Below are 127,915 nucleotides of genomic sequence, written 5' to 3' on the forward strand. Positions count from 1 at the left end.
TTTATGCTGGCCCTTTCTGCACAGCATCATGTCTTCAGGATCCTTTCATACTGTAGTATGGATAAGTGCATAATTGCTTTTCATAGATACCTGCTGCTACTCCACTCATTGGTGGTGTACATTCACCCAACAACTGTTGCACATTTGCATTGTCTTCATCTTTGGGACTATTATGAATTATAATGCTGCTATAAATGTATATGCACAGGTTTTTTTCTGAATGTATGTCTTCATAACTTCATGTGCATGCGTGTGTGTATACGCACGCACATATTGAAATAGAATTTATGGGTAATAGAATCCATTTTTGCTTAATCTTTTTTGAGGAACTGCCATAGTGTTTTCCAAAGTAACTGCCTTTTATATTCATACCCTCTGAGTATGCCATTTGATTTCTCTACATCCCTGACAAGTCCTCATTATTTCCTGACTTTTTGATTATAGTTACTCTGACATATTTTCATTAATTTAATTTTATTTAAAAATGTATAATTTTATGTTATTTATTGTCTGTATGTATGTGGATCTATCGTGAAGTGGAAGTCAGAGGACGACTTCATAGAGTTAGTTCTCTCTTCCGTTTCACTGCATTCAAACTCAGGACTCTCCCTACCTTCCATGGCTAGCACCTTCACCCACTGAGACACTGTGTTGGCACCTTCATTTTAATTACAATTTACTGTGCTGGTACTCAGATCCAGGGGGTAGCATTTGCTAGGCAGGCATTCTACTACTGGGCTATATTCCTGGCCTTATAGGGAGTTTGATTTACATTTTCCTGAACAACATGAGAGGTCTTAAGCAAAGCAAGTAAAAACATTTGAGTTGTTTTACTTTACAGAGGAGGTAGTGTAATTAGTTCAAGTTTGAAGATGAGCAAAGTGAACTATAAAGAGTCAGCGAAAGTCTTACCCAGTAAGCTACAAAGTTAGAGTGGAACGTATTCTTTGAGTTGATGTTGAGTGTTAGAAGCATCTTTCTCATGGATGATGAGTCAGGGAACCAGGAAGAGAAGGTTCATGGGGAGCAAGAGAAAAAATCTGGAATCAACCAAATGAAGTAAAAAATGAAGGGACATACTCCTGATACGGTTTGGAGAGAAGTATTCAACATGTAAGGTTTGGGAGGAGGTACATTGTGAATGTAAACAAGCTGGGTATCATGTTTTAAGGGGCAGGTAGTAGGTTTGTTAGTATATAAAAAAAGAGCATTATAAATAAAGATAGGGAAAGTTTTTACTATCCCAATATCTAGAACCAGCAATATTTCACACATCTTTTTTAGATCTTAGAATATACCCATGTATATAATAAAATATCATGGGCATAGGACCCAAATGTAAACACAAAATTTATTTATGTTTTACAAGCATCCTATGCACAAATTTAATGCAACCTCATGCAATAGTTTCACTGTAACTGCATTTGGTCTGCGTTCGGTCTTTCACACACAAATGTGGAATTTTCCACTTGTAGAATCATGAGACATGGTTCAGATTCTGAACTTTCATATTGGGAATGCTTAAGCTATGACAAATTATTTATCCTAAAATAGTCATGCCCTCTTCTAAAGGCAGATTTTTGGGCCAGAGAGATGGATTAGAAGTAATGAGTACTTGATTGCTGAGCCTGTTTAATCCATGGCACTCACTTGGTAGAAGAGAGTCTGCTTCCACGAATGTGTGGGACCTCTACATGTGTGGCATGGAATGTGTGTACATATACACCTCTCCTCCACTCCTATCCCTAGTAAATAAATGCTTCTAAAAATGAAGTGCAAGTTCCTTGGTTATATTGAAAATTGCAGTACTTGGGAGAGGAACATTTTTTTTTTCCTATAAAACATGAGGATTTTCTGATGCTAAGCTCTCCCACTCATCAATATGTGGAATTGTCACAGATGAGGAGAGTCCTGAAGTATGGTTAATGTTCCTCTGGCAAAATTGCTAACAGCAAAGAGGACTTATCAGTTTCACCTTTTCTAAGGTTTTTATTTGGTTGGGTTTGTCTGTCTGTCTGTCTGTCTGTTTGTTTTTGAGGCAAGGTTTCTTAGTGTAGTCCTGGATGTTCCTGGAACCCACTCTAAAAATCAAGCTAGCTTAAAACTCAGAAATCCTCCTGCCCCTGCCTCACTAGTGCTGGGATTAAAGTTGTGCACCACTACGCATGGCTACCTAGAAACTTCACTGTGGTTTCCCATAGTCATTAGAGGAAAAGGCGACTGGTTGATTAATTAGTTAAATATCAATTAAACATGAAAGTAAGACAAACTTTGGGTTAGCAAGATGGCTTAGCTTGTAAAGGCACTTGGTGTGCTAAGCCTGACGAAGTGAGTTTTAGCCCTGGACTCAGGACTTGGAAGAAGAAAACTTCTGCAAGTTGCTTTGTGACACACACACATGCACCTTTGAATACACAAACACACACACACATACATACATACACACACACACAAACACACACAGAGTTAAAACATGTTTAATTAAAACAGTTATATTCTTTTGTTAGTTAGCATTAGTTGCTGTGTAAATTTAAAACAGCTAAAAGTTTACTGTGTAAATGTCATACTTCTAGACTTAGATCATGGTGAGGGAGACAAGAAAGGGAAGCATGCTATGCCTTCATTTAAAATGTCGATATACTTGTTCATATGGATTTTAAAATTTATTTTTTAAATGGATGTAGCACATGCTTGTAATTTCAGCATTTGGGAAATGGGGGTAGGAAGATCATGAGTTCAAGGACATCCTCAACTATAGACCAAATCTGAGGCTCATTTAGAACATATAAGACTGTCATCAAAAATTAATTTTGATCTAACATGCATCATATTGTCAAGCTGTATCATATTATATACATGGTATATTATATATATTGTACCATTATAATATATATAATAATTCAATAATTTTATAACCAACATAAATAATGTTTAATATAATACCTTTTACTCAATAACTTATCCATTTTAATATATATATGGTATATCATTTAGGATGACAACCTACATACTGTAGAAAAGAAGATAGCCCCCAACTCTGACTACTAACATTAGTCATTCCCACCAGTATCCACGAGCCCTGCCCTCATCCCTATTAATCAGCTTCTAATGTTTGGAGTCACACACACCCTGTATTCTTTATTGTTTGCTCTTCCTTCTTAATGGTTCCCTGTGTGGATTCTTTTGTCTCCCCAAGGCTAAGCCCAGAGAGGCAATTAAAGGGTATGTGTACAGAGATGGACCTGTTGACATGGAGGTCCCCAGGCTTTCAGACACCCCTTACCAAACCAATTGGAGCTAAGCATGCTAACACTAATTGCCAGAGAATAAGGCCAGTTTGTAAAATGAGAACCAAGACCTTAATCCCATGGTTCTGCTCTCCTTCCACATTGATCCAATTCCCTTGCTTGTGGATGAAATTTCAAGCTCCTAGTCATGGATATTTTTTTTTCTTTCATCTTCCCGTAAACTCTCCAGGTTGTGTCTACCCAGTGGTCAGAAGGAACTTCCTAAAGGGAAACGAGGAAAACACTGCTCTGTTGAGCCCTTTTCTTCATCTTCTCTTCCTCCTCTTCTTCATCTCCCCCTCCTCCTTTTCTCTACCCCTCCTCATCTCCTTCTTCTAGATATATTGTGAGAACTCTGAGGTACACCCAGAGCCACCTTACACACCATCAATCCCTGGTTCTTTCAGCTTTCTAGCCACAGCATCCTTTTGTGGAAAAACCAAGTGAATTCACACTCAGGATGCTTACATTTGCTCCAGCATCTATCCGGGATTCCATTTCTTCTATTTCTATATGCATTAAGGCCTGACCTGAATGCCACCTCCTTGGGAATGTCTTCACTGACTTCCTCCCAATGACTCACCCCCTCTATTAAAATCAATCTTTGTACCTCATTTATTTACCTCAATATCTTGTTAAAATGTATTATACATATTAATGAGTACAATCTCCTGTGGCTATCCATGAGAAATGGCTCTAGGATACCCCTGCCTTATACCAAATTCTTAAGATATTCAAATTCTTAACATAAAATGCTGTGATATGCAATAGAAATCCAAAATAATCCAAGTACTTTATATCACCTATAGATTATCTGAAAAAGGTAGAATAATGTAAACACTCTAGAAATAGTCATTATCCTATATTGTTTAGGCAATAACCAGAAAACAGTATAAATGCCATTTTTAAATATGTTCTGGGCCAGTGAGATGATTTGGTGGGTAAAAGTGATTGTCACCAAACCTGGTGGTCTGAGTTAGTTCCCTAAGTCCAACATGATGGAAGGAGAAAACTGATTCCTACAAATTGTTCCTCTACATATTCACAGATATACAACACATACACATATCATACACCTATAAATAAGTACATGTAGTTGTTTAATATTTTCAATCTGGATTTTGTTAAATCTGAGGATACAGAGCCTAAGTATAGGTCTGAATACATAGTTGTTATAGATATATCTTATACTAACATTTGTATGGCACATATAACACATATATAACCTATACTTGATATCTTTCTATATATGTCATATATAGGTAATATATGTATGTAACACACACACACATACACACACACACACACACTCTCCCTGTCAAGTGTAACGACTGAGATTGCTGTTCTTATCTAATTGGGTCACAGTTTTACTTATTTTTAAGAGGTCACATTTATTTTTGAGTGTGTGTGTGTGTGTGTGTGTGTGTGTGTATGTGTGTGTGTGTGTGTGTAATGCAGGTTTGTGTATGTAAGTTAGGGCCTACAATAGCCAGAACAGGGTGGGTTACTGGGAGCTGGAGTTAGAGGTAGTTGTTAGCTTCCTGATGTGGGTGCTGGAAATTGAACTTGGGTTCTCTACAATAACAGCATGCACTTTTAACCACTGACCCCTCTCTTCACCCCTGTTTTAATGTTTTAAACTTAGCAGTGGGAAATGGTCTAATACACAGCAAGAGCTCAATATATTTTGTTGAGTACATATAGCCAGGCTTGCCAGCTACTTTATTTTCCCTGTGCATGTACAGGGCCAGTAGAGTGACAGGGCTGTTCTGTGTGTTGTAAGACACCAAACAACATTCCTGTCCAGGTCCAGATGGGTTCAGTGAAGAATTCTATCGGACTTTCAGAGAAGACCTCATACCAATACTCTCCAAACTATTCCACAAAATTGAAACAGACAAAGCGCTACTGAATTCCTTCTATGAAACCACAATTACTCCTATACCAAAAGCACACAAAGACCCAAAAAAGAAAGAGAACTTCATACCACTTTCCCTTATGAATACTGACGCAAAACTACTCAATAAAATTCTTGCAAACCAAATCGAAGGACACATGAAAATAATCATCCATCATGATCAAGTAGGCGTCATCCACGGTATACAGGAATAGACAAGTGGAATAGAATTGAAGACCCAGAAATGAACCCACACACCTATGGTCACTTGATTTTTGACAAAGGAACCAAAACCATCCAATGGAAAAAAGATAGCATTTTCAGCAAATGGTGCTGGTTCAACTGGAGGTCAGCATGTAGCAGAATGCAGATCGATCCATTCTTATCACACTGTACAAAGCTTAAGTGCAAGTGGATCAAGGACCTCCTCATCAAACCAGATACACTCAAACTAATAGAAGAAAAAGTGGGGAAGCATCTTGAACACATGGGCACTGGAGAAAATTTCCTGAACAGAACACCAATGGTTTATGCTCTAAGATCAAGAATCGACAAATGGGATCTCATAAAACTACAAAACTTCTGTAAGGCAAAGGACACTGTTGTTAGGACAAAATGGCAACAAACAGATTGGGAAAAGATCTTTACCAATCCTACAACAGATAGAGGGATTATATCCAAAATATACAAAGAACTCAAGAAGTTAGACTGCAGGGAGACAAATATCCCTGATTAAAAATGAGGTTCAGAGTTAAACAAAGAATTCACAGCTGAGGAATGCCGAATGGCTGAGAAACACCTAAAGAAATGTTCAACATCTTTAGTCATAAGGGAAATGCAAATCAAAACAACCCTGAGATTTTACCTCACACCAGTTAGAATGGCTAAGATAAAAACTCAGGTGACAGCAAATGCTGGCGAGGATGTGGAGAAAGAGGAACACTCCTCCATTGTCGGTGGGATTGCAGACTGGTAAAACCATTCTGGAAATCAGTCTGGAGGTTCCCCAGAAAATTGGACATTGAACTACCTGAGGACCTAGCTATACCTCTCTTGGGCATATACCCAAAAGATGCTCCAACATATAACAAAGACACATTCTCCAGTATGTTCATAGCAGCCTTATTTATAATAGCCAGAAGCTGGAAAGAACCCAAATGCCATTCAACAGAGGAATGGATACAGAAAATTTGGCACATTTACACAATGGAATATTACTCAGCTATCAAAAACAATGACTTTATGAAATTCATAGGCAAATGGATGGAACCGGAAAATATCATCCTGAGTAAAGTAACCCAATCACAAAAAGACACACATGGAATGCACTCATTGATAAGTGGATATTAGCCCAAATGCTCAAATTACCCTAGATGCACAGAACACATGAAACTCAAGGATGACCAAAATGCAGATGCTTCACTCCTTCTTTAAAAGGGGAACAAGAATACCCTTAGGAGGGAATAGGGAGGCAAAGTTTAGAACAGACACAGAAGGAACGTCCATTCAGAGCCTGTCCCACATGTGGCCCATACATATACAGCCACCAAACTAGATAAGATGGATGAAGCAAAGAAGTGCAGGCTGACAGGAACCGGATGTATATCTCTCCTGAGAGACACAGCCAGAATATGGCAAATACATAGGTGAATGCCAGCAGCAAACCACTGAACTGAATACGGGACCCCTGTTGAAGGAATTAGAGAAAGGACTGAAAGAGCTGAAGGGGCTTGAGACCCCATATGAACAACAATGCCAACCAACCAGAGCTTCCAGGGACTAAGCCACTACCCAAAGACTATACCTGGACTGACCCTGGGCTCCAACCTCATAGGTAGCAATGAATAGCCTAGTAAGATCACCAGAGGAAGGGGAAGCCCTTGGTCCTGCCAAGACTGAACCCCCAGTGAATGTGATTGTTGGAAGGAGGGCAGTAATGGGGAGAGGATGGGGAGGGGAACACCCATAGAAAAGGGGAAGGGGGGTTAGGGGGATATTGGCCCAGAAACCGGGAAGAGGAGTAACAATTGAAATGTAAATAAGAAATACTCAAGTTAATAAAGACTAAAAAAAAAAGAGAGAGAGAAAATAGTTTGAAGCTGCTCCATTCATCTTTCATCAATATTTTAATTTATATTTTCTTTTTTTTTTAGGTTTTTTTTTATTTCATTTATTTTATTTTTTTATTATTAACTTGAGTATTTCTTATATACATTTCGAGTGTTATTCCCTTTCCCGGTTTCCGGGCAAACATCCCCCTCCCCCCTCCCCTTCCTTATGGGTGTTCCCCTCCCAACCCTCCCCCCCATTGCCGCCCTCCCCCCATAGTCTAGTTCACTGGGGGTTCAGTCTTAGCAGGACCCAGGGCTTCCCCTTCCACTGGTGCTTTTACTAGGATATTCATTGCTACCTATGGGGTCAGAGTCCAGGGTCAGTCCATGTATAGTCTTTAGGTAGTGGCTTAGTCCCTGGAAGCTCTGGTTGCTTGACATTGTTGTACTTTTGGGGTCTCGAGCCCCTTCAAGCTCTTCCAGTTCTTTCTCTGATTCCTTCAACGGGGGACCTATTCTCAGTTCAGTGGTTTGCTGCTGGCATTCGCCTCTGTATTTGCTGTATTCTGGCTGTGTCTCTCAGGAGCGATCTACATCCGGCTCCTGTCGGTCTGCACTTCTTTGCTTCATCCATCTTGTCTAATTGGGTGGCTGTATATGTATGGGCCACATGTGGGGCAGGCTCTGAATGGGTGTTCCTTCAGTCTCTGTTTTAATCTTTGCCTCTCCCTTCCCTGCCAAGGGTATTCTTTTTCCTCATTTAAAGAAGGAGTGAAGCATTCACATTTTGATCATCCGTCTTGAGTTTCCTTTGTTCTAGGGATCTAGGGTAATTCAAGCATTTGGGCTAATAGCCACTTATCAATGAGTGCATACCACGTATGTCTTTCTGTGATTGGGTTAGCTCACTCAGGATGATATTTTCCAGTTCCAACCATTTGCCTACGAATTTCATAAACTCGTTGTTTTTGATAGCTGAGTAATATTCCATTGTGTAGATGTACCACATTTTCTGTATCCATTCCTCTGTTGAAGGGCATCTGGGTTCTTTCCATTTTCTGGCTATTATAAATAAGGCTGCGATGAACATAGTGGAGCACGTGTCTCTTTTATATGTTGAGGCATCTTTTGGGTATATGCCCAAGAGAGGTATAGCTGGATCCTCAGGCAGTTCAATGTCCAATTTTCTGAGGAACCTCCAGACTGATTTCCAGAATGGTTTTACCAGTCTGCAATCCCACCAACAATGGAGGAGTGTTCCTCTTTCTCCACATCCTCGCCAGCATCTGCTGTCACCTGAGTTTTTGATCTTAGCGAATCACACTGGTGTGAGGTGAAATCTCAGGGTTATTTTGATTTGCATTTCCCTTATGACTAAAGATGTTGAACATTTCTTTAGGTGTTTCTCAGCCATTCGGCATTCCTCAGCTGTGAATTCCTTGTTTAGCTCTGAACCCCATTTTTTAATAGGGTTATTTGTTTCCCTGCGGTCTAACTTCTTGAGTTCTTTGTATATTTTGGATATAAGGCCTCTATCTGTTGTAGGATTGGTAAAGATCTTTTCCCAGTCTGTTGGTTGCCATTTTGTCCTAACCACAGTGTCCTTTGCCTTACAGAAGCTTTGCAGTTTTATGAGATCCCATTTGTCGATTCTTGATCTTAGAGCATAAGCCATTGGTGTTTTGTTCAGGAAATTTTTTCCAGTGCCCATGTGTTCCAGATGCTTCCCTAGTTTTTCTTCTATTAGTTTGAGTGTGTCTGGTTTGATGTGGAGGTCCTTGATCCACTTGGACTTAAGCTTTGTAGAGGGTGATAAGCATGGATCGATCTGCATTCTTCTACATGTTGCCCTCCAGTTGAACCAGCACCATTTGCTGAAAATGCTATCTTTTTTCCATTGGATGGTTTTGGCTCCTTTGTCAAAAATCAAGTGACCATAGGTGTGTGGGTTCATTTCTGGGTCTTCAATTCTATTCCATTGGTCTATCTGTCTGTCTCTGTACCAATACCATGCAGTTTTTATCACTATTGCTCTGTAATACTGCTTGAGTTCAGGGATAGTGATTCCCCCTGAAGTCCTTTTATTGTTGAGGATAGCTTTAGCTATCCTGGGTTTTTTGTTATTCCAGATGAATTTGCAAATTGTTCTGTCTAACTCTTTGAAGAATTGGATTGGTATTTTGATGGGGATTGCATTGAATCTGTAGATTGCTTTTGGTAAAATGGCCATTTTTACTATATTAATCCTGCCAATCCATGAGCATGGGACATCTTTCCATCTTCTGAGGTCTTCTTCAATTTCTTCCCTCAGTGTCTTGAAGTTCTTATTGTACAGATCTTTTACTTGCTTGGTTAAAGTCACACCGAGGTACTTTATATTATTTGGGTCTATTATGAAGGGTGTCGTTTCCCTAATTTCTTTCTCGGCTTGTTTCTCTTTTGTATAGAGGAAGGCAACTGATTTATTTGAGTTAATTTTATACCCAGCCACTTTGCTGAAGTTGTTTATCAGCTTTAGTAGTTCTCTGGTGGAACTTTTGGGATCACTTAAATATACTATCATGTCATCTGCAAATAGTGATATTTTGACCTCTTCTTTTCCGATCTGTATCCCTTTGATCTCCTTTTGTTGTCTGATTGCTCTGGCTAGAACTTCAAGAACTATATTGAATAAGTAGGGAGAGAGTGGGCAGCCTTGTCTAGTACCTGATCTTAGTGGGATTGCTTCAAGTTTCTCTCCATTTAGTTTAATGTTAGCAACTGGATTGCTGTATATGGCTTTTACTATGTTTAGGTATGGGCCTTGAATTCCTATTCTTTCCAGGACTTTTATCATGAAGGGGTGTTGAATTTTGTCAAATGCTTTCTCAGCATCTAATGAAATGATCATGTGGTTCTGTTCTTTCAGTTTGTTTATATGATGGATCACGTTGATGGTTTTCCATATATTAAACCATCCCTGCATGCCTGGGATGAAGCCTACTTGATCATGGTGGATGATTGTTTTGATGTGCTCTTGAATTCGATTTGCCAGAATTTTATTGAGTATTTTTGCGTCGATATTCATAAGGGAAATTGGTCTGAAGTTCTCTTTCTTTTTTGTGTCTTTGTGTGGTTTAGGTATAAGAGTAATTGTGGCTTCGTAGAAGGAATTCAGTATGGCTCCATCTGTTTCAATTTTGTGGAATATTTTGGATAATATTGGTATGAGGTCTTCTATGAAGGTTTGATAGAATTCTGCACTAAACCCGTCTGGACCTGGGCTCTTTTTGGTTGGGAGACCTTTAATGACTGCTTCTATTTCCTTAGGAGTTATGGGGTTGTTTAACTGGTTTATCTGTTCCTGATTTAACCTCGATACCTGGTATCTGTCTAGGAAATTGTCCATTTCCTGAAGATTTTCAAATTTTGTTGAATATAGGTTTTTATAGTAAGATCTGATGATTTTTTGAATTTCCTCCGAATCTGTAGTTATGTCTCCCTTTTCATTTCTGATTTTGTTAATTTGGACACACTCTCTGTGTCCTCTCGTTAGTCTGGCTAAGGGTTTATCTATCTTGTTGATTTTCTCAAAGAACCAACTTTTGGTTCTGTTGATTCTTTCTATGGTCCTTTTTGTTTCTACCTGGTTGATTTCAGCTCTGAGTTTGATTATTTCCTGCCTTCTCCTCCTCCTGGGTATATTTGCTTCTTTTTGTTCTAGAGCTTTTAGGTGTGCTGTCAAGCTGCTGACATATGCTCTTTCCTGTTTCTTTCTGCAGGCACTCAGCGCTATGAGTTTTCCTCTTAGCACAGCTTTCATTGTGTCCCATAAGTTTGAGTATGTTGTATCTTCATTTTCATTAAATTCTAAAAAGTTTTTAATTTCTTTCTTTATTTCTTCCTTGACCAGGTTATCATTGAGTAGAGCATTGTTCAATTTCCACGTATATGTGGGCATTCTTCCCTTATTGTTATTGAAGACCAGTTTTAGGCCGTGGTGGTCCGATAGCACGCATGGGATTATTTTATCTTTCTGTACCTGTTGAGGCCCGTTTTTTGACCAATTATATGGTCAATTTTGGAGAAAGTACCATGAGGAGCTGAGAAGAAGGTATATCCTTTTGCTTTAGGATAGAATGTTCTATAAATATCCGTTAAGTCCATTTGGCTCATGACTTCTCTTAGTCTGTCTACATCACTGTTTAATTTCTGTTTCCATGATCTGTCCATTGATGAGAGTGGGGTGTTGAAATCTCCCACTATTATTGTGTGAGGTGCAATGTGTGTTTTGAGCTTTAGTAAGGTTTCTTTTACGTATGTAGGTGCCCTTGTATTTGGGGCATAGATATTTAGGATTGAGAGTTCATCTTCGTGGATTTTTCCTTTGATGAATATGAAGTGTCCTTCCTTATCTTTTTTGATGACTTTTAGTTGGAAATTGATTTTATTTGATATTAGAATGGCTACTCCAGCTTGCTTCTTCTAACCATTTGCTTGGAAAGTTGTTTTCCAGCCTTTCACTCTGAGGTAGTGTCTGTCTTTGTCTCTGAGGTGTGTTTCCTGTAGGCAGCAGAATGCAGGGTCCTCGTTGCGTATCCAGTTTGTTAATCTATGTCTTTTTATTGGGGAGTTGAGGCCATTGATATTGAGAGATATTAAGGAATAGTGATTATTGCTTCCCGTTATATTCATATTTGGATGTGAGTTTATGTTTGTGTGCTTTCATTCTCTTTGTTTTGTTGCCAAGACGATTAGTTTCTTGCTTCTTCTAGGGTATAGCTTGCCTCCTTATGTTGGGCTTTACCATTTATTATCCTTTGTAGTGCTGGATTTGTAGAAAGATATTGTGTAAATTTGGTTTTGTCATGGAATATCTTGGTTTCTCCATCAATGTTAATTGAGAGTTTTGCTGGATACAGTAACCTGGGCTGGCATTTGTGTTCTCTTAGGGTCTGTATAACATCAGTCCAGGATCTTCTGGCCTTCATAGTTTCTGGCGAGAAGTCTGGTGTGATTCTGATAGGTCTCCCTTTATATGTTACTTGACCTTTTTCCCTTACTGCTTTTAATATTCTTTCTTTATTTTGTGCATTTGGTGTTTTGACAATTATGTGACGGGAGGTGTTTCTTTTCTGGTCCAATCTGTTTGGAGTTCTGTAGGCTTCTTGTATGTCTATGGGTATCTCTTTTTTTAGGTTAGGGAAGTTTTCTTCTATGATTTTGTTGAAGATATTTACTGGTCCTTTGAGCTGGGAGTCTTCACTCTCTTCTATACCTATTATCCTTAGGTTTGATCTTCTCATTGAGTCCTGGATTTCCTGTATGTTTTGGACCAGTAGCTTTTTCTGCTTTACATTATCTTTGACAGTTGAGTCAATGATTTCTATGGAATCTTCTGCTCCTGAGATTCTCTCTTCCATCTCTTGTATTCTGTTGGTGAAGCTTGTATCTACAGCTCCTTGTCTCTTCTTTTGGTTTTCTATATCCAGGGTTGTTTCCATGTGTTCTTTCTTGATTGCTTCTATTTCCATTTTTAATTCCTTCAACTGTTTGATTGTGTTTTCCTGGAATTCTTTCAGGGATTTTTGCGATTCCTCTCTGTAGGCTTTTACTTGTTTATTAATGTTTTCCTGTGCTTCCCTAAGTGTGTTCATGTCTTTCTTGAAGTCCTCCAGCATCATGATCAAATATGATTTTGAAACTAGATCTTGCTTTTCTGGTGTGTTTGGATATTCCATGTTTGTTTTGGTGGGAGAATTGGGCTCCGATGATGGCATGTAGTCTTGGTTTCTGTTGCTTGGGTTCCTGCGCTTGCCTCTCGCCATCAGATTATCTCTAGTGTTACTTTGTTCTGCTGTTTCTGACAGTGGCTAGACTGTCCTATAAGCCTGTGTGTCAGGAGTGCTGTAGACCTGTTTTCCTCTCTTTCAGTCAGTTATGGGGACAGAGTGTTCTGCTTTCGGGCGTGTAGTTTTTCCTCTCTACAGGTCTTCAGCTGTTCCTGTGGGCCTGTGTCTTGAGTTCACCAGGCAGCTTTCTTGCAGCAGAAAATTTGGTCTTACCTGTGGTCCCGAGGCTCAGGTTCGCTCGTGGGGTGCTGCCCAGGGGCTCTCTGCAGCGGCAGCAACCAGGAAGACCTGTGCCGCCCCTTCCGGGAGCTTCAGTGCACCAGGGTTCCAGATGGTCTTTGGCTTTTTCCTCTGGCGTCCGAGATGTGTGTGTAGGGAGCAGTCTCTTCTGGTTTCCCAGGCTTGTCTGCCTCTCTGAAGGTTTAGCTCTCCCTCCCACGGGATTTGGGTGCAGAGAACTGTTTATCCGGTCTGTTTCCTTCAGGGTCCGGTGGTGTCTCTGGCAGGTGTCCTGCTGCTCCTGGGCCCTCCCCCACGGGAGCCCAGAGGCCTTATACAGTTTCCTCTTGGGCCAGGGATGTGGGCAGGGGTGAGCAGTGTTGGTGGTCTCTTCCGCTCTGCAGCCTCAGGAGTGCCCACCTGACCAGGTGGTTGGGTCTCTCTCTCACCGGGTCTGGGAGCAGAGAGCTGCTGCGGGCCGGGATCCTCGGGTGTGGGACTTCCGGTAAACACAGAACATGCCTGGTCCTAGAGAAATTCTGCTTCCGTGTGTCCCAAGCTCACCAGGCAGCTTTTTTGCAGCAGAGAATTTGGTCTTACCTGTGGTCCCGAGGCTCAGGTTCGCTCGTGGGGTGCTGCCCAGGGGCTCTCTGCAGCGGCAGCAACCAGGAAGACCTGTGCCGCCCCTTCCGGGAGCTTCAGTGCACCAGGGTTCCAGATGGTCTTTGGCTTTTTCCTCTGGCGTCCGAGATGTGTGTGTAGGGAGCAGTCTCTTCTGGTTTCCCAGGCTTGTCTGCCTCTCTGAAGGTTTAGCTCTCCCTCCCACGGGATTTGGGTGCAGAGAACTGTTTATCCGGTCTGTTTCCTTCAGGGTCCGGTGGTGTCTCTGGCAGGTGTCCTGCTGCTCCTGGGCCCTCCCCCACGGGAGCCCAGAGGCCTTATACAGTTTCCTCTTGGGCCAGGGATGTGGGCAGGGGTGAGCGGTGTTGGTGGTCTCTTCCGCTCTGCAGCCTCAGGAGTGCCCACCTGACCAGGTGGTTGGGTCTCTCTCTCACCGGGTCTGGGAGCAGAGAGCTGCTGCGGGCCGGGATCCTCGGGTGTGGGACTTCCGGTAAACACAGAACATGCCTGGTCCTAGAGAAATTCTGCTTCCGTGTGTCCCAAGCTCACCAGGCAGCTTTTTTGCAGCAGAGAATTTGGTCTTACCTGTGGTCCCGAGGCTCAGGTTCGCTCGTGGGGTGCTGCCCAGGGGCTCTCTGCAGCGGCAGCAACCAGGAAGACCTGTGCCGCCCCTTCCGGGAGCTTCAGTGCACCAGGGTTCCAGATGGTCTTTGGCTTTTTCCTCTGGCATCCGAGATGTGTGTGCAGGGAGCAGTCTCTTCTGGTTTCCCAGGCTTGTCTGCCTCTCTGAAAGTTTAGCTCTCCCTCCCACCGGATTTGGGTGCAGAGAACTGTTTATCCGGTCTGTTTCCTTCAGGGTCCGGCAGTGTCTCTGGCAGGTGTCCTGCTGCTCCTGGGCCCTCCCCCACGGGAGCCCAGAGGCCTTATACTGTTTCCTCTTGGGCCAGGGATGTGGGCAGGGGTGAGCGGTGTTGGTGGTCTCTTCCGCTCTGCAGCCTCAGGAGTGCCCACCTGACCAGGCGGTTGGGTCTCTCTCTCACCGGGTCTCTAATTTATATTTTCAAATTTTAACAAACTATTATAAGAATAAAGCAGAGATTATATCATACTGTTTAATCATTTTTTAACAACGGCTATTTATGTTTTCATAGTCTTGCTTTTTTTCTTTTTCTTTAAGAACAATTCTGTTATATCTGAAAAGATCAACTTATTCTCTATTTGACTAAAATCAATTTTAATGCTTCTGTTTTTCACAAAAAAAATAAAAAAGAAAAAACGAAATACCCAAGTTAATAAAGATGAAAAAAAAAAGATCTTTACCAATCCTACAACTGATAGAGGGCTTATATCTAAAATATACAAAGAACTCACAAAGTTAGACTGCAGGGAGACAAATAACCCTATTAAAAATAGGGTTCAGGGGCCTGGGGATTTAGCTCAGTGGTAGAGCGCTTACCTAGGAAGTGCAAGGCCCTGGGTTCGGTCCCCAGCTCAGAAAAAAAGAACCAAAAATAAAATAGGGTTCAGGAGAAAGGGGGAAGAGACAGGAGGGAGAGGGTGAGAAGCCATGGCATGTGATGTTAAGATTCTGCTCCGTGTATTTACAGGTTGTTATTAATGTTCTTAAGGGATGGATGGTACTGGGCATTGTATGACTAGGTGGGCAATTATATTTTACCAATTGGGTCAAAGGTTATTGTGTCATGTGTCCTTTTATCTGATGGTTTGAGTGTAGGAAAGTGTGCAGGAGACAATGGGCCGCCACAGATTCCTCTCAGACATCTTGGGGCACTGAGGTGCCAGACCTAGAGCAGGTAAAAGACAACCTTACTTTTTTATTTTTTTATATTTTTACAACAACAGATGGCGAAATAATGTGATGGGCAAGAATCCACTAGTAATCCTAAGAGTTGATAGTTTTTATTTTCTAAGTAAGAGGAGGCCAGCATCATGTGATGTTTTGATGTGATCATGTGATATCCCAAGCGTGGGGAATTTAACAAAGAAACAGGGAAATAGCCTGGGCTGGCAGGCTGTAGGTCCCAGGCTGTGTGATAAGTAATGGCAGCTCAGAGAGGTAGAGATTAGAAGCTGCTTTTTAAAGAATGTTGTTTAGAAAGTGTTTCAGGATACTCATATTCTTTTTAAAGTGGGCTCCAGGGGAATTTTGGGTTGAAATCCTAGTTAGACAAGCTACTTCTAAATTACAGGTATTATTAAAAGGTGATTAAGTTTGTTTTTAGAAAGAAGAGAGTAAAGAGATTTTCTGAATCAGGTGAGGATTTTCATCCATAGTTCAGAACTTAGATAGGGAAAAATTAGTCATGACTTCCAAGTAGAGAGTTGTGATAAATGTCTGTAACACCAGGCAGAGTGAATGCAGACATATACTGTAGAAGTTATTAAGGTGAAAGAAAAATCTGTGGCTCCGGGTAGAGAGCTTAGCAGATGCATATATTTTGGGTTAAAGTCCTGAGTTTTAAGTTGTTTATTGGTATTAGAATTGACAGAAGGTGTTTAAGTTTGTTTTAAGGAGAGTACAGAGATTATCCGAATCATGTGGGGATTTTCATCCATGGTTCAGAACTTAGGGAAAAATTAGTCACTGGCTCCAAATAGAGTATTGTGATATTTATAAGTTATTAAGGTTAAGTAAAAATCTGTGGCTCCAGCTAGAGAGTTTGACAGGTTGAGATATTTTGGGCTAAAGTCCTGGTTTGATATGTTGCCTATTGATATTGGAATTGATAGAAGGTATTTGGTTTCTTTTATGAATTAGCCCGCTAAAGGCCATATGGATCGTTGATGCTGGCTAGCGAGGGTTTGTGGTTATTTTTTCTATCTACCACAACAAGAAGCTCAGATTCTCTTAACATGGGCTCCACAGGAATTTTGGGTTAATTTCCTGATATCACAGAGTACAAAAGCCTATCATGCTCATTGTTTAGCTTACTTCCTTTTTTAAAATTTGTTTAGTCTTTATGATGAGTGTGACTTTGAGTTTTATGGTTATATTATTACTCTGGGAGAGAGTGCAAGATACAAGCTTCTCTGGTTACAGACTAAGGAACACAGTATTTTGGGAGAAAGATTTTGTCTTTGTGTTTTTAAAAAGTGTGTTTAGGCTCCGGAAACCTCACAGAGTCATACTGATCAGATTTGATAGACGTAGACTGCCTGAAAAACTTAATGCAGGAGAATCAAACAAAAAGAGATCTCGATTCTAAACTTTAGTCTTGAGAGTTGTATTTTACAGATTGTGCCTACTTGGATTCCTTGTTTCAAAGACTTTCAGCTGGGTCCAGTCAGAACACATGGGCTACAGCATTTGCTTCATTCTTCCTACCCCCTACCCCCAAGGATATCTCAATGCCCATGTACAGCTTGAAGAAATTATAGAGGAGTCATCGCCCCAATTCCCTGGACTTTGGGGGGCTTGAAGTGGTTATTCTAAAGTTGTTTTTATGAGGAATTTAGAATTGGTTGTAATTTAACAGGGAAGATTTAGCTAGATTGAGTTGTACAGTCATAATCTCATTTGGTAACCAAGCTAAAATTGTATCTTTGCTTTGATATACAATTTATTTGTTAGAAGAGTTTAAAAGTACAAGGTTTAGAACAGTCCTTCTCATGATGTCATTATAAACTTCTGAGTTGATTACACCTGTGAGTTAAGGGCCAAATGGCAAACATATTGCTGACTTTGTGAGACCACTTTCAAGATATTAAGATATAAAGACAACAGTACAGATTGTCTTATATAGGTAGTTGGTTTTCAAAAACGTCAGAAATCCACAAAATTTGAGATTTAAAGTTATTTATCTTTTGTTGAGACATATCTCTCCTAACAGTTACCCTTTGGTGGATTTAATGAAGAATGTGAACATCTCTACCTCCAGGTGAGGCAATACTTTGTGGCTAGGCAGCCACTGGACAAAACTGCCTGTTTCATCTGCAGACTAATATTGTCCAGAAAAGGACAAATTATGCAGAATAGTTGACTGATAAGCTCTGTCAAGACAGGGTGATCAGCCCTTCAAAAATCTGCATTTCAACAGTCTGTCAGTTGATTTTGAGCCAGAAGGCTGAGGACTTGTGCTCACATGTTGCTAACAGGGGACTGTGCTAGTGGAGATTTACCTCTACAACCTCTCAGTTTTGGAAGTCATGATAGGCTTCTTATGTTTATAGATAATTGGTCTTTCTCAGATTTCTGATGGGGTTGAAGACTGATTATAGTCTCATACTCTATCAGGCTGTTTAACTCTGAAAATACATATTTTATTGGATAGTTATCAGATAATATACAAGCTAGCCAAGATATAATATAGATTTTAAGCCTTTCTTAAGCTGGAATGGATAGCTAAATGTTTTTGTTTAACTGATATAGTGATGGACTGGGTGTTAAGTATATCATAGTTTATAAATTGTAGAATGTTAATAATTGTACTCAATTTATATATAAGTGAAAAGACTTTTTAACTGGATAAAAAGGGGGCAATGTTGTGGTTTGCCCTGGAGTTCTCTGTATTTTGATGCTAATTCCACTGCTCCAAGGATAGCTGCCTAGTTACATACTCAGAAATCAGGTGACTTCACCAGAACCTTCTCCCCATTGAATTTATAAATCACAGGTGAGGGGCAGGTACAAGATAGAAGGAGGCCTGTAGGAGGAGAAGGAAGGATGAGCAGGAGAGAAGTTTGAAGGAAGAGGAGACTGGAAGGGAAGGAGGAGACAGGAGGAAGAAAGAGGGAAGCCATGGCAGGACAATGGAGGCTGATGTTAAGATTCTGCTCTGTGCTGCCCCACATGTGGCCTATACATATACAGCCACCCAATTAGACAAGATGGATGAAGCAAAGAAGTGCAGGCCGACAGGAGCCGGATGTAGATCTCTCCTAGAGACACAGCCAGAACACAGCAAATACAGAGGCGAATGCCAGCAGCAAACCACTGAACTGAGAATAGGACCCCCGTTGAAGGAATCGGAGAAAGAACTGGAAGAGCTCGAAGGGGCTAGAGACCCCTTATGAACAACAATGCCAAGCAACCAGAGCTTCCAGGGACTAAGCCACTACCTAAAGACTATACATGGACTGACCCTGGACTCTGACCTCATAGGCAGCAATGAATATCCTTGTAAGATCACCAGTGGAAGACTGAACCCCAGTGAACGTGATTGTTGGGGGGAGGACGGCAATGGGGGGAGGGTGGGGAGGGGAACACCCATAAAGAAGGGGAGGGGGAGGGATTAGGGGGATGTTTGCCTGGAAACCGGGAAAGAGAATAACATTTGAAATGTAAATAAGAAATACTCAAGTTAATAAAAAAAATTAAAAAAAAAAGCAAAATAAAGATTCTTTTCCGTGTACTTACAGGTTATTATTAATGTTCTTAAGGGATGGATGGTACCAGGCTTTGTATGTTTAAGTGAGCAATTATATATTATCAATTGGGTCAAAAAATTGGGTTCAGAGCTAAACAAAAATTCACAGCTGAGGAATATCAAATGGCTGAGAAGCACCTAAAGAAATGTTTAACATCTTTAGTCATAAGGGAAATGCAAATCAAAACAACCCTGATATTCTACCTCACACCAGTCAGAATGGCTAAGATCAAAAACTCCGGCATCAGCAGATGCTGGCAAGGATGTGGAGAAAGAGGGCCACTCCTCCATTGTTGGTGGGATTGAAGACTGGTACAACCTTTCTGGAAATCAGTCTGGAGGTTCCCCAGAAAATTGGACATTGAACTACCTGAGGACCTAGCTATACCTCTCTTGGGCATATACCCAAAAGATGCTCCAACATATAACAAAGACACATTCTCCAGTATGTTCATAGCAGCCTTATTTATAATAGCCAGAAGCTGGAAAGAACCCAAATGCCATTCAACAGAGGAATGGATACAGAAAATTTGGCACATTTACACAATGGAATATTACTCAGCTATCAAAAACAATGACTTTATGAAATTCATAGGCAAATGGATGGAACCGGAAAATATCATCCTGAGTAAAGTAACCCAATCACAAAAAGACACACATGGTATGCACTCATTGATAAGTGGATATTAGCCCAAATGCTCAAATTACCCTAGATGCACAGAACACATGAAACTCAAGGATGACCAAAATGCAGATGCTTCACTCCTTCTTTAAAAGGGGAACAAGAATACCCTTAGGAGGGAATAGGGAGGCAAAGTTTAGAACAGACACAGAAGGAACGTCCATTCAGAGCCTGTCCCACATGTGGCCCATACATATACAGCCACCAAACTAGATAAGATGGATGAAGCAAAGAAGTGCAGGCTGACAGGAACCGGATGTATATCTCTCCTGAGAGACACAGCCAGAATATGGCAAATACATAGGTGAATGCCAGCAGCAAACCACTGAACTGAATACGGGACCCCTGTTGAAGGAATTAGAGAAAGGACTGAAAGAGCTGAAGGGGCTTGAGACCTCACATGAACAACAATGCCAACCAACCAGAGCTTCCAGGGACTAAGCCACTACCCAAAGACTATACCTGGACTGACCCTGGGCTCCAACCTCATAGGTAGCAATGAATAGCCTAGTAAGGGCACTAGTGGAACAGGAAGCTCTTGGTCCTGCCATGGCTGGACCCCCAGTAAATGGAATTCTTGGGGGGATGGCGATAATGCAGGGAGGGTGGGGAGGGGAACACCAATATAGAATGGGAGGGGGAGGGGTTAGGGGATATTGGCCTGGAAACTGGGTTAGGGAATAACATTTGAAATGTAAATAAGAAATACCCAATTTAATAAAGAGGGCGAAAAAAGAATTGTTTCTAGTTATATCTAAGATGGTATTTCTGGAAGATGGCATTTAATTGCATTGTGGTTTCAACATAAAATGCTTTCCCATAGGCATATGTATTTGAACACTTGGTCAACATCTAATTGTGCTATTTGGTAAAAAATGTAGTGTTTTTAGTAGGTGGAGCCTTGTGGGAGGAAGAGGGTCACTTCAGGGTGGACCTTGAGGTTTCTAGCCTAGCTCCACTTCATATTTACTCCTTGCTTCCTAATTGTCAAACAATAGCCAGACTCCTGTCACTATGCCTTCCCGCCATAGCTTCTTCACCAAGGTACAATGTATCCCTTTGAAATCTAAGCCTTCCTTCTTCAAATTGTTTTTTTTGTCAGTTATTTTGTTACAAAGATGATAAAAGAAACCATTAGAAATTAAAGTTAATACAAATTATAAAATAGATGACCCTCTCTAGTGTGGTTTAAGTACAGTCTACTATGTTGAGAGGGGCTGACAAGAATTTAAAATAGTGGTTATATACATTCTCCGTCTGCCTAACCACATGAGGTAGAACATAGTTCTTCTACACTTAGCACTAATACATCCAGTTTTTGTCAATACTATTAGACCTCTGTTTCTTGAACATTTAAGTTATAACAATGATTACTTGGGATTCAGTTTGCATATGATGTTTTATGGTATTTTATAGCTTCCATGACATGACTCCATGAACCAATAGCAAATAGTAAAATCTGTTCACCTATGCATCTACGAACCACCTACTTATCATCTGGTTATATCTTCTCGATCCTGGTCCTTATCTGGAGCCTTAGTACTTCTCTGTGTTTCTACTAAACTTCAGGAGAATATCTGAAATTCAATTGCCTCTCTCTTGTACTGCTTAATATGAAGTTTTACAAATGATTTTTAAAGCTTTTGTTTTACTTCTTAGCTTTTTATTTAAAAAAGTAATTTCTATTTACTGGTTTTTTTATATGTATCCAAATGCACATGTGCCATGGAACACATATGGAAGTCATGGCAACTTTTGGGCATGTGGACCCCAGAGATCAAACTCAAGTCATCAGTCCTTGTGACAAGTGTCTTACCCACTGAGTCATCTTATTGGCCCCTTCATGAGTGCTTTCTGTATGTCAGAAACTATCAACTGTGTCTTATATCAGACATGCTACTGCTTAATTCTAGGAACTATCATGAAAGTTATAAACACTATTATTATTATACCCATTTCAGTGCTAGGAGACCAAGCCTAATAAAGGACAATTTACCCAAGGAAATTTTTATCATTTAACCAGTACATAGCCATCTCTATAGGTCATCACTCCTCTTTGCAAACAAGGCACCACATTTGTCACTTTCCATGAAATGCTGCCATATGACAGGTCATAGGAATGATCCTTGGAAGCTAGGCACCGTAGACAGTAGGAAGTTCCTGGCAAAAAGAATTCTGGGGGAAGACACGTTGACTCTCAATTGGAGTTATTAATACGTATTCCTATGTCTCTTCCCAGGCTTTTGTTTAGGGCCCTGTAGAATCTCCCACACTAAATGACAAGACATATGAATTAAAGTTTCTTTTCTTTAATTGGACAATACCTTGTCTCGCATTGGTCTAATGCAAATTTAAGTAAAACTTGCAGTATGACAGAATCATAAGTGTGATTTTTGAGTGTGTGTGTGCTAGGCACTGTGCAATGGCATTCACAGACATTGCCTCCCTGTGTTCTTGCAACTGTTTTTAGAAGGTAGGTACTTCTTACAGGGCAGGCTCATGCACAGGATGAGAAAACTCATTTCTATAATTTGCTACATGGTTATAATAATCCTGAAGAATGTTTTTAATTGAATGAACCAAAAAAAAGTGCTCCTCATGGTCAGAGTTACTTTCTTAGTGTTCCAAATCAATTTATTCAACAAATATTTGGGAGCCTATCATATGCTACCATAAAGCAATGGACCAAATAAACAAGTCCCTGAACTCCTCAGGCAAGAAAAATGCAATATCTAACAAACATAGAGAAGCCACATGATAATATGAACATAGAGGAAAGTAAACACCAAGAGAAAGAGTACATAACAGGAACTGCTGCTGAGTAGTGTGGCTATAAAAGGGCTCTCATATACACTTAGAAAGCTGTAAATAGTGAAGCCTGGTGGACATACTTTGAAATGAAATTCAATCTGGATTTACAGATAGGTGGCATGTAAGATAAAGGAAAGGAGTCAGAATGTTCAAAAAACAGAGCTGGATTTGTTTTCTCAGATGCAATGAGGGGTCAGGACAATAATAAGAGTATTCAAGAGTCTAAGGAGACAGCTTAGCAGTTAAAACATTAGCAATGACCTCCAGAAACTCACATAAATTTGGATTAAGCTGGTAGCCTAAGTTAACTCTAGCACTAGAAGATTAAGACACAGAATCCCCAGAACAGGATGACAAGTGGGACTAGCCCTATCAGGGAGCAGTGTGTCTAAAAGAGCACCTCCTCCTCAGTAAACAAGTTGGAAGAGTGATTGAGAATGTTTCCCAATATCGATTTGGCATATACAGATGTATACACAAGCACACACACACACACACACACACACACACACACACACACACATGCATAATCTCATGAGGGAGAGAAAACTGTGGTCAGGATGTAAAAGAGAGAGAGGGGGGAGGGAGGGAGGGAGGGAGCGAGGGAGGGAGGGAGGAAGAGAGAGAGAGAGAAGGAGGAGAAGGAGGAGGAGGAGGAAAAGGAGGAGGAGGAGGAGGAGGAGGAGGAGGAGGAGGAGGAGGAGGAGGAGGAGAGACCAAGAAGAAAAGCATTTAAAACTTTAAAAGGCAATTTATATAAGATATATGCCAGTGTTCAATAATTAACAAGTTCAACATCTTTATAAACTAGAAAACTGTATAATAAAACTAGTCACACAAAGCTAAATGCAAAACTGTGCAGGTGCACAAGCATGCCTCATAATTAAAAAGGCTTTAACAAACAAAAACAAAATATCTCCTAGCAATGGAGGGTATGGAGCCTCAACCATCCATTCCCTATAACCAAGCAGGATGTCCAGTAGAATTAGGGCATAAAATCTTTGACCTACGATTTGTGCTAAATTTGACCTAAAAGATGTCCTAGGATAAAGGCAGCAAAGAAATTGTGGGGGTAGCCAACCAATGACTGGTCCAACTTGAGATTCATGCCATGAGAGGCAGTCCACTGCCACTGCCTGGAGGGTCAGGTACAAGAGACTGGATAGCCCAGAGACCTAGGATAGAACCAAACAGGATTGACAACAGAAGGAGGAGGAGAAGGAAGCAGGAAGGGGAGTACAAGAAGAACAATAAGAACAAGAGCAAGAAGAAGGAGGAAGAGGAAGACGAAGAAGAGCAAGAACAAGAACAACAAGAGAAAGAGCAATGAGATCAGCAAGAAGGTCAAGAAGAAAACAAGAACAAGAGCAGCAACAAGAAGAAAAAGAAGAATGAGAAGACGACAAGGAATGAAATGGTACCTAAAGTTATTCTGATAGACTTGGGCACCTAGCCCAACTATCATTTCACCCAGCAACTGATGGAAAAGGATGCAGAGAACCACAGCTGAATATTAGGTTGAGTTTAGAGAATCCTATGGAAGAGGAGGAGGAAGAAGTGTAAGAGCCAGAGAGATGGAGGAAACAACAGAATCAACTAACCAGGGCACACAGGAACTCAAGAGACTGAACTGCCAACCAGAGAGCCTACTCCTAGGCCCTCTTCACCTTTGTTACAGTTGCGTAGCTTGGTCCTCTTGTGGGACTCCTAACAGAGGGAACAGGAGTGTCTCTGACTCTGTTGCCTGACTTTGGACCCTTTCCATCTACTGGGCTACCTGGTCTAGCTTCAGTGGGAAATGAGGTTCCTAGACTTACTACAACTTGATATGCCATGTTTGATTGATATTCATGGAAGACTTGACCATTTCTGAAAAGATATGGAGGAGTGGACACCTGGAGAAGGAGATGGAAGAGGGATTTGGAGAAGATGAGAGAGGGGAAATTGTAGTCAGGTGTAAAAGAAAGAAAGGAAGAAAGGAAGAAGAAAGAAAGGAAGGAAGGAAGGAAGGAGGGAGGGAGGGAGGGAAGGAAGAAAGAAAGAGGGAGGGAGGAAGGAAGAGAGGAAGAGAGGGAGGGAGAGAGTAAAGGAGGAGACCAAGAAGAAAAGCACTTAAAACTTTAAAAGGCAATTTATGTAAGATATAATGTCAACATTCAATGATTATTAACAAGCGCAACATCTTTATAAACTAGAGAAATGTATAATAAAAGTAGTCACACAAAGTTAAATGGTAAAAACAAAACAAATCAAAATTTTTAAAAGAAATGGACTATGTGGTAAAAAGTTGAAAAGGGTAAGAATCCCTATGTAGATGATGTGAGGCTGAATCTGATATAGTTTATATAAGACTATATCTGATGAAACAACCAAGGAAGGAGGAATTTCAATGCAGTAAAAGATGAAATTGTTTTCATGGTTACATTTGCTCTACTGTATAAACTTAACTTGCTGAAGTTGTTTATCAGCTTTAGTAGTTCTCTGGTGGAACTTTTGGGATCACTTAAATATACTATCATAACATCTGCAAATAGTGATACTTTGACTTCTTCTTGTCTGATCTGTATCGCCTTGATCTCCTTTTGTTGTCTGATTGCTCTGGCTTGAACTTCAACAACTATATTGAATAAGTAGGGAGAGAGTGGGCAGCCTTGTCTAGTCCCTGATTTTAGTGGGATTGCTTCAAGTTTCTCTCCATTTAGTTTAATGTTAGCAACTGGTTTGCTGTATATGGCTTTTACTATGTTTAGGTATGGGCCTTGAATTCCTATTCTTTCCAGGACTTTTATCATGAAGGGGTGTTGAATTTTGTCAAATGCTTTCTCAGCATCTAATGAAATGATCATGTGGTTTTTGAACCGCATTTTTTAATAGGGTTGTCTCCCTGCGATCTAACTTCTTGAGTTCTTTGTATATTTTGGATATAATGCCTCTATCTGTTGTAGGATTGGAAAAGATATTTTCCCAATCTGTTGGTTGCTGTTTTGTCCTAACCACAGTGTCCTTTGCCTTACAGAAGCTTTGCAGTTTTATGAGATCCCATTTGTCGATTCTTGATCTTAGAGCATAAGCCATTGGTGTTTTGTTCAGGAAATTTTTTCCAGTGCCCATGTGTTCGAGATGCTGCCCTACCTAGTTTTTCTTCTACTAGTTTGAGTGTATCTGGTTTGATGTGGACGTCCTTGATCCACTTGGACTTAAGCTTTGTACAGGGTGATAAGCATGGATCGATCTGTATTCTTCTACATGTTGACCTCCAGTTGAACCAGCACCATTTGCTGAAAATGCTATCTTTTTTCCATTTGATGGTTTTGGCTCCTTTGTCAAAAATCAAGTGCCCATAGGTGTGTCAGTTCATTTCTGGGTCTTCAATTCTGTTCCACTGGTCTATCTGTCTGTCTCTGTACCAATACCATGCAGTTTTTTTTATCACTATTGCTCTATAATACTGCTTGAGTTCAGGGATAGTGATTCCCCCTGAAGTCCTTTTATTGTTGAGGATAGTTTTAGCTATCCTGGGTTTTTTGTTATTCCAGATGAATTTATAATTGTTCTGTCTAACTCTTTGAAGAATTGGATTGGTATTTTGATGGGGATTGCATTGAATCTGTAGATCGCTTTTGGTAAAATGGCCATTTTTACTATATTAATCTTGCCAATCCATGAGCATGGGAGATCTTTCCATCTTCTGAGGTCTTCTTCAATTTCTTTCCTCAGTGTCTTGTAGTTCTTATTGTACAGATCTTTTACTTGCTTGGTTAAAGTCACACCGAGGTACTTTATATTATTTGGGTCTATTATGAAGGGTGTCGTTTCCCTAATTTCTTTCTCAGCTTGTTTCTCTTTTGTGTAGGGGAAGGCTACTGATTTATTTGAGTTAATTTTATACCCAGCCACTTCGCTGAAGTTGTTTATCAGCTTTAGTAGTTCTCTGGTGGAACTTTTGGGATCACTTAAATATACTATCATATCATCTGCAAATAGTGATATTTTGACTTCTTCTTTTCCAATCTGTATCCCCTTGACCTCCTTTTGTTGTCTTATTGCTCTGGCTAGAACTTCAACAACTATATTGAATAAGTAGGGAGAGAGTGGGCAGCCTTGTCTAGTCCCTGATTTTAGTGGGATTGCTTCAAGTTTCTCTCCATTTAGTTTAATGTTAGCAACTGGTTTGCTGTATATGGCTTTTACTATGTTTAGGTATGGGCCTTGAATTCCTATTCTTTCCAGGACTTTTATCATGAAGGGGTGTTGAATTTTGTCAAATGCTTTCTCAGCATCTAATGAAATGATCACGTGATTTTGTTCTTTCAGTTTGTTTATATAATGGATCACGTTGATGGTTTTCTGTATATTAAACAATCCCTGCATGCCTGGGATGAAGCCTACTTGATCATGGTGGATGATTGTTTTGATGTGCTCTTGGATTCGGTTTGCCAGAATTTTATTGAGTATTTTTGCGTCGATATTCATAAGGGAAATTGGTCTGAAGTTCTCTTTCTTTTTTGTGTCTTTGTGTGGTTTAGGTATAAGCGTAATTGTGGATTCATAGAAGGAATTCGGTAGGGCTCCATCTGTTTCAATTTTGTGGAATAGTTTGGATAGTATTGGTGTGAGGTCTTCTATGAAGGTCTGATAGAATTCTGCACTAAACCAGTCTGGACCTGGGCTCTTTTTGGTTGGGAGACATTTAATGACTGCTTCTATTTCGTGAGGAGTTATGGAGTTATTTAACTGGTTTATCTGTTCCTGATTTAATTTCGGTAGCTGGTATCTGTCTAGGAAATTGTCCATTTCCTGCAGATTTTCAAGTTTTGTTGAATATAGGCTTTTATAGTAAGATCTGATGATTCTTTGAATTTCCTCTGAATCTGTAGTAATGTCTTCCTTTTCATTTCTGATTTTGTTAATTTGGACACACTCTCTGAGTCCCCTCATTAGTCTGGCTAAGGGTTTATCTATCTTGTTGATTTTCTCAAAGAACCAACTTTTGGTTCTGTTGATTCTTTCTATGGTCTTTTTTGTTTCTACTTGGTTGATTTCATCTCTGAGTTTGATTATTTCCTGCCTTCTACTCCTCCTTGGTGTATTTGCTTCTTTTTGTTCTAGAGCTTTTAGGTGTGCTGTCAAGCTGCTGACATATGCTCTTTCCTGTTTCTTTCTGCAGGCACTCAGCGCTATGAGTTTTCCTCTTAGCACAGCTTTCATTGTGTCCCATAAGTTTGGGTATGTTGTACCTTCATTTTCATTAAATTCTAAAAATTCCTTCTTTATTTCTTCCTTGACCAGGTTAACATTGAATAGAGCATTGTTCAATTTCTAAATTGAGGTCCTGTACGTGCATATTGCAAGCATTTTGCCCACTAAGTCATTTTCCCAGCACTTGCTTATTGTTCAGTCTAACTTCTCGTATACATCTTGGCAATTCTAAAACATAGGGTATTTTGCCTTCTGTTATAACCAAAGGGTACTCTTTGGTGAACTTATAGGGGTTTTGTTTGTTAGATTTTGTTTTTGAGACAGGGTTTTTCTGTCTATTCCGAGTTCTCCTGGAACTTGCTTTGTAAGCCAGGCTGACCTTGAACTCATAAATTCACCTACCTCTGCCTCCTGAGTCCTGGGAATAAAAGCATGCATGACCACTGCCTGGATCACCTTTAAATGCCAAGGACCAGCCTCAGCATGGAGAGGGGTTTTGAGGAAAGGATATCTGGGAGCAGCAAAACAAACAACTCAAAATCAAATCATGGGTCCACACTGGCAGCCTATGCTCTGCTCAAGACAGCTTTCTAGCCTGCTTTCTCTCTGATCTGCCTTCTCTGGATATATATAGTGTTTGAGGCAGTTCTGTAAGCAGTTCTCCCTTGCTATTTTAAATTTAAAAAATTAGATAACTCATCTCTTGCAGATCATAAGCCCTGTCTTTTATTTTACAAATCAATCTAGTTATTCACTTCTGGTTTCCTTTTGGTTTTCCTATGAATTAGCATCTGATGACTCTAGCCCCTTAATTCTTAGGAAACAGCAAGCACACATTTTCTTTTTTTTTTTTTTTTTTTTTTTGTTTTTTTTGTTTTTTTTTATTAACTTGAGTATTTCTTATATACATTTCGAGTGTTATTCCCTTTCCCGGTTTCCGGGCAAACATCCCCCTCCCCCCTCCCCTTCCTTATGGGTGTTCCCCTCCCAACCCTCCCACCATTGCCGCCCTCCCCCCATAGACTAGTTCACTGGGGGTTCAGTCTTAGCAGGACCCAGGGCTTCCCCTTCCACTGGTGCTCTTACTAGGATATTCATTGCTACCTATGGGGTCAGAGTCCAGGGTCAGTCCATATATAGTCTTTAGGTAGTGGCTTAGTCCCTGGAAGCTCTGGTTGCTTGGCATTGTTGTACTTTTGGGGTCTCGAGCCCCTTCAAGCTCTTCCAGTTCTTTCTCTGATTCCTTCAATAGGGGACCTATTCTCAGTTCAGTGGTTTGCTGCTGGCATTCGCCTCTATATTTGCTGTATTCTGGCTGTGTCTCTCAGGAGCGATCTACATCCGGCTCCTGTCGGTCTGCACTTCTTTGCTTCATCCATCTTGTCTAATTGGGTGGCTGTATATGTATGGGCCACATGTGGGGCAGGCTCTGAATGGGTGTTCCTTCAGTCTCTGTTTTAATCTTTGCCTCTCCCTTCCCTGCCAAGGGTATTCTTTTTCCTCATTTAAAGAAGGAGTGAAGCATTCACATTTTGATCATCCGTCTTGAGTTTCGTTTGTTCTAGGGATCTAGGGTAATTCAAGCATTTGGGCTAATAGCCACTTATCAATGAGTGCATACCATGTATGTCTTTCTGTGATTGGGTTAGCTCACTCAGGATGATATTTTCCAGTTCCAACCATTTGCCTACGAATTTCATAAACTCTTTGTTTTTGATAGCTGAGTAATATTCCATTGTGTAGATGTACCACATTTTCTGTATCCATTCCTCTGTTGAAGGGCATCTGGGTTCTTTCCAGCTTCTGGCTATTATAAATAAGGCTGCGATGAACATAGTGGAGCACGTGTCTCTTTTATATGTTGAGGCATCTTTTGGGTATATGCCCAAGAGAGGTATTGCTGGATCCTCAGGCAGTTCAATGTCCAATTTTCTGAGGAACCTCCAGACTGATTTCCAGAATGGTTTTACCAGTCTGCAATCCCACCAACAATGGAGGAGTGTTCCTCTTTCTCCACATCCTCGCCAGCATCTGCTGTCACCTGAGTTTTTGATCTTAGCCAGTCGCACTGGTGTGAGGTGAAATCTCAGGGTTGTTTTGATTTGCATTTCCCTTATGACTAAAGATGTTGAACATTTCTTTAGGTGTTTCTCAGCCATTCGGCATTCCTCAGCTGTGAATTCTTTGTTTAGCTCTGAACCCCATTTTTTAATAGGGTTATTTGTTTCCCTGCGGTCTAACTTCTTGAGTTCTTTGTATATTTTGGAAATAAGGCCTCTATCTGTTGTAGGATTGGTAAAGATCTTTTCCCAATCTGTTGGTTGCCGTTTTGTCCTAACCACAGTGTCCTTTGCCTTACAGAAGCTTTGCAGTTTTATGAGATCCCATTTGTCGATTCTTGATCTTAGAGCATAAGCCATTGGTGTTTTGTTCAGGAAATTTTTTCCAGTGCCCATGTGTTCCAGATGCTTCCCTAGTTTTTCTTCTATTAGTTTGAGTGTGTCTGGTTTGATGTGGAGGTCCTTGATCCACTTGGACTTAAGCTTTGTACAGGGTGATAAGGATGGATCGATCTGCATTCTTCTACATGTTGCCCTCCAGTTGAACCAGCACCATTTGCTGAAAATACTATCTTTTTTCCATTGGATGGTTTTGGCTCCTTTGTCAAAAATCAAGTGACCATAGGTGTGTGGGTTCATTTCTGGGTCTTCAATTCTATTCCATTGGTCTATCTGTCTGTCTCTGTACCAATACCATGCAGTTTTTATCACTATTGCTCTGTAATACTGCTTGAGTTCAGGGATAGTGATTCCCCCTGAAGTCCTTTTATTGTTGAGGATAGCTTTAGCTATCCTAGGTTTTTTGTTATTCCAGATGAATTTGCAAATTGTTCTGTCTAACTCTTTGAAGAATTGGATTGGTATTTTGATGGGGATTGCATTGAATCTGTAGATTGCTTTTGGTAAAATGGCCATTTTTACCATATTAATCCTGCCAATCCATGAGCATGGGAGATCTTTCCATCTTCTGAGGTCTTCTTCAATTTCTTTCCTCAGTGTCTTGAAGTTCTTATTGTACAGATCTTTTACTTGCTTGGTTAAAGTCACACCGAGGTACTTTATATTATTTGGGTCTATTATGAAGGGTGTCGTTTCCCTAATTTCTTTCTCGGCTTGTTTCTCTTTTGTATAGAGGAAGGCAACTGATTTATTTGAGTTAATTTTATACCCAGCCACTTTGCTGAAGTTGTTTATCAGCTTTAGTAGTTCTCTGGTGGAACTTTTGGGATCACTTAAATATACTATCATATCATCTGCAAATAGTGATATTTTGACCTCTTCTTTTCCGATCTGTATCCCTTTGATCTCCTTTTGTTGTCTGATTGCTCTGGCTAGAACTTCAAGAACTATATTGAATAAGTAGGGAGAGAGTGGGCAGCCTTGTCTAGTCCCTGATTTTAGTGGGATTGCTTCAAGTTTCTCTCCATTTAGTTTAATGTTAGCAACTGGTTTGCTGTATATGGCTTTTACTATGTTTAGGTATGGGCCTTGAATTCCTATTCTTTCCAGGACTTTTATCATGAAGGGGTGTTGAATTTTGTCAAATGCTTTCTCAGCATCTAATGAAATGATCATGTGGTTCTGTTCTTTCAGTTTGTTTATATAATGGATCACGTTGATGGTTTTCCGTATATTAAACCATCCCTGCATGCCTGGGATGAAGCCTACTTGATCATGGTGGATGATTGTTTTGATGTGCTCTTGAATTCGGTTTGCCAGAATTTTATTGAGTATTTTTGCGTCGATATTCATAAGGGAAATTGGTCTGAAGTTCTCTTTCTTTGTTGGGTCTTTGTGTGGTTTAGGTATAAGAGTAATTGTGGCTTCATAGAAGGAATTCGGTAGGGCTCCATCTGTTTCAATTTTGTGGAATAGTTTGGATAATATTGGTATGAGGTCTTCTATGAAGGTTTGATAGAATTCTGCACTAAACCCGTCTGGACCTGGGCTCTTTTTGGTTGGGAGACCTTTAATGACTGCTTCTATTTCCTTAGGAGTTATGGGGTTGTTTAACTGGTTTATCTGTTCCTGATTTAACTTCGATACCTGGTATCTGTCTAGGAAATTGTCCATTTCCTGAAGATTTTCAAATTTTGTTGAATATAGGTTTTTATAGTAAGATCTGATGATTTTTTGAATTTCCTCCGAATCTGTAGTTATGTCTCCCTTTTCATTTCTGATTTTGTTAATTTGGACACACTCTCTGTGTCCTCTCGTTAGTCTGGCTAAGGGTTTATCTATCTTGTTGATTTTCTCAAAGAACCAACTTTTGGTTCTGTTGATTCTTTCTATGGTCCTTTTTGTTTCTACTTGGTTGATTTCAGCTCTGAGTTTGATTATTTCCTGCCTTCTACTCCTCCTGGGTGTATTTGCTTCTTTTTGTTCTAGAGCTTTTAGGTGTGCTGTCAAGCTGCTGACATATGCTCTTTCCTGTTTCTTTCTGCAGGCACTCAGCGCTATGAGTTTTCCTCTTAGCACAGCTTTCATTGTGTCCCATAAGTTTGAGTATGTTGTATCTTCATTTTCATTAAATTCTAAAAAGTTTTTAATTTCTTTCTTTATTTCTTCCTTGACCAGGTTATCATTGAGTAGAGCATTGTTCAATTTCCACGTATATGTGGGCATTCTTCCCTTATTGTTATTGAAGACCAGTTTTAGGCCGTGGTGGTCCGATAGCACGCATGGGATTATTTCTATCTTTCTGTACCTGTTGAGGCCCGTTTTTTGACCAATTATATGGTCAATTTTGGAGAAAGTACCATGAGGAGCTGAGAAGAAGGTATATCCTTTTGCTTTAGGATAGAATGTTCTATAAATATCCGTTAAGTCCATTTGGCTCATGACTTCTCTTAGTCTGTCTACATCACTGTTTAATTTCTGTTTCCTTGATCTGTCCATTGATGAGAGTGGGGTGTTGAAATCTCCCACTATTATTGTGTGAGGTGCAATGTGTGTTTTGAGCTTTAGTAAGGTTTCTTTTACATATGTAGGTGCCCTTGTATTTGGGGCATAGATATTTAGGATTGAGAGTTCATCTTGGTTGATTTTTCCTTTGATGAATATGAAGTGTCCTTCCTTATCTTTTTTGATGACTTTTAGTTGGAAATTGATTTTATTTGATATTAGAATGGCTACTCCAGCTTGCTTCTTCTGACCATTTGCTTGGAAAGTTGTTTTCCAGCCTTTCACTCTGAGGTAGTGTCTGTCTTTGTCTCTGAGGTGTGTTTCCTGTAGGCAGCAGAATGCAGGGTCCTCGTTGCGTATCCAGTTTGTTAATCTATGTCTTTTTATTGGGGAGTTGAGGCCATTGATATTGAGAGATATTAAGGAATAGTGATTATTGCTTCCCGTTATATTCATATTTGATGTGAGGTTATGTTTGTGTGCTTTCATTCTCTTTGTTTTGTTGCCAAGACGATTAGTTTCTTGCTTCTTCTAGGGTATAGCTTGCCTCCTTATGTTGGGCTTTACCATTTATTATCCTTTGTAGTGCTGGATTTGTAGAAAGATATTGTGTAAATTTGGTTTTGTCATGGAATATCTTGGTTTCTCCATCAATGTTAATTGAGAGTTTTGCTGGATACAGTAATCTGGGCTGGCATTTGTGTTCTCTTAGGGTCTGTATAACATCAGTCCAGGATCTTCTGGCCTTCATAGTTTCTGGCGAGAAGTCTGGTGTGATTCTGATAGGTCTCCCTTTATATGTTACTTGACCTTTTTCCCTTACTGCTTTTAATATTCTTTCTTTATTTTGTGCGTTTGGTGTTTTGACAATTATGTGACGGGAGGTGTTTCTTTTCTGGTCCAATCTATTTGGAGTTCTGTAGGCTTCCTGTATGTCTATGGGTATCTCTTTTTTTAGGTTAGGGAAGTTTTCTTCTATGATTTTGTTGAAGATATTTACTGGTCCTTTGAGCTGGGAGTCTTCACTCTCTTCTATACCTATTATCCTTAGGTTTGATCTTCTCATTGAGTCCTGGATTTCCTGTATGTTTTGGACCAGTAGCTTTTTCCGCTTTACATTATCTTTGACAGTTGAGTCAATGATTTCTATGGAATCTTCTGCTCCTGAGATTCTCTCTTCCATCTCTTGTATTCTGTTGGTGAAGCTTGTATCTACAGCTCCTTGTCTCTTCTTTTGGTTTTCTATATCCAGGGTTGTTTCCATGTGTTCTTTCTTGATTGCTTCTATTTCCATTTTTAATTCCTTCAACTGTTTGATTGTGTTTTCCTGGAATTCTTTCAGGGATTTTTGCGATTCCTCTCTGTAGGCTTTTACTTGTTTATTAATGTTTTCCTGTGCTTCCCTAAGTGTGTTCAGGTCTTTCCTGAAGTCCTCCAGCATCATGATCAAATATGATTTTGAAACTAGATCTTGCTTTTCTGGTGTGTTTGGATATTCCATGTTTGTTTTGGTGGGAGAATTGGGCTCCGATGATGGCATGTAGTCTTGGTTTCTGTTGCTTGGGTTCCTGCGCTTGCCTCTCGCCATCAGATTATCTCTAGTGTTACTTTGTTCTGCTATTTCTGACAGTGGCTAGACTGTCCCATAAGCCTGTGTGTCAGGAGTGCTGTAGACCTGTTTTCCTCTCTTTCAGTCAGTTATGGGGACAGAGTGTTCTGCTTTCGGGCGTGTAGTTTTTCCTCTCTACAGGTCTTCAGCTGTTCCTGTGGGCCTGTGTCTTGAGTTCACCAGGCAGCTTTCTTGCAGCAGAAAATTTGGCCTTACCTGTGGTCCCGAGGCTCAGGTTTGCTCGTGGGGTGCTGTCCAGGGGCTCTCTGCAGCGGCAGCAACCAGGAAGACCTGTGCCGCCCCTTCCGGGAGCTTCAGTGCACCAGGGTTCCAGATGGTCTTTGGCTTTTTCCTCTGGCGTCCGAGATGTGTGTGTAGAGAGCAGTCTCTTCTGGTTTCCCAGGCTTGTCTGCCTCTCTGAAGGTTCAGCTCTCCCTCCCACGGGATTTGGGTGCAGAGAACTGTTTATCCGGTCTGTTTCCTTCTGGTTCTGGTGGTGTCTTAGGCACAGGGGTCCTGCCGCTCCTGGGCCCTCCCCCACGGGAGGCCAGAGGCCTTATACAGTTTCCTCTTGGGCCAGGGATGTGGGCAGGGGTGAGCAGTGTTGGTGGTCTCTTCCGCTCTGCAGCCTCAGGAGTGCCCACCTGACCAGGCGGTTGGGTCTCTCTCTCACCGGGTCTGGGAGCAGAGAGCTGCTGGGGGCCGGGATCCGCGGGTGTGGGACTTCCGGTAAACACAGAACGTGCCCGGTTCTAGAGAAATTCTGCTTCCGTGTGTCCCAAGCTCACCAGGCAGCTTTCTTGCAGCAGAAAATTTGGTCTTACCTGTGGTCTCGAGGCTCAAGTTCGCTCATGGGGTGCTGCCCAGGGGCTCTCTGCAGCGGCAGCAACCAGGAAGACCTGTGCCGCCCCTTCCGGGAGCTTCAGTGCACCAGGGTTCCAGATGGTCTTTGGCTTTTTCCTCTGGCGTCCGAGATGTGTGTGCAGGGAGCAGTCTCTTCTGGTTTCCCAGGCCTGTCTGCCTCTCTGAAGGTTTAGCTCTCCCTCCCACGGGATTTGGGTACAGAGAACTGTTTATCCGGTCTGTTTCCTTCAGGGTCCGGCGGTGTCTGTACACATTTTCTTTTAACATTGCAAAAAGAATTGAGAGTGCTACCTGCCTCTGTAAAGCACAGATGCTAAGCTAGCTGGGTGGATACTGTCCAGAAATTACCATTTCTACCACATCTCAGCCTAAACTTTAGCTCTATCCTAGGCTCATCCTAAACTCAGAGAATTGTCTGCCTTTGTAAGCATAAGCAAAAAACTTAGGTGGGTGCCATTTCCTGTAATCACCACCCCCTAAATCTCTTTATTGTCTTCCTTAATATCTTTCTGACAAGTTGGCTCATAGTGTAGATGCCTCTGCACCTTTAGATTCATGAAACCTCTCATACAATTTAGATTTCATCCTTATCTTTTGCATAGTTGAGAAACGCATATTTTCGAACTTACAGTTTTAGAGTTCTTTTTCACAGCCTCAAGGGCTGTCTTGAAGGTCCCAGCAGTTACCATTTTGCAAAAACATCAGCAACATTTTCACCTCCTTGACTCATGTTGTCTGATCATCATCGAATCATTAACATTAACAGAGAGGACATTCCCTAAAGGATGAATGTAAACTATGAACTTTATTATACAAAGAAGCCTTATGCCCATGGCAGCCATCAACACTCATAGAGGCCCATGTCCCTGGCCCTGACCCAAGGGCAGGAACCATATTATTCTTTCCCCACCAAAGCCATGCTGGACCCGACATTTAGTAAACTTAGACATTATGACTACCTAGTACCAACAAACAAAAATATATCATGAAATCTTCCATTTCTTGTTGGACTGTGGGTATTTGTTGTTGTGGATAGTAGATGCCTGGAGTTTTTGAGGCAGGGGCAAAAAGTGTTCTCACAATAAATACCTAAACCACCATTATGGTTCATTCAATATTGAGAAGATTGAGTCCCACTTAAGAAATATTTAACACAAGTTGAGTACTTCATAACATTTCCTGTAGCATACTGGAATGGTCAAATATCATTCTTGGCATGGTCTTACTTTTATTTCCACAAATAAATCCCAGATATTAATGCTTTCATGTATACTGGCATATGATTACAAAAGTTTTGTCAACATGAAAGTATCATAAATAAGCAGATAGTGAAGCAATGTCTAATATAGTCAAATTCAATAAACCAATTTAGTTATTCTTAAGAATTTTCTTGTAAGTCATTACATTTTCTCTGGATAGAGTTTGCTTAAGAAGGCCTTCTTCATGGCATTCTTTAGCTCCTTGTTCCTGAGGCTGAAGATGATAGGACTAAGGAAAGGGGTGAGGACTGTATAGGTGATACCCATCAGAGTATCTCCTTCCAGAGACTTGGGACCCTTAGGCTTGAGGTAGATGACAGAGGCAAAGCCGTAATGTACAACCACTACTGTGAGGTGGGATGCACATGTGGAGAAAGCCTTGTGCCGACCCTCAGCTGATGGTATCTTCAAGATGGTAGCCACAATGAAGGCATAGGAGAGGAGGATGAGGAGAAAGCATCCCAGGAGGGCTGTGATGCACACCATCCCCACACCCTTTGCCACTGCCAGTACATTCTTTCCACATGCCAACTTCAGTAGAGGTGGGACATGACAAGCAAAATGGTGGATCTCACTGGGTCCACAGAATGTGAGGTTGAAAATGGCTGTTGTCACCACTGTCCCCATGAATGATCCACCAACCCAGGACCAGGCAACCAGGCAGGCACAGCCACGGGGGCTCATGAGCACATTGTATCTCAGTGGGTGACAGATAGCCACATAGCGGTCTTAGCCCATGACGGTGAGTAGAAAGGAGTGGGTGAAGCCAAACATGAAGGAGAAGAACATCTGGCTGGCACAGGCCAGAAGGGCGATGGAGTGAAGCGCAGAGAGCAGGTCGGCCAACATGCGTGGGATGATGGCAAAGGTGTAGAAAATCTCAGAGATGGAGAGGGCGTACAGGAAGCGGTACATGGGTGTGTGGAGACTGTGTTCACTCCAGATGGTGGCCATGATGAGCAGGTTGCCTAGCAGTGTGAAGAGGTACATGAGCAGGAACAGCAGGAAGAACATCAGCTGAAGATGAGGGAAGGTAGAGAAGCCAATGAGGATGAACTCTGACACAAAGGTGTAGTTTCTCCCCAACGTGACAGCCATACCTGAAAGGGATGAAGGAATATCACTAACTAAGATCATGGTGTGCTAGTACTTGAGAATGTGCGTGTGTGTGTGTGCGTGTGTGTGTGTGTGTGTGTGTGTGTGTGTGTGTGTGTGTGTGGTGTATCTACAAGTGTTGTAGGTGAGTTCTGTTTCCTATTGCTCATGCAGGGTAACCAGAAGAGGGACAGAGTATCCTCTATTAACATCATTGAGTCAGAACCTTGTTCTGAACCTGGAGCCCAAGCTTTATTGACTGGACCGGGAGCCAGGATGCTATAAGATTCCCTTGTGTCTGTTCTTGTGCTATAGCTACAGGGGTACACAGGATCCCTAACATGTTATGTAGGTCTGGGTTCTAAACACTGGTTTCTGTGTTCACAAAATAAGTGTTCTTAACTACTAAGCTGCCTCTCCAGACCCATGGCTTCATTTTTTTACAGCTATACAATACTTTCACATTTGAACACAGTTCTCCAGTTAGTGGACATTATAGGATTATTTTTTGTTCTGTCTTGCTTCTGTGAATAGTTTATCAAGGTACATAATTCATCAAAATCTAAAGCAATAAAAGGTTGCCAGGGTCTGGGGCAAAAGTCATGGCTGAAAATGGGTACAGAATTTATTTCAGAGATATAGAAAGTGTCTGTCACTAGGCATAGAGTTCTATGACATCATAATTATGCTTACTACCATTGAATTTTACACTGTGCTTATAATTCTGATGGCTTGTTTTAAAATGAATAATTAATATTATTGTGTACTTCAAAATTTTTATGCAAAGAGGACAGTTTCCTGTTCACATTTTCATACACACTTGGTTTTGGGTGTCTTTCCACCATTTCCCTGCCCCAGATCACTACTGAACCCTTCCAACTCAAGTATCCCCACTTTTACTTCCACATCAGCCCTTCATGTTCTTTTATCTTCTCTGCCCATTTCCCTTAACGCCTCCTTTCCCCTTCTCATGAGCTCCTTTCTAGTTGTCTTGAACCCATCAACACTTACACCCATTTAAAAATACATTTTCATAACTTTTTCCTGAAGCTTTCATAACTTTATCTTTTTTTAATGACTGAATCAAATTCCATTGTCTACATGTTTATATTCATATTATCCATTGGTCTGTTGATAAGCATTTGAGCTAATTCCATTTCGTTGCTATAGGCAATACAGTAGCAATAATCAGAATTATTAATATTTTTGGTTGTATAATCATAATTGCATAATCTATGGGACATCTGATGTGCACATATTCATGCATGTGTATGTGTATAATACAATATGATCAAATTAGCCTATGGCCATACTTTTACCTCTATAATTTATTATTTATGTGAGTATATATTTGTGTGGTGTTGTAGGAGGGTACTTTCTTTGGGGTACGCATGTGTGCATAAGTGTGTATCAGTGTATGTGTCCATGCACATGAGTGGAACCCAAAGAAATATATCAGTTGTCTTTCTCTATTATGTACTGTTCTGAAATAGGGTTTCACTGAACCTGAAGGATTTTAGTAGAATTTAGCAATGCAAGCTACCTTCCTGTCTCTACTCCCACCCCCAGAAATGAGTCATACCTGTGTACAGACTGGCTTTTTAGATTGCCACTGAGGATTCAAACTCAACTCCACCACTCAGCCAACTCTTCAACTCTTTAATTTGTTTTAATGAGAGAGCCAACCGCTGGCGCTATTGATGATGCTCTGCCATCTTGCAGACAGGAACCTAGCATAACTGTCCCCTGAGAGGCTTCATCCAGCAGCAGATGGAGGCAGATGCAAAGATCCACAGACAAAAATCAGGCAGAGCTTGGGGAGTCTTGTGAAGAGTGGAGGACAGAATTGAGCAAGCCAGAGGGGGCAAGGAAACCAAAAGAAGACCTACAGAGTCAACTAACCTGGGCCCATGGGGGTTCACAGAGCCTGGGTCACCAACCAGGAAGCATGCAGGGCCTGGCCTAAACCCCCTACACAGTTGAAACAAATGTGCATCTTAGTCTTCATGTGGGACCCCTAACAAGTGGAGTATTGCTGTCTCTGTTTCTTTTTTCTGTCACTGGGTCCCCTTCCCCCTGTCTGGTTGGGCCTCAGTGGGAGAGGAGGGCCCCTAGTCTTGCTGGGACTAGATATCCCAGGGTGTGGTGGTACCCAAAGGTGGGACTGAAAAGAGAGGAGGTTTGGTTCACAACACCTAAATGGTAGCTCAAAACTTGCGTAACACCAGTTACAGGGATATAATGCCCTCTTCTACCTTTATAAACACCAAACACACACACACACACACACACACACACACACACACACACACACACAAGCAAAACACTCATACACACAAAATAAAAATAAATCTTTTTAAATATGACTAAAATAATACCTTAAAGAGAAGGATGATTTTATTTATTTGTTTGTTTGTTTGTTTTATGGGTTTCAGTTAGCTACCCATGGCTTGGGCCTCTGACAGCATATCATGTCAGAAATAGAAAGAGGAAGTTCAGGGGCTGCCTGCATATGTGTAAAAGAGAATGACATGCAGAGACAAAGGTCCCACAATTCCCTGCAAAGATACCCTTCCCTAATGTCCTAAAACTTCTGCTAGGCCTCAAATCCTAAAGGTCATCTGCAATAGAGTCATACAATCGTAACCATATCTTCACTAAGTGGGTTTTTGAAGGCGATTCCAAATGTAAAGTATAACACAAGTGAATATCGTTTACTATAATTGTTGTTGCTGTGATTATTCTCTCTCTCTCTCTCTCTCTCTCTCTCTCTCTCTCTCTCTCTTTCTCTCTCTCTCTCGTGTGTGTGTGTGTGTGTGTGTGTGTGTGTGTGTGTGTGTGTGTGATGTGTTCAGGTGCAGGAAAAAAAAACAGAAAAAGGCGTCAGTTTTCCCATAGCTTGATATGAGGCATTCAATGTGGGTTTTGAGAATCAAACTAGAATCTCTTGGAAGAGTAGGAAACGTTGTTCACTATTGAGCCATCTCTCCAGTCCCTGGTGAATGACTTCTTCAATCAGTTAAGGTCTTTGGTCAAATGTACAAGTTTATCATCAGAAATCAATGAACAACTTTGAATACTTTGGTGAAGGATGGCTGTGTTCCCCAAATACCAGCACTTTTTAGTTTAATGGCTTCAATTCCAGGCATCACTGAAACATTTTCCCAATTTCAGGATTGGCACCTTCCTATCACTCAAAAGAGGGTAGTTCCAACAGCCTCACACATTCTTACTACTCTGAGATCATGCAAGAGAATGGATTTGGAAATAATGGCCTCTAAGACGAATTGAATAGATGACACAAGGACACGTGTCCTCAGCCCTCACACAGTGCATAAAGCAAGGGTTTTTACACAACACTTTTGAGTTTAGAACTACATAATTTATTTTTGGTGGGCCCTTCCATGCCTTATGTGGTGTTTAGCAACATCCTTGGTCTCTACCACACAGAAGTCAAAAGCTGCTGACCAACTCTGACCAAAAAAGTCTCAAGACAGAGAAACATTTTTTTCCTGGTTAAAATATCTGACCTAAAAGGAATACAGTTGCCTTGTTGGTACCCTTCCTCTGCACACGTTACCCATGGTCCCTTTCTCCATTCAGCGAATGCATGTTTCTATTTAAGACACAGATTCAATGTCTGTAAAACTTCTGTGGACATTATCTTCCCAAGACAGATTTAGTCACTGTCTTTCCTAAGTAACCAAAATACTCGAAGCTTATGACTTGAACGTGTGTCCATCCATCTGCATCATGGCGGAATCCTATCTGTTCCTGGAACTGGATTATGAGTTTTTGTATTAGTGACCCTTGTAACAGTAATACTAGTACTATGTACTAAGTACTAAGTACTAGTCCTACGTACTAAGCAAAGTAGATCCCTATAAGAATGTCTGTCTTTTCTGCTTTGTCCTATGTACCTCCGTGCACCTGGTACTGTGTCCAGCACCACTCATGCTGCTCTTGCGTCTTTCCCCTGGCATTGGAAAATGTCTGCTGTGCTCCCAGTTATCAGATTGCAAGGGAGACTCCCACAGAGAGCTCATTACTTTGCTAGAGCAGAACAAATGTGGAGCACACAGGCTGGATATGACTTAAGCTGTACTGCTCACAGAGGTTGTCTTTTCTTAGCCTCTTGTTATTCTTCTCAACACTAACTAATGACTGTTTTTAAAGTGTCAAAGGCTGCACTTAAGACAAAGAGATTCTTTACAAATGACCCAAGCAATCCAAGGAAAGGGAGAACCCTGTGATGAGAGTGGATCACATCTGGAGGATGAGGCTGGGGTCGCATATGCCACCCACGGACATGATAGGACCTGCGGTATCTATTCATTCAGAAAAGTACAAACTTAGGGAGATCGATGGTTTCCAGGGAATTGCCAGAACAAGGAAGGAGGAAGAGACAGAGGGCAGAGCATTTTTAAAGGTGGCGAGAGTGTGCTGTAGACCAGGATAGTGAACATATGGTAGTGCAACATTGTCCAAAGCTGGGAATGTACAACACCAAGAGTGATACCTAAGATAAACATGGAGTTCAAGAAGAGTAAAACACACACACACACACACACACACACACACACACACACACACAGAGAGAGAGAGAGAAGGGCGTGGGGGAGAGAGAGAGAGAGAGAGAAAGAGAGGGAGAGAGAGGGAGAGGAGAAAGAGAAGGTGGGGTAGGGTGGACAGAACTGATTCTTGCAGGAACTCATAGATGGTGCCACTTCGATATCCAGATACTATAAGACTAAGACTGGTATGGATAAATTCTACACCTAAGTATCCACAGTATTTCTCCAATTAAGCATTAGGGGCATTTTAGAAAATAACACTTATCTTTAAATTTATAATGTATTTCATTAACTAATGATTATATGAATTTGTGCAAAATGATGAATATTTTACTATATGATATGTCTTAACACAATGTGTTATATTTAAGACAAACTCTTGGCCATATGAATCATACTCTGATCAGCGATTCAGCAGTCACTCCCTTTAAACAACAAGCTTCTGGCAACCACTCACACAAGGCACAGACAGGCAAATTCTATGTGATTGCAACGATGTGGAACATAACAAAGTTGAACTTCTCTAAAGAATGAGTGAAATGGCTGAGAAAGCATTTGACAAAATTCAACACCCCTTCATGATAAAAGTCCTGGAAAGAATAGGAATTCAAGGCCCATACCTAAACATAGTAAAAGCCATATACAGCAAACCAGTTGCTAACATTAAACTAAATGGAGAGAAACTTGAAGCAATCCCACTAAAATCAGGGACTAGACAAGGCTGCCCACTCTCTCCCTACTTATTCAATATAGTTCTTGAAGTTCTAGCCAGAGCAATCAGACAACAAAAGGAGATCAAAGGGATACAGATCGGAAAAGAAGAGGTCAAAATATCACTATTTGCAGATGACATGATAGTATATTTAAGTGATCCCAAACGTTCTACCAGAGAACTACTAAAGCTGATAAACAACTTCAGCAAAGTGGCTGGGTATAAAATTAACTCAAATAAATCAGTTGCCTTCCTCTATACAAAAGAGAAACAAGCCGAGAAAGAAATTAGGGAAACGACACCCTTCATAATAGACCCAAATAATATAAAGTACCTCGGTATGACTTTAACCAAGCAAGTAAAAGATCTGTACAATAAGAACTTCAAGACACTGAGGGAAGAAATTGAAGAAGACCTCAGAAGATGGAAAGATGTCCCATGCTCATGGATTGGCAGGATTAATATAGTAAAAATGGCCATTTTACCAAAAGCAATCTACAGATTCAATGCAATCCCCATCAAAATACCAATCCAATTCTTCAAAGAGTTAGACAGAACAATTTGCAAATTCATCTGGAATAACAAAAAACCCAGGATAGCTAAAGCTATCCTCAACAATAAAAGGACTTCAGGGGGAATCACTATCCCTGAACTCAAGCAGTATTACAGAGCAATAGTGATAAAAACTGCATGGTATTGGTACAGAGACAGACAGATAGACCAATGGAATAGAATTGAAGACCCAGAAATGAACCCACACACCTATGGTCACTTGATTTTTGACAAAGGAGCCAAAACCATCCAATGGAAAAAAGATGGCATTTTCAGCAAATGGTGCTGGTTCAACTGGAGGTCAACATGTAGAAGAATGCAGATCGATCCATGCTTATCACCCTCTACAAAGCTTAAGTCCAAGTGGATCAAGGACCTCCACATCAAACCAGACACACTCAAACTAATAGAAGAAAAACTAGGGAAGCATCTGGAACACATGGGCACTGGAAAAAATTTCCTGAACAAAACACCAATGGCTTATGCTCTAAGATCAAGAATCGACAAATGGGATCTCATAAAACTGCAAAGCTTCTGTAAGGCAAAGGACACTGTGGTTAGGACAAAACGGCAACCAACAGATTGGGAAAAGATCTTTACCAATCCTACAACAGATAGAGGCCTTATATCCAAAATATACAAAGAACTCAAGAAGTTAGACCGCAGGGAAACAAATAACCCTATTAAAAAATGGGGTTCAGAGCTAAACAAAGAATTCACAGCTGAGGAATGCCGAATGGCTGAGAAACACCTAAAGAAATGTTCAACATCTTTAGTCATAAGGGAAATGCAAATCAAAACAACCCTGAGATTTCACCTCACACCAGTGCGATTGGCTAAGATCAAAAACTCAGGTGACAGCAGATGCTGGCGAGGATGTGGAGAAAGAGGAACACTCCTCCATTGTTGGTGGGATTGCAGACTGGTAAAACCATTCTGGAAATCAGTCTGGAGGTTCCTCAGAAAATTGGACATTGAACTGCCTGAGGATCCAGCTATACCTCTCTTGGGCATATACCCAAAAGATGCCTCAACATATAAAAGAGACACGTGCTCCACTATGTTCATCGCAGCCTTATTTATAATAGCCAGAAAATGGAAAGAACCCAGATGCCCTTCAACAGAGGAATGGATACAGAAAATATGGTACATCTACACAATGGAATATTACTCAGCTATCAAAAACAACGAGTTTATGAAATTCGTAGGCAAATGGTTGGAACTGGAAAATATCATCCTGAGTGAGCTAACCCAATCACAGAAAGACATACATGGTATGCACTCATTGATAAGTGGCTATTAGCCCAAATGCTTGAATTACCCTAGATCCCTAGAACAAAGGAAACTCAAGACGGATGATCAAAATGTGAATGCTTCACTCCTTCTTTAAATGAGGAAAAAGAATACCCTTGGCAGGGAAGGGAGAGGCAAAGATTAAAACAGAGACTGAAGGAACACCCATTCAGAGCCTGCCCCACATGTGGCCCATACATATACAGCCACCCAATTAGACAAGATGGATGAAGCAAAGAAGTGCAGACCGACAGGAGCCGGATGTAGATCGCTCCTGAGAGACACAGCCAGAATACAGCAAATACAGAGGCGAATGCCAGCAGCAAACCACTGAACTGAGAATAGGTCCCCTATTGAAGGAATCAGAGAAAGAACTGGAAGAGCTTGAAGGGGCTCGAGACCTCAAAAGTACAACAATGCCAAGCAACCAGAGCTTCCAGGGACTAAGCCACTACCTAAAGACTATACATGGACTGACCCTGGACTCTGACCCCATAGGTAGCAATGAATATCCTAGTAAGAGCACCAGTGGAAGGGGAAGCCCTGGGTCCTGCTAAGACTGAACCCCCAGTGAACTAGTCTATGGGGGGAGGGCGGCAATGGGGGGAGGGTTGGGAGGGGAACACCCATAAGGAAGGGGAGGGGGGAGGGGGATGTTTGCCCGGAAACCAGGAAAGGGAATAACACTCGAAATGTATATAAGAAATACTCAAGTTAATAATAAAAAAAAGTGATGTTAGAAACTGGAAAAAAAAAAGAATGAGTGAAATGACATGGCTGGACCTTTTTTTGAATGAGACCTGTGCCCCTATTTCTGACACACTAGTTTTCACACATTGTCAAATATTCCCTGAGGAACAGTCCTGCTTGAGAACTCTGCCTGTCTCTAAAATCCCATCTTTCCCCTCCTATTTCCACATCATGGACATCTCTTAGTTAAACTGCTTTCCCTTTACTCAAATCTCAGCTATCTCTTCCTTTTTTTCACCTAGCATGTCACCTTTCCTCCCTGAAGTCCTTATTTTTATGCCCATGGAATTATCCTCTCAATTCTCGGAGTATTTTGTCTTCAATATGTCTGGCCCCAATTTGCTACTGGATTCTGACTGCACAGACCCAATATATGTTGACACACAAAGACATCCTGGTGAAAAAATCTGTTCTTTTCTGTCTGTAAGTCGGTTTTCTTTCCTGTCCAAAAAACCTACCTTATGAAATAGGAGATCCCCCAAAGATTCACGCGGTCTTAATGACCCCTGGCTCATATACTTGAATTTCTTGAAGAGTTGCAAAGGCAGGTGGCTTCTCTGGGTCACGAGCTGATGCTGTCTTATTCTCAGGTCTCTCCTGGTAAGGTGGATGACAGGAAATAGTGACTGACCTGAGAGTCCACACTCTGGCCCTGGTCCCTCTAATAGAAATTTCTGATGGAAAACGTCTGTGCATGTGAAGACTACACTACTAGTATGGTTAGGGCTGGCAGAGGGTTTGAAGGAGCCTGGTCACCATTATTTCTCCCATGTTATCTGCCCACTGCCTGTTCTGGCTGGCTGTGGTCCTGATGCCTCTGATTCTGCTACAGGAAGCCTGAGGTCCCTAGGGCTCTTCCAGGGATGAGGCAACCTCAGGGAATCTGTGGCCTCCCCACCCAAACCCCTGATTTCCAGGAGTAAGTCAATTACCTGAGCTTCTCTGTGGCTTGAGATGAGAATTAATTTGTAACAATCTGGGGATTTGGATCACTAGCTGTTGGAGTTAATAGGAGAACAGCCCTGCAACTGCCCACAGGATCAAGAGGCTACCTAGTATATATACTTCCCCCACTTTCCTCCTTCCTCATCTTGAATCTCTTGTTACAGGCAAGAAGTATTTTTAAAGTTTCATTTTAATTCAAAGAATTCATATACTTTTGTCTTTTCCTTGAGCAATTCAAATGGTACAAATAGTGCTGGGTACCATGTAGCCCCTGGCCATCAAATCACTATGACATTTTGTGGGAACCCCTTAAAATCTTTCTTTTAACCATTATTTTACATGTTTATTCATTTATTTACTTATTTACTTATTGTGCGTGTATGCATGCATGTGCTTGTGTGCGTGCACAGGAGGACACACCATAACAACACACATTCAGAAGTCACCTGACTAGCCACATTCAGAGCTTTACATATACACAACATATGAACCAATGCAAGTCTTTAAAATGAGTTTTCTCTGGATATCATAATTTCATTTTTGAGAGTTATATACTTTACATACTAGATTTCTTTATATAAGTCAGTCGGGATTACATACTCCTAATGTTCAACTAACACTTCTATCTAGGCCAAAGCCTTTTCATTGGAGATGAAGATACCGATCAGTGGTTAACATACTCTTCAGAGGATCTAGACTGAATTCCCAGCATCTATGTCAGGCAGCTTACAACTGCCTCTAACTTCAGCTCAGGGTACCAGATACCCTTGTGCTAGCCCATGGCATACACATGTAACATACACATGGACACATAAATAGAAATTAAAAAAATGATTTTATCGGCTTCCCAAAAGGAAACTTCATTCCTACAAGTATCCACTCTTCTCTTCAGCCACAGAAAGCCTCCAAGTTTGTTTCTACCTATGGGATTGCCCATTTGGGGACATTTCTCATAAACAGGAGTGTAAGAGTTGTAAACTTAAGTGCCCCCACCCCACACTTTTTTAACAGTACTTTCGAAGTTCTTTCACGGTGTATAGTGTATTAGCAATTCATTCTATTCTGTAGCTGAATAATGCCTCCTACATGGATCTAGCACTTTTGTATACCACTGTAAATGCTTTCTACCTTTTGATTTGTGAGTTGGAGTAAAAAATACCACCCTTCATTCTGTCTCCTCTTAACGACCAGAAACAACCACAGATCAGATGGTAGTCTATGGTAAATTACTACAAGGCTATTTTTCCATACAAAATATTTATATAAGGATCTGACAGCCTTGTTGGTATCTTCCAATAACTCATCTTTCCTCTGAATATTTTGAAGTAAAATTTGTATTAACCAAGAATTCTCAACCTGTCTTCCTGACCTTCGGGGCATGCCATGCTTTTTGGTAGTGACCACATTGTAAATAGCTGGAAGTTGAGCAGCATTCCTGATATCAAATATCACCAGAAAAGCTTCTGCCTGCAATAGTGTGGAAGTTAATAATTAACAATAACCATCACAGGGGGAGAAAAAGGCCTGGGACAAGAAATACTCACTAGAAAATGCCTCCAGAACACTCCTCCATTGTTGGTGGGATTGCAGACTGGTACACCCTTCTGGAAATCAGTCTGGAGGTTCCTCAGATTATTGGACATTGAACTACCTGAGGATCCAGCTATACCTCTCTTGCACATATACCCAAAAGATGCCCCAACATATAACAAAGACACGTGCTCCACTATGTTCATAGCATACTTATTTATAATAGCCAGAAGCTGGAAAGAACCCAGATGCCCTTCAACAGAGGAATGGATACAGAAAATGTGGTACATCTACACAATGGAAGATTCTTGGTATAAGCATTACAGAACATGTCCATATTGAAACAAAAAAAGCAAAAAAGTCAGCATTTGAATAACATAAGGGTAAACTTTGCACATTATACAAAAGCATTGTGCCTACGGTGGTGCTGTGAAGCATAGTCTCTATGATATGAGAAACTATTACAGTGGCAAGAAGAAACAGGAAGCTAACAAATCACAATTACTGTTTAAGCACAATTATTAAAGCTTAGTGGAAAAATAATAGAAATTAAAATATAAAAGTGGGAATAAAAAAGAAAATGCCTCCAGTAACCTACTTCCTTCAATTAGATTCTGTTTCTTGAAATTTTTACCACCTCCTAATCACACCATCAAATTATTAACCCCTTGAGTCCTCCTGATCAAACAGACTCTCAATGTTTGGATCTACTATATGGGGACCAAGTAGTCCACAGATGAGCCGTTAGGGGAATACTTCACATCGAAACAAGAGAACCATTTTTTTTTCAACCAAAGGCAGTACTTTATTTTTTTTCTTTTTCTTTTTTTTTACATTTTATTTTATTTTTTTTATTAACTTGAGTATTTCTTATATACATTTTGAGTGTTATTCCCTTTCCCGGTATCCGGGCAAACATCCCCCTCCCCCCTCCCCTTTTTATGGGTGTTCCCCTCCCCATCCTCCCCCCTTTGTTGCCCTCCCCCAACCATCTAGTTCACTGGGGGTTCAGTCTTAGCAGGACCCAGGGCTTCCCCTTCCACTGGTGCTCTTACTAGGATATTTATTCATTGCTACCTATGAGGTCAGAGTCCAGGGTCAGTCCATGTATAGTCTTTGGGTAGTGGCTTAGTCCCTGGAAGCTCTGGTTGCTTGGCATTGTTGTACATATGGGGTCTCGAGCCCCTTCAAGCTCTTCCAGTTCTTTCTCTGATTCCTTCAACGGGGGTCCTATTCTCAGTTCAGTGGTTTGCTGCTGGCATTCGCCTCTGTATTTGCTGTATTCTGGCTGTGTCTCTTAGGAGCGATCTACATCTGGCTCCTGTCGGTCTGCACTTCTTTGCTTCATCCATCTTGTCTAATTGGGTGGCTATATATGTATGGGCCACATGTGGGGCAGACTCTGAATGGGTGTTCCTTCAGTCTCTGTTTTAATCTTTGCCTCTCTCTTCCCTGCCAAGGGTATTCTTGTTCCCCTTTTAAAGAAGGAGTGAAGCATTCACATTTTGATCATCCGTCTTGAGTTTCGTTTGTTCTAGGCATCTAGGGTAATTCAAGCATTTGGGCTAATAGCCACTTATCACTGAGTGCATACCATGTATGTCTTTCTGTGATTGGGTTAGCTCACTCAGGATGATGTTTTCGTGTTCCAACCATTTGCCTATGAATTTCATAAAGTCATTGTTTTTGATAGCTGAGTAATATTCCATTGTGTAGATGTACCACATTTTCTGTATCCATTCCTCTGTTGAAGGGCATCTGGGTTCTTTCCAGCTTCTGGCTATTATAAATAAGGCTGCAATGAACATAGTGGAGCACGTGTCTTTTTTATATGTTGGGGCATCTTTTGGGTATATGCCCAATAGAGGTATAGCTGGATCCTCAGGCAGAGAACCATTTTTTGAAGGTTCAAACTTCACATCATCTTAGAATCAACAGCCTCATATATCACTCTTCCCAGTCACCGAGTGGCTTTACAGTAAGTCAGACAATGATGTTGCATACAATTCTTTGAATATGAAACCAGGAGAGTCCATATTTTTCTTCTGTGTTTTCTTAAAATACACATTATAAGGGAAATCTAAAATGCTTGACATGGGTTTTAAAACTGGAAATAGAACCAAATGAGGGGTACACTCTGTTTCCAGACCTCCTCTAATGGCTGAGACAGAAGAACCAAGAGTTTTAGGCCAGCCTCTCTCTCTCTCACGCTCTCTCGCTCTCTCACTCTCTCTCGCTCTCTCTCTCTCTCTCTCTCTCTCTCTCTCTCTCTCTCTCTCAAAACAAACCAGAAAAGCAGACATGCCCTTGAGAATGGCACTCATTGTGATTAATCACAAACACCCAATGAAACTGGGAAAGGCCTCCCAAAGATACAGATGATCTAGAGTAAAACCCAAGTGCTGAAGATGGGTTACTGCTCTGTAAGTTATAGGTGACTGAGTTATCTGCCACCCTCACTCCCATTGTATAACCTATTGTTACTACTGTTGGTTGCACTCTAGAATTTGACAGTAAGTGTCTGTTGCTGAAGACCACATGTGCTTCTGTTACAGGCCATGGAAGAACCAAGCTAAAACTGAACTGGAAGTTTCCTTCCAGAAGGCAACCATAGACAATGATTTAAAAAAAGCCTTTGATATAAGCTACTAGGACATAATTCTCACCAATAGTCCAGGTTGGTTATGAACCTTGTGTGTTATGGAATCAATACACCAGGCAAGATGTACTCACAGGATAATTATGTCCTGGCTGTTATGAGTACAACTAATACTCTGATTGGATTTAAGGTAGAGCTTCAGGAGATAAGATGCTCAGTACAATAAGGTAAGGAAAACCTTATGGCTGAGGAAGGCACATGTCCAGTAAAGAAGGTATTGATATTTTGTTAAATGGATACAGTGCACCTATGATGATATTTTGTTAAATGGATACAGTGCACCTATGATGATATTTTGTTAAATGGATACAGTGCACCTATGATGATATTTTGTTAAATGGATACAGTGTCCTATGATGGTATTTTGTTAAATGCATACAGTGTACCTATGGAATCACCTTCTAAACATTTGTGATTTTGCACATTGGTTAATGTAACTTTCAGCCTTGGTCAAGGAGAAAAGTCTTTTTTATTCTTTTTCAGTGAGCAGCAGTTATTGTAAAAACTCATACTCCATCAACTTGCTGAGAATAAATGGCTTTTATACCTGCATAGTTTCCCAGTGCTCTAGGATTACACACACACACACACACACACACACACACACACACACACACACACATGATACCACCACCACCATCATCACCATTAAAAGTTCATAAAACACCGTAGGAGAAAGGACAGAATGAGTGTCAAACACAGGGGAAGTGGCAATTGTATGACATAGTTATGTTTTCTGAGCTTAGCATGACCACTGACAGTTACAGAGCAGAGATTGCTAGATGGGTCACATAGTAATGGCACTGGCCATCATGTACTAGATATTCCTTTAATGGTCGCAGCCATGAAAATAGAGTGAGCAAAATGATAACATAATTTATGTCTAAGTCAGTGGTAATGGAGCTGTTATCATTTCCCTATGAAAATAGGGGGTCACTAGAATTTCACCTGAGATATCAGCCATCTACTATCTTCTGCTATCTAACATATAAGTGAGAGGTTGACTGAGGCTGGAACACCAGTGATGCAGCTTTTGTGAGGTCATTACTCATGTTGAGGTAGAGTCTTTTGGGTGATTCAGCTGCTTTTGAGTCATTCAGTCTTCTATAAGGACCCCCTCCTTCATGCCCTTTTACATAAGCTCCAAAATCCACTGGTTCACAAAGGTAGACAAGGGTGGAATAGTTTTCTCTGGTCTACTGCAACCCTATTCAGAACTGTGAATAGACAGTTCTTCATGCCTTTGCAGAAAAAGGCAGGCAAGAGGCTCCTTCCCAATAGGACACATTGCACAGTGGTTATGTGCAGGTTATATAATGTCCCCAACAGGCTCCCATATTGGAAAACTGGGTTAGTAATGCAGTTTGGGAAGATTGCATAGATGCTAGAATTAGCTTGAGGAAGGAGCCTATGGTGGTACATTTTCAATATAGGAAGACTGCCACTAGACTTATCTCTCTATGCTTCCTAGTGTGCGATATTGAATGAGTTCAACTACAGCACCATGAATTCTGCCATACTTCTGTCACCATTACTGATTTTGTTCTTTCAAACAGTGAGCCAAACCTAACTTTCATGGCTGGACATGGGCTCCTTACATGCTTCTGGCAGATGAGCAGCTTTTCTTCATGTGGGTCCCCTAACAATTGGAGCTGGGGCTCCCTCTGTCTCAGTTGCCTGCCATTAGGTCCACTTTTCCTAGCTGAACTGACTGCTCAGGTCACACTAATATTATGTCAGTGATGAAGTAGAAAGATCTGGAAATCACAGAGCCTTCAAAGTCATTTTTTTTACTGAAAGATTTCTTCCTATCCATAGTAATCTAAGTACCACTACTTGGATGCATACACAGAAAAATTTGTAGGTTTACATAGACTTTTTATTGGCTATTTTATTTATTCATATTTCAAATGTTATCCCCCCTTTCCAGTTTCCCCTCTGCAAGCGCCGTATCCACCCCTCCACCCTGTTCTATAGGGTACTTCCCTACCCACCAAGAAGAACTCAGGAGGACCAATATTCTTCCAGTCACAAGAGATTGTCACTTTGCATCTCTAAAGCGTGACAAGGTCCAGAATATTACATCTGGGTCTCTGTGTGAGTTAGCCATCTATAATAAGATGCACTTACCTGAAAAGACGTCAGTAGTGAAGAGTGCTTGCTGTTCTCATTACCCAAATCTCGCACCAGCCTATAACTTCAGTAGATATGGTGCCCTTCCTTCTTCACTGTACAGGCACGTGCGTTCATGTGCACATGTCCATACATCACAAATAGTCAGTACTGAAAATAATAATCTTGTAAAAGAACCCCTTAAGAGCAGTTGTTTTTTTCACTAATGTAATATGTTGGACAAACACCATGAGATGTTCAATGTTTAATATTAAATTGACTTTGATATATTTGATTCTGTTCAACTGAGACTGGTAGAATTATTCTGGTGACACATTTTTTTTTTTTTTTTACTTCTTTTTCTTTTTTATTAACTTGAGTATTTCTTATTTACATTTCGAATGTTATTCCCTCTCCCGGTTTCCGGGCAAACATCCCCCTAACCCCTCCCCCTCCCCTTCCTTATAGGTGTTCCCCTCCCCACCCTTCCCCCAATGTCGCTCTCCCCCCAACAATCACTTTCACTGGCGTTCAGTCTCAGCAGTCTCCGCTGGCTGGCTTCATAATGTCAAACCTGCTGACTTAAAATCTGGAAACTTGATGCCTGTAGTCTCAGAAACACCCGGCTTCTCAGCCTCCTTCTTCTGGGGCAGCTTCTTCTTGGGAGCCTTGCATTCTATGTGCTGCCGCTCCGTAGTGGTGTCCGCTGCAGAAATCAACTTCTGCAGGTCTTGGCTGTGCTTCTCCTGATTTATTCCAGGTCTCAATCTTACGAAGCTCCTGTAGCAGGTACTCCTCCTTTGCCACCTGCTCTGGGGTTCGGTTGTAAAGTCGCTCCAGCTATTTCTTCCGCCGTCTCTCATGCCCAGCCTCAAATACTGGTATTTTGAGATCTGTACCTGGCACAGCCTTCACGTTGGCAAGCCTGGCACAAATGTGGTAGTATCTCTCTTTCAGGTCCTCCACAGAACGCTTCTTGAACTGCTGGTGGTCATGCCGATCGTGAATAACTACGAAGCGCAGATCAAATCGGTGGCTGAGGTCAAAGAGATGGTCAGTCTCTGCCTTAGTCCATGCATCGTCATGAAGGTAGATTTGGTACTCCTGCTCTGAGTACACTGGCACTTGCACTGTCTTATTGATCCTGGCGAAAGGGTAGTCCTTGCCCTCCACTACTGCTCGGCACCAGTGGAAAAACATAGCACCATCCTTTCAACCTGGGTTGGTAAATGGCATCCACTTCCAAGATCGAACCTTCTTGGACCCCAATTTAGCCTTCACTGCTCGATACTCCTGACCAGTGTCACTGGGAAATAGTCGGGGTGCATCCTTTTTGTCAGAGTAAAGGAAAGCATAGACCTCCCGATGCATGCTCAAGCCTCTTGAAGGTCAGAGCCTCTGAGGACTTCTTGCACTTTTCTTGTCCGGGTTCATAATATCCTTTTTGCCGATGGTCCCAGAAGCGGCATCTCCTGGATCCCCGAGTTCTAGAATGTCTTGTACCTCTGTGCTCGTAGCCATTACCCCTGAGAGATGAGATAGCATTCCGTGGTCAAGGATCAGTATCTGAGTACTCCAGCTGTAGCCCACTCCTCAGATTATCTCTCTCTGAAGCCCATTATGTTTTCTTCATCGCCTTTACTTACATTTTTTAGATCTTGAAGCATCGTATTCATTTTCTGTTTGATTGTATTTTTCTGTATTCTTTTAAAGGATTTGTTTCCTTTTGAATGGTTTCTACTTGTCTGATTGTGTTTTCCTGTATTTCTTTAAGGGAATTATTTATATCCTCTTTAAAGGCCTCTATCATCTTCATTAGATGGTTCCTGGTCTTCTCTGTACCCAGATGCCACTGGAGTACCACTGCTGTCAAGAACAAGGGTCCCTTGTCCATGATTTCCCTCAGGGCATCCATGCAGAACCTGTTATGGGGAGGGAACCTAGTTTGATTCTGAGTGAGCTCCAAAAGTATGGAGGGGCTGGAAGAGAAAGCATTCCCTGGGAGAAGCCACTCTTTAAAATGGAAGGCTTCCCCATAGTTGTCCTTAATGAAGAGACTGTCCTTGCTTCTTCCTATTGCTTTATTTGTCAGTGAATATGAATGATTACATCTTCTTCAGGGTGAACCAGGGACTAAATATCTTTGGTGGGATGGAATGACCAGGAAGAGAAGCTCACTGGCTGAATGCTGGAGGCCTAGCTAGGTAGCTCATTAGCATAGAGAACTCTAGGCATTTATGCTATGGTCCTCAGAGGGTTGTCATAGTTAAGTCTTCCAGAGTGGGTCCAGAAATGGGAGGGAGCAGCTCAATTCCTGCCTAGCTCAACTCTCTAGGCTCACTCAAACTTACCAGATCTTCTGTCTGGTGGCTAGGTCCACTTGCCCTGCATCTGGCCTGGGTGTCCCAAGTTGGATCAAGCTTCTTGGAAGGCAGTTGGAACTGTGTGTCTGACTTTGAGCAGGCCTACTGTGAGGAAGTCAGAGCTGTGGGTTGGGGTCAGTCAACCTATCAGCAATGGCAGGTGTGTGGACCAGAAGGAAGCTTTCCTATATTTCTGTGGTAGTTTGAATATGTTTGTTCCAGAGAGTGATACTATTAGGAAGTGTGGCTTTGTTGAAGTAGGTGTTACTTACTTGTTAGAGGAAGTATGTTACTTTGGGGTTGGCCTTTGTGACCCTCCTCCTAGCTGCCCATGAGAGTCTTCTTTTGGCTGTCTCCAGATGAAGATGTAGAACTCTCAGCTCCTCTTGTACCATGCCTGCCTGGATGCTGCTATGCATGAACTTTATGATAAAGAGCTGAGTCTGTAAGCCAGTCTCAATTAAATGTTGTTCTTTTTAAAGCAACCACAAGGGGGAGGGAGGGAGGGACAGGGGAGGGATAGGGAATGAGAATGGGAGGAGAGGGGAACATGATCTGGTATTGGGTGAGGGAAAAATTCTGAAGCCCTGAGGGCCAGCAGAAAGAATGGAAACAGGTGATCTCAGGAGAAAGGAGGTTGGGAGGACCCTCTAGAATGTACCAAAGACTTGGGAAGTGAGAGACTCTCAGGACTCAAAGAACCCTAGATGTAAGTCCCTACACTGGGGAGAGGCAACTTATTGAATCCACCTCCATCAGAAAGACGAGGTATCAAGTGAGGGATGGGGTTGATATTTCACAGCAAAACTTCTGACCCATAATTCTTTCTCCCTGAAAGAAATGCAGGGATGGAAATGTACAAGAGCCTGAGGAAAAGAAGGACCAGCAATAGGCCCCAAATGGGTTCCAGCTCAAGGAGAGGCCCCAAGGCCTGACATCATTACTGAAGCTTTGGGGCATTCACCCAAAGGGACATTCCATGACTGCTCTACAAAAGACCCAACAAGCAGCTGAAAAAGTCAGATGCAGATATGTGCACCCAACCAATGAACAGAAGTTGCTGACCCCTCTGGTTAAATTAGGGAAAAGCTGGAGGAAGCTAAAGAGGAGGGCAACCTTGTAGGAGGACCAGCAGTCTCAATTTACCTGGACCCCTGAGATCTCTTACACACTGGATCACCAACCAGGCAGCATCCACCAGCTGAGATGAGGCCTCCAACACATATACAGCAGAGGACTACCAGGTCTGGGTTCAGTCAGAGAAGATGCACCTAACCCTCAAGAGACTAGAGGTCCCAGGAAGTTTAGAGGTTTGGTGGGGTGGGTGGGATGGGGACATTCTTATGGAGATGGGGAGTAAGGGGGTGGAGGAGAAGGTAGGGAATGGGGAAACCTTAGGGGGGTAGAGTGGGAGGGGAATAAAATCTGGAGTGTAAAAACAAACAAACATATTTTTAAAAAAAGGAAAAACAAGAATTGCCCTGGTCATAGTCTCTCTTTACAGCAATAAAATCCAAACTAAGACTTTAAGGGGATTTATTCATTTCCTCTTTAAAACCCTCCATAATCTTTATAAAATTGGGTGTAAGGTCATTTCCTTGTGCTTCAGTTGTGTTAGGGTATCCAGGGCCTTCTGTAGCAGGATACCTGTGTTCTGAAGGTATCATATTGCCCTGGCATTTGTGGACTATGTTCTTTCAAGGGCCTTCACCCATCTCCTTGTCCCTGGATATTCCTGTTGTAGGTGGTATTGGGAGGGGGCTTAAGCTTGATAATCCTGGTATGCAGGCCTCTGGGGAGTATCCTTTGGCTGAACAATGGTACTCAGGGGACAATGCAAGTCTCCTAGCAGTTGGCTAAGCCACTGAGGACACTGTGGAAGGGGATGGCTGAAAGGCAGGTAGAGAGGTGGCCAGACAATGGAAGTCTGGGAGATGGCAGGTTGTTTCAGGTAGCTGGGCCTGCTCCAGAGGACTCAGTATACCGGGGAAATGGACTTAGAAAGAGAATCTGATCTATGTGGTTCTGGAAAAGCAGGTCTGATAAAGGTGTGTAGAGAGGTGCCTGGGGGGGTCCAGGGGGACAAATAGCCCAGACCTTGTTTTTTTTTTTTTGTTTGGTTTTTTTGTTTTTTTTTTTTTTTTTGAGGCAGGAACTTAGCCTTTTAAATCAAGTCAGACTTCTTGAGATGAAGCCTCATAAGATTTTCCTATCCCCAAGAACTCAGGAGGCCCAATATTCTTCCAGTCATAAGAGATTTTCACTTTGCATCTCTAAAGCGTGACAAGGTCCAGAATATTACATCTGGGTCTCTGTGTGAGTTAGCCATCTATAATAAGATGCACTTACCTGAAAAGACGTCAGTAGTTAAGAGTGCTTGCTGTTCTCATTACCCAAATCTCGCACCAGCCTATAACTTCAGTAGATATGGTACCCTTCCTTCTTCACTGTACAGGCACGTGCGTTCATGTGCACATGTCCATACATCACAAATAGTCAGTAGTGAAAACAATAATCTTGTAAAAGAACCCCTTAAGAGCAGTTGTTTTTTTTCTCTAATGTAATATATTGGACAAACATCATGAGATGTTCAATGTTTAATATTAAATTGACTTTGATATATTTGATTCTGTTCAAATGAGACTCGTAGAATTATTCTGGTGACACATTTGTTAAGTCAGAGTGATGATGTCCAGAAGATTGTGCGCAATAAGTATTTTCTAATAATTGGTGTTTATAACTGACAGAGAGTTCACAAACAGGCAGTATCATAACTGAGAGATCTGTCAAGTCACCATTTCAAGTCTTAGTGAAATAACAATTAACAGAATGTAAAGGTCACGGGAGCTCTAGTTGTGTGCAAAATTTGTATAGAGTAGATTCTATATACTAATGACAATGAAATAGTTATGTTCTAAATCTGTAAGTCTATTGTTGTGGTATTTGATTTCCCATGCATGCAAATTAAGCTGTTTTGAATTTGGCTTTGTGGAAATAGATTCTAGAACTCATATTCCACCTGAGGCCTTCATGTATCCTTGGGTCACTCGTCTGAGTGTTTTATCTGGTTCTTCCTCCAGGAACTTAATCTCTAGTGAGGCATAATTGGGGATAGGGATAGCACCTTTTGGAATGTGAGCATAGCCCTCATGTGCTGATTAATTCCACTGAATTTGGCTTCAAATTCAAAGGCCCAGGGGAACATTACAGAAGAGAGGACAGAAGGAAGGTAGAGCCTGAAAGATGAGCGCTGTGAAAAGCCATCTTCTGGATAGTTGTTACGCACATAAACTCTCAGCAGCTTTGGTCACTCAGCACAGTCGAGCCAGTTAGGAATTCCTGTGTGAGCAGGAAATGAGCTGCTGAGACCTACACTAGCCAAGGAGCTATTGGCAGCTGATGCTTCTCAGGAAACAATCACTATTCTGCATGGGTATGTTCATTTGTAGGTTGCTGTGTCCTCAAAAATGACTTCACAGCAGCCTTTCATATAGGTTGTACTGATTGGATTCGGTATGTTAAAAATAAAGACATAAAGCTGGGAGGTGTGATGAGGGTTCCTATGGAGATTTGGATGGGTGTAGGGATAGATATTATCAAGATACTCTGTGCATGCATGCGTGCGTGTGCGTGTGCGTGCGCGCGCGCGTGTGTGTGTGTAAGTAATTTTCAAATAATAAAAGTATTTTTTTAAAATCTGTGTAATAAGGACTGCAATAGAGGAGTTATGGAAAGTACTGAAGGAACTGAAGGGGTTTGTAAGCCCATAGGAACAACAACAATATCAACTAACCAGATCCCCCAGAGTTCCCAAGGACTAAAGCACCAACGAAAGAGTACACATGGAGGGATGTATGGCTCCAGCTGCAGATGTAGTAGAGGATGGCCTTGTCTGGCATCAATGGGAGGAGAGGCCCTTGGTCCTGTGAAGGCTGGATACCCCAGTTTAGGGGAAAGCTAAGTCAGTGAGGCAGGAATGGGGCAGTGGGGATCATCCCTTAGAAGCAGGGTGGAGGGATGGATAGGGGAAACTGGAAAGGGGGCAATAACATTTGAAATGTAAATAAATAAAATAGCCAATAAAACATCTGTGTAAAACTATCAGTTTTTCTGTGTATGCATCCAAGTAGTGGTACTTAGATTACTATGGACAGGAAAAATCTTTCAGTAAAAAAATGACTTTGAAGGCTCTGTGATTTCCAAATCTTTCTACTTCATCACTGACATAAAATTAGTGTGAACTAAGCAGTCAGTTCAGCTAGGAAAAGTGGACGTAATGGCAGGCAACGGAGTCAGAGAGAGCCCTTGCTCCAATTGTTAGGGGACCCACATGAAGAAAAGCTGCTCATCTGCCAGAAGCTTGTAAGGGGCCCGTGTCCAGCCATGAAAGTTAGGTTTGGCTCACTGTTTGAAAGAACAAAATCAGTAATGGTGACAGAAGTATGGCAGAATTCATGGTGCTGTAGTTGAACTCATTCATTATCGCACACTAGGAAGAATAGAGAGATAAGTCTAGTGGCAGATTTCCTATAACCTTGAAAATGTACCACCATAGGCTCCTTCCTCAGGCTAAGATCATATTCTAGCATTTATGCAATCTTCCTAAACTGCACTACTAACCTGAAAGCCAAGTTTTCCAATATGGGAGCCTGTTGGGGACATTTTATAACCTGCACATAACAACTGTGCAATGTGTCCTATTGGGAAGGAGCCTCTTGCCTGCCTTTTTCTGCAAAGGCATGAAGAACTGTCTATTCACAGTTCTAAATAGGGCTGCAGTAGACCAGAGAAAACTATTCCACCCTTGTCTACATTTGTGAACCAATGGATTTTGGAGCTTATGTAAAAGGGCATGAAGGAGGGGGTCCTTATAGAAGACTGAATGACTCAAAAGCAGCTGAATCACCCAAAAGACTCTACCTCAACATGAGTAATGACCTCACAAAAGCTGCATCACTGGTGTTCCAGCCTCAGTCAACCTCTCACTTATATGTTAGATAGCAGAAGATAGTAGATGGCTGATATCTCAGGTGAAATTCTAGTGACCCCCTATTTTCATAGGGAAATGATAACAGCTCCATTACCACTGACTTAGACATAAATTATGTTATCATTTTGCTCACTCTATTTTCATGGCTGCGACCATTAAAGGAATATCTAGTACATGATGGCCAGTGCCATTACTATGTGACCCATCTAGCAATCTCTGCTCTGTAACTGTCAGTGGTCATGCTAAGCTCAGAAAACATAACTATGTCATACAATTGCCACTTCCCCTGTGTTTGACACTCATTCTGTCCTTTCTCCTACGGTGTTTTATGAACTTTTGTTGGTGGTGATGATTGTGGTGGTAGCGTGTGTGTGTGTGTGTGTGTGTGTGTGTGTGTGTGTGTGTGTGTTTTAAATCCTAGAGCACTGGGAAACTATGCAGGTATAAAAGCCATTTATTCTCAGCAAGTTGATGGAGTATGAGTTTTTACAATAACTGCTGCTCACTGAACAAGAATAAAGACTTTTCTCCTTGACCAAGGCTGAAAGTTACATTAACCAATGTGCAAAATCACAAATGTTTAGAAGGTGATTCCATAGGTACACTGTATCCATTTAACAAAATATCATCATAGGACACTGTATCCATTTAACAAAATATCAATACCCTCTTTACTGGACATATGCCTTCCTCAGCCATAAGGTTTTCCTTACCTTATTGTACTGAGCACATTATCTCCTGAAGCTCTACCTTAAATCCAATCAGAGTATTAGTTGTACTCATAACAGCCAGGACATAATTATCCTGTGAGTACATCTTGCCTGCTGTATTGCGTGTTACAACGTTCATAACCAACCTGGACTATTGGTGAGAATTATGTCCTAGTAGCTAATATCAAAGACTTTTTTTTATCATTGTCTATGGTTGCCTTCTGGAAGGAAGCTTCCAGTTCAGTTTTAGCTTGGTTCTTCCATGGCCTGTGACAGCTGCACATGTGGTCTTCAGCAACAGACACTTACTGTCAAATTCTAGAGTGCAACCAACAGTAGTAACAATAGGTTATACAATGGGAGTAAGGGTGGCAGATAACTCAGTCGCTTACAACTTCCAGAGCAGTAACCCTTCTTCAGCACTTGGGTTTTACTCTAGATCATCTTTATCTTTGGGAGGTCCTTTCCCAGTTTCATTGGGTGTTTGTGTTTAATCACAATGAGTGCCTTGAATCTTTACATTCTCAAGGGCATGTCTGTTTTGTTTTTCTGGTTTGTTTTGAGAGGGGGGAGGGAGGGGAAAGGAGTGAGGGAAGGAGAGAAGCAGGGAGGGAGGGAAGGAGGGAAGGAGAGAGAGAGAGAGAGAGAGAGAGAGAGAGAGAGAGAGAGAGAGAGAGAGAGAGAGCGCACCTGACCTCAAACTCTTGGTTCTTCTGTCTCAGCCATTAGAGCTCTGGAATCAGAGTGTACCCCTCATTTGGTTCTCTCTCCAGTTTTAAAACCCATGTCAAGTATTTTAGATTTCCCTTATAATATACATTTTAAGAAAACACAGAACAAAAATATGGACTCTCCTGGTTTCATATTCAAAGATTTGTAAGCAACATCACTGTCTGACTTACTGTTAGTGTAAAGCCACTCGGTGACTGGGAAGAGTGATGTATGAGGCTGTTGATTCTAAGATGATGTGAAGTTTGAACCTTCAAAAAACGGTTCTCTTGTTTTGATGTGACGTATTCCCCTAAAGGCTCATCTGTGGACTACTTGGTCCCCAGATAGTAGATCCAAACATTGAGAGTCTGTTTGATCAGTAGGACTCAATTTGTTAATAATTTGATGGTGTCATGTGGCCCATACATATATAACCACCCAATTAGATAAGATGGATGAAGCAAAGAAGTGCAGGCTGACAGGAAGCAGATGTAGATCTCTCCTGAGAGACACACCCAGAATACAGCAAATACATAGGCGAATGCCAGCAGCAACCCACTGAACTGAGATAGGGACCCCTGTTGAAGGAATCAGAGAAAGGTCTGGAAGAGCTTGAAGGGGCTCAAGACCCCATATGAACAACAATGCCAACCAACCAGAGCTTCCAGGGACTAAGCCACTACCCAAAGACTATACATGGACTGACCCTGGGCTCCAACCTCATAGATAGCAATGAATAGCCTAGTAAGAGCACCAGTGGAAGGGGAACCCCTTGGTCCTTCTAAGACTGAACCCCCAGTGATCATGATTGTTGGGGGGAGGGTGGTAGTGGGGGGAGGATGGGGAGGGGAAGCCCATATAGAAGGGGCGGGGGAGGGATTAATGGGATGTTGGCCCGGAAACTGGGTAGGGGAATAATAATCGAAATGTAAATAAGAAATACTCAAGTTAATAAATATTAAAAAAAAGGGCTGGAGAGATGGCTCAGTGGTTAAGAGCACCCGACTACTCTACCAGAGGTCCTGAGTTCAATTCCCAGCAACCACATGGTGGCTCACAACCGTCTGTAAAGAGATCCGATGCCCTCTTCTGGTGTGTCTGAAGACAGCTACAGTGTACTTCTATATAATAAATGAATAAATCTTAAAAAAATAAAGATAAAAAATTTTGATGGTGTGATTGAGATGTGGTAAAAATTTCAAGAGACAGAATCTAATTGAAGGAAGTAGGTTACTGGAGGCATTTTCTAGTGAGTATTTCTTGTCCCAGGCCTTTTTCTCTCCCTGTGATGGTTATTGTTAATTATTAACTTGGTACAATATAGAATAATCCAGGACAAGAGTCCCAATGAAGGATTTTTCTAGATCAGGTTGGTCTAAGTGCACGTCTGAGAAATTGTCTTGATTACATTAACAGATGTTGAAAAATGCAGCCTAAAAATAGGCAGCCTCACTCCCTGGCTATGGGTTCTGGGTAATAAGGGGGGATGCGAGCCTGGTACAAGCAGATATGCATTCATTTTCTTTGTGAACATGCCTAGTCCTTTCGAATCCCTGCTATCTTGACGATAACCTGCAATAATGGACGATAACCTAGAATTGTAAGCTTAACAATATCTTTCTCCCTCAAAAGTTACTTTTGTCAAGTGATTTATCACAGCAATATGAAGTAAAAGTAGAGCACTATCCTTTGCTGATTCTGGCTTCCATAAACTAAGAAGCTCTGCTCCATCGTGCCCTGCTAATACAACACTGTCTCAGCACAGGTCCAGAAACAGCACAGCCAGCCAGGCTTTATGTAATATAACATAAACAGTTCCTTCTTTATGATTTTCCCTCAGGTGTGTTGTCACAGTGGTTCACTAAGTGACTAGTACAGGAAGGCAAAAAAAAAAAGTTCTCCACGCTTCCTACGCAGCCTGCCTTCCTTTGCATATGACCTTCAGCTTCTGTCTTCCTTAGTTTTTGTCAACTTAACACAAACATACATGTGCCTGGGAAGACCGAACCACACCTGAGGAATCATTATCATAAGCTTGGCCTTAGCATGTCTACAAGAGCATTTTTTTAAATTAAAACATTTTTATATAAAAAAATTTGGTCATGCTTTCCCCCTTCTCCAACTCCTCTCAGATCTCTTGCACCTACCTATCCACATAATTTCATATTTTTCTATCTCTCTAAAAGACTAGAATAAAAATAAACAAACGATGAAACAAAACATATCAAAACATAACAAAAATCTACACGGAGTTTGTTTGTGTTGGCCACAATTCTGGGCTATGAAATATGGTTAATGTGCACAGTTACAGTCCAGTGGATAAAACTGATTTTCCCATTGCCAGTAGGTATCAATTGCCAATAGTTTCTTAGTTAGGAGTGGGACCCTGTTTCAACTTCCCCTCAGTGCTGCAACTCCCTCTGAATTAAATTTGTTCAGGTCCTATGATTGATACCATAGCCTCTGAGTTCATATGTGTATCAGTCTGTTGTATCTGTTAGACACTGTTCTCTTGCAATCATACATCACCTTTGGGTCTTACAATCTTTCTGCCTCCTCTTCCACATAGGTCCTGGAGCCTAGGGGGAAGGGGTTTGGTAAGAAATCCCATTCATGACTGAGTGCTGTGAATTCTCTCACTCTCTACACACTATTCAATTGTGGGTCTCTAAATTAATTCCCCACTATTGCAGGCAGAAGCTTTTCTGGTGATATTTGATATCAGGAATGCTGCTCAACTTCCAGCCATTTACAATGTGGTCACTACCAAAAAGCATGGCATGCCCCGAAGGTCAGGAAGAAAGGTTGAGAATTCTTGGCTAATACAAATTTTACTTCAAAATATTCAGAGGAAAGATGAATTATTGGAAGATACCAACAAGTCTGTCAGATCCGTATATAAATATTTTGTATGGAAAAATAGCCTTGTAGTAATTTACCATAGACTACCATCTGATCTGTGGTTGCTTCTGGTCGTTAAGAGGAGACAGAATGAAGGGTGGTATTTTTCACTCCAATTCACAAATCAAAAGTTAGAAAGCATTCACAGTGGTATACAGAAGTGTTAGATCCATGCAGGAGATATTATTCAGCTACAGAATAGAATGAATTACTAATACACTATACACCGTGAAAGAACTTCGAAAGTACTCTTAAAAGGGGGGGGGCACTTGAGTTTACAACTCTTACACTCCTGTTTATGAGAAATATCCCCAAATGGGCAATTCCATAGGTAGAAACAAACTTGGAGGTTTTCAGTGGCTGAAGAGAAGAGTGGATGCTTGTAGGAATGAAGTTTCCTTTTGGGAAGCCGATAAAATCATTTTTTAAATTTCTATTTATGTGTCCATGTGTATATTACATGTGTGTGCCATGGGCTAACACAAGGGCATCTGGTACCCTGAGCTGAAGTTAGAGGCAATTGTAAGCTGCCTGACATAGACGCTGGGAATTCAGTCTGGATCCTCTGCAAGAGTAACAGGCCCTCTTAACCATTGATCAGTATCTTCATCCCCAATGAAAAGGTTTTGGCCTAGATAGAAGTGTTAGTTGAACATTAGGAGTATGTCAATCCCCACCGACTTATATACTGAAAGCTAATATGTAAAGCATATAACTTATGATCTCTAGAGAAATCTCATTTTAAAGGCTCGCATTGGTTCATATGTTGTGTATATGTAAAGCTCTGAATGTGGCTAGTCAGGTGACCTCCACAAGTGTGTTGTTATGGTGTGCCCTCCCGTGCACGCACACATACACATGCACACATACACACAATAAATAAATAGATAAATAAATACGTAGAATAATGGTTAAAATGGAGATTTTAAGGGTTCCAACAAAATGTCATAGTGATTTGATGGCTAGGGACTATGTGGTCCTCAGCACTATTTGTACCATTTGAATTGCTCAAGGAAAAGAAACAAGTATATGAGTTCTTTGAATTAAAATGAAACTTTAAAAATACTTCTTGCCTGTAACAAGAGATTCAAGAGGAGGAAGGAGGAAAGTGGGGAAAGTATACTAGGTAGCCTCTTGATCCTGTGGGCAGTTGCAGGACTGTTCTCCTATTAACTCCAACAGCTAGTGACCCAAATCCCCAGATTGTTACAAATTAATTCTCATCTCAAGCCACAGAGAAGCTCAGGTAATTGACTTACTCCTGGAAATCAGGGGTTTGGGCGGGGAGGACACAGATTCCCTGAGGTTGCCTCATCCACAGAAGAGCTCTAGGGACCTCAGGCTTCCTGTAGCAGAATCAGAGGCATCAGTACCATAACCAGCCAGAACGGGCAGTGGGAAGATAATATGGGAGAAATAATGGTGACCAGGCTACTCCAAGCCTTCTGCCAAGCCGGCCCTAACCATACCGGTGCAGTCTCCACATGCACAGATAGTTTCCATCAGAAATTTCTGTTAGAGGGACCAGGTGCAGAGTGTGTACTCACAGGTCAGTCACCATTTCCTCTCATCCACCTTACCAGTAGACACCTGAGAGGAAGCCAGCATCAGCTAGTAACCCAGAGACACCACCTGCCTTTGCAACTCTTCAAGAAATTCAAGTATATGAGCCAGGAAGGCTACTGATTTATTTGAGTTAACTTTATGCCCAGCCACTTTGCTGAAGTTGTTTATCAGGTTTAGTAGTTCTCTGGTGGAACTTTTGGGATCACTTACATATACTATCCTATCATCTGCAAATAGTGAGGTTTTGACTTCTTCTTTTCCAATCTGTATCACCTTGATCTCCTTTTGTTGTCTGATTGCTCTGGCTGGAATTTCAAGAACTATATTGAATAAGTAGGGAGAGAGTGGGCAGCCTTGTCTAGTCCCTGATTTTAGTGGGATTGCTTCAAGTTTCTCTCCATTTAGTTTAATGTTAGCAACTGGTTTGCTGTATATGGCTTTTACTATGTTTAGGTATGGGCCTTGAATTCCTATTCTTTCCAGGACTTTTATCATGAAGGGGTGTTGAATTTTGTCAAATACTTTCTCAGCATCTAATGAAATGATCATGAGGTTTTGTTCTTTCAGTTTGTTTATATAATGGATCACGTTGATGGTTTTCCATATATTAAACCATCCTTGCATGCCTGGGACGAAGCCTACTTGGTCATGGTGGATGATTGTTTTGATGTGCTCTTGGATTCGGTTTGCCAGAATTTTATTGAGTATTTTTGTGGCGATATTCATAAGGGAATTGGGTCTGAAGTTCTCTTTCTTTGTTGGGTCTTTTTGTGGTTTAGGTGTAAGAGTAATTGTGGCTTCATAGAAGGAATTCGGTAGTGCTCCATCTGTTTCAATTTAGTGGAATAGTTTGGATAGTATTGATATGAGGTCTTCTATGAAGGTCTGATAGAATTCTGCACTAAACCTGTCTGGACCTGGGCTCTTTTTGGTTGGCAGACGTTTAATGACTGCATCTATTTCGTTAGGACTTATGCGGTTGATTAAATGGTTTATCTGTTCCTGATTTAACTTCAGTACCTGGTATCTGTCTAGGAAATTGTCCATTTCCTGCAGATTTTCAAATTTTGTTGAATATAGGCCTTTGTAGTAGGATCTAATGATTTTTTGAATGTCCTCTGAATCTGTAGTTGTGTCTCCCTTTTCATTTCTGATTTTGTTAATTTGGACACACTGTCTGTGTCCTTTTGTTAGTCTGGCTAAGGGTTTATCTATCTTGTTGACTTTCTCAAAGAACCAACTTTTGGTTCTGTTGATTCTTTCTATGGTCTTTTTTGAATTTACTTGGTTGATTTCAGTTCTGAGTTTGATTATTTCCTGCCTTCTACTTCTGCTGGGTGTATTTGCTTCTTTTTGTTCTAGACCTTTTAGGTGTGCTGTCAAGCTGCTGACATGCTCTCTCCTGTTCCTCTCTGCAGGCACTCAGAGCTATGAGTTTTCCTCTTAGCACAGCTTTCATTGTGTCCAATAAGTTTGGGTATGTTGTACCTTCATTTTCATGAAATTCTCAGAAGACTTTAATTTCTTTCTTTATTTCTTCCTTGACCAGATTATTATTGAGTAGAGCATTGTCCACCTTCTTTGTATATGTGGACATTCTTCCGTTATTGTTATTGAAGAGAAGCTTTAGCCCGTGGATGTGTGATCGGACGTATGGGATTATTTCTATCTTTCTATATCTGTTGAGTCTTGTTTTTTGACCAATTATATGGTCAATTTTGGAGAAAGTACCATGAGGTGCTGAGAAGAATGTATATCCTTTTGCTTTAGGATAGAATGTTCTGTAAATATCTTATAAGTGCATTTGGTTCATGACTTCTCTTAGTCTATGTCTCTGTTTAATATCTGTTTCCATGACCTGTCCATTGATGAGAGTGGGGTGTTGAAATCTCCTACTATTATTGTGTGAGGTACAATGTGTGTTTTGAGCTTTAGTAAGGTTTCTTTTACGTATGTAGGTGTCCTTGTATTTGGAGCATAGATATTTAGGATTGAGAGTTCATGTTGGTGGATTTTTCCTTTGATGAATATGAAGTGTCCTTCCTTATCTTTTTTGATGACTTTTATTTGAAAATCGATTTTTATTCGATATTAGAATGGCTACTCCAGCTTTCTTCTTCCGACATTTGCTTGGAAAGTTGTTTTCCATCCTTTCACTCTGAGGTAGTGTCTGTCTTTGTCTCTGAAGTGTGTTTCTTGTAGGCAGCAGAATGCAGGGTCCTCCTTTCGTATCCAGTTTGTTAATCTATGTCTTATTATTGGAGAGTTGAGACCATTAATGTTGAGAGATATTAAGGGATAGTGATTATTGCTTCCTGTTATATTCATATTTGGATATGAGATTATGTTTATGTGTTTTTCTTCTCCTTGTTCTGTTGCGAAGACGATTAGTTTCTTGATTTTTCAAGGTTGTATCTTGACTCCTTATGTTGGGCTTTACCATTTATTATTCTTTGTAGCGCTGGATTTGTAGAAATATATTGTGTAAGTTTGGTTTTGTCATGGAATATCTTGGTTTCTCCATCTATGTTAATTGAGAGTTTTGCAGGGTACAGTAATGTGGGCTGGCATTTGTGTTCTCTTAGGGTCTGTATGACATCTGTCCAGGATCTTCTGGCTTCCATAGTCTCTTGCGAGAAGTCTGGTGTGATTCTGATAGGTCTGCCTTTGTATGTTACTTGACCTTTTTCCCTTACTGCTTTTAATATTCTTTATTTTGTGCATTTGGTTTTTTGACTATTATGTTATGGGAGGAGTTTCTTTTCTGGTCCAATCTATTTGGAGTTCTGTAGGCTTCTTGTACGTTTATGGGGATCTCTTTCTTTAGGTTAGGGAAGTTTTCTTCTATGATTTTGTTGAAGATATTTACTGGTCCTTTGAGCTGGGAGTCTTCACTCTCTTATATACCTATTATCCTTAGGTTTGATCTTCTCATTGAGTCCTGGATTTCCTGTATGCTTTGGACCAATAGCTTTTTCCATTTTCCATTATCTTTGACAGTTGTGTCGATGATTTCTATGGAATCTTCTGCTCCTGAGATTCTCTCTTCTCTATCTTGTATTCTGTTGGTGATGCTTGTATCTACGGTTCCTTGTCTCTTCCTTTGGTTTTCTATATCCAGGTTTGTTTCCCTGTGTTCTTTCTTCATTGCTTCTATTTCCATTTTTAATTCCTTCAACTGCTTGATTGTGTTTTCCTGGAGTTCTTTCAGGGATTTTTGTGATTCCTCTCTATAGGCTTCTACTTGTTAATTTATGTTTTCCTGCGTCTCTGTAAGGGAGTTCTTCATGTCTTTCTTGATGTCCTCCAGTATCATGATCAAATATGATTTTGAAACTAGATCTTGCTTTTCTGGTGTGTTTGGACATTTTGTGTTTGCTTTGGTGGGAGAATTGGGCTCCAATGATTCCATGTAGTCTTGGTTTCTGTTGCTTGGTTTCCTGCGCTTGCCTGTTGCCATCAGATTATCTCTGGTGTTAATTTGTTCTGCTATTTCTGACAGTGGCTAGACTGTCCTATAGGGCTGTGTGTCAGGAGTGCTGTAGACCTATTTTTCTGTTTTCTTTCAGCCAGTTATGGGAACAGAGTGTTCTGCTTTTGGGCATGTAGTCTTTCCTGTCTACTGATCTTCAGCTGTTCCTGTGGTCTTGTGTCCTGAGTTCACCAGGCAGGTCACTTGGAGCAGAAACTTTGGTTTTACCTCTGGTCTCGAGGCTCAGGTTTGCTCATTGGGATTTGCTTATGAACTCTCCGTGATGTCAGCAACCAGGAGGGCCTGCGGTGACTTTTCCGGGAGCCCCCGTGCACTAGGGTCCCAGATGGCGTTAGGTGTTTTCCTCTGGAGTCAGAAATGTGGACAAGAGTGTAGTCTCTTCTGGCTTCCCAGGCGTGTCTGCCTCTCTGAAGGTTTAGCCCTCCCTCACATGGGATTTGGGTGCAGAGAACTCTTGATCTGGTCCCTTCAGGTTCCAGTGGTGTCTGGGGCACCAGCTCCAGTGCCCCTATCTTCCGGTTCCCAGAAGCCCTATACAGTTTCCTCTTGGCCCAGGGATGTGGGCAGGGGTGGGCAGTATTGGTGTTCTCTTCTGCTCTGCAGTCTCAAGAATGCCCACCTGTCCGGGCAGTGAGCTCTCTCTTCCACCTGGTTTTGGAGCAGTGAGCTTCAGGCGGGGCCAGAGAGGTTGGCAATCCAGCAAAAAACCGGAAGTGTCCAGTCCCAGAGGAATTTTGCTTCTGTGTGTCCTGAGGCTACCAGTCAGTTCGCTTGGAGCAGAAAAGTTGGTCTTACCTGTGGTCCCATGGCTCAAGTTTGCTTGTGGGTGTTGCTTTTGAGCTCTCCTTGAGGGCGGCAACCAGGAGGACCTTCACCACCTTTTCCGGGAGCCCCTGTGCACCAGGTTCCCAGATGGAATTTGGTGTTTTCCTCTGGAGTCAGAAATGTAGGCAGAGTGTAGTCTCTTCTGGCTTCCCAGGCATGTCTGCCTCTCTCAACAGTAGAATTTCTTTGTTTACTCATGTAACAATTAGAGTTCACCAGCATCAGCCGTTCCCAAAGCACAATGTGTTTACACCAGTAGTGTTTATTTTCTGCTAACCATGCCTAATTCTTCATAGACATGAAGATGAAGATCTGTGGGTCTACAAACCTAAGATTCTTAATTTGAAATAGCAAACAGTCCTGATAGTCTTTAAACTGCCATAACCCATAATGCCTTCATCACTTGCATATCTCTTTTCCTCATATTCCAAGCTCTCCCTTGGAATATAATGAGAGCCAACTGGCTTCTCCACACTCAATATGTTTTCCACCTTATTATTTAAAAGTATTTTTCTAATAGTTCCCCAGCCAATGTCCCATACTTTTGTCACAGGAGTATGGGATACACCTTGAACTAAATTTTGTCTTAGTTTGGTTTACTATTACTAGATGAGACAGTGACAAAAACAAGATTGAGTGGGACGTTGTTATATTGCTTATATTTTCATATTATAGTTCTTTCTCGAAGAATTAAGAAGAAGATTCAGACTCAGTGGGAAGGTGGAGGCAGGCACCTATGTAGAGGCCATGGAGGACTGTTTCTTATAAACTTTCTTTACAGAGTGTCCTGAGTCTGCATTCTCATATAACCTAGGACTACTAGCCTAATTGTTATACCAATTGTAATTGGTTCAGCCCTCTCCATCTAACATTAGTTAAGAAAATGCCCTACAAGCTTTATTGACATCATTGGCCCTAGCTCTTGTAAGAAAATTTTCAATTGACATAAAGTTTGGTTGAACCTTTATCTTGGCTTTCATCAATGAACTATAATTCAAAATAAACAAGAGGATATCATCTTTTGTTCCTAAGTTACTTTGCATCATTGCAGTATCACTAAGATATAATCTAACTCTTGCCAAACAGAAAAGATCAGAAAAACCACTGAAAATGATGTTTGGAAGAAGTGTAATGAACAGGGAACCTGATTTTTCTCAGTTGACTGTATTGATTCATTTAGGTGTGGAGTGTTCTGAGATTTACTCCTTCCACTTTGGTATCAAACAGATTTGTCAAAATGAAGTTATTCTCTAGGCAACTTTTCTGTTCAAATTTTAGGGGTTATTTAAGCAGGAGCAATAAATCCTTTGGTCTAGCACTGAAGATGTAGGTGAGCATTAAATTGTTCATTCTGCTGCTGCAGACAACCTAATTCACTTTTATCAGCAGATATCTAAGTCATCCCTGAGCTATCTCAAGAGCTCACTCAAGAAATCATGATCTTCTGCCATTCAAATGTGTGTTTATTCATGATAACATATACATTCACACACACACACACACACACACACGAAATATGCATAATATGGAACAAATGAAAATTTGTGACTGATGTAGTAAGTTTTGACTTAGCACACATTTCTCTTTAGAAGAGATACATTGTAGAAATCTGCTACTCACATGGTATTGGTGCATTCATGATGAGAATGGAGTTGACTCTACAATAGAACAGGGATGCTTTTATGGCAGAGTCAGAATTAAAGAAAAAGTGAAGAGAAACCACTTCTGTCAGTAATGTGCCCATGTAAACAAATTCATGTTTTTTGTAAATTTTTTATTATTTATGTTTTTAATTTTATTTTTCTTGGATATTTTTGTATCACATTACAATGTTATCTCCATTCCTCCTCTCTCCTACCCCTACCCCTGCTTCTATGAGGATGCTTTACTCCTACCCACCCACTCCCACCTCAATGCTCTGACATTCCCCTACATTGGGAAGATGAGACCAGATGATTAAAAGCTTTCGAAATGTAAATAAGAAACACTCAAGTTAATAAAAAATGAGGCTATCACAGTGCTTTAGGGAAGGCATTGTTGGCTCATTTTCAAAGAGAGTGGTGATGAAATAAGAAAGATTACAGCAGACGGGTGCAGTATATTGTCGAGGTATGATTCACGGATCTCCGTAATGGTTTAGATTGTAGAACTTATCACAATTACTTCCAGCCTGTGGGTAACTAAGTGGATTTCAGTGTCATCTGTAGAGGAAAGGACCAAAAGGAATAAATGTGATGGTGGATGATAAATGGATTAATTTAAAACATGTTAATTTTAGGATATCTGTAAGACACCAAGTCATGAAGTCAAATGTAGATATAAGCAGTGTCTGAACTAGATTTCAAAGTAGAACATCTTGAACACAGGGATGTTTTATAAGGGCAGAGGGGTGGAGACAACAGCCAAGTTTAGTACTGTTGGGAATCCGAAACTGGCAGAATTATAGGATGAATGGGCAGTTACTTAAAAATACTTCTTTCATATTTGGTATGGTGGTGCACGTCTTTAATTCCAGTTCTTAAGAGGCAGAAGCAAAGACAGGTGGATTTCTATTGAATTTGAGGTTATTCAGGACTTTTTCTTATACCCTGGTTCTAAAACAAAGAAACAAACAAACGAAACAAAGCTTCCCTAGGCTTAACTTCAATGATATGTTTAAGAGTTTACAGGAGGAGACATATCAAATTGTGATTCTAATAAGGTCAAGACAGACTTGGGATCAAGCACAGGACAAGCATATAGACCAAGATCAAATTCTAATGCTTAAAGGCATGGGAAGGACACAGTGAGATTTACAAATGAAGGCTAAATATGAGGCAACCAGGCCAATGCTAAAATTTTAAATCTGAGTCAGAAGTGATCCTTTCAGACAGACACTCTCCTTACAGATCTAACAGCCAACCAGAGAGATTTACTTATATTTCAACACAACTTTACAAAACACCAGTATATTTATGTGAATTTATACATACAATATATTCATGCAGTTTCCTAACTCTTAAAGGATAAGGCAATTAGAATTACTTCTACACCTTCTTTATGCAAAAATAATGTCTTCCTTGAGTCAGGTGAAATGAGCCAAATAATAGTAGTTGGACTAATTCTAAAACCTAGAGAAAAAAGATACTGTTTTTTCTAAGTATACAGCAAACCTTTTTCCCTCTGAAGTAGCATTAGACCACTAGGATACGATCATTTAGAATCAGAAATAGCAAATTAAACAAACATCTGGCTATTGCAGATGTATTGTCCCTTTTCTTTTTTTTGTGAATTTCATTGTGCTTTGATTTTTGTTTACTACAGTCCTGGTATGAAAATGTAAAGAAATCTGATTCAAAGCCCCTTTCTCCTAGTGTATTTAGGCTACTAAGAGTGGGAAACCACATTCTCTGTACCATAGCTCAGGACCTCGGTTAGTGCTAAGTTAGACTTGTCAAAAATCCAAAACATTTATGTATTATGTATTTTTTTAAAAAATGTTTGATCACAGACTTAAAAGTTTAACTGGGAGAATTAAACTATGAGCATGCAAAAAAAACCAAAACACAAAAACAAAACAAAACAAAAAAAAAGCTTTTCCTCCTATTAATGCTGGACAATGACATCCTCTGCAACTTATGTGGCTGGAGCCGTGGATCTCTCCATGTGTACTCATTGGTTGGTGGTTTAGACCCTGAAAATCTCTGGTCTGGTTGATTGATATTCTTGTTCTTCCTGTGAGGTTGCAAGCCCCTTCAGCTCCTTCAGCCTTTTTTCTAACTCCTTCATTGGAGTCTCCATGCTCAAAACCATGAATCTTATATTTCCTGTGTTGTCACCTTGCATCTCAAATGCATGAGATATGATAATGTATATAAAGTTCCTTGCTCACTATCATAACAAATTCATTGCATAATCAGTGATTGCATAATATGTAGAATATGTTGTACAATATTCATGGTAAGCAAATTTACATGAGAATAAAAAATGTCTATACTATAGCACAAAGTTTTTCTCCAATGTAACACTGTCCTATGGGCTAGAAAATAACCCATGCTTATGATATATTTGTTCAGTAACTTTATACAGTCAATGTAGAGATCCTCAGCAAATGTTAAGTTGTTTCAAGATATGGAGGTATTTCTATTTATACACTCATATCCGAAAAAAGCTAAAAGTATGGTGCTAAACTGCAAGGAGAATTCTGAGGATATATGGATCCAATTTTCAATCATGGATACACAGAAAACAATAGCAAAGAAGATCAAAATTAAGATGGAATGAGTAACATGATTTCTACAATGAAATTAATATATGGATCTTAAGTGAAAAATTCACCTTGACAGTTGGTTACCCTGAAATGAGATAAAAATGGTCTGGATTAGAGGATGGGCAAGATTTTGTGTGTGGACATTTATGTATCATAGACAGAGTGATCTCTGAATGATGAAATCCTTAGGAAAGTATAACAGCAATCATATTAAGTTTTATAAAGCCTGTCATCTAATCCATTTAGGTTATTGATGCCTGGCATGGATCTTTCTCTGCCTGTTTATATTTTTCCAGCAATAAGTTCCTCTGAAGTAACATGTGTGTATTATTTTCATGGACTCCCATATGATCATTTTCTTGGTAAACCCTTGTGTCCAGACACACAAGAGAGTCCAACTCTGGGATCTTGCAATCTTGGAGGAAATAACTTTGATTCTGCCTGGAGATGAAAAATATGTTATTTTATATAATAACTTGTTTTTTACTGAGTATGGGCATGAAGGATAATGAGAATTGGAACTCTCCAAGGGTGCACAAGCACACACACACACACACACACACACACACACACACACACACACACACACATACACACTCCAAGGGAGAGAGAAAGAGACAGATGCAAACACACACTCAAGCATATATATGCTACACAATGAGACTTAACACTTTAAGACTTAGATCTCAGCTGAAATATCTATTAACATGCTATTTTCCTGGCTTTTTATTTCCTGGTTTTTACAGATGCCAACTCTTATCTGGGACATTGCAACCTCTTCCTGCCTAGAAGAAACGAAACACCATTTATACCAAGATGGATCTGCGATAATTGGTGCATTTTTCCCTATTTTTCATTTAGACCCACTGAAAGAAACAAGAAATTGGGAAACACCTTTTGACATAGAAAATGAATTAAAGTAAGTGTATTAAATTGACACACTCCTTTGAAATATTCAAGTGTTTCAGGTTAAGTATGAATTTTAGCACTATTGTTTGTATTTCCCATCTTGAGTCTCTGTATCTTCCCTTCCAAAAAGCTCTCTTTAATTATGTTTTCTTATTGGCTCCTTTTGTTCTCTCAATTGGAAGGGTAAGAGAGAGATTTGGTTTCAGAGTTTTATGTTTTATATTATACAATTAAAATTTGTCAACCTTTTCCCTGTGCTCTCTCTAATACCTCACTATCTTAGCACATGCAATGACACCTCTGTAGTAGAAGAGTTGTTGGTAGCTGCTTGGCACACAAGTTCATGAGATTGAAGAATTTCAGTCATGAGTCTGTTAAAGCAGGTAATACCTTTGAAGTCTGTGACTTTGGATTTCCCCCTCAGGTTCTAGTTTGATAATTGTTGTTTATTTCAGCCTCGTCTGATTTGGGTGCAGTACGGTAAGAACTAGAATTATATGCAACTTCACTTCTGTTTTGTATCTTTAACATTTTGCAAAGATTGAAAGCAAATGTTTTCTACCACTTTGGGTATCATATATTATTAAAGCAGGTTTGGCCTACTCAATCCATATGCTTCCATTATACATTTATTTGATTTTATGGATTATTCATAAGAACATATTCTATGAGATATGTCCACTTGTGCTTTTCCTTAGATCATCTTAAATTTACAGGAATAAAATGTCTGGATAGACAGTTTTTTTCCAGTTACCTTGGTGAACTTAGTGAGAAATCACTATGTGCAATTATTTCAAATGAAATAAAATATATTTTGCTACACCCAGGTACTTCTATCACTGTAGGGAATAGTAAAATTAAATATTAGAAATGGAGAAACATAGCATGTGCCCAACCCCGAAGTCAACATGGGGAAATAAAAATACGCAATGAATTTTCAGCTCATGGTCAATTGACAGTAAATTGCTGAAATAGCATAGATTCTGGGGAAAGTGACATTGGAATATTTTGCTAACACCTTAGTATGGTGATAATTATCTGGTAAAGTCAGTGGATAGGGAAAAAGACTCAGAAGTGAAATGTGATTAGGTAATGAGGACATCTTTTCATATTTTGTGAGAAATTGAAATAGAAAACATGATCAGATTAATTCAAATTTCACAACTAGGTGAAATATTTCATTTGAACCTCTACATGTCCCAGTTTTTTTTTTTAATTTTCAAGGAATAATGCTGCACTTGTTTCTGATTTTCCTCTGCAGTGCAGTATCACCGCCATAGGCTACACTGTTTACTATGCTATGTCTCTACAGACAGTATATCAGTAGCAATATGGCTAGCATTAGCAAATGATTGCACTTACAGTAAAACAGACTTAAGGACCTAACTCACCAAATAAAAAAAAAAAAGAAGAATGACTTCTTAGATGATTTAATAGGTCATGAATTAGGGAATTATTATTTTGAGATGACTTTTGCTATTTTCCATGTATAATAAATGTTTGCCTTATATAACACATTTTAAAAATATCTAGATTTGTATAAGATATGGTATATGCATAGACATGCATTAACTAATATCTACTAATCTTCAATCATGTTTCTTATTAAATTTGTATAATATAGGCCGAGAGTGTATAGTCAGTTTGAAATAGGATCTACCTGATCATCTTTAGTCCATTTTTCACACACTCTGGTTCTATGTGCACAAGTACTTAACATGAACACAGAAGTCACATGCTTAGGTGTGGCTGGCATTATCTACTATTACACTGATGTTTGAAATTACCTGTTTGTGATTGATCTTTATTTTCTTATTTTTATGTTAATTCACTCTGTAATATTTTATTGAAAGATAAGCATTTTCATATTAAAAATATATTGCAGTAAGACAAGTTTTGAAACCTCTAGCCAAATGTGTTACACATGAAGTGAAGTTGGAATAATTTTCTGTAGTAGCATTTATACAGCTCTGATATTTCTCAGCAAAAAATTCACTGGTTATGTTATAAGCTAACATATCATTTGGTTAAATTTCAAACCACACAAAAATCTTAATTATTAAAATGTAATATCTATGGTTTAAGATTATTTACATAAAAATAACAGTCTACAGTCAAATAGCAGTCTAACACAACTATGGCAGCATAGTGAAGCATAGTCCTTGCAAATAAACAAAATAATTTTTTCTATTAATTTTAAAATAAATTATTTTCTTTATTTTATTTAAATTTCCAATGTTAACTCCTTTTCCTCTTTCCCCTTCAGGAACCCCCTATCCCATTCCACTCCCTCTGCTTCTATGAGGATGTTCTGTTACCCACTCATAAACTCCCTACCTCCACCTGACCTTGGCATTCCCCGGCACTGATGGGCCTTCACAGGATCAAGGGCCTCACCTCCCACTGATGCCCGACAAGGCCATCTTCTGCTACACGTGTGGCTGGAGCCATCGGTCGCTCCATGTGTACCCTTTTGTTGGTGGTTTAGTCCCTGGGAGCTCTGGGGTGTCTGGTTGATTGATAGTGTTATTCTTTTATGGGACTGAAAACCTCTTCAGCTACTTCAGTCCTTTCTCTAACTCCTGCACTAGGGACCCCGTTCTCAGTCCAATGTTTGGTTGCAGGCATCTGCCTCTGTATTTGTCAGTCTTTTGTAGAGCCTTTCAGATGACAGTTTTATTAGGCTCCTGTCAGTATGAATTTTTTTGCATGTCCAAAAGTATCTGGGTTTTGGGGCTGTATATGGTATGGATTCCCAGGTGGTGCAGTCTCTGCATGGCCTTTCCTTCAGTCTCTGCTCCACGTTTGTCTCTCTATTTCCTCCTGTGAGTATTTTCTTACACCTCCTAAGAAGGACTGAAACAGCCACATTTTGGTCTTCCTTCTTCTTGAGCTTCATGTGGTCTGTAAATTGCACCTTGGGTATTTTGAGCTTTTGGGTTAATATCCATTTATCAGTGAGTGCATATCATGTGTGTTCCTTTGTGATTGGTTTACCTCACTTAAGATGTTCTTTTCTTTTCTTTTCTTTTTTTTCTTTTTCCTTTTTTTTTTTGGAGCTGAGGACCAAACCCAGGGCCTCACGCTTGCTGGGCAAGCTCTCTACCACTGAGCTAAATCCCCAACCCCAATAACCCCCATGTTATTTTCTAGTTCCATCCATTTGCCTATGAATTTCATGAAGTCATTGTTTTTAATAGCTGAGTAGTACTCCATTGTGTAAATGTACCACATTTTATGCATCCATTCCTCTGTTGAAGGACATCTGGGTTCTTTCTAGCATCTGGATGTTATAAATAAGGCTGCCACGAGTATAGTGGAACATGTGTTCTTATTTTATGTTGGAGAATCTTTTGGATATATGCCCAGGAGTGGAATAACTGGGTTTTAAGGTATGTCTGATATTCTGAGGAACCTCCACACTGATTTCCAGAGTGGCTGTACCAACTTGCAAAACCATCAACAATGGAGAAGTGTTCCTCTTTTTCAACATCCTTGCTAGCATCTGCTGTTACCTGAATTTTTGATCTTAGCTGTTCTGACTGGTGTGAAGTGGAATCTCTGTGTTGTTTTGATTTGTGTTTCCCTGGTGACTAAGGATGTTGAACATTTCTTTAGGTACTTCTCAGCCATAGAATATTCTTCAGTTGAAAGTCATTTGTTCAGCTCTATAGCCCATTTTTTTTGGTTCTTTTTTTTTTCGGAGCTGGGGATTGAACCCAGGGCCTTGCGCTTCCTAGGCAAGCGCTCTACCACTGAGCTAAATCCCCAACCCCTCTATAGCCCATTTTTAATAGAGTTATTTCATTCTGTAGGGTCAAACATCTTGAGTTCTTTGTATATATTGGATATTAGCCCTATCTTGGATGTGGGATTAGTAAAGATCATTTCCCCATCTGATGTTTGCAGTTTTTTCCAATTGACAGTGTCCTTTGCCTTACTAAAACTTTGTGCTTTCATGAAGTCCCATTTGTCTACCATTTAGTCCCTGATTTTAGTGTGGTTGCTTCAAGTCTTTTTATATTCAGTTTGATTTTGGGTACTGGTTTGATATATATTGCTTTAACTATGGTTAGTTATGGGCCTTGAATTCTTGATTTTCCAAGACTTCTACCATGAAGGGTTGTTGAATTTTGTCAAATGCTTTCTCAGCATCTAATCATGCTTTTTCCCTTTGAGATTGTTTATATAGTGGATTAAATTGAGGTAGTTCCATTATTGAACCATCTCTGCATCCCTGGGATCAAGCCTGCTTCATTACAATGTATGATCATTTTGATCTGTTCTTGGATTTGGTTTGGGAGAATTTTACTGAGTATTTTGCATCAATATTCATAAGGGAAATTGGTCTGAAGTTTTCTAAGATATTGGGACATTGTGTGGTTTAGGTATAAATGTAATTGTGGCCTCATAGAAAGAAATGGGTAGTGTTCCTTCTGTTTCTACTTTGTGAAATAGTTTGAAGAGTATTGGTATTAGTTATTCTTTGATGGTCTTACAGAATTCTGTGCTAAATGCATCTGGCCATGGGCTTTTTTTTGTTGGCAGATTTTAATCAATGCTTCTATTTCTTCAGGGGTTATGGGACTATTTAGATGTGTTATCTGATGCAGATTTAACTTTGGTACCTGGTATCTGTCTAAAATAATGTCCATTTCAACCAGATTTTCCAGTTTTGTTGAGTATAGTCTTTTGTAGTAGGATCTGAATATTTGTTGAATTTTTAGTTTCTGTTGTTATGCATTCCTTTTGATTTCTTATTTTTTGATTTAGATACTGTCTAAAGATTGATCTATTTTATTAATTTTCTCAAAGAACCAGCTCCTGGTTTTGTTGATTCCTTTTTTCTTTTTGAAACTTGGTTGATATCAGGCCTGAGTTTGATTATTACCTGCAGTTTATTCCTCTTGGGTATATTTGCTTGTTTTGGTTCTAGAGCTTTCAGGTGTGCTGTCAAATAGTTTATGCTCTCTCCAGTGTTTTTTCTTTTTTTGTTTGAGGGATGCAGAACTATGAGTTTTCCTCTTAGTACTGCTTTCATTGTGTCCCAAAGTTTTGGTATATCATTCTTTCATGTACATTAAATTCTAAAAAGTCCATAATTTCTTTATTTCTTTCCTGACCACATTATCATCGAGTAGAGCATTGTGTAACTTCCATATGTATGTAGACTTTGTTGTTTTGGTTATTATTAAAGAACAACCGTATTGCATGGTGATCTGATAAGATGCATGTAATTATGTCAATCTTCTTGTATCTGTTGAGGTCTGTTTTATGAACGGTTACATGGTCACTTTTGGAGAAGGTACCATGAGGTGCTGAGAATGTATATTCTCTTGTTTTAGGATGAAATGTTCTATAAGTATCTGTTAAATACATTTGGTTCATAATTTCTGTTAGTTTCTCTATGTCTCTGTTTAGTCTTGTTTTCTATAATCTGTCCATTGCTGAGAATGGGGTGTAGACACCTCCCACTGTTAGTGTATGAGGTGCAATGTCTGCTTTGTAAAGTTTTTTTTATGAACGTGGGTTCCCTTGCATTTGGAGCATAGATGTCCAGAACTGATATTTCATCTTGGTAGATTTTTGCTCTGATGTGTATGCAGTGTCTTTCCTTATCTCTTTTGATAACCTTTTGTTGAATGTTGATTTCTTTTGATTTTATAATGTCTACTTCAGCCTGTTTCTTGAGACCATTTCCTTGGAAAAACTTTTTCCAGCCTTTTCTTCTGAGATAGTTTCTGTGTTTGTCACTGATGTGATTTATTGTATGCAGCAAAATATTGCACTGTTTACATGTGCAATCAGTTTAGTCTATGCCATTTAATGTTGAATGAGTTCATTGGTATTTTAAAAAAGTGATTCTTCTTTCCTATTATTTTTGTTGTTTGAGGTGTAATTATGTTTGTGTGGCTATCTTCTTTAGGGTTAGTTGAAAGAAGACCATTTTCTTGCTTTTTCTAGGGTGTAGTTTTCCACCTTATGTTGGAATTTTCCATCTACTATCCTTCGTAGGACTGATTTGTGGAAAGATAATGTGCAAATTTGGTTTTGTCATCGAATATCTTGCTTTCTTTCTCTACATTAATTCAGAGTTTTGCTGAGCATAGTAGCCTGGGCTGGCGTTTTGTTCTCTGAGGTTCTGTATGATATCTGTCCAGGATCCTCTGGCTTTCATAATCTCTGATCAGAAGTCTGGTCTAATTCTGATAAGTCTTCCTTTACATGTTACTTGCTCTTTTTCCCTTACTGCTTTTAATATTCTTTGTTTTGTGCATTTGGTGTCTTGATTATTATATGACAAAACGAGTTTCTTTTCTGCCCTAGTCTATTTGGAGTTCTATAGGTTTCTTGTATGATTATAGGCATCTCTTTCTTTAGGGTAGGGAGGTTTTTCTATAATTTTGTTGAAGATATATAGTGGCCCTTTAAGTTGGGAATATTTGCTGTTTTCTATACCTATTATCATTAGTTTTTGTATTCTCACTGTGTCCTGGATTTCCTGGCTGTTTTGGGTTAGTTTGTATTTTCTTTGACTTTTGAGTCAATGTTTTCTATGGTATCTTCTGCTCCTGAGATTCTCTCTTCTATCTCTTGTATTCTGTTGGTGATGCTTGCATATATGACTTCTGATCTTTCTTAGGTTTTGTATCCCAGGGTTATCTATTTTTTGTGATTTCTTAATTGTTTTTATTTCCATTTCTATATCCTGGATGGTTTTGATCAGTTCCTTCACCTCTTTAGTTGTGTTTTCCTGTAATTCTTTAAGGGAGTTATTTATGTCCTTATTAAGTTCTCTATCATCATCATGAGATGTGATTTTAAATCTGAATCTTGCTTTTCTGGTGAGATGGGGTATCCAGGACTTGGTTTAGTTTGAGAACCGGAGTCTGTGGATAGCAAGTAGCTGTAGTTTCTGTTGCTTTCTTGAGTTGCATCTCTCCATATGGTTATCTCTAGTGCTCCCTGCCCTTGCTGTCTTTGTAGGGAGTCTGTCACTCCTTTGATCCTGGTTATGTTGGAACTTCTCAGAGTCCAGCTGTCTATGTGATCCTGTGATTTCTGATCTTCTGGTTGTGTAAGAGCTCCTTGCAGCCAAGCTTTCTTAGAGTGCTGCTGGAGTGGTTGGAGAGCTAGAGCCCTGTGTTTGTTTGCTCCAGGCACTGGTGCATGCTGGAAGTAACCATTTCAGACTGTAAGGAACCTGTTCCAATTGTTGGATGGGGTTTTCTGTTTCCTTGGTTCCTGTGAGATACCAGCTATGCTGGGTGTTGGGAAAGATTTTGTGTTCTCAACTATGATCTTCATTTTGTCCAAGCTCCAGTTCTCCTGCTTGTGTCTGATCTCCTGGGAGTTGAGCTTCCTCTGTGATCCTTGGTCCTGTGATGTTGGGTGTTTCAGAGAACCTGGGACTCAGGCTCCCACTGGGTGTCATAAGAGTGGATGCAGAGCCAGCACTCCAGGGCTGCTCTAGGTCCAGGTTCAGACAATAAGGAACTGGTACCACTGACTGGGTGGTGGTTTCTGCATCTCTGGATCCTGGGGGACCTAATTTCTCCAGAGTTTTGGGGTAGATGTTGTGGCCTCTTCTTAGTGTTTCTGTGCACCTGGGAGTTGGGCTCCTTCTGGCTGTTGTGGGACTGGGTACAGAGCCAGAGCCCCAGGTCTACTCAGGGCACTGTTTCAGACCTGAAGGAACCCATGCTATTGGCTGGGTGGAGGTTCCTACATCCAAGTATCCAGGGGACACAGTTACTCCAGGCTCTCTCGGGGTGTTCTAGGGATGGGTGCAGAGCCAGTACCCCAGGTCTGCTCCTGGTGAAGTTTCAAACTAGAATGAAGCAGCTCCATTGGCTTGTGGGGTCTTGCTTCCCTAGATCCTGGGGACACAGTTAACTCTGGGTGTTGGGGCAGTGGTTGTGGCCTCCTTCCATGTGATTCTGGGCATGTTAGAGCACCTGGGAATCGAACTTTCTCTGGTTGTTGTGGGACTGGGTATGGAGCCAGCACCCAAGGTCTGCTTATGTCACTGATTCAGATCAGAAGGCAATTATTTTCTTTATTAACAGCCCACCTGTTGCCCCATTCCTGGTTTTCCTTCCCAGAGGCTTTTTTTTTACCTCATTCTGCCTTCCTTTAGCCTATGAGAGGTGTTGATTAGACATTTGAAATTTCTCTGTTGAGAATTATCTGTTTAGATCTCTATTCCACTTTAATTGAAACTTTTGGTTTATTTATGTTTAGGTTCTTGAGTTCATAAATATTTGGGCTATCAGAAATCTCCCTTATGTTCAGGTGGTGAAAATATTTTTCCATTTTGAAGCTCCTTTTTTTGGTTTTGGTTGTTTTCTTGCTGTAAATTGTCTTTAGTATTTCTAGTTATTTCTCTTGTGTCCCTTCAAGGCTTTCATCATGAATAGGTGTTGGATTTTGTCAAAGGTTTTCAGCACCTATTGAGATGATCATGTGTAGTTTTTCTTTCATCTTGTTAGTAGGGTGGAATACATTGAGATACACTGGTATATTGAACAATTGCTATGTCTGAGGAATGAAGTCTATTTGATCATATGTTGCTGTAAAAATAAAATAAATTCTGTCTTTTATCTTGCACTAGGTTCAGCACCATAGTTCCCTAAGACATCTATTAGATATCTTCATCTCAGTCAGCAAAGCATCTCACCCACTTTGCTCCATCTCATATCACACTGATGATGACTGCTCTCTGAGCCTGGATATAGTCTCTCTACCCACTAGTTCCCAAGGCAGGTTTCCACCATACCAGACATACACTTCCCATTTCCGTGGCAGCTCAATGTCTCCAGACACCACACCCTCTCTTAAATTCAATTAAATTCCCACATGGATGAACACACAACACAACAACCGCTGATCCAATTGGTAAGATATAATTGACATACAAAGCCCTATACACATCCATCCCTTAAGAATAGTCATAACAACCTGTAAATGTGCAGAGAGGAATCTTAGCATCCACTTTCCATGTTCTCTTAGCTGTCTTTCTCTTTTGCTCCAGCCTCTCTAATATTTTTCTCCTGCCCATCTTCCCTTCTTGTCCAATGACAGGCCTCATTCTATCTTGTACCTGCCTTCACCTGCATAATGCCATCATCCTACAGTCCCTCTCTTGGAGACCTGAGAGTCTCTCACATCCCAGGTCTCTGGTACATTTTATAGGGTCCCTTCATCTTCTACTTCCTGAGGTTGCCTGTTTCAATTCTTTCTGCTGGTTCTCAAGGGTTTAGTCCTGTTCTCCCAATTACCTGACCTTTTCCTCCTGGTCTACTTTACCCCCATAGTCTCTCCCTCCCTCCTATCCTTCTATGTTTGATCTATTCTCCCTCAAAATGGGACTGAGGAATAAACACACAAGTTCTTTGGTTCATTAGTCTTCTTGAGATCTTCTTGGATTGTACCACAGGTATTATGTAATTTTTTGTTTAATATCTGCTTATTAGTTAGTTTGTACATACCATGCATGTCTTTGAATCTGAGTTACCTCACTCAAAATTATATTTTCTAGTTCCATCCATTTGCAGGCAAAACTTGGGATGTCGCTGTTCTTAATAGCTGAGTAGTATTTAATTGTGGAATTGAACCACGTAGTCTGTATTCATTCTTCTGTTATGGGACATGTGGGTTGTTTTCAGCTCCTGGCTATCTCAAATAAGTCTGTTATGAACATAGTGGAACATATGCCCCTGTGGCATGGTGGTATCCAAGGGTAGTATAGCTAGGTCTTCACACAAAATATGATATTTAAAGTTATTTATCTTTTGTTGAGACATATCTGCTCCTAACATTTCCCCTTTGGTGGATTTAACAAAGAAATTGAGCATCTCTACCTCCAGTGAGGCAATATTTTGTGGCTAGGCAGCCACCAGCCAGGTACTGCCTATTTCAACTACAGACAAATACTGTACACAAAGAGACAAATTATGCAGAATATTTAACTGATAATCTCTGCCCAGGCAGAGTAATCAGCCCTTCTACATTTCTAGATTTCTACATTTCAAGATTCTGTCAGTTGATTTTAGGCCAGAAGTCTGAAGAGTAGTGCTCACATGTTGCTAACAGAGGACTGTGCTAGTGGAGATTTGTCTCTACAACTTCTCAGTTCTGGAAGCTGTGTTAGGCTTCCTTTGTTTACAGATATTTGGTCATCCTCAGATTTCTGATGGTGTTGAAGACTGATTATAGTCTTATAGACTATCAGGCTGTTTAACTTAGAAAATACATATTTTATTAGATAGTTATCAGATAGTATGCAATCTGGCAAGGATATAACAGATTTTATGACTTTCTCAAACTGAAATGGATAACTTACTGATCTGTTTAATTGATAAAATGTTGGATTAGGTGTTAGGTATATGTTATCCTTTTAATTACAAAATGATAATAATGCTTAGCTTATTTTTGAGGGAAAAGTTTTTTCTTTTAATTAAGCAAAAAGTGTGAAATGCAGGATGATCTCATTATGTAGGTGAAGGAAGGTACAGAATAGAACAAGGCCTGTCATTGGATGAGAAGGAAGGATGGGCAGGAGAAAAGTTTTAGAGAGGAGGAGGAGGCTGGCGTGAAAGAGAGAAGCAGCCAAGAGAACATGGAGGCAGATGTTAAGATTCCTCTCTGCTCATTTACAGGTTGTTGTGAATATTCTTAAGGGGTGGATATGTATAGGACTTTGTATGTATAGACAGTCAATTATACCTTATCAATTGGATCAGAGGTTGTTGTGTTGTGTGTTCATTCATGTGGTGATTTAATTGAATTTAAGAGAGGGTGTGGTGTCTGGAGACATTGATCCACCACATAATTGGGAAGTGTATGTCTGGCGTGGTGGCAGCCTGCCTTGGGAATTAGATGGGTAGAGAGACTATTTCCAGGCTCAGAGAGTACTCATCATCAGTGTGATATGAGAAGGAGCAAAGTGGGTGAGATGCTTTGCTGACTGAGATGAAGATATCTAATAGATGTCTTAGGGCACTATGGTGCTGGATCTAGTACTGGATAAAAGACAGTTTTTATTTAATTTTTACAGCAACATTTAGAGAAGATGATATTTTTATTGTCTCTTCAACTTGTTTTCAAATATTTTATTGAGTATTTTAAGATCTATATTCAGGAGAATATTAGTCTATGATTCTCTTTCTTTATTGAGTCTGTGTTTTTCCTTTTTGTATGTCTGTGCCTTTTTTTTTATTAACTTGAGTATTTCTTATTTACATTTCGAATGTTATTCCCTTTCCCAGTTCCCAGGCAAACATCCCCCTAGTCCCTCCCCCTCCCCTTCTTTATGGGTGTTCCCCTCCCCACCCTTCCTGCATTGCCACTCTCCCTCCAACAATCACGTTCACTGGGGGTTCAGTCTTAGCAGGACCAAGGGCTTCCCCTTCCACTGGTGATCTTACTAGGATATTCATTGCTACCTATGAGGTCAGAGTCCAGGGTCAGTCCATGTATAGTCTTTAGGTAGTGGCTTAGTCCCTGGAAGCTCTGGTTGCTTGGCATTGTTGTTCATAAGGGGTCTCGAGCTTCTTCAAGCTCTTCCAGTTCTTTCTCTGATTCCTTCAACGGGGGTCCTATTCTCAGTTCAGTGGTTTGCTGCTGGCATTCGCCTCTGTATTTGCTGTAATCTGGCTGTGTCTCTCAGGAGAGATCTACATCCGGATTCTGTCCGCCTGCACTTCTTTGCTTCATCCATCTTGTCTAATTGGGTGGCTGTATATGCATGGGCCACATGTGGGGCAAGCTCTGAATGGGTGTTCCTTCTGTCTCTGTTTTAATCTTTGCCTCTCTATTCCCTGCCAAGGGTATTCTTGTTCCCCTTTTAAAGAAGGAGTGAAGCATTCACATTTTGATCATCTGTCTTGAGTTTCATGTGTTCTGAGCATCTAGCGTAATTTAAGCATTTGGGATAATAGACACTTATCAATGAGTGCATACCGTGTGTGTTTTTCTGTGATTGGGTTACCTCACGCAGGATGATATTTTCCAGTTCCAACCATTTGTCTATGAATTTCATAAAGTCATTGTTTTTGATAGCTGAGTGATATTCCAATGTGTAGATGTACCACATTTTCTGTATCCATTCCTCTGTTGAAGGGCATCTGGGTTCTTTCCAGCTTCTGGCTATTATAAATAAGGCTGCTATGAACATCATGGAGCACGTGTCTTTTTTATATGTTGGGGCATCTTTTGGGTATATGCCGAAGAGAGGTATAGCTGGATCCTCATGAAGTTCAATGTTCAATTTTCTGAGGAACCTCCAGACTGATTTCCAGAATGGTTGTACCAGTCTGCAATCCCACCAACAATGGAGGAGTGTTCCTCTTTCTCCACATCCTCGCCAGCATCTGCTGTCACCTGAGTTTTTGATCTTAGCCATTCTCACTGGTGTGAGGTGAAATCTCAGGGTTGTTTTGATTTGCATTTCCCTTATGACTAAAGATGTTGAACATTTCTTTAGGTGTTTCTCAGCCATTCGGCATTCCTCAGCTGTGAATTCTTTGTTTAGCTCTGAACCCCATTTTTAATAGGGTTACTTGTCTCCCTGTGGTCTAACTTCTTGAGTTCTTTATATATTTTGGAAATAAGCCCTCTATCTGTTGTAGGATTGGTAAAGATCTTTTCCCAATCTGTTGGTTGCTGTTTTGTCCTAACCATAGTGTCCTTTGCCTTACAGAAGCTTTGCAGTTTTATGAGATCCCATTTCTCTATTCTTGATCTTAGAGCATAAGCCATTGGAGTTTTGTTCAGGAAATTTTTTCCAGTGCTCATGTGTTCGAGATGCTGTCCCAGTTTTTCTTCTATTAGTTTGAGTGTATCTGGTTTGATGTGGAGGTCCTTGATCCACTTGGACTTAAGCTTTTTACAGGGTGATAAGCATGGTTCAATCTGCATTCTTCTACATGTTGACCTCCAGTTGAACCGGCACCATTTGCTGAAAATGCTATCTTTTTTCCATTTGATGATTTTGGCTCTTTGTCAAAAATCAAATGCCCATAGGTGTGTGGGTTCATTTCTGGGTCTTCAATTGTCTTCCATTGGTCTATGTGTCTGTCTCTGTACCAATACCTTGCAGTTTTTATCACTATTGCTCTGTAATACTTCTTGAGTTCAGGGATAATGATTCCCCCTGAAGTCCTTTTATTGTTGAGGATAGTTTTAGCTATCCTGGGTTTTTTGTTATTCCAGATGAATTTGCAAATTGTTGTGTGTAACTCTTTGAAGAATTGGATTGGTATTTTGATGGGGATTGTATTGAATCTGTAGATCACTTTTGGTAAAATGGCCATTTTTACTATATTAATCCTGCCAATCTATGAGCATGGGAGATCTTTCCATCTTCTGAGGTCTTCTTCAATTTCTTTCTTCAGAGTCTTGAAGTTCTTATTGTACAGATCTTTTACTTGCTTGGTTAAAGTCATACCGAGGTACTTTATATTGTTTGGGTCTATTATGAAGGGTGTCGTTTCCCTAATTTCTTTCTCGGCTTGTTTCTCTTTTGTGTAGAGGAAGGCTGTTGATTTATTTGAGTTAATTTTATACCCAGCCACTTTGCTGAAGTTGTTTATCAGGTTTAGTAGTTCTCTGGTGGAACTTTTGGGATCACTTAAATATACTATCATATCATCTACAAATAGTGATATTTTGACTTCTTCTTTTCCGATCTGAATCCCCTTGATTTCCTTTTGATGTCTGATTGCTCTGGCTAGAACTTCAAGAACTATATTGAATAAGTAAGGAGAGAGTGGGCAGTCTTGTTTAGTCCCTGATTTTAGTGGGATTGCTTCAAGTTTCTCTCCATTTAGTTTAATGTTAGCAACTGGTTTGCTGTATATGGCTTTTACTATGTTTAGGTATGGGCCTTGAATTCCTATTCTTTCCAGGACTTTTATCATGAAGGGGTGTTGAATTTTGTCAAATGCTTTCTCAGCATCTAATGAAATGATCATGTGGTTTTGTTCTTTCAGTTTGTTTATATAATGGATCACGTTGATGGTTTTCCGTATATTAAACAATCCCTGCATGCCTGGGATGAAGCCTACTTGATCATGGTGGATGATTGTTTTCATGTGCTCGTGAATTCGGTTTGCCAGAATTTTATTGAGTATTTTTTCATCGATATTCATAAGGGAAATTGGTCTGAAGTTCTCTTTCTTTGTTGGATCTTTGTGTGGTTTAGGTATAAGAGTAATTGTGGCTTCATAGAAGGAATTCGGTAGTGCTCCATCTGTTTCAATTTTGTGGAATAGTTTGGATAGTATTTTATGAGGTCTTCTCTGAAGGTCTGATAGAATTCTGCACTAAACCCATCTGGACCTGGGCTCTTTTTGGTTGGGAGACCTTTAATGACTGCTTCTATTTCCTTAGGAGTTTTGGAGTTGTTTAACTGGTTTATCTGTTCCTGATTTAACTTCGGTACCTGGTAAATGTCTAGGAAATTGTCCATTTCCTGCAGATTTTCAAGTTTTGTTGAATATAGGTTTTTATAGTAAGATCTGATGATTTTTTGAATTTCCTCTGAATCTGTAGTTATGTCTCCCTTTTCATTTCTGATTTTGTTAATTTGAACGCACTCTCTGTGTCCTCTCGTTACTCTGGCTAAGGGTTTATCTATCTTGTTGATTTTCTCAAAGAACCAACTTTTGGTTCTGTTGATTCTTTCTATGGTCCTTTTTGTTTCTACTTGGTTGATTTCAGCTCTGAGTTTGATTATTTCCTGCCTTCTACTCCTCCTGGGTGTATTTGCTTCTTTTTGTTCTAGAGCTTTTAGGTGTGCTGTCAAGCTGCTGACATATGCTCTTTCCTGTTTCTTTCTGCAGGCACTCAGCGCTATGAGTTTTCCTCTTAGCACAGTTTTCATTGTGTCCCATAAGTTTGGGTATGTTGTACCTTCATTTTCATTAAATTCTAAAAATTCCTTCTTTATTTCTTCCTTGACCCAGTTATCGTTGAGTAGAGCATTGTTCAACTTCCACGTATACGTGGGTGTTCTCCCCTTATTGTTATTGAAGACCAGCTTTAGGCCGTGGTGGTCTGAAAGCACGCATGGGATAATTTCTATCTTTCTGTACCTGTTGAGGCCCGTTTTTTGACCAATTATATGGTCAATTTTGGAGAAAGTACCATGAGGAGCTGAGAAGAATGTATATCCTTTTGCTTTAGGATAGAATGTTCTATAAATATCTGTTAAGTCCATTTGGTTCATGACTTCTCTTAGTCTATGTCTCTGTTTAATATCTGTTTCCATGATGTGTCCATTGATGAGAGTGGGGTGTTGAAATCTCCTACTATTATTGTGTGAGGTACAATGTGTGTTTTGAGCTTTAGTAAGGTTTCTTTTACGTATGTAGTGCCCTTGTATTTGGATCATAGATATTTAGGATTGAGAGTTCATCTTGGTGGATTTTTCCTTTGATGAATATGAAGTGTCCTTCCTTATCTTTTTTGATTACTTTTAGTTGAAAATTGATTTTATTTGATATTAGAATGGCTATTCCAGCGTGCTTCTTCCAACCCTTTCCTTGGAAAATTGATTTCCAGCCTTTCACTCTGAGGTAAAGTCTGTCTTTGTCTCTGAGGTGTGTTTCCTTTAGGCAGCAGAATGCAGGGTCCTCATTGTGTATCCAGTTTGTTAATCTATGTCTTTTTATTGGGGAGTTGAGACCATTGATGTTGAGAGATATTAAGGGATAGTCATTATTGCTTCCTGTTATATTCATATTGGGATGTGAAGTTATGGTTGAGTGCTTTTCTTCTCTTTGTTTTGTTGCCAAGACGTTTAGTTTCTTGCTTCTTCTAGGGTATAGCTTGCCTCCTTATGTTGGGCTATACCATTTATTATCCTTTGTAGTGCTGGATTTGTAGAAAGATATTGTGTAAATTTGGTTTTGTCATGGAATATCTTGGTTTCTCCATCTATGTTAATTGAGAGTTTTGCAGGATACAGTAACCTGGGCTGGCATTTGTGTTCTCTTAGGGTCTGTATGACATCTATCCAGGATCTTCTGGCTTTCATAGTCTCTGGCGAAAAGTCTGGTGTGATTCTGATAGGTGTGCCTTTATATGTTACTTGACCTTTTTCCTTTACTGCTTTTAATATTCTTTCTGTATTTTGTGCTTATTGTGTTTTGACTGTTCTGTGTCTGGAGGTGTTTCTTTTCTGTTCCAATCTATTTGGGGTTCTGTAGGCTTCTTGTATGCCTATGAGTATCTCTTTCTTTAGGTTCGGGAAGTTTTCTTATATGATTTTGTTGAAGATGTTTACTGGTCCTTTGAGCTGGGAGTCTTCACTCTTTTCTATACCTATTATCCTTAGGTTTGATCTTCTCACTGAGTCCTGGATTTCCTGTATGTTTTGGACCAGTAGCTTTTTCCGCTTTACATTATCATTGACTGTTGAGTCGATGATTTCTATGGAATCTTCTGCTCCTGAGATTCTCTCTTCTATCTCTTGTATTCTTTTGGTGATGCTTGTATCTACGGCTCCTTGTCTCTTCTTTTGGTTTCCTATATCCAGGGTTGTTTCCATGTGTTCTTTCTTGATTGCTTCTATTTCCATTTTTAATTCCTTCAATTGTTTGATTGTGTTTTCCTGGAATTCTTTCAGGGATTTTTGTGATTCCTCTTTACAGGCTTCTACTTGTTTATTTATGTTTTCCTGTGTTTCTCTAAGGGAGTTCTTCATGTCTTTCTTGAAGTCCTCCAGCATCATGATCAAATATGATTTTGAAACTAGATCTGGCTTTTCTGGTGTGTTTGGATATTCAGTGTTTGCTTTGGTGGGAGAATTGGGCTCCGATGTTGCCATGTAGTCTTGGTTCTGTTGCTTGGGTTCCTGTGCTTGCCTCTCGCCATCAGATTATCTCTAGTGTTACTTTGTTCTGCTATTTCTGACAGTGGCTAGACTGTCCTTTAAGCTCGTGTGTCAGGAGTGCTGTAGACCTGTTTTCTTTCAGCCAGTTATGGGGACAGTGTGTTCTGCTTTTGGGCACGTAGAATTTCCTATCTACAGGTCTTCAGCTGTTCCTGTGGGCCTGTGACTTGAGTTCACCAGGCAGGTCACTTTCAGCAGAAACGTTGGTCCTTCCTGCGGTTCCGAGGCTCAAGTTTGCTCGTGGGGTGTCTTATGAGCTGTCCACTGTGGCAGCAACCAGGAAGATCTGCGCTGCCCTTTGTGGGAGCTTCTCTGCACCAGGGTTCCAGATGGCATTTTGTGTTTTCCTCTGGAGTCAGAGATGTGGACTTAAGCTTTGTACAGGGTGATAAGAATGCATCCATCTGCATTCGTCTATCTGCTGACCTCTAGTTGAACCAGCACCATTTGCTGAAAATGCTATATTTTTTCCATTGGATGGTTTTGGCTTCTTTGTCAAAATGCAAGTGACCATAGGTGTGTGGGTTCATTTCTGGGTCTTTAATTCTATTCCACTGCTCTATCTGTCTGTCTCTCTACCAATATCTTGCAATTTTTATCACTATTGCTCTGTAATACTGCTTAAGTTCAGGGATAGTGATTCCTCCAGAAGTCCTTTTATTGTTGAGGATAATTTTAGCTATCCTGGGTTTTGTTATTCCAGATGAATTTGCAAATTGTTCTGTCTAACTCTCTGAAGAATTGGATTGGTATTTTGATGGGGATTGCATTGAATCTGTAGATTGCTTTTGGTAAAATGGCTATTTTTACTATATTAATCCTGACCATCAATGAGCATGGGAGATCTTTCCATGTTCTGAGGTCTTCTTCAATTTCTCTCTTCAGAGTCTTGAAGTTCTTATCATACAGATCTTTCACTTGCTTGGTTAAAGTCACACCAAGGTATTTTATATTTGGGACTATTATGAAGGGTGTCATTTCCTTAATTTCCTCCTTGGCTTGTTTCTATTTTGTGTAGAGGAAGCCTACTGATATTTTTGAGTTAATTTTAAACCCAGCCACTTTTCTGAAGGTGTTTATGAGGTTTAGTAGTTCTCTGGTGCAACTTTTGGGATCACTTAAATATACTATCATATCATCTGAAAATGACACTAATCCTTTTTAATATTTTAAAGCATAAGAGTTTTATTTTTTATTTATTTATTCATTCATTCATTCATTTTATTGGATAATTTATGTATTTGCATTTCAAATATTACCCCCCTTTGCAGTTTACCCTCCAGAAGCACCCTATCCCATCTGTTCTCCCCTGCTTCTGTGAGATTGTTTCCCCCACCCATCCACTCATTTCGATCCACCGGTCCTGGCATTCTCTCACACTGCGGAATCTAGTATTCACAGAACTCTCCTCCCTTTGATACCCAACAATGTCATCCTCTGCTACATATATACCTGGAGCTATGGGTTGCTCCATGTGTGCTTTTTGGTTGGTGGTTTAGTTCCTAGAAGCTCTGGGGTGTCTGGTTGGTTGGCATTTTTGTTCTTCCTGTGGGGTTGCAAAAACCTTCAGTTCCTTCAGTCCTTTCTCTAACTTCTCTGTTGGTATCCTCATATCTGTCCAATGGTTAGCTGTGGGAATCTGCCTTTCTGTTTGTTATGCTCTGGCATAGCCTCTCAGGAGACAGTTATAACAGACTCCTTTCAGCAAGCACTTCTTGACATCACCAATAGTGTCTGGAATTAGCATCTGAATATAAGATGTGTCCCCAGGTGGGGCAGTCTCTGAATGGTCTTTCCTTCAATCTCTGCTTATCTAGGGTTAATTATGAGCTAGCTTAACTGGGCAAATTCTGTGACTATGTCCTAAATGTAGTCAGTTCTAGCTCTTTGCTCCTCTTCACATCCATCCTTTTCATCTGAGTTTCCTGCTGGCAAACATTCTGCCTTTTCCATTTTCTTTCCAGCATCCTTATCTTCTCAAGTTCTGCAGTCTACTTTCTTCTCATTTATCATCTTTCAGATCTTTGTTATATCCAATACATAAATGAGATAGGACAAATGTGCACAAAAAATAAGAACTCTGATGGGTCAGAGAAATATCAATACCAACATCCGACTAGAACTTGTACTTTACTCTCTACCAGTTTAATAATCCCTAATTCCATACAGAGACATAAGCCTTCAAACAACGTAATACTTCTTAGAGAGATGCCACCCAACCAGAATCATAAGCATTTTTTTCAGAAGATCTCAATTTTTGGATTTCAATCTCTGTAGGAAATGTAATTGACTTTTTTACTTTTTTCATTTTCCAAATTTCTGCTTATGGGCATTTCATGCACACACACACACACACACACACACACACACACACACACACACACACACACAAATAACTCTATTCTGCTCAGAGTGTTGGCATTTAATTATGATGAAAATGTTAACATTGTTTTTCTAACTTACAAAACTAACAATGCGTTTTCACTTTGTCTGTATTGAATTTTTAGTTAATATTTATTTATTTATTTATTTATTTATTTATTTATTTATACACTTCAGAATTCATACCCCTACTGGTACACCGCTGAGGGTTCCATATCCCATACCTCTCCTCTCCCCTCCCCACTTCCTTCCCCATTTCCCCAAGTTTTCCCCACTCCACCCACCCCACCAGACTTCTAAATTTCCTGGGGCCTCCAATCTCTTGAGGGTTAGGTGCATCTTCTCTGACTGAACCCAGACCCAGGTGTCCTGTGCTGTATATTTGTTGGAGGTTTCATCCCAGCTGGTGTATTATTCTTGGTTTGTTATCCAGTGTGTAAGAGACCTCAAGGGTCCAGGTTGAAACTGCTGGTCCTCCTACAGGTTTGCTCTCATCCTTAGCTTCCTCTGGCTTTTCCCTAATTCAACCAGAGGGGTCAGCAGCTTCTGCTCATTGGTTAGGTTCATTTATTTGCACCTGACTCTGTCAGCTGCTTCTTGGGTCTTTTGAAGAGCAGTCATTTTAGGTCCCTTTTTGTTAACACCCTATAACTTCAGTATTGGTGTCAGGTCTTGGGGCCTCCCCTTGAGCTGGATCCCACTTTGGCCCTGCTCCTGGACCTTCTTTTCTTCAGGTTCTTCTCCATTTCTAACCCTTGCCTTTCTTTCAAACTAGAAGAATTATGGGTCAGAGCTTTGACTGTGGGATAGGAACCCCATCCCTCACTTGATGCCCTGTCCTGCTGAAGGTGGATTCAATAAGTTCCCTCTCTTCACTGTAGTACTTTTCATCTAGGGTCCCACCCTTTGAGTCCTGAGAGTCCCTCAATCCCCAGGTTTCTGGTGCATTCTAGAAGGTCTTACCAACTTCCTTTCTCCAGAGGTTGCCTGTTTCCATTCTTTCTGCTTGCCCTCAGATCTTCATTTTTTTCCTCCATCCAAATCCAGACCATATTCCCCTCCTCACCAACCTCCACCCTGTTTCCCTCCCCTGTCCCTCCCTCACTCCCCCATTGTGGTTTTTCTCTTCTCTCTTAAGTGGAACTGAGACACCCTCACTTGGCCCTTCAGCTTGTTGATCTTTTTGAGTTCTATGTAATGTATCTTGGGTATTCTGTGCATTTTTTGGGCTAATATCCATTTGTTAGTAAGAACATATTGCTCATGTCCATTTGGGTCTGAGTTGCCTCACTCAGGATGACATTTTCTAGTTCCATCTATTTGCCTCCAAAACTCAGGATGTCCTTGTTCTTAATAGCTTAGTTGTATTCCATTGTGTAAATGAACCACATTTTCTGTATCCATTCTTCTGTCGTGGGAAATCTGTGTTGTTTACAGCTTTTGGCTATAACAAATAAGGCTGCTATGAACATAGTGGAACATGTGCTCCTGTGGCATGGTGGGGCATCTTTGGGGGTATATTCCCAAGAGTGGTATTTCTTGATCTTTAAGTAGGTCTATTTCTAATTTTATGAGGAACCTCCAAATTGATTTCCAGCCTGGTTGTACCAGTTTGCAATCCCACCAGCAATGGAGGAGTGTTATTCTTTCTCCACATTCTCACCTGAGGTTTTGATCTTAGTCATTCTTACTATTGTAAGATGGACTCTCAGGGTCATTTTGATATGCATTTCTCTGATCACTAAAGGCTTTGAACATTTCTTTAGATGGTTCTCAGTCATTCAAGATTACTCTATTGTGAATTTTTGGTTTAATTCTATATCCCATTTTTTTGTTTTCTTTCTGTCTGCAACAAGATAGAAATCCTAAAACAATTTCCACTTGCATTTCCCTGGTGATAACTCCAGTCATAAGAATTTCTTCTATTAGAAAGCAACTAAAACACATTTTCCATGGCTTGTGATGGGCTCTGGGAACTCGGAAAACTATTTCAACCTTCACCTGGGTAGACCAGACTGCAAAATTAACGTGCAACATGCATTTCCAATCCTTCAATTACTTTATTAAGGAGAACTCAGATGTGAACCTAGATCATAGAGGCTGTCAACCTGCCAACAGCAATTACCTTCTGGATAGTGGCTGCCTGTTTTAGAGACAGAGGAAACCTTTCTAACCTCAGGTGTGGTAGGGGAGCAATGATGCTGACAGCCTTGGTACCATCCTTAACTGAAAAGATGGAGACATGCTTGGGATCCCACCTGAAACAGGGCTCCAGGGACATCCACTGTGTATCTTCCGCTGAAAGGTGAATTCTAAGATAGTCAGGATTCTGGTGTGATGCAGACAGCAACATTCTGGTCTATCCTCCCTGTATCTATTCAGATACACTCACACAATGCAGCTGAGCTGAGAAGAATTGCTTCTCAGGGCAGCCTCAGCTCTAAGTTACCAGGGAGAAGATGAAGATGACAAGTTCTCAACCTTTATCCCGCTGTGATGGTCTGTGGAGAAGGCTGAGATTTCTCCAAGTGGAATCCTCTACCAAAGCAGCACCCTTGCCAGAACAGGCTGCCCTAACTTTCCATTGTTTACCCACCTGAAGCAACCATAGCAACCTTCTCTGGTTACACTAACTTCTAAGGACCGCTCCATACTGAGATACCATCTCTCCAAGTACAAATCGTATAGATAAAACTTTAGTGGGAATACTGTAATACACAAATGGGCAATCCATGTGGAGCTAAAGGGGCAAGAAAAAAATCACACCGTACAAGACAATGAGTATATATATGATGCTTATTGTTGTGACTTTGGATTTGATTAATTCTTTAAAAAAAAAAGAAACAGATTTATCTTGCCATTCAATTGTTGATCTATACAATTTAGTGGGTAAGTGTCCAGCATTATCTTGATAAAGTGACATCCTTCTCATGTTCAAAAAAAAAAAAGAATTTCTTCTATTAAGAATTCTGAATTTAGTTTTCTAGTTCACTATTTCACTTGATTGGTTGATTTCTTGGTGTTTATTTATTCAATTATTTTTTAAAAATTTTTTTAGATATATTTCTTTACTTACATTTCAAAGGTTATTCCCCTTCCTGGTTTCCTGTCCATAAGCCCCAATTCCCTCCCCTCCCCTCCCCCATATGAGTATTCCCCCATATATACCCCTTACTGCTCCCCCATATTCCCCTGCACTGGGGGTTCAACCTTGGCAGGACCAAGGGCTTTCCCTTCCACTGGTGCTCCAAAAGTTATTCCCTGCTACATATGCAGTTGGAGCCTTGGGTCAGTCCATGTATAATCTTTTGGTAGTGGTTTAGTCTCCAGAAGCTCTGGTTGGTTGGCATTGTTGTTTTTATGGTGTTGCCAGCTTTTTCAACTCTTTCAATACTTCCTCTAATTCTCTCCAAGGGGCTCCTATTCTCAGTTCAGTGGTTTGCATTGACCTCTGTACTGGACATGCTTTGTCTCAGGAGAGATCTATATCCAGTTCTTTTCAGCATGCATTTTCTAGCTTCATCAATCTTATCTAGTTTTGGCAGCTGTATATATATGGGCAACATGTAGGTCAGGCTCTGAATGGCCATTCCTTGAATAACTGCTCTAAACTTGCTTCCATACACCCTCCTATGGATATTTTTTCCTCTTTTAAGAAGGAGTGGGAGCATCCACATTTTGGTTATCCTTCTTGAGCTTGGGTCAGATTCTGCTGGCATTATTATTACTGAACATGGATATAATGTTAGAAAGGGTGAGAAGAAGGAAGGGAGTTCCAGAATAGGAAAGTTCATTGTTAGGAAACCTAAAACAGATGTTTAACATGTTTAAACAAATCCACCATAACCGTAATACTATGTATGAGTTTGTAATGTGGTTTAGGTATAAGAGTAATTCTGGCTTCACAGAAGGAATTCCTTAGTTCCATCTGTTTCAATTTTGTGGAATAGTTTGGATAGTATTTGTATGAGGTCTTCTATGAAGGTCTGATAGAATTCTGCAGTAAAACCATCTGGACCTGGGCTCTTTTTGGTTGGGAGACCTTTAATGACTGCTTCTATTTTGTTAGAAGTTATGGAGTTGTTTAAATGGTTTATCTGTTCCTGATTCAAGTTCGGTACCTGGTATCTGTCTAGGGTATTGTCCATTTCCTGCAATTTTCAAGTGTTGTTGAATATAAGCTTTTGTAGTAGGAGCTGATGATTTTTTGAATTTCCTCTGATTCTGCATTTATGTCTCCCTTTTCATTTCTGATTTTGTTAATTTGGACACACTCTCTGTGTCTTCTTATTAGTCTGGCTAAGGGTTTATCTACCTTGTTGATTTTCTCAAAGAACCAACTTTTTCTTTGTATGGTCCTTTTTATTTGTACTTGGTTGATTTCAGCTCTGAATTTGATTATTTCCTGCCTTCTACTCTTCCTGGGTGTATGTGTTTCCTTTTGTCTAGAGCTTTTAGGTGTACTCTCAAGCTGCTGATATGTGCTTTCTCCTATTTCTTTCTGCAGACACTCAGAGCTATGTGTTTTCATCTCAACACAGCTTTCATTGTGTCCATAATCTTGGGTATGTTGTACCTTCATTTCCATTAAATTCTAAGAAGTCTTTAATTTCTTTCTTTATTTCTTCCTTGACCAGGTTATCACTGAGTAGAGCATTGTTCAACTTCCATGTATATGTGGGCATTCTTTCCTTATTGCTAGTGAAGTCAAGCTTTAGCCTGTAGTAGTCTGATAGGATGCATGGGATTATTTCTAAGTTCCTGTGTCTGTTGAGGCCTGTTTTGTGCCTGATTATATGGTCAATTTTGGAGAAAGTGACATGAGGTGGTGAGAAGAAAGTATATCCTTTTGTTTTAGGATGGAATGTTTTATAAGTATGTTGAGTCCATTTGGTTCATGACTTCTCTTAGTCTGACTGTGTCTCTGTTTAATATCTGTTTCCATGATTTGTCGACTGATGAGGGTGGGGTGTTGAAATCTGCTACTATTGTTGTATGAGATGCAATGTGTGCTTTGAGCTTTACTAATGTTTATTTTGTGTATGTAGTTGCTCTTTTATTTAGAGCATAGTTATTTAGGATTGAGAGTTCATCTTGGTGGATTGTTCCTTTGATGATATGCAGTGTCTTTTCTTATCTTTTATATGACTTTTAGTTGAAAATCGATTTTATTCGATATTAGAATGGCTACTCCAGCTTGCTTCTTCAGACCATTTGCTTGGAAAGTTGTTTTCCAGCCTTTCACTGTGAGGTAGTGTCTGTCCTTTTTTCTAATGTGTGTTTCCTGTAGGCAGCAGAATGCAGGGTTCTCATTGCATATCCAGTTTGTTAATCTATTTCTTTTTATTGGATTGTTGAGACCATTGATGTTGAGAGATATTAAGGAATAGTGCTCATTGCTTCCTGTTTTATTCATATTTGGATGTGAAGTTATGGTTGAGTGCTTTTTTTCTTTTTGTTTTGTTGCGAAGATGATTAGTTTCTTGCTTTTTCTAGGGTGTAGCTTGCCTCCGTTTGTTGTGCTTTACCATTTATTGTGCTTTGTAGGGCTGGATTTGTAGAAAAATATTGTGTACATTTGGTTTTGTCATGGAATATCTTGGTTTCTCCAACTATGTTAATTGAGAGTTTTGCAAGATACAGTAACCTGGGCTGGCATTTGTGTTCTTTTAGGGTCTGTATGACATCTGTCCAGGATCTTCTGGCTTTCATAGCCTCTGGAGAGAAGTCTGGTGTGATTCTGATAGATCTGCCTTTATATGTTACTTGACCTTTTTCCCTTACTGCTTTTAATATTATTTTTTTATTTTGTGCATTTGGTGTTTTGACAATTATGTTATGGGAGGAGTTTCTTTTCTGGTCCAAACTATTTGGAGTTCTGTAGGCTTCTTGTATGTTTATGGGTATCTCTTTCTTTAGGTTAGGGTAGTTTTCTTCTATGATTTTGTTGAAGATATTTACTGGCCCTTTGAGCTGGGCGTTTTCACTCTCTTCTGTACCTATTATCCTTAGGTTTGATCTTCTCATTGAGTCCTGGATTTCCTGTATGTTTTGGACCAGTAGCCTTTTCCATTTTACATTATCTTTGACAGTTGTGTCGATGATTTCTCTGGAATCTTCTGCTCCTGAGATTCTCTCTTCTATCTCTTGTATTCCATTGGTGATGCTCGTATCTACGGCTCCTTGTCTCTTCCTTTGGTTTTCTATATCCAGGGTTGTATCCCTGTGTTCTTTTTTGATTGCTTCTATTTCCATTTTTAATTTCTTCAACTGCTTGATTGTGTTTTCCTGGAGTTCTTTCAGGGATTTTTGTGATTCCTCTCTATAGGCTTCTACTTGTTTATTTATGTTTTCCTGCATTTCTAAGGGAGTTCTTCATGTCTTTCTTGAAGTCCTCCATTTTCATAATCAAATGTGATTTTAAATCTAGATCTTGCTTTTCTGGGGTGTTTGGATATTCAGTGTTCGCTTTGGTGGGAGAATTGGGCTCCGATGATGCCATGTAGTCTTGTTTTCTGTTGCTTGGGTTCCTGCACTTTCCTCTTGCCTTCAGATTATCTCTGGTGTTACTTTGTTCTGGTATTTCTGACAATTGCTAAACTGTCCTATATACCTGTGTGTCAGGAGTGCTGTAGACCTGTTTTCCTGTTTTCTTTCATCCAGTTATGGGAATAGAATGTTTTGCTTTCGGGCGTGTTTTTCTGGCTACTGGTCTTCATCTGTTCTTCTGGTCCTGTTTCCTGAGTCAACCAGGCAGGTCGAATGGAGCAGAAAAGTTGGTCTTACCTGTTGTCCTGTGGTTCAAATTTGCTTGGGGGTGTTGATTTTGAGCTCTCTGTGAGGGTGGCATCCAGGAGGTCCTGTGCTGCCTTTTCCGGGAGCCCCCGTGCACTGGGGTCCCAGATGGCGTTTGGTGTTTTCCTCTGGAGTCAGAAATGTGGGCAGAGTGTAGTCTCGTCTGGCTTCCCAAGCATGTCTGCCACTCTGAACGTTTAGCCCTCCCTCCCACGGGATTTGGGTGCAGAGAACTGTTGATCCAGTCCCTTCAGGTCCTGGCAATGTCTGGAATGCAGGGTACCTGCAGCTCCAGTGCCCCTTTCTTCTGGTTCCCAGAGGCTGTATACAGTTTCCTCTTGGGCCAGGGATGTGGGCAGCGGTGGGTAGCATTGTTGGTTTCTCCTGCTCTGCAGTCTCAGGAGTGTCCACCTGCCTGGGAAGTGAGTTCTCTATCCCATGGGATTTGGGAGCAGTGAGATGTGGGTGGGGATCAGCGAGGTTGGGAATCCCATACATTATCGTTCTTTTTTTTTATTAACTTGAGTATTTCTTATATACATTTCGAGTGTTATTCCCTTTCCCGGTTTCCGGGCAAACATACCCCTCCCCCCTCCCCTTTTTATGGGTGTTCCCCTCCCCATCCTCCCCCCCTTGTTGCCCTCCCCCAACCATCTAGTTCACTGGGGGTTCAGTCTTAGCAGGGCCCAGGGCTTCCCCTTCCACTGGTGCTCTTACTAGGATATTTATTCATTGCTACCTATGAGGTCAGAGTCCAGGGTCAGTCCATGTATAGTCTTTGGGTAGTGGCTTAGTCCCTGGAAGCTCTGGTTGCTTGGCATTGTTGTACATATGTGGTCTCGAGCCCCTTCAAGCTCTTCCAGTTCTTTCTCTGATTCCTTCAACGGGGGTCCTATTCTCAATTCAGTGGTTTGCTGCTGGCATACGCCTCTGTGTTTGCTGTATTCTGGCTGTGTCTCTCGGGAGGGAGATATCTACATCCGGCTCCTGTCGGCCTGCACTTCTTTACTTCATCCATCTTGTCTAGTTGGATGGCTGTATATGCATGGGCCACATGTGGGGCAGGCTCTGAATGGGTGTTCCTTCAGTCTCTGTTTTAATCTTTGCCTCTCTATTCCCTGCCAAGGGTATTCTTGTTCCCCTTTTAAAGAAGGAGTGAAGCATTCACATTTTGATCATCTGTCTTGAGTTTCATTTGTTCTAGGCATCTAGGGTAATTCAGGCATTTGGGCTAATAGCCACTTATCAATGAGTGCATACCATGTGTGTTTTTCTGTGATTGGGGTACCTCACTCAGGATGATGTTTTCCAATCCGACCATTTGCCTACGAATTTCATAAAGTCATTGTTTTTGATAGCTGAGTAATATTCCATTGTGTAGATGTACCACATTTTCTGTATCCATTCCTCTGTTGAAGGGCATCTGGGTTTTTCCAGCTTTTGGCTATTATAAATAAGGCTGCGATGAACATAGTGGAGCACGTGACTTTTTTATATGTTGGGGCATCTTTTGGGTATATGCCCAAGAGAGGTATAGCTGGGTCCTCAGGCAGTTAAATGTTCAATTTTCTGAGGAACCTCCAGACTGATTTCCAGAATGGTTTTACCAGTCTGCAATCCCACCAACAATGGAGGAGTGTTCCTCTTTCTCCACATCCTCACCAGCATCTGCTGTCACGTGAGTTTTTGACCTTAGCCATTCTCACTGGTGTGAGGTGAAATCTCAGGGTTGTTTTGATTTGCATCTCCCTTATGACTAAAGATGTTGAACATTTCTTTAGGTGTTTCTCGGCCATTTGGCATTCCTCAGCTGTGAATTCTTTGTTTAGCTCTGAACCCCATTTTTTGATAGGGTTATTTGTCTCCCTGCGGTCTAACTTCTTGAGTTCTTTGTATATTTTGGATATAAGGCCTCTATCTGTTGTAGGATTGGTAAAGATCTTTTCCCAATCTGTTGGTTGCTGTTTTGTCCTAACCACAGTGTTCTTTGCATTACAGAACCTTTGCAGTTTTATGAGATCCCATTTGTCGATTCTTTTTTTTTTTTTTTTTTTTCTTTTTTTTTTTTTTTATTAACTTGAGTATTTCTTATTTACATTTCCAGTGTTATTCCCTTTCCCGGTTTCCGGGCAAACATCCCCCTCCCCCCTCCCCTTCCTTATGGGTGTCCCCCTCCCAACCCTCCCCCCATTGCCACCCTCCCCCCATAGACTAGTTCACGGGGGGTTCAGTCTTAGCAGGACCCAGGGCTTCCCCTTCCACTGGTGCTCTTACTAGGATATTCATTGCTACCTATGGGGTCAGAGTCCAGGGTCAGTCCATGTATAGTCTTTAGGTAGTGGCTTAGTCCCTGGAAGCTCTGGTTGCTTGGCATTGTTGTACTTTTGGGGTCTCGAGCCCCTTCAAGCTCTTCCAGTTCTTTCTCTGATTCCTTCAATAGGGGACCTATTCTCAGTTCAGTGGTTTGCTGCTGGCATTCGCCTCTGTATTTGCTGTATTCTGGCTGTGTCTCTCAGGAGCGATCTACATCCGGCTCCTGTCGGTCTGCACTTCTTTGCTTCATCCATCTTGTCTAATTGGGTGGCTGTATATGTATGGGCCACATGTGGGGCAGGCTCTGAATGGGTGTTCCTTCAGTCTCTGTTTTAATCTTTGCCTCTCCCTTCCCTGCCAAGGGTATTCTTTTTCCTCATTTAAAGAAGGAGTGAAGCATTCACATTTTGATCATCCGTCTTGAGTTTCGTTTGTTCTAGGGATCTAGGGTAATTCAAGCATTTGGGCTAATAGCCACTTATCAATGAGTGCATACCATGTATGTCTTTCTGTGATTGGGTTAGCTCACTCAGGATGATATTTTCCAGTTCCAACCATTTGCCTACGAATTTCATAAACTCGTTGTTTTTGATAGCTGAGTAATATTCCATTGTGTAGATGTACCACATTTTCTGTATCCATTCCTCTGTTGAAGGGCATCTGGGTTCTTTCCATTTTCTGGCTATTATAAATAAGGCTGCGATGAACATAGTGGAGCACGTGTCTCTTTTATATGTTGAGGCATCTTTTGGGTATATGCCCAAGAGAGGTATAGCTGGATCCTCAGGCAGTTCAATGTCCAATTTTCTGAGGAACCTCCAGACTGATTTCCAGAATGGTTTTACTAGTCTGCAATCCCACCAACAATGGAGGAGTGTTCCTCTTTCTCCACATCCTCGCCAGCATCTGCTGTCACCTGAGTTTTTGATCTTAGCCATTCTCACTGGTGTGAGGTGAAATCTCAGGGTTGTTTTGATTTGCATTTCCCTTATGACTAAAGATGTTGAACATTTCTTTAGGTGTTTCTCAGCCATTCGGCATTCCTCAGCTGTGAATTCTTTGTTTAGCTCTGAACCCCATTTTTTAATAGGGTTATTTGTTTCCCTGCGGTCTAACTTCTTGAGTTCTTTGTATATTTTGGATATAAGGCCTCTATCTGTTGTAGGATTGGTAAAGATCTTTTCCCAATCTGTTGGTTGCCGTTTTGTCCTAACCACAGTGTCCTTTGCCTTACAGAAGCTTTGCAGTTTTATGAGATCCCATTTGTCGATTCTTGATCTTAGAGCATAAGCCATTGGTGTTTTGTTCAGGAAATTTTTTCCAGTGCCCATGTGTTCCAGATGCTTCCCTAGTTTTTCTTCTATTAGTTTGAGTGTGTCTGGTTTGATGTGGAGGTCCTTGGGGGACTTAAGCTATGTACAGGGTGATAAGCATGGATTGGTCTGCATTCTTCTGTGTGTTGACCTCCAGTTGAACCAGCACTACTTGCTGAAAATGCTATCTTTTTTCCATTTGATGGTTTTGGCTCATTTGTCAAAAATCAAGTGCCCATAGGTGTGTGGGTTCATTTCTGGGTCTTCAATTCTATTCCATTGGTCTATCTGTCTGTCTCTGTACCAATACCATGCAGTTTTTATCACTATTGCTCTGTAATACTGCTTGAGTTCAGGGATAGTGATTCACCTGACATCCTTTTATTGTTGAGGATAGTTTTAGCTATCCTGGGTTTTTCGTTATTCCAGATGAATTTGCAAATTGCTCTGTCTAACTCTTTGAAGAATCGGATTGGTATTTTGATGGGATTGCATTGAATCTGTAGATTGCTTTTGGTAAAATGGCCATTTTTACTATATTAATCCTGCCAATCCATGAGCATGCGAGATCTTTCCATCTTCTGAGGACTTCTTCAATTTCTTTCTTCAGAGTCTTGAAGTTCTTATTGTACAAATCTTTTACTTGCTTGGTTCAAGTCACACCAAGGTACTTTATATTATTTGGGTCTATTATGAAGGGTGTCGTTTCCTTAATTTCTTTCTCGGTTTGTTTCTCTTTTGTGTAGAGGAAGGCTGTTGATTTATTTGAGTTAATTTTATACCCAGCCCCTTTGCTGAAGTTGTTTATCAGCTTTAGTAGTTCTCTGGTGGAACTTTTGGGATCACTTAAATATACAATCATATCATCTGCAAATAGTGATATTTTGACTTCTTCTTTTCCGATCTATATCCCCTTGACCTCCTTTTGTTGTCTGATTGCTCTGGCTAGAACTTCAAGAACTATATTGAATAAGTAGGGAGAGAGTGGGTAGCCTTGTCTAGTCCCTGATTTTAGTGGGATTGCTTCAAGTTTCTCTCCATTTAGTTTAATGTTAGCAACTGGTTTGCTGTATATGGCTTTTACTATGTTTAGGTATGGGCCTTGAATTCCTGTACTTTCCAGGACTTTTATCATGAATGGGTGTTGAATTTTGTCAAATGCTTTCTCAGCATCTAATGAAATGATCATGTGGTTTTGTTCTTTCACTTTGTTTATATGATGGATCACGTTGATTGTTTTCCGTATATTAAACCATCCCTGCATGCCTGGGATGAAGCCTACTTGATCATGGTGGATGATATTCTTGATGTGCTCTTGGATTCGGTTTGCCAGAATTTTATTGAGCATTTTTGCATTGATATTCAAAAGGGAAATTGGTCTGAAGTTCTCTTTTTTTATTGGGTCTTTGTGTGGTTTAGGTATAGGAGTAATTGTGGCTTCCTACAAGGAATTCGGTAGTGCTCCATCTGTTTCAATTTTGTGGAATAGTTTGGATAATATTGGTACGAGGTCTTCTAGGAAGGTCTGATAGAATTCTGCACTAAACCCGTCTGGACCTGGGCTCTTTTTAGTTGGGAGATCTTTAATGACTGCTTTTATGTCCTTAGGAGTTATGGGGTTGTTTAACTGGTTTATCTGTTCCTGATTTAACTTCGGTACCTGGTATCTGTCTAGGAAATTGTCCATTTCCTGCAGATTTTCAAGTTTTGTTGAATATAGGCTTTTATAGTAAGATCTGATGATTTTTTGAATTTCCTCTGAATCTGTAGTTATGTCTCCCTTTTCATTTCTGATTTTGTTAATTTGGATACACTCTCTGTGTCCTCTTGTTAGTCTGGCTAAGGGTTTATCTATCTTGTTGATTTTCTCAAAAAATCAACTTTTGGTTCTGTTGATTCTTTCTATGGTCCTTTTTGTTTCTACTTGGTTGATTTCAGCTCTGAGTTTGATTATTTCCTGCCTTCTACTCCTCCTGGGTGTATTTGCTTCTTTTTGTTCTAGAGATTTTTGGTGTGCTGTCAAGCTGCTGACATATGCTCTTTCCTGTTTCTTTCTGTAGGCACTCAGCACTATGAGTTTTCCTCTTAGCACAGCTTTCATTGTGTCCCATAAGTTTGGGTATGTTGTACCTTAATTTTCATTAAATTCTAAAAAGTCTTTAATTTCTTTCTTTATTTTTCCTTGACCAGGTTATCATTGAGTAGAGCATTGTTCAATTTCCACGTATATGTGGGCATTCTTCCGTTATTGTTATTGAAGATCAGTTTTAGGCCATGGTGGTCCGATAGCACGCATGGGATTATTTCTGTCTTTCTGTACCTGTTGAGGCCCGTTTTTTGACCAATTGTATGGTCAATTTTGGAGAGCTCCATGAGGAGCTGAGAAGAGGGTATATCCTTTTGCTTTAGGGTAGAATATTCTATAAATATCTGTTAAGTCCATTTGGCTCATGACTTCTCTTAGTCTGTCTACATCTCTGTTTAATTTCTGTTTCCATGATCTGTCCTTTGATGAGAGTGTGGTGTTGAAGTCTCCTACTATTATTGTGTGAGGTGCAATGTGTGTTTTGAGCTTTAGTAAGGTTTCTCTTATGTATGTAGGTACCCTTGTATTTGGGGCATAGATATTTAGGATTGAGAGTTCATCTTGGTGGATTTTTCCTTTGATGAATATGAAGTGTCCTTCCTTATCTTTTTTGATGACTTTTAGTTGAAAATTGATTTTATTTGATATTAGAATGGCTACTCCAGCTTGCTTCTTCTGATCATTTGCTTGGAAAGTTGTTTTCCAGCCTTTCACTCTGAGGTAGTGTCTGTTTTTGTCTCTGAGGTGTGTTTCCTGTAGGCAGCAGAATGCAGGGTCCTCGTTGCATATCCAGTTTGTTAATGTATGTCTTTTTATTGGGGAGTTGAGGCTATTGATGTTGAGAGATATTGAGGAATAGTGATTATTGCTTCCAGTCATATTCATATTTGGATGTGAGGTTATGTTTTTGTGCTTTTCTTCTCTTTGTTTTGTTGCCAAGACGATTAGTTTCTTGTTTCTTCTAGGGTATACGTTGCCTCCTTATGTTGAGCTTTACCATTTATTATCCTTTGTAGTGCTGGATTTGTAGAAAGATATTGTGTAAATTAGGTTTTGTCATGGAATATCTTGGTTTCTCCATCTATGTTAATTGAGAGTTTTGCAGGATACAGTAACCTGGGCTGGCATTTGTGTTCTCTTAGGGTCTGTATGACATCTGTCCAGGATCTTTTGGCTTTCATAGTTTCTGGCGATAAGTCTGGTGTAATTCTGATAGGTCTGCCTTTATGTGTTACTTGACCTTTTTCCCTTACTGCCTTTAATATTCTTTATTTTGTGCGTTTGGTGTTTTGACTATTATTTGACTGGAGGTGTTTCTTTTTTGGTCCAATCTATTTGGAGTTCTGTAGGCCTTTTGTATGCCTATGTGTATCTCTTTTTTTAGGTTAGGGAAATTTTCTTCTATTATTTTGTTGAAGGTATTTACTAGTCCTCTGAGCTGGGAGTCTTCACTCTCTTCTATACCTATTATCCTTAGGTTTGATCTTCTCATTGAGTCCTGGATTTCCTGTATGTTTTGGACCAGTAGTTTTTTCCGCTTTACATTATCTTTGGTAGTTGAGTCAATGATTTCTATGGAATCTTCTGCTCCTGAGATTCTCTCTTCCATCTCTTGTATTCTGTTGTTGAAGCTCGTATCTACAGCTCCTTGTCTCTTCTTTTTGTTTTCTATATCCAGGGTTGTTTCCATGTGTTCTTTCTTGAGTGCTTCTATTTCCACTTTTAATTCCTTCAACTATTTGATTGTGTTTTCCTGGAATTCTTTCAGGGATTTTTGTGTCTCCTCTCTATGGGCTTCTACTTGTTTATTTATGATTTCTTGGAATTCTTTCAGGGATTTTTGTGATTCCTCTCTGTAGGCTTCTACTTGTTCTCCAAGGGAGTTCTTCCCGTCTTTCTTGAAGTCTCCAGCATCATGATCAAATATGATTTTGAAACTAGATCTTGCTTTTCTGGTGTGTTTGGATATTCCGTGTTTGCTTTGGTGGGAGAATTGGGCTCCAATGATGCCATGTAGTCTTGGTTTCTGTTGCTTGGGTTCCTGTGCTTGCCTCTCGCCATCAGGTTATCTCTAGTGTTACTTTGTTCTGCTATTTCTGACAGTGGCTAGACTGTCCTATAAGTCTGTGTGTCAGGAGTGCTGTCGACCTGTTTTCCTGTTTTCTTTCAGTCAGTTATGGGTCCAGAGTGTTCTGCTTTCTGGCGTATAGTTTTTCCTATCTACAGGCCTTCAGCTGTTCCTGTGGGCCTGTGTCTGGTGTTCACCAGGCAGGTCACTTGCAGCAGATAAGTTGGTCTTACCTGTGGTCCCGAGGCTCAAGTTTGCTCGTGGGGTGCTGCCTATGAGCTCTCCATGGCGGCAGCAACCAGGATGATCTCCGCCGCCGTTTCCTCTGTGCACCAGGGTTCCAGATGGCGTTTGGTGTTTTCCTCTGGCGTCAGAGATGTGTGCAGAGTGCAGTCTCTTCTGGTTTCCCAGGCGTGTCTGCCTCTCTGTAGGTTTAGCTCTCCCTCCCATGGGATTTGGGTGCAGAGAACTGTTTATCCTGTCTGTCCTTTCCACTTTATCATTCTTATCACATAACTATATCATTTGTCACCAACCTTCCTGTTACAAAATCTCCTTTGTCATTCTCCACACAATCTCATATCTCCCAAATTATCTCTCTCAAATTAATGGCCTCCTGTTTTGTTGTTATTAGTTATATATTTATACATAATACACTTATATACCTACAGCCTGTTGAGCCCATTTAATGTTGCATGTCTACATTTGGTTTTGGTACTGAGTATTTGGAATTGGATAAGTAATTTGATGCTCATTCCCCCCAAATGACTATTTCTCCTGCTTTAGAAGTTATTAGTTGTCTATTATCCAAAGTCTATGGGCGAGTCTCTAAGAGTTCTCACCCTGTGAACAAGGTCTACAGGTTTTTTTCAACATGAGTTGTTTTATTTGCATCTATATTGTTGGGGTATTGTGTGTATCTTCTCTCTTACCTATAGGGTATACTCTTTTAGTCATTTGACTCTGTTTTTAGTCCAATGTTAACAATATTCCCCAAAGTTAATAACAGGATATGCAGTAGATTTTCAGTTTTCTGAGAATGCCTCTACTTGGCTCCTTCTTCTTTGCCCACTTATGTCATTCTTTAGTTATTTGTTGCAATACAAACTTTCTTTTGTGAGCCAAAAGAGGTACAATTATCTTTGAATATATGCAAGCATATTTAGTAATCATTTATGCATGGTTCTGATTTAAAACTCTAAGCCTACTTTGAAAATTGTAGAGGAATAAAGAAAAGGATCCAGTTTGATCATACTGGACTGTGAAATGCTGTGGCCTTTTTTGCTTTTCAGATAACCTTCAGTGAATCAACCTATTTGCCAAAATATGTTTAGAAATGATAAAAATAATATGGAATTAAACGAATCTATTAAAGTATGTTCATAGAAATTATAATTTTGGATATTGAACTAAAGACCAATTTGAAAAATTAGGAATGTTGGTGACACATAGCTTTTTGAACAATAAATGTTGAAAGTATTACTGTTTGACACCACATATGTGTATAGATTTACAATCTCAAGTATAATTTATATTCTTCCCTAGATGTCATTGTTGTAAAAGTGAGGGGATGACATATTATATAAAATAGTTATGTTATAGGAGAGGAACATGAGTTCAGATTTATAGAGCTGGTATCACACTGGGAATTGCAGTACCCTATTACATTGAAGTATTCTTGCAAGGAGATGGGATGATGAGACAGAAAAATTCAGAGCAACTCCCTTGGAATATATAAGGATAACAACAGAGTCACAAAACCTGAAGAAGACTGAAAACAAAGTCAGTCAGAGAAACATTATCATCTGCATTTCATGTACAAGCATTGACATGAGTTCCCAACACCAAGATATGTATATATAAATATTCCAGAGATAGATACCCTGACCCAAAGAATACAAATGCAAATATATAAATACGTATATTTGCATATATATGTATATATATATTTTCGAAAAGCCAACTGTTGCAACAGATAGATAAAAATTATTAAGTGGGGTCTTTCATAATAATCTGTCTCAGGAATCTGGTGCTTTAATGAAGAAACAATTGTTTTTTCATTTTTTTGAGGCTAAAAACTCAGAAAAGTAGAATGTTTAGTGAAGGATTCCCACATCATTTGAGGGTAGAATTAAGTTATAGTCCCACATCTCAGGATCATAGAAAGCAAGCTCTGTTGGGCTGGTAGTTAATAAATATGCCACTTCAGTATCTCATCAACCTCAAATGTCATAGCATACCATTTGAATGGAAGCATTTAATTGGTAGTTATAAAAGTATGTGTCCTGTCAAAACATAAACTTTCAAACTGTACAAATTTTAGATAAACTTGGCCTGAGTTCCCCTTAGAAATGCTATAACACTTCTATGCAGGGTCAAAGAACAGAACTACCAGCTTGTTTTGGCCATGTTATTTGCCATCAATGAGATCAACTGGAACTCCGACATTTTACCAAACACCTCTCTTGGACTTGAGATTTATACTCTGCCACATTATGAAAGGAATATTCTGAGGAATATATTCCACTGGCTCACTGGCTTGAACACCTTCATTCCTAATTTCAGCTGTAGACAACAGAGCAAATTAGCTGCAGCACTTACGGGAGTATCATGGGAAACATCTGAAAATATTGCAAGACTACTGAATCTTTACAAATTTCCGCAGGTGAGTGAGAGTTATGTGGGTGATGGGCTGCCAGGAGTCTTTTTTTCAGATTGTAGCTATGTACAAAATTAAAGGTAGAGATTTTGATTGCTTAGTATAAAAGAACAACCACAGAGTCAGAGAAATATACTCCCATCTTTTTTATTTTGAATTACGGTAAATAGAATGGATTATACAGCCAAAAATTTAAAGTCCTGAGTCTCTTCCTTAATTTTCTAAAAATACTCAGAAACTTACGTTTGTCATTAGGAAGTGTTGAACAGTTTCATATCTATCACTTCAAACTTTTGTTTATGACATAAGTTGTTTTCTTTTCTTTTTTTAAAATTACAATTCTTGTTCTGTATTTCTTTCAGCTTACTTTTGGACCTTTTAATCATGTTCTGACTGACAGAAGTCAATTTCCTTCTCTGTATCAGGTGGCCCCCAATGGAGCATCTCTATTTTGTGCTATTGTCTCTTTGATGCTTTATTTCAACTGGACCTGGGTGGGACTGCTCACCACAGATGACCACAGTGGTGTTCAGTTTATATCAGACTTGACAAAGGAGCTGGACAAGAATAAAATCTGTATGGCTTTTGTGAGGACAGTATTTTTGCTAGGGGAAGAAATATATAATGTGTCACATGATTTTTGGGTGAATATTCTGGAGTCATCAGCAAAAGTGATCATAATTTATACAGACATTACTTTTATATTTTTTGAAACAGAAAATATCTACAGAAAGTTCACACTGGGAAAAGTTTGGATCACAACCTCAAAATTGCTAGGCTCAAAATATTCAAAATACAATATGTTAAGTTTATCCCATGGTATTCTCACTTTTTCACCTCATCATGGGGAGATTCTTGGTTTCACAAAATTTATACAGGAAGCTACACCCATCAAGTACCCAGATGACAGTTTTCTTCATTTTGTGTGGAGTTTGAGTTTCAACTGCCCACTTTCTGATTGTAAAATCCCGGAAAACTGTATGCCCAATGCCTCTTTGGAATTGTTGCCAGGGAAAATATTTGACATGGTCACATCTGAAGAGAGTTACAATGTATACAATGCTGTGTATACCATTGCCAACAGTCTCCATGAGATGATTCTCAATCAGTGCCAAATTCAACCACAGGCAAACAAAAATAGGAATACCTATTTCCCCTGGCAGGTAATGAACCTTTCATTGTATTGTAATATCGGCACCATAACTGATGTTTTTAAAAGTCCTAAACTAGTTAGAGTAGATTTCTAATTTTTCTTTCAGTAATCTGTTAAAGGTAATATATACTTGGGTACTTAGATATGAAAGTACTCCCATGTTTATGTGGAAGTTTTCATTTAAGGAAACAATTCTTTCTTTGGTAAAAGCAACTGAGATAGGCTCTTTGTAATATCTCTTTAGGAAAATTCAGCTTTTTATGCTCATTCTCACAAAACCTGTTAAATATTCCTGTACAACACTAGACATGTTCTGTTCTCTAATCCATTTCTGATTTCACACCAAACCAAATAAACTCACATTCTACATGAATGCTGTCAAAAAAAAATTCAGAAAATAGGAGACAGCTATATTTAAAGAAATTGAGATTTGTTCACGCTATATTCCTTGATTATTAGTATTGGTTAAATTAGATTGTTCTTTAAAACTGACATTTTAGAAACCAAATTATACTTATTTTAAACTAAGGTGTTCTTTGTTCAACATTATAGAAAAGTGATTTTAAACAGTTCTATATCATGCATTACAGCCAGGAAATAACTTGTGTGTGTAGTTCTATATTCCTAAGAATGTAACTTTTTCATAGTATTTCACATATCTTTTAGCTTCACCCTTTTCTGAAGAACATTCAAGTGATAAATTCTGCTGGTGATCATGTAGTCCTGGACTGGAAAAGGAAGACAGATCCAGAGTATGATATTACCAACCTATGGAATTTGCCAACAGGTCTTTCAGTCTTTGTGAATGTGGGTAGATATTCTCCAAGTTCTCCCCAGGGTCAACGGCTGTCATTATCAGAATATATGATTCAATGGCCCATAGAATTTACAGAGGTGGGTGTGTTCCTTATTTAAAAGAATTTAATGCATGTAAATAATGTATGATTCTGAATTTAGTGACTCTTTGTTGTTTCTGTAGACCCCATCACACTTAACTAAAAATATAAAGAATTGACTGATTGCTCACTCATTCTGGTGGATGTGATTTCAAATATTTTCAATATCATAATTATTTTGTCAATTAAAGCAGGATATGAATTTATAATTTATGGCATCATTGTAACCAAACAGCTGTTAACATGACATAAATTAGAGTTACCCTGGAAGAGGAATGTCAGTAGGGAAATATTTACAAAAACTGTCCTAAGCTAAACCTGTCAGGAGTGGTACAGATACAGCATTTACATAGGAGCACTTTCATTTTGTTTACATACATTAAAATGGGAGAAGTGACAATTGTTCTTTAGTTTTCCAAAAAAGGAAGCTGCAAATGCCATGGTTAATTAGCAAGCAACTATGCAGAAGTCTTATATGGTCTCCATTTTAAGTATTTTCTCAGCTTTCTGACTTGAACTCCTATCCTTAATTTTATCAATGATAAATAGTGAGATGGAAGTGGAAGTTGAAATGAGAATTGCTATTCACACATTGCTGTTGGTGTGTTGTTTTATTACAACAATAAAAACTCTAACACAACTGATGTGCATAGTTGGGCTTTACTTAGGTGTTTGACAAACAAATCAGCAAAGTGAGAGCAAGCTCCTTTTTTTCTTACCTGTCATTATAAGAATGTAGGCAGTAAAATTAATGTGAGGAAAAGATTTTGCGTTTTCCATCAAAGATTGAGGATGAAATCCAAGATTACAGTGATTCATGATAGCATTGATTTTAGGAATTCAGGAACATTTCCTAAAAAATCAGGAATATGAGTGTAATGGCTGCTGCTGACAGGACTTGATTTCCATTTCTATTTATATGCCAAAAATGATAGCACTCATTTTGAGCAGGTTTTCAAAACTTAGTTAATGGAATGTAGTAAACACTTCTCAGAAATGCTGTGTCATTTGTTTTTATGGTGGCATTAACTCATGCAATGCTGACAGACAGACACATGGAAGATAAATCTCCTCATTTGCGTAGCCAGGAATTTCAGGGACACAATCAGTCTGGAGTTCCAACATGCCCTCCTTAGACTTTTTTATAGCAATCTAATATACCCCTTCTTGGTTAGACTTTTAAAAATCTTTACAGGCCTTAGAGAATTTTATAGTCTTAAGACCTGACTTAAAACAGAATGTACATGTATATCATGCTACATGAAAATATTGAGAAAAAAACAGCTAATACCTATAGTTTTAAATATCCAATTTATTAATAAATGATCTGTATTATAAAAACATTCTTTACTTGCACACTGATTAATACACATGCATTTTATACCTCCTATTAAACATATTTCAGATCCCACAGTCTGTCTGCAGTGAGAGCTGCACTCCTGGATTTAGGAAAATCATCCAGGAGGGCAAGCTTACCTGTTGCTTTGACTGCATTCCTTGCCAAGAGAATGAGATTTCCAATGAGACAGGTAAATGACAAGACTCTCAGAAGATTTTCCCTCCTTTCACACTGTTCTGACAAATTAATCTATTAGAAAAAATTAGACAAGAGGACCAAATAGTCATTCCTTTACTTCAGTTTAGCAATTTAAATCGCTCCAGTACATTTTCTTTTAAAACAATACATATGAATGATGTACATTTTGATCATTGTAGGTATTCTTGTCTCAAGAAATTAATTTCTCACAACACACATCAATGTTTCACTCCAGCATAGAATTTAATTGACTGTTCTGAGTTTTGTCTTCATACTCATGAAAATATATATTTAACTTCTATATTTATTTATTCTATTTATTTACTTTACATCTTGCTTAATGCCCCTTTTCTGTTCACCACCTCCCACAATCCTTATTACCATTCCTGGTGTCCCTGAGTAGTTGGTGCTCCTCTGGGCATCACCCCACCCTGACACATGAAGTCTCTGTGGGTCTAGTCACATCATTTCTGAGTGAAGCCAGAAGAGGGAGCCCAACTAGAAGAACATATGTCACACAATAGCTTTTTGGAGACCTCACAGACCCACATAAAGACCATGCTGCACTTCCAATGGACCCACATGTAGGACAGGCTGCACATTTGCTAAATATGTATGGTAAGGCCTTTGTCCAGTTCCTGTGTTCTCTTTCACTGGTGGATCTGCCCCTTAAGGCCCAAAGGTCCAGGTCAGTTGTTTCTGTTTGTTTTTCTGTGGAATTTCTGTACATTTTGTCTCACAATCCTTCCTGCTATTCTTCTATAAGTGTTCCCAGATTGATTCTACTGTTTCAATGTGGGTATCAGCAATTGTCTAAATCAGCTGCTGGGTAGAGTCTCTCAGAGTCAATTTAGAATCCTGTCTACAAGCATAACAGTGTATCATTAATAGTGTCAGGGATTGGTGCTTGCCCATAAGAGGGGTCTCAAGTTGGGCCAGTTGTTGATGGGCCATTCACTCAGTCTCTTCTCCATTCCGGTCCCTGCATTTCTTGTAGACAGAATGCAATTTGGATTTAAGGTTTTGTTTTTAGTTGCTGTCTCTATTGTTTCACTGCATTCCTGCCTGGCTAAAGGAGGTTTTGTTTTCAGATTTCAAATCTCTAATTCTGTTAGTTACAGCTAAGATCACCCCTATTCATTTTGGGTACTTCTCTTTTCCCCAGTATATCCCTTGTACTATCCCTTGAGTCTTTGATCTTAGCCATTCTGATGGGTGTAACATGGAACCTCATAGTTGGTTTGATTTGCATTTCTTTGATGATAAGGATTTTGAACCTTTAAGTGCTTCTCAGCCACTTGAGATTCCTCTGTTGAGAATTCTCTATTTAGTTCTGTACCCCATTTTTAATTTTATTAACTTTTTTGCATTCTAACTTTTTGAATTCTTTACAAATTTTGGATATTAGCCCTCTGTAAGAAGGAAAGTTGCTATGGACTGACCCTGGACTCTGACCTCATAGGTAGCATTGAATATTCTAGTAAGATCATCAGTGTAAGGGGAAGCCATGGGTCCTGCTAAGACTGAACGTGATTGTTGGGGGAAGGGCGGCAATGGGGGGAGGATGGGGAGGGGAACACCCTTATGGGTGAAGGGGAGGGGGAGGGATTAGGGGGATGTTGGCCCGTAAACTGGGAAAGGGAATAACACTCGAAATGTAAATAAGAAATACTCAAATTAAAAAATAAAATTAAAAAAAAAAGAAGGAAGGTTGTTGAGGATCCTTTCCCAACTTTTAGGCTGCCATTATGTCCTATTGCCAATGTCTTTTGCTTTACTGAAGTTTTTAATTCATGAGGTCTCCTTTTTTCAATTGTTGACTGTAGAATGTGAGTCATTGGTGTTCTGTTCAAGAAATTGTCTCCTGTACCAGTGCATTCAAGACTATTTACTATTTTCTTTTCTCTGAGATTTAGTATATCCAATTTTATTTTGAGGTCCCTGATTGACTTGGACTTGAGTTTTGTTTACAGTGATAAATATGGGTCTATGTGCATTCTTCTACATGCAGGCATTCTGTTAGACCAGCACCATTTCTTGAAGATGGTTTCTTTTAACCACTATTTGGTTTTGGCGCTTTCTCTTAAAATCAGATATCAAGTGTTAGAGGTGTTTGGGTTCACCTCTGACTTTGATTTGACTCCTTTGATGGACCAGTAGTTTTCTATTATGAAACCAGTTTTATCACTATTCTTCATAAGTACAGCATGCAGTCAGAAATGTTTCTTCCACAAGTTTTTTTAATGTTTGATATTGTTTTGACTTTTCAGGATTTTATTTGCTTGTTGCGGTAAAAAATAAGAACGGGTGACACTACCACTAGACATTTTCTCTCCTGGGCTTCCTCTGACCCAGGCAGTCAGCAAGCCTTTTACTCAGTGTCCTTAGTGATTTGTTGCCATGCCTGGCATATACATCCCAATTCTCTGGTGGCCCAGTGCATCCAGCCACCACACACTCTCTTGAATTCAATTAAGTCACCACATGAAAGAACAGACCACACAATAACCTCTGATCCAATTTATAAGATATAATTTGCCCATCTAAACAACACAATATCCTATACACACTCATCTCTTAAAACTAGCCATACCAATTTGTATCTATGTGCAAGAAGAATCTAAACATCTGCCATCATGTTCTCCCAGCAACTCCTTGCTCCAACTCTCTCTCTAGTGCTTCTCCCTCCCTTCAAAATTCTATTTTCCTGCCTCCCTTTCTTCTTGTCCAATGACAGGCCTCAATTTATCTTGATTGCCTTCTCTGCATAATGACATCAACCTGCATATTTTTTCTTTGTTTTGGTTTTGTTTGTTTCATATGTAAGTGAAAATTGCTGTTTCAAGGTCTCAAAAGAATGTGTTGGTATTTTGATGGGGTTGCTTTGAACCTGTAGGTCACTTTTGGTAAGGTGGCCATTTTTACTAGGTTAATCCTACCTATCCATGAGCATGGAAGATCTTTTTATTTTCTGGTATCTTCTTCAATTTACTTCTTCAGGGTTTTGAAGCTTTTGTCATGCAGATCTTCCCCATGATTTGTGAGAATTAGAACAAGATAATTTACATTATTCCTGGCTATTTTGAAGGTTGCCTTTTCTCTAATTTGTTTCTTCACCCATTTATCATTTGCATAAAGGAGGGTTACTGACTTCCTTGAGTTAATTTTGTAACTAGACACATTACTGAATTACAAAAGAAACTTATAAAAAATTGAATGTGTCATACATCTGAAACCATGATCAATTTAGACAAAAATCAGTAAACAATGTATTTCTTAAAATTAGATTCATACAACCATTTTGAAATTAAAAAATATTCCATGAGAATTGGTGTAAGGACTGAATTAATTTTTGCTGGATAATTTTGTATTCTCACGACTGAAAAGTATGTGTCAACTATATTGCAAAAATATAAACAAATCACTTCGGTAATAAGAGAAAAAAAACATGGGATAGTGGAAGACAACAAAAATATGTAGTCTTTTGGAAGGTGGTGTTCTGAATGTTTTGATTGTCAATTTGATACAATTTATGTAATGAAACAAAACTACAGTTTAAAAATACCTTCAAGAATTGGCCTTATTTGGTCATATTTGTGGTTAGCAATTCCAGTGGGTTGGCCTAGTACACTATGTGTGGTACAATCTCAGAGGTGAACCTGAGCTACATAATAAAGCATGTTGAATATCACAGTACAGGAAGGTTATACAAAACATCACCCCCATGGACTCAACTACAGCCTTCACATCCTACATTGAGTTCCTGCCTGGTTTTCTCAGTGATATATTTATAAGTTGTATGGTGAAAAATAGCCTTTTCTCCATAATTTGCTTTTGCTAATGGGGCTTTAGAAATGAGTAGAAACCTTATCCAGTGAGATCGTTTACCTTAGAATACTCACTTATTTACACCGAAAATAACAAGTGAGCATAGTTGTAATAACAGTCAATGACTTGTAACTATAAAATATATCAGGATAAAGGAAAAACTTGACCATGCATTCATGACCGAATTCTATTACCCCCAGATATGAACCAGTGCATGAAGTGTCCAGAAACTCATTATGCAAATGCAGAAAAGAGACAGTGCCTCAAGAAAACTGTAACATTTCTGTCCTATGATGATCCCTTGGGGATGGGACTCACAATCATATCTATGGGATTCTCTGCACTCACAGCTCTTATTATTGGGGTCTTTGTAAACTACAGAGATACTGCAATTGTAAAGGCCAATAATAGATCTCTCAGTTACATCCTGCTCATCACTCTCACACACTGTTTCCTCTGTCCTTTGTTCTTCATTGGACTTCCAAACACAGTTACATGTATCCTGCAGGAGAATCTACTTAGACTTCTCTTCACCATAGCTTTATCCTGTGTGTTGGCCAAAAGCATCACTGTTGTCATGGCCTTTCAGATTACTGCTCCAAGAAGAAAGACAAGATGGTTGCTATTTTTAAGGGCCCCAAATTTGGTCATTCCAGTTTGCCTCCTGGTACAAGTGATTTTCACTAGTATATGGCTGGGTACATCTCCTCCATTTGTTGAGATGGATGTTCAATCTGAACATGGATATATCATCATTCTATGCAACAAGGGTTCAGGTCTTGCCTTCCATGGCACTCTGGCCTACTTGGGTGTCATGGCTATTGCTAGCTACATCATGGCTTTTTTGTCCAGGAATCTGCCTGACATATTTAATGAGGCTAAATTTCTGGCTTTCAGCATGCTGGTGTTCTGCAGTGTTTGGGTCACCTTCCTCCCTGTCTACCACAGCACCACAGGGAAGACTACAGTGGTTATGGAAATTTTCTCTATCTTAGCTTCCAGTGCAAGCATTCTAAGCCTAATCTTTGCTCCAAAGTGCTATGTTATTTTGTTTAGATCAGAGAAAAACACACTTCATCAAATCAGGAATAAAGGACATCATAGGAGCAAAATTCTATTTAAGATATAGTTCACATGATTTTTCAACTAAATTGAATATGACTTATTATCTACCACTCCAGTCATCAATTATAAGGCTATAATATGGTGTTCCAAAAATGGCTTTGTGGGTTATGTTCGTCTTACCAGACCTTATATTCTGACTGTGATCTTCTGGAATCACACAGTAAAGAAACCAACTTTCTGAATTCAACTATTGTTTGTCCAGGGCTCAAAATAAATAAATGTGTAATAAATCTTTTGAAACCACTATAATTTGAGATATCATTACATGAACTTGCACTGTTTTTTCTCACTTAATTTTTTTTTCTGTTGAGGTCTGTTATATTTTGGTATCATGATTCCTTTTTGTAATTTAATTATTTAAATTTTATTTTTCTTGGATATTTTATAAATTTACATTTCACATGCAATCCCCTTTTCCTCCTTTCCCATACTCCCTCCTCCCTTTCCCTGCTTTTATGAGGATACTCCCACTCCCACCTTACCACTCCCACCTCAAAGCCCTGGCATTCCCCTACATTGGGGAAAGGAGACTTCACAGGACAAAGGACTTTTTCTCCTATTCATTCTAGACAATGACACCCTCTGCTACATATGAATCTGGAACTCCATGGTCCCTCTATGTGTGCTCATTGATTGTTGGTTTAGTACTTGGGAGCTCTGGTGGGGTCTGGAGAGTTGATATTTTTGTTCTTCCAATGGGGTTGTAAACCCCTTCAGTTCCTTCAATTTTTTTCTCTAACTCTTCCATTGGGGTCCCCATGCTTAGTTCAATGGTTAGCTGCAAGCATCCTCATCTGTATCAGTAGGACTCTGGCAGAGTCTCTCGGGAGACATCCATATAAGGATTCTTGGCATCAACAATAGTGATGGAGTTTGTTGACTGCATAATGGATGGATCCTCAGGTGGGACACTATCTGGATTAGCTTTTTTTCAGTCTCTACTCCATTCTTTGTAACTGTATTTCCTCCCATGAGTATTTTGTTTTCCCTTGTACAAAGGACTGAAGCATCCTCATTTTGGTTTCCCGCCTCTTAAGCTTCATATGATCTGTGAATTTTTCGTAGGCATTCCAAACTTCTGGGCTGATATCTATGTATCAGTAAGTGTACAACAAACACGTGTATGCTTCTTACTCAGAATGATATTTTCTAGTTCCATCCATTTGCCTAAGAATTTTATGTAGTCACTGTTTTTAATAGCTGAGTAGTACTCCATTGTGTAAATGTACCACATTTTCTGTATCCACTTTTTGGTTGAAGGAAATCTTCGTTATTTCTAGCTATTATAAATAAGGCTGCTACAAATATATTGAAGTATGTATTCTTGCTATATGTTGGAGCTTCTTTTGGGTGTATGCCCAAAAGTGGTATATCTGGGTCCTCAGGTAGGACTATGTCTAGTTTTCTGAGTAGTTGCCAGACTGATTTCCAGAGTGGTTGCATCAGCTTTCAATCCCACCGACAACGGAAGAGTGTTCCTCTTTCTACACATCTTTGGTAGCATTTATTCTCACTTGAGTTTTTGCACTTAGACATTCCTATTGTTGGAAGGTAGAATCTCAGGTTTGTTTTGATTTGTATTTTCCTGATGACTAAGGATGTTGAAGATTTCTTTAAGTGCCTCTTGGTGATTCGAGGTTACTTTGTTGAGAATTCTTATTTTAACTCTGTATTACATTTTAAGCTGTTATTTATCATTTTGGAGTCTAAATTCTTCAGTATTTATATATTTTGTATATTTGTCCTCTATCATATGCCAGGTTAATAAAGATTTTTTTCCATTCCATAGGTTGCAATTTTGTCATATTGACAGTGTCCTTTCCCTTACAGAGCCTTTTCAGTTTCAAGAGGTCCCATTTATTAAGTGTTGTCTTAGAGCTTCAGCAACTGGTGTTCTGTTCAGGAATATTGCCCTGTGCCAATGCAGTTGAGGCTATTTCACAATTTCTCTTCTCCTAGATATAGGGTATCTGATCAACTTGGACTTGAGCTTTGTACAAGGTGAGAAATATGAATCAAGTTGCCCACTTCTACATGCCAAATTCCAGTTAGACCAGCATATTTTTGCAGATATTTTCTTTTTCAGTCTATAGCTTTGTCAAAGATCAAGTTTTCATAGGTAAGTGGATTTATTCCGTGGTCTGTAATTCTATTCCATTGTTTTATCTGTGTGTCTCTTTTCTGATACCACCCACATTAATAAATCTTAAAGTATAAAATTAAAGAAAAATAAACATTCTACAATGTTTTCTGAAGAAGCAGTAACTTTTTCATCACATTAAATCAAGAGAAGAGAAAAGAAAATAATCTCCATCAAATACCCAAAAGAACATATTATGGAAGTCAATTTTTAGAATTTAATTTTAGTTTTCACTTATTCTTTTTACTTCCTGCTCAGTGACCCTCCCACTAACCCCTCCCACAATCCTTTCCTCTTGCTCATTTCCCTTCTCCTCTGAACTGAGCCCCTTAGGTACCTGACTGTACTGGGACTTCAAGTCTCTTTAAGACTAGGTGCTTCCTCTCTTACTGAGGTCAGACAAGGTAGCCCAGTTAGGAGAACAGATTCCACTTATAGGCAACAGCTATCACAATATTCCTCAAATTATTCCACAAAATATGAACAGGAGGAACACTACCTAATTCATTCTCTGAAGCCACATTTACTTTGATATTGTCTTAGTTAAGGTTTTACTGCTCTGAACAATTACTATGACCAAGCCATCTCTGGTAAGGAAAACATTTGATTGGGACTGACTTACAGATTCAGAGGTTCAATCCAGTATCATAAAAGTGGGAGGATAATAGCATCCAGGCAGGAATGGTGCAGAAGGAGCTGAGTTCTACATCTTCATCTGAAGGCTGCTAGCAGGATACTGACTTCCAGGCAGCTAGGATGAGGGTCTTAAAGCCCATACCCACAGTGACACACCTACTCAAACATGGCCATACCTCCTAATAATGCAACTCTCTTGATAGAGTATATACAAACTATCACATTACACTCCCTAGCCCATATATATTTCTTCAAACATATGAGTCTATGGAAGCCATACCTAAACATAACACAATGCAAAATACATTTAATACAACTTCAAAAGTCTTCATAGTTTATAGAAGTCTCAACAATATTGAAAGTTCAAAGTCTCTTTTGAGATTCAGCCAATCACTTCACAATAATTCACAGGAACTCTAAACTCTAAACTCTGCATCTCCAGGTCTCAGGTTAAAGTTGTCTTCAGACCTCCAACTCCTTTTGTGTCTTTGTTGAATGCAACAAACTCTTTCTCCTGGACTTATTTCACTCACTGTTAGCAGATTTCCTCATCAGATAGCCTGCTGTTATGATATCTTGAACATTTTGGGGTCTCCAAGGCAACTTCAATGTTACCTCTTCCTAATTTTCTGGGCTCATTCAAATGGCTGGCATCATTTCTCCACCTCTGTGCTCTGTTTCCCTCTAAGCTCAGGTTGATGCACTCCACTGCTGCTAATCTTCTTGGTGGTCATCCCATGGTACTGGCATCTCCAATACAGTGGTGTCTTCTGCTGTAACTAGGCTTCACCAACAGCCTTTCAAAGGTTCTTTTAAAGGTACCAAGCCTCAATTTCTTTGCATTGCCCCTTAGTCTTGGGCCATCAGCTACAACTGAAGCTGCACCTTCAGTAATGACATTTTATGGCCTCTCACAGTGCCAAGCCTCAGCTGCTCTTCTTTATACCTTCTTGCCTTCAATGCCAATACCAACTGGGTGACTCTTACACATTACTAAGTACAGCTCCAGCAAAGGTACAATTTTTGTCTCTTGAATGCAGCTTCATTGTACTCTCAGAAAACACTTCTCAGATTTTACCTCATTGATGCTAGTCTCTTCTTAATCACACCTAGGTAATCATCATCAATTGTCCAAGTAGTACCTTTTATTCTGGACTATAAAGACAGAGATAGCACCATAGATAAAGCTGCCAAGTTCTGCTGCTTGCTGGGGCTGGAACATGGTCCTCTTGTTCTGACATTACCACTAGTGTTCTGTTTTCGAATTCATTCACTGCCTAAGCTTTGTTGTCCTGGAACTTGCTTCCTAAACTGATTTTAAACTCAGAGATCTACATGCCTGTCTCCTAAGCACTGGGATTAAAGGTATGGTCCACCAAGCTGGGGTTTAAGTTTTTCTTCATGTAGAACTTGCTTTGTTTTAGTCTGACCTTCAACTCAGAGATCTGCTTTGCCTCCTGGGATTAAATGCTTATACTACTATACCTGTACCTAATTTTAACTAGGTGGTACCTTGCTCCAAGGTCATCACTCCCTTAATTCAGTTTAACATTATTGAACTCAGGATTTAGCTCCATTTGACTTCTTTGTGCCGCTTTAATAATCAAACCATATATTTTATGTTTCCTTTCTCAGCTTGCTATCTTGTTTAAAATGCTCAACCATGAGATTTAACAACCATGAGAACTAATTTCTGAAATTTCCTCTGTCAATGCAATTAATCTGAGTGTCTTCATCTTAGTCTCAGGCATACTTTTCAGAAAATGGCCAAAAGTAGCCACATTCTTCACCAAAATGTCACAAAAATAGTATCTAGGCCAAGTTGCCCTGACATGCAGGGCAGTCGACCAGGGTCTAGGGTCCACCTAGGGGAGAATGGGGAACAAGAGACTCAAAGAACAGACAGCAAGTCAAGAAGTCTGATCAAGCTGACAATTTTTAATTTTTCTCAGACTGAAAATATACTAATAGAAGCAAAATGTGGGGAGGGGTTAGGTAACCACAAAAGAATGGGCCTGACTCAATGACCAGGATATTGGCTGGGTAAATTGGACAAGCAGGGGGAACAGTAGGGTGGATTGCTTAGTGACCTGACCATCAGTGCTTGACCACTGGTGCTCAGTGACCTGACAACCAGATTTATTCTATCTATTGAATTCAAGCAGAACTGCAGGTGAAGGCTTGGTATGGCTGCTTTGATATAACACAAGGTTATTGCTTTTGTTCTAACATAAGGCTTAAATATAATTGCTTTTTAACCTTAAGGCTGCTTTTGCCATCTTGAGGCTGCTCCCAACAAGGCCACTTGTTGAAATTCTCCACAGAAATGTCTTGGGCCTGGTCCACACAATTCAGATCATTCTCAGTAACAAAGTCTTCTGTATTCCTACTAGGATAGCCCATTAAGCCCCGTTTAATGCATTCCACTGCTTTCCAAATCCAAAGTACTAATATCCACATTCTTCTAAACAAAAGTGTGCTCAGGTCTATGACAGCAATATCCCAATTCCAGTACCAAAGCGTGTATTAGATAGGGTTTTACTTCTGTGAACAGACACCATGACCAAGGCAACTCTTTTACAAACAACATTTAATTGGGGCTGGCTTACAGTTTCAGAGGTTCAATCCAGTATCATAAAGGCAGGCAGCATCATATGCATCCAGGCAGGCATGGTGCAGGAGAAGCTGAGTGTTCTAAATCTTCATCTGAAAGCATCTAGCAGAATACTGACTTCCAAACAGTTAGGATGAGGGTTTTAAAGTGCCCTGGCCTGCGGGGTTTCAGAGGAAACCTGGGAGGGGGGATGAAAGAATAGGGGACAGGAGGTGCAAAGAAGGAGAGCTCTGTTCTGATCAAGCTCTCAAACTTTATTAAAAAAAAAACAGTGGCTTATAAAGACAAGCAGGCGGGAAGGCCACTTAGGATGATCCATCGCTGCCTCCACCCTCCCTATAGCCCTAAACCATAAATTGCAGGTAAAAACTGATAAAAACAGAGGACTGGAGACAGAGGCTGTAAAAGTGATCAGAAGAGACAACTGGCTAGGTGTTGCAGAGCTGGAGGCTGGCTTAATCTTCCTGAAGATAGGGGTCATATAATGAGCACAGCATTCCTGAGAAAAATTCCTGAGACTATTGTGCTTGACTCGCATCATTAAAGCCCTCATCCACAGTGACTCACCTACTTCAGGAGGGCCATACCCTCTAATAGTGACACTTCATGGGCCAAGCATATGCATATAATCATCACAGATAACTAAAAACACTGGGCCCAACAAAAAAAAAATAGAAGTTTAGAACAATTTTTCTTATGAGCATCGATGCAAAAATACTAAATAAAATACTTGAAACGTTAATCCAGGAGCACATCAAAGACATCATCCATTGAGGTCAAGTAAGTTTCATCCTAAGAATGGAGTAATTCAATATAAAAAAAAATCCATGAAGTAATCCACCATATTTAGCAATTGATAGAAAAAAACATCACATAAGCTTATTAGATGCTGACAAAGCTTTTTTTTGGGGGGGTCTTTTTTTTTATTAACTTGATTATTTCTTATATACATTTCGAGTGTTATTCCCTTTCCCGGTTTCCGGGCAAACATACCCCTCCCCCCTCCCCTTCCTTATGGGTGTTCCCCTCCCAACCCTCCCTCCATTGCCGCCCTCCCCCCATAGTCTAGATCACTGGGGGTTCAGTCTTAGCAGGACCCAGGGCTTCCCCTTCCACTGGTGCTCTTACTAGGATATTCATTGCTACCTATGGGGTCAGAGTCCAAGGTCAGTCCATGTATAGTCTTTAGGTAGTGCCTTAGTCCCTGGAAGCTCTGGTTGCTTGACATTGTTGTACTTTTGGGGTCTCGAGCCCCTTCAAGCACTTCCAGTTCTTTCTCTGATTCCTTCAACGGGGGACCTATTCTCAGTTCAGTGGTTTGCTGCTGGCATTCGCCTCTGTATTTGCTGTATTCTGGCTGTGTCTCTCAGGAGCGATCTACATCCGGCTCCTGTCGGTCAGCACTTCTTTGCTTCAACCATCTTGTCTAATTGGGTGGCTGTATATGTATGGGCCACATGTGGGGCAGGCTCTGAATGGGTGTTCCTTCAGTCTCTGTTTTAATCTTTGCCTCTCCCTTCCCTGCCAAGGGTATTCTTGTTCCCCTTTTAGAGAAGGAGTGAAGCATTCACATTTTGATCATCCGTCTTGAGTTTCATTTATTCTAGGCATCTAGGGTAATTCAAGCATTTGGGCTAATAGCCACTTATCAATGAGTGCATACCATGTATGTCTTTCTGTGATTGGGTTAGCTCACTCAGGATGATATTTTCCAGTGCCAACCATTTGCCTACGAATTTCATAAACTCGTTGTTTTTGATAGCTGAGTAATATTCCATTGTGTAGATGTACCACATTTTCTGTATCCATTCCTCTGTTGAAGGGCATCTGGGTTCTTTCCATTTTCTGGC

The 127,915-nt window shown here is 40.0% G+C and overlaps 2 protein-coding genes and 1 pseudogene across 2 annotated transcripts; 1 reads left to right on the plus strand and 2 right to left on the minus strand.

Moving 5' to 3' along the window:
- Positions 1–36,822: 36,822 nt before the first annotated feature.
- Or10h1d (olfactory receptor family 10 subfamily H member 1D) lies at positions 36,823–37,779 on the minus strand. The gene is given in 1 exon segment (NM_001000416.1): positions 36,823–37,779. A coding segment is annotated over 1 exon segment (957 nt).
- Positions 37,780–53,424: 15,645 nt separating this feature from the next.
- Positions 53,425–54,424, minus strand: Dmap1-ps6 (DNA methyltransferase 1-associated protein 1, pseudogene 6; annotated as a pseudogene).
- A 20,994-nt stretch (positions 54,425–75,418) lies between these two features.
- Vom2r54 (vomeronasal 2 receptor, 54) lies at positions 75,419–120,679 on the plus strand. Its single transcript, NM_001099494.2, is given in 6 exon segments — positions 75,419–75,630; positions 111,851–112,142; positions 112,499–113,299; positions 113,956–114,183; positions 115,591–115,714; positions 119,751–120,679. Coding segments are annotated over 6 exon segments (2,586 nt in total).
- Positions 120,680–127,915: the final 7,236 nt, after the last annotated feature.

This window comes from Rattus norvegicus, chromosome 7 (genome assembly GCF_021556685.1).
Source record: "Rattus norvegicus strain SHRSP/BbbUtx chromosome 7, alternate assembly SHRSP_T2T, whole genome shotgun sequence".
Lineage (NCBI taxonomy): Eukaryota > Metazoa > Chordata > Mammalia > Rodentia > Muridae > Rattus > Rattus norvegicus.